Source organism: Sinohyriopsis cumingii, chromosome 10, assembly GCF_028554795.1.
Source record: "Sinohyriopsis cumingii isolate HCF-2022 chromosome 10, ASM2855479v2, whole genome shotgun sequence".
NCBI classification, from domain to species: domain Eukaryota; kingdom Metazoa; phylum Mollusca; class Bivalvia; order Unionida; family Unionidae; genus Sinohyriopsis; species Sinohyriopsis cumingii.
This window is the reverse complement of record NC_142970.1, coordinates 100,086,518-100,230,696: the sequence shown is the minus strand read 5'-3', so window position 1 is coordinate 100,230,696 and position 144,179 is coordinate 100,086,518. Positions and strand designations below refer to the sequence as shown.

Sequence of the window (144,179 nt, the reverse complement as noted above, 5' to 3'; positions counted from 1 at the left end):
ATTAAAACACACTAAATTTGTTTGATAATTTGACTGTTTTCAGGTGTTTGACGACCTTTTCTGCTGATTTTGTATGTTAATTTGACTGCTATTGGAGGTCTTAAAAGTTAACATCGTTTAGAAATGTTCCATATTTCAAGTTGTAAATTTCACAGTGATATTTTGTTTAAAATTAATAGTTACTCGCAATATGGTCTAGGGCTTTACGTTGCACACCAATACAATTCAATACATAGGTGTGTGTATATGATACTGATCAAAACTGGATGCATTTCTCAAATTATGGTTGTTAATATCTCCAGCATTAATTTAATAACTATAATAAATAAACATAAAATAAAATGACGGCCATATTTTTAAGATTTTCGTAAATATTTCACGTTTTTTCTTTCAAAAGTAGTATTACATTTAATTTCGTATCCTGCGTCTTTACGTTTCATGACTGTGAACATAATTCTTCCGGGTTTAAAGTCAGTTATGCGATTGGAAATATCACATTTAATACTTTAAGAGCATGGAAAATCAAAGTAAGATAATGAACCCCGTACATTTGTAATCAAAGAAAGGTGAGGAAAACTAAGTTTAACGTACACATTTTCTTTACCAAAATGAACAAAACGATTTGTGTAGAAATTATGTCAAAATTAAAAGATACAAATATCAAATATAGCGACTTAATTTTTTTCAAATTCACGCCACGCATTGATCTTCAATCTATGCAACCTATTTATGCAATGTGGTAATTGGCAAACGTAACTATGATGAATCAAAATGAACAAGAACGGTTTCGATATCTGAAAGGATTGGTGTTGTTCCCGGCTTAGATGTTAACAATATATATCCGGTAACCCCAGTCGGATGTAGGACTGAAAAGACTAAAATCGCATGAAAAAGGTGGAGAACGAAGTACATGCTAAAGTGTGATAGAGAAAGTAGAATCATATCAAAAACAGCATTATACCATTACGGAATTATTTATACATGCACATTTAAAGAAAGATGTATACCGAAGATCTGATTAAAATATTTTCCGAACGTTTCGGCCAATTACAATTTATGTCATTGAAGTAGTTGAAATGTGATGTGTTCACAAGGCCACGTGTTAGCGAAGTTTCATCTTAATGCAGTGGTGCCTACTGTAGTATTTTGTAATTTTTGTTTCGATGATTGCTGGTACATGTTCCTACTACTCGTGACCGACATGTGCTTGGTAAATTTATTTGTGGACCTGAGCTTGTTTATATTGGCCTTTTTATAAGATTGAAAGCAGTTTTAGGAAACCTGTTAAAAAATTTGCATCGGTGTCTTAAACAAACTTCACGTCAACTGAAATTAAGTGATATTTACTTGCCACAACAACAACATCAACAATACGACTACTACTGCTGCTACTACTACTACTACTACTAGAGAATATGTTTCACAATGTGAAAAAAAGGGTACGGTATGATATCGTGTATGAATTTATTCTGTATGTAAATTGTTTGTTGAATATTTAAAAAATAGCGTATCAGTGTATTTTTGAAAACGATACTGTGAGGGGCTAGAACACAAATCAGAAATAAATACTTATCGCCGATTACAGGTGGTAGATTTAGCAGAAAATAATAAATTCTGTTCGAGTAAGATACTTGAATCTGAAGTAATTAACCATGTTTAAACTGTACTGACGGTTGCAGTTTGTGATATCGGACGTGCTTTAACATCGGAGGTGAATGTTCTGGTTGTACACTGTTGGTGTCTTCATTTGAGGGTCCTGGTAATCGGTATAATGCACTCAGTAATTACTCGTGTATAAAAAACAAACACCTCATGCGAGCTCTGCGTGACAGCATTTAAAACGCTTTAATCTTTCGGCCTTAAACATAAACGATTCTGCTCTGGCACACATTGGCAGAAATCACTATAGTCTGTACCTACTTAGATAGCAATATTCCTCTTTAAAGAGGCCCTGAAACTGTACTGTACCCTCGTACCCTTTACTGGGCATTAACTTACAAAGAGAAGAACACGCATATATATATATATATATATATATATATATATATATATATATATATATATATATATATATATATATATATATATATATATATATGTGTGTGTGTGTGTGTGTGTGTGTGTGTGTGAGTGTGTGTTTGCGAGAGTGTGTGAGTACCCAAAAGAGGTTGTATAAATATAATAAATAGGGTCGTATTACGATCATCTCTCAAAAATATTACAAATTCCTTAAATTCGTTTGCAAATATGGTGGTGGTGGTGGGGTTTATACGATATTGTACAGATGCATTATTGAACATAGATACAAAGACACATATGCACAAAGGCATTGGTGGGCCGGACAATTTGTCATTCTTTGTTTATAAGCTTGATGGTAACAAGTAAACAAAGATACGTTCATCTCCATTATTGATGATGGTGATAATGAAGATGATTAACTTCTAATGAAACTTTCGCGTATGATTTATTGTCAAGGAAGCCTGACTGAGACAGGAAATGATCCCCGTACAGAGTACCTACCTGCTCTTTTTGTGATCAAAACGGTACTACATAACGCTTAAAACGGTACTACATAACACATAAAACGGTACAACATAACACTTAAAAGTTGCTGGGTAATGTTGTTGTTGTTGTTGTTGTAGGGTTTAACGCCATTTTTCAGCACACGATAGGCTATACATGGCGGCCAGTATTAATGGTGAAGGAAGAACCCAGAAAAAACCCGGAAAGAACTACCGACCCACGAGAAGCTACTGGCAAGCTTTCTCACATACCCACATTAGCCGAACCTGAGATTCGAACCCACGCAGACAGAGGTGAGATGGCAGTGATCCGTAACGGTGAGCGCTTTAGACCACTCGGCCACTCGGGGCCCCTGCTGGGTAACAGTACTTACGTAACCGCATTGAGGAATGAATTTAAAGGTTCAAAATATTATATATGTATGGAATTTTAACAAACGTTGAGGGCGTCATTCGTGATCAAGACGGACATACAAATAGGATAAATAGCTCAGTTTCAGGAGTGTTATCCGGGAGGGGTGCGAAGTGACTAGCTCTTGGAGGTGTCGCACATTTTTTAAAATTTGTTCACAACCTCCGATACTGTACCAAGATTAAATATTATCTTGAACGTATTTCAATGCACCGTTCGAAAAGCCCAAAAGTTAATTTTTTTTTCATTGCCCATTTAAACACCATAAATAGTATTCGATTGCTGGGGTCCATTACAATGTTTCATATATTTCACAATGGAAAGCATGTAAAAACCTGAAACATTATCAACTACAAAAATGTACCTTTTGCATTTCAGATATGTTGCTTTAGTGTTTCCATTTTAATCTAAATTCTCGTTTTCATCGTATATTGTATTTCATCTCTACATTTATTGTTATACATTTGTTTATCATGTACATCTGAGCTTTAGTCATTAATCGCCTATCACTTATTTTCTGATTAATATCAAGGAATTTAAGTGAGAATTTTGATCGTTTATTGTTCATTTATTTCTTCAGGTTTTAAAGTTAACTACATTATCATCATGTAGTATTTTATTAGCTCATTGTTTTTCACACATCTTTTTTAAAGGCATGCACTTTAATATAAGTGAATGTCTGTGAATGAACAAAATAGAAACGCTATAAAACAACGTGAACACCCTGCCAAAGCTAGTACACAACACTTTCGGACAAACCCTTAACATTGTTGACACTTCCATTAAAGTAAAAAAGGAGATGCCAATGTCTTGCCATATGAATAAAGAGAAAACAGTAATGAGTGCTTGACTCACTAACATAGTCAGTGGATGCGCACATGTTGTTCTGACTTGCAAAACATACAACAAAGTGAAATAGGTTTTCAGAATCAAAGGGAAAGACAGTGTTAGTTGAAAAGTAAAAGAAATGGCTGGAAATTGCAAAGGATGCATGCTTTTTCTTTATCCAAAATTCCTTGAGAGTCATTTGTTTGTCTGCTGAAAACATTGATATAGCCTAAGTACGCGGGAATATGCAAGCAAATAAATAAAAGGTTTTTAAAAATCAAATGGCTACAAGTATTACAGATTGTGTGCTCAAATCTTTTGGATATGTTTTATAGAATAAGTAAAAATAAATTTTTCATCTGTTTATGTATGAGTGTATGTGTATGTAGTCAAATTGTTACTCTTTAGTTATAGCTTTTGTTAACATATTGCATAATTTCATTTCAGTATAGTTTGTTATACAGGAATAACTATAGAATTAGTGCATTTGTATGGGAAAATTTGAATGATTGTTCCTGAGCTATACCGTGCAACATTAAGAATGCAGGATAGATATTTAAAAAAAAAAAACAATAAAGAAAACAACAACTATATTTCCTATATTAATGTAGTAATCTTTCTAGCATGTACTCATTTACTTTTCTATCTAAGAAGAAAATAATTGAATGTGTGCTATATTCAAAAGTAACTACAAAAGTGAAGTTAAACAAATACGTATTAACAGTTAACAGTATTCAAAGGCACATATCACATCCTAGCAACCATTGGTAGTGTATCATTTGCTCCGTCATTTACTTCCTAGAGACCGCTGGTAGCGTATCTTGTGCTCTGTCATTTACTGCCTAGCAACCGTTGGTAGTATATCATGTGCTCCGTTATTTGTTTAGAAATATAATTTTGTCCTACTTATAATTGAAATTTAGATTGATAATATGAATAAATATGTTTGTGAAATAATTTTTCCAGTTCATCTGGATTTGTGGATTTATTTTCTGTTGATCTGGTTAAAATTCTTATCAAGTTGTCATGGACTGTAGTAATTAGCTGGGTCAGTTCGGTTTGATGTACATGGGTCTGGAGGTATTAGCCTTAACGGTAGTCTGTGCAGGTGTTTCTCTTCTGTCATTGAGAGTTTGGAATCATATGGTGGAAAAAATATACAATTCTTTTAATTGTAATTTTTAAGAAGGTGCAGAATTAAATATTATTTGTATAGGAATATCAAATTCATTTCATTTTGGAGTGCGGTAGGTTCTCCTTTGGATTTGTGATTTATATTGTAATTAAAGTGTAATTTTCAGTACAGTTTTATACGGTTGATCAACATTTTGGAACCCATGTAATTCTGCTTTGCAGAAAGTACATTTTGAGACAATTCAACATTCAGAAATCTGAGTACATCAATTTTTGCGATTATTATTACCAGCTATATATACCGTAGATTTATGCCCTATCATATGTATAGTCTTTGCTGGAGAGACCCTAGTTACATGTCCAAATACAGTATTATAAATCCCGAAAATTTCTCAACAAAGCAAAACGCACAAATTGCAGAGCAGCTAGAAACCCAATTCACCAGCCCAAAATAAGACTTTTAGATCATTTTGGTTTATTGTCTATGGCACTCTTGCTTTTCTACCAAAACCTATCATTTTCATCTGCATGTTTTAGAATTTATTGAATGGACTTACTTGTAATAAGAGACATCTATGAAGCTACAGAGCCATCTATCAGGACAAGGCAGACATCGCTAGGATTAGAATTAACCATAGTTATATAACCCATTCCTAGAGTTAAAGGGCGAAGACCCACCAGGGTGCGATTCTTGCAATGAATTATTTTCCGTGACACACTTTATGATATATTAGTTCGATCAACTACCTGCACGCAATCGTTACTACAATGTTCAGAATCAGTAATGAGATTTTTGATACGGTTAATGTAGCTTGTATTTTAAATTAAGTGTAAGAAGATAACATTTATTATACAATATAGCGTGCGTGCAAGATATTTTCCTTTAGTATTTTAACCAATATGTATACTGTAAATCACCTTAAATTTTTTTCTTTCTCTAATTACCGTTTGTACACACAATTTACAATCCCCGTTAATTGATAACCTTCATGTATTATGCTTACCCTCTGACTTTTTTCTTGTTAACAAAACGATGGTTGATAATTAACCACTCTTCACATACATAATTTATCATATAACCATACAGTGCTGGTGCACCGTATAACTACAGTCAATCAATCAATCAATCAATAAATCTTAGATTACACTTGCATAGTTAACTTTCATTATTCGGATCTGTCGGGAAAGATGGAATTTCACGGTTTTTCTCTGACGGGTGACTTAGTATTTATAAATGTATCAGAGATCCGAAAAATCACATAGATATATTGAGACCCAGATTTTACCCGGACAACAGGACAAATGATGCAATATAAATCGTGTCTTCTGAAAATAGTTCCGGAGAAATGGTATCTATATTATCTATTATCGATGTTTTACCCCTAATGTACGATCGATCATTAACCCAATCTTTAATTTCTCCGTGAACATCAAGCCTAAACTATCAGACTTCAATGATCTTTTCATAAAGTTACTGTAGAAAGTGGCTTGTGTATAACAAAGTTTGCATGATCTTCACTTGTTGCCGCGATAACATTTACCTGGTTGCGATGTGAAGTACTTTTAGATTATTTGTACGTGTTCTTCACTATCTGAGTATGTGTGTATGGAATAGTTTCGGACTTTCTTCGGTCTTGAGTATGTCATTCTAATGTTTTTATTGCGAGCATGAGTAAACAGCAATTTGACAGGGGTTATTGTTCAAAGACGACATTACGTTCAGGTCATTTTGCTGTGCGACGGGGAATATTAAACGATTGAGAGATATTTAAATTCCAGAGTCATTTCAACCCCTTTACAAGGCGTTCAGGTCCTATATAATTCGGAAGTATGTCACCCGCCTGTGTATTATGCTTTTCCATGTAATAAAGATAGGTGGGAAATCTATTAAGTTTTATGTTAATATACTTGACAGTTGTATTTAAGTTACAACGATTTCACAAGTGTTTATACTACAGCATAGAGGAGGCAAGTGCCACGAATCTTTCGGTTGTTTTCATGCGAAAGCAAGCTCAACACATGATAGAGTTTATTACGAGCATTTGGTATATAAAAAGGTTTAATAAACAAAATTTTCATGGAAACTGAGTCGTGGTTTTGTTATTAATATGTACAAAAAGGAAAAACTGTTAAAGAACGGGCTTTTTTGAAAGGTTTTTTATTGACTGCTTTTAATCAATGTACCTGACGAAAACATATCGCAAACTTATGTCACAACTGAAACTATGTGTGCTGGATTATCTTTGTACCGATAGAATGAGCTTTTGCACACAATTTTTATTGATATTAAGGCTAGGCGGTATTAATATGGATCTATTTTTATAAATTGCAAAACATAGTAGGTAATGTGGTCAGACCAAATGGTAAAGTTTGAGATGCAGAACCTGTAGCCCGTGAACAGTATTGAAAGTGTCTTCGAATTTTCAGTGTCCACGCTGATCGATTTAATTTCACAAGATTTAAATGCTTTTAATCCATCGGCAATTGGTTGCTCTCTCTCAGTAATTCCATAAGCTAGCAATCAAATGTAATATCGTGCAATTGAAACACAAAACTATACCAGGTAATTAGAATGTCTGAATGAAACAAACTGCCAGCAACAGAGGTTGACTTCAGATTACACACCGAACGAGGTAAGCATACATATTGTATGAACACGGCATACATTTGGTTACTAGAGGTAAAGATATTAAACGCGATTAAGAGGAAGCAGACCACTTAAAAAATTATCTCATGAGAGGGTTTACAATATTGCTATTTTAAACGATACTACAATAAAAACATACAACACTTTAACAATATTTTTTGAGATTATAATCGGACCCAAAATAATTTAAATGCGGTTCCCTGGAATCGATCATGCATGTATACAGCATACACACACATGAAGATTTGTCTAGTACAATACACGCTTTTGAAAAGCGGGATCGATATATTACACACGCAACACTAGCGATGACATGTAAATATTTGTCTAAAAATGACGCAGTGTTGTTATAATTATACAAAATCAAGGATATTATTTATAACTATGGTTATGCATTGATGGTAAGAATTAAAACACTGTTATAGCTTTGAAAAAGTATCACATAAGGCGAATGCCAGAAGAGAAAATAATTTTACATCGTTAAGCCGATTTGCCTATGCACGAAGTTTCCATCTGCGTCGTCAAACAGAATAAAATAAATCTTACAAATATCGATAGATAGAATCCAATTCACCAAGTGGATTCAGCATTATAAAAAATACCATAGCATTTGAACATGGCGCATGCATGTCAAGTTCTGTGACATTCATGAAAATGTTGTACACTAAAACTCATAGTATGACGAACTCGGAGAGACCAGCCAATGTGTTCATTAGAAACCAAATTGCCTGTAATTTAGGAAGCAATTAAATGGTCTGCAAGAGCATTCAATTTCTAATCGTCATATCGCTAAATCGAAACATATGTTGTGTCAGAGTTCATTTGGAACGAATTCCAGTGTACTCAACGTGTTGACCAGGAATGGGTTACTAATCAAGAAATGTGCAACACTCCTACTGATCATTGACATCAACCCCAACCTCTAACTGGTTGACATGGATCGGACAACCCACTGGTTAAAAAAACACCCCAAAACATGGCAAATCTTTTTTTTTCATGTTGTGTTGAAACCAACTAATATTAAACTGAATTAAAAAAAATATATATTTTATGATAATAGTGGAATTATTAGCGTGTCTTGAGCCAACTCCGATATTTTCTCCATCAATAATTATATCTTTGACGGAACTTGGAAGTGTCCAGCAATTAATTAGGAGTGGAAGTTTTATATTATGATAAATGATAATAATTTTAGATCCCGGCTAGGAAAAGGTGTCATTTACTATTGCACGAAACGATGAAACTTTTAGTGTCGCTCTTAACAGCACCAATTGTTGCTTATCATTACAAAGCTAACTTTGTTAATTGGTTGGTAATTGTTAGTAAGCAGCTTAAATTTCTTAAATGAATAATAAGCTGGAAATATTTTCTTAATTCCAAGAATAATTCTCACTCTTGTATTTGGAAGCCCCAAAGACAGGAAAGTGTCATATCAATTCACTTATAGCAATAACAGGGAATCTTCTTCGTATTTTAGCAACACTGACAGGCTATTCTCTCTCTCTCTCTCTCTCTCTCTCGTCATGTTGAAATATTCGCAACGGTTTATTTTTGTTTTATCGTTGCAAATATATTAACTAATAACAAAGTCACTTGTTAATGATATTCCCTTTTTTTGGCCACGTTGAGACGGCGAGGACGTACTCGTTCTGCTACATTCACCGTTGGCACATCTCCTTCACAGTGAATATTCGATGAAGTCAGAAAACAAACCAGGGAAACTTCACACTCAACAGAACTGTGGTGAGGCAGGTTGCTCCCAGTGAGGTACATCGGTCGGTTGCCTTCACAATCGATATATCAGATTCAAGCAAGTAGGTCGCTCGTCCGGAGTGGTTTTGATTTAATCACACATCGCGGGTCTATTGTTGTGCAGTAAGCGTTAGACTTTTAAATATAAAAAGGTATTAATTCATGCCTGAAACGTCATATATCGTGCCAAACTGTTCGCAGAAGGGTGGGCATATCCTTTCTAACAACACAGAACGTTGGAATGCATAAACACCACAGTGCGTGGCGGAGCTGGATTTAAAAAGTGGACACCAACAAGCAAATTTAGCTAATTTGCAAGCAACATGTAGACTTATTTATTTATGCTTCAGTTATGTTTTGTATCGTGGTATTTGCATTCTAACGACGGCTATCATCATGAACATGAGGTGACCATACATGCTACTACTACTACTACTACTATTACTACTACTACAACTACTACTACTAATAATAATAATAAGAAGAAGAAGAAGTAGAAGAAGAACAGTAATAATAATTCTACTAAATTGTATTTGGTGTACCAGTTATAAATTTCGATATCATTATGATGGTGTGTGGTTTGGTAGAAACGGTACAAAACAACCCATGTCAGTACCTATACTTTAATCTGATTTCTGGTTTGAACCGTGCATGTATACATAAATCACGCTGCGGACTTGAAGATAAATCGACAATTATATTATGTACAACACTTTGCACACAAAGGAGCATTGAACTGCTATGATACATACTACACGATGCAAGAAATTTTATTTAATGATCTTAGTCTAGGAAACATAAAAACACTACATCTGAGCAATCTATTATTCTGTATATCAAATTAAATGCTTTCTACAAGAAGCAAACATTGGAACCACATGTCTGCCTCACAGGTTGTGATTAATTTAATTGCCTTTATTGGGTCTACCCACATACTACCTCACGTTTGATAGGTATGCATTAGAAACTTGTAAATGAAATAAAGAACTTAGGACACTACAAAGCGGTATCCCAATTTGATATTCCTCGATTTCATAACATCAAATGTCACAGAGTAACCCTAATTTTACTATATTTCATCTTTTTTCGCAAGTGATGTATTTTCATATGTATTGCATTTCTTTCCACGTCATTATAACTTAACCCCAATTTCCAGATGGATTTATCAGAAAACTTCTCATTTGTGTAGCCTCAGACGAAGTAAAATATACAGGCAATGCGCACAGCGCATGTGCGATGAGGTACGTGGATCTAATAAGATAATTAATTTAACAGTTAATTCCGACTCGAACGTAAGCGTATTTTGGTTTAAGAATCTAGGTTTAAAATTATGCAACAGAAAGAAGATGAAACGAACAAAATAAAGTAAAATTAAGAAACACTTTATTTTTCTACAATACAACGTGAAAGGTTATGACTCGCAGTGTTGTTGTGAACTAAATTCCAAATAATCATAAACGTACAATAACAAGTCCAAAATCATAATATTCCGAAAGTTTTCCAATAATCTTTTATTTCCCTCTGTAAGAAAATGATGTAATCCAGAATGTCTTTGAATGAGTTCATAATAATCCAAACTAGTGTGCTAAAATCTAACGGTCAAAGAGGAACTTTATTTCGAATAAATAATTTATAGCTGACAAACTGATATAAAACAAGGACTTATTTGCTTATCAAATCCACATTTATATACACTTCCACTTGGCCTACAAAATAACAGAATGTGAGATTTCCAACGGAAAAGCCAAATTGAACTGTAAGCAAGACGGACTGTGAAATCTCGCTACGTAAGCACGTTCTTTACAACTTACAATCATGAACAAAAATTAAGCATACAGCATAAATTAAATATACATAAAGGATTTCACGGCACTTTTACACATTATTATCCATATCATGTCTTAAAAGCTAAGTACCTTTCTAAAGCATACACAGAGGTCTCTGACCCGGGTTGGCCTGGGATGGTATCGATCCCTCGGCTATAAGATTGCAAATTCGACAATCTACCAACTGAGATACAGAGGCTCAAGATTGCTATTAGTGCAAACACAATGACATAACCTGGTACAAATGTTAGGGAGTTGTGCGTACGAAAGTACATATACATTAGATATTAATAAAAATGTTCATAGGTTTCGTTTCCCCAGACGTAACTAACCGAGGATGTATAGTTTCAGCATTGTCGATTTCAAAGTGCTGAGTTCTGCTCACACACTGAGGCGCGTTTAAAGCGATGATAGTGGGTGACCCATATTTTAGCGAGTTCTCTGGCCGTGGATATGAACTCGAATATAGAATTTATACTCCACATTTTCTCTGTAGCGTCCCAAAACAGACGAGCATTGTCAGGAAACTGTCCACTTTACGGAACCTTCAGCTCTTGTGGTATGTCGAAACGAAAACCTTGTTATTTCTTGCTATCCGTTCCATGTGATCAAATTATTATCCATATAATAGAGTGTTTCAGAATGTATTTAAAATTGTCTATAAAGACAGCAATGTCACATAACGCCATATTAGGGGACCCGAGTGGCCGAGTGGTCTAAAGCGCTCTCCGTTACGGATCACTGCCATCTCACTTCTGTCTGCATGGGTTCGAGTCTCGGATTCGGCTAATATGGGTATGTGAGAAAGCTTGCCAGTAGCTTCTCGTTGGTCGGTGGTTCTTTCCTGGGTTTTCCCGAGTTCTTCCTCCACCATTAATACTGCCCGCCATGTATAGCTTATCGTGTGCTGAAAAATGGCGTTAAACCCTACAACAACAAAAACGCCATGTTATCATATATACTATAGGTTATGTATTTACAGCTGAACAGATAAGTTGAATTCATTTATTTGTAGTACGCATTAAATGATGACAAATGCTCTCGTTCTTTATACTTCAGTGCGATTACACGTGTCGGAAATTGATTCATGTACGAAAGTAGTTAGTATAAAATAAATCCCGTGAAATAATTTAACGTATGACTAAGTAAGATTATTTACAATGATGAGTAATTTATATCGTTGTAATCGCACCTGTTTCGTATATTACATGGCTAAGGTACTTTTTGTTTGTTTTTACGGGGAGGTTTCGAAGTTTATGTGTTTGTGTAACTCGGATACCGCGGTCACTGGCAATGTTGATTCGAGGGGCGATACTAACTTAATCTGTTGCCAATGGTTCCGGATCCACGGGTCTGCATAATGAGATGTTTTTGAAAGATTATTCTGCCGGATAGATGTATCTTTTGCTCATCAACTGTGCTTTATATATTAAACAACCTCATTTTTGATGATGGTATTCACACACACACACACACACACACACACAGCACAAACAGACATACACCCACACGTATAATCAACTGAGTTCCACAGAGAAGTAATCACCACATTTCAGTACATTTCGATACAGGATAAAGGCTTGGCGGGCCGCATGGTTGAGACCCCTAATCTAGACTATATGCATTTGAAACACAATTATGATCCAGGAAAGAGCAATTACTTGAGATGGCAAAGGAGAAACTTATTTCATTCGAGTCCATCACTATTATTCTTGCGAACGTGGGAAAACAATAATAGGAAATTCAAGCCAAATATTCCTCACATTCTAAACGTATCTGACACATTTTTACTCGCATTCAAGATGCATTTTTATTGCCAGTACTTTTTGCAAATTGATTTACAAAAAACGTAAATTAAAATACACTATTTTCAAAACCTACTGAAGACATTTGTTGAGCATGTCAATCGAGTGTACTCGCTAACTCGAACAATTCTGATTCGATACGTTGAGTAGAAACACTGGGGTACCTTTGAGGAGCATAAACTTATGAGAAGATTGATCATAACCAACCATCCCCACCCCCAAGTCGCACCAACCAATGATCTATTTCTGAATAATAAAATCAATAGTAAATGTATGCGAAAATACACAAATCATCGCCACCAAATGCCAAATATCCCTGATAAATACATTATATGGCAAATCAAAGGTAATGTATAGAGTCGGCGCTTGATTCTACGACGTCCCCCAAGGCACACAACAAAATTCAGATACTTGGTGCTATCTGGGATAATTTACACGTGGTGGGTGCGATTTATTACGTACATCTGCCTATGTACTGATTTTATTGAACGAAATAGGTAGAAGATTTGATACAGGACCCGAAAGCATATTCATAGATCCCTAATAATTGTAGACACATTATATTATATATAATTTGAAACAATGCTAATATTATTATTATTATTATTATTATTATTATTGAAGTTGTTGTTATTGCTGGATTTGTTTTATATTTCTTGTCGTTGTCATCGCCAATGCGTATGTTGCTATAACTTGTCCTATTGGTGTTGTTGTCTTAGTAGGAACATTAGTAACAGAGCCTTAATAACAGCTTTTACTAAATCGAAATTTTCTCCGTTATCAGATTTGGAAGAATAAATGAAGTGTTCTTTGCATGTACAAATGGCTACATGATATGTTTAATATAACAGAATAGGTGACTAGAATACTAATTAAATACAATAGGAAAAATAAAACTATTGTTACGACACTTTGTTAGCTGTCCTGCAATCTAGTATCTAAAGCATTTAACTACGCCTGAATATGTTATGTGTGAATGCAGTTCATACAAGATTGAACCGTCCAGTACGTATTAAAATCTTTGTATTTGCTCCTTAATCCATATAAACTGTCCACCGAATTTAAATCTGCAGGTACCAGAACGCACGGTATTTGATACGTATCTACCCCAGAAGTTGAGATTCATTATTGCCTTTATTGTGTCTACTAATGGACTGCATCACCATTTGATCTGTATACAACATAAACATGTAACTGACCAAGGTTTATTTCTTACATTTTATTTGGGTTTCTTCCAGAATGCCATATAAATATTCGATAAGACTGAGATGCATTTTCGATTCTTATTTTGAAAATATAAAAGCTGATATTTATCACAGCTATTATGATTAAGATATGTGTGTGTGTGTGTGTGTGACTTTGATTTTTAAAAGCTTTAGCAATTGTCCAGTCACATCGCGACGATGTCTGCATCGTGACAGTTTACAGTGATGTCTAGCACTGAGGCATCATGAGGCAGTCACGTTAGCTACCTAGTCACATTATCCTGACATCAGGCCGACCAGTCCTAACCTCTTACTACTGAGCGCCAATCGAGGAAGCTGATAGTTCCATTTTTATAAGTGTTTGGTATGACTCGGCTGGGTTTCGAACCCGTGACCTGCTGCATCTGAGTGTGACGCTCTAATGACTTGGTCTACCTTAGCTGTCGATAGGATCTGAGTGAAATAAGTATATGTAATTCGACATTGATTATGAATGAGTTTTGTATCGGACGAGTCCATCTGTCTAAAATAATTAGAACAAAATGGATACTTATGTGAATTTTCCTGCAAAATGTGGATAATAATAATGCTATTTGGTTCTATCTCCTGCCGAGTCATACGAAAAACTTATTAAAATGGTACTAACAACTACCTCGCTTAGCGTTCAGCAATAAGAGGTTAGTGTTATGAATGGCCGGCCTGGTGTCAGGATAATGTGACTGGGTGGGACATCATGCTACATGTCTGCGGCATGATACCCCCAGTACTAGACATCACTATAAACTGCCACATTGCAGACATCGTAGCGACATGACTGAAAAATTGTTAAAGTTACGTTAAAATCAAAATTACCCACTCACGCTATTTGGTAACGCTGATTCCAAAATGTGCACCACTGAATTCGCATATGCAAATCAGCCTAACACACTGTCAATCATACAGCGAATACACTGGTGTTATGAAGTGCACTGGATGCAGTAAATGTTTGCGCGTGTCAGCGATTGATCAAACTACATGCGCAAAAACAAAAACCTGAAAACGAACATGTAACACTTTCATTAAGTCTGTCAAAATTAACAGCAAAACAGAGACAAGACAACCAACAGGGTGCTAATTACAAATGTTTCTAGTTGAAGCATTGTTTGACAATGTTGGATGTCATGCACACTTGTTTTAAATCCTGATCAGAATCTGGCATATCTTAAGTGGAGCTTGTACAAGAAACTTAAATGCTGATTCATTCTCAGTTTCTTTGATTTTATAAATGAATTTTGTAATGGGTGTTATGGGAGTTAAACACTCAACAAAAATGAATTTTATGCATTTATTAAGTAATTCACAATGCGATGGCAATCATGGGATTATATTCAGAATATAACTGGTTTCTTGTTTTGGTATATATAAGTCCGTAGTGCGTCTGCTAATACAGCAAGAATCCCAGTCCATACTTTCAGGCAATATCTAGTTACAATTGCATAAAGAATTAGTCATACTGTAATATATAAAAGGAATTATAGAAGCATCTAAGAACGATAAAAATATATTACTTACCTTGTTCAGTCGACATGTTATTAAATGGAGATTTCTCTTAAGCAAACCTCGGTCAAAAAGGCGGTCATACTCAATCAATAGTACTTCCTGAACTGAATCAGTCTCTTTATTGGCTGTTGCTTAACAATATAACTTATGTTATCTTGTTTAGCGTAATCTGTAAGACGAGTTTTGAGTATTCGTGAATATAACCCTTGCTATCAAACTGAAGACGTTCATAAACAAATCAGTTGGGACCGATAACTTCTGTTCATTAATATGACATTTCTTGATCACCGTTAAAAGTCTAATTACCTACATAAATTATCGTTCGAAAGCAAATAAGAACCCTGCTTTATTCAAATATTTGCTAAGTTTGATTTCGCTTCAGCAGCACTTCTATATCATATAATTAGCAAGAAGTGCATGTAATGGGAAAGTCATTTCTGCCCCACAGTTGTTATAAAATTAGTTTCGAACAAAAGAAAAACAAATTGTTAGATATCAATGCATTCAGCACAGATTTAGTATTTGTGTTTTTTATTTTATCTGTTGACTTGTGAAAACTAAGTTAGGTCCAGATTTTCAGCATATAAATGAATGCACATAGCTGTAATCCAAAATTAAAGAATTATACCAGGTAGAACATGCAATGAATTTTGATATCATGTAGTCTTATTATCACTCCGTCTACAATTCGCCTAAATCATCCATAGGTTAAAATGTAAGTGTAATGTCGATTATATCTGTAAATGACTTTGATAACTTGGCTTGGAGGAAAAATCGGAAGATTGTGGATTCCGAACAATCTCCACCTCTCGCTTATCGATGAATGTCCCGGTCTTGTGTTTAAGAAGTGTGTCCTTTACATAATCCGACGATACCTCTGTCAGGAATGGAGAGGACGAAAGGACAGGTATGTCAAAACGAGAACAGATCCACTCTGCGACAATTTGGATCTCCCACTCACTTGATGGAATGAGAATGATCCAACACTGTTTTTGGACGGTCGTGGTCATGGGTCGACGGCTTGAGAGCGGAGATTTGACTTAGAAACTTTGTTTCCTATTATCTTGATACGATGGTCTCTGAAAATGATTAGCAGATTGTCTTTATGCATAGGATTGGGATCGCAGCTGACTTTTGAGTTGAACAGATTGAGATCCACTATCTTCAATCCATTCAAAACATCACTGAGTGAGAGGCAATCGTAGATGATGCCTATAGTGATGACTGCTGCTTAGTGAGATGGAGGCGCAATTCTTGGAATGTCTGCCACTGTAGGTTCTCTCACTTCCCATTGAACAGCAGTGCGATGCAAAGAGGGTTTCACAGGGTAAGGGAGGGATGTATATAGTCGGCTTTGTCTGCAAGCCAGTAAATGCACAAGAGAAGTTAAGTCTAACAACGGACGACGTAGCCACTATATGGCGAATGGGCTTCTAAGTGGTGTGCAGAACGTCGTTTTTCAGCGTATATAAGCAAGCGAAGTCAGATTGACCGCAGCATAGTTCTTCTATGACGCCGGATGATCTGTTAAGAAGGCGTGGGAATAAGTCTTATACCAGCAAGTTTGCAAAGGACGCTGAAAGCTGACTACCTCTCCAAAACATAAAAGGGTTTGGAGCCACCGAGGTCACTGGTCTTGGTAGATATCATCTCGGCAACTTCCCTGAATTTTCCTAACTGCGAAGAAGAAGAATGGATGACCTCCCCTTTGTCAAAAATCAACTGAGGACTTGTCCTTGGTTTGTAGCTGTACAAGAGTGGGTGACAGAGATTTTCAGTTCGGTAAATTGTTTTGCCACGTCAAAATTATACACAGTCCGCTTTATGGTGGATCTGAGCAAGAACTAACTATCAACATATGTATCCCCCCATTCAGGTCGTCCTGATCGACAAAGATCGATATATTGTCTAGGAAACGTCCTAGAGTGTAGGCACTGAGTAAATGGCTAGCCGTATAATCATGATGTAGTCCTCGAATTGTTAAGGACACTATGTCGAAAACAAACCAAAAAATCACCAACCGGTACGGGTGTGTGTCGTACGGACGGCAGTATAGGAGGATGAACTGCAGGAGTAATGGTACGAACGGACCTGTCAATAAGATCCCTGGTAATGTTAATGTTCCATGGCTCAACTTGACAAGGCATAGAAAAATGTGTAACGGAAGCCATTCTGTCTTGGACTGACAGCCGACGGTATGTGACAAGACCTGGACGTCAGGCCGGTACGTTCGACAGCCGAGACGGCATCAAAGCTAATATGCGGGAAGATGGCACGGTTCAATGAAGCCATTTATAAATCATATGCGCCAGGGCTTAAACATGCACGAATAAATACCACACCTTGGTTGCAGAGAATGGGGTGGAAACTCCCCCAAAGTAACAAAATGGTTCAGATGTAACCGAGCTGGCCACAAATGTCAGAATTATCGGTCCTTTGATTTCGAATGTTCAAGACATAAGTACTCTCGATTCTAGGGGCCCCGAGTGGTCGAGTGGTCTAAAGCGCTCACCGTTCCGGATCACTGCCATCTCACCTCTGTCTGCGCCTGTTCGAGTCTCAGATTCAGCCAATCTGGGTATGTGAGAAAGCTTGCCAGTAGCTTCTCGTGGGTCGGTGGATCTTTCCGGGATTTTCCCAGGTTCTTCCTCCACCATTAATACTGACCGCTATGTATAGCCTATCGTGTGCTGAAAAAATGGCGTTAAACCCTACAACAAAAAAATCGCCATGTTATCATATATAATATAGGTTATGTATTTACAGCTGAACAGATAAGTTGAATTCATTTATTTGTAGCACGCATTAAATGATGACAAATGTTCTCGTTCTTTATACTTCAGTGCGATTACACGTGTCGGATATTGATTAATGTACGAAAGTAGTTAGTACAATATAAATACCGAGCAGTCGTTCTTGTGAAATAATTTAACGTATGACGAAGTAAGATTATTTGCAATGATGCGTAATTTATATCGTTGTAATAGCACGTAAACCTGTTTCGTATATTACACGGCTTAGGTACTTTTTGTTTGTTTTTACGGGGAGGTTTCGAAGTTTATGTGTTTGTGTAACTCGGATACCGAGGTCACAGGCAATGTTGATTCGAGGTGCGATGCTAACTTAATCTGTTGCCAATGGTTCCGGATTCACGGGTCTGCATAATGAGATGTTTTTGAAAGATTATTCTGCCGGATGGGAGGAGCGGACCACATGAGTTTGCCGTGAGCAGTGGAATTAGTTGTATCTTCTGCCCATCAACTGTGCTGTATATATTAAACAACCTCATTTTTGATGATGGTATTCGCACACACACACACACACACACACACACACACACACACACACAACACAAACAGACATACACCCACACGTATAATCAACTGAGTTCCACAGATAAGTAATTACCACATTTCAATACATTTCGATACAGGATACGGCTTGGCGGGCCGCATGGTTGAGACCCCTAATCTAGACTATAAGCACAAGAAACACAATTATAATCCAGGAAAGAGCAATTACTTGAGATGACAAAGACGAAACTTATTTTATTCGAGTCCATCACTATTATTCTTGCGAACGTGGGAAAACAATAATAGGAAATTCAAGCCAAATATTCCTCACATTCTAATCTTATCTGACACATTTTTACTTGCATCAAAGATGCATTTTTATTACCAGTACTTTTTGCAAGTTGACTTTCAAAAAACGTAAATTAAAATACACTATTTTCAAAACCTACTGAAGACATTTGCTGAGCATGTCAATCGAGTGTACTCGCTAACTCGAACAATTCTGATTCCATACGTTGAGTAGAAACACTGGGGTTCCTTTGAGGAGCATAAACTTATGAGAAGATTGATCATAACCAACCATCTTCACCCCCAAGTCGCACCAACCAATTATCTATTTCTGAATAATAAAATCAATAGTAAATGTATGCGAAAATACACAAATCATCGCCACCAAATGCCAAATATCCAGATAAATACATTATACGCCAAATCAAAGGTAAAATGTATAGAGTCGGCCCTTGATTCTACGACGTCACCCTAAGGTACACAACAAAATTCAGATACTTGGTGCTATCTGGGATAATTTACACGTGGTGGGTGCGATTTATTACGTACATCTGCCTATGTACTGATTTTATTGAACGAAATAGGTAGAAGATTTGATACAGGACCCGAAAGTATATTCGTAGATCCCTAATAATTGTAGACACATTCTATTATATATAATTTGAAATAATGCTATTATTATTATTATTATTATTATCATTATTATTATTGAAGTTGTTGTTGTTGCTGGATTTGTTTTATATTTCTTGTCGTTGTCATCGTCAATGCGTATGTTGCTATAACTTGTCCTATTGGTGTTGTTGTCTTAGTAGGAACATTAGTAACAGAGCCTTAATAACAGCTTTTACTAAATCGAAATTTTCTCCGTTATCAGATTTGGAAGAATAAATGAAGTGTTCTTTGCATGTACAAAATGGCTAAATGATATGTTTAATATAACAGAATAGGTGACTAGAATACTAGTTGAATACAATAGGAAAAATAAAACTATTGTTACGACACTTTGTTAGCTGTCCTGCAATCTAGTATCTAAAGCATTTAACTACGCCTGAATATGTTATGTGTGAATGCAGTTCATACAAGATTGAACCGTCCAGTACGTATTAAAATCTTTGTATTTGCTCCTTAATGCATATAACTGTCCACCGAATTTAAATCTACAGGTACCAGAACGCACGGTATTTGATACGTATCTACCCCAGAAGCTGAGATTCATTATTGCCTTTATTGTGTCTACTAATGGACTGCATCACCATTTGATCTGTATACAACATAAACATGTAACTGACCAAGGTTTATTTCTTACATTTTATTTGGGTTTCTTCCAGAATGCCATATAAATATTCGATAAGACTGAGATGCATTTTCGATTCTTATTTTGAAAATATAAAAAGCTGATATTTATCACAGCTATTATGATTAAGATTTATGTGTGTGTGTTTGTGTGTGTGTGACTTTGATTTTTAAAAGCTTTAGCAATTGTCCAGTCACATCGCTACGATGTCTGCATCGTGACAGTTTACAGTGATGTCTAGCACTGAGGCATCATGAGGCAGACACGTTAGTTACCTAGTCACATTATCCTGACACCAGGCCGACCAGTCTTAACCTCTTACTACTGAGCGCCAATCGAGGAAGCTGATAGTTCCATTTTTATAAGTGTTTGGTATGACTCGGCTGGGTTTCGAACCCGTGACCTGCTGCATCTGAGTGTGACGCTCTAATGACTTGGTCTACCTTAGCTGTCGATAGGATCTGAGTGAAATAAGTATACGTAATTCGACATTGATTATGAATGAGTTTTGTATCGGACGAGTCCATCTGTCTAAAATAATTAGAACAAAACGGATACTTATGTGAATTTTCCTGCAAAATGTGGATAATAATAATGCTATTTGGTTCAATCTCCTGCCGAGTCATACCAAAGACTTATTAAAATGGTACTAACAGCTACCTCGCTTAGCGTTCAGCAATAAGAGGTTAGTGTTATGAATGGCCGGCCTGGTGTCAGGATAATGTGACTGGGTGGGACATCATGCTACATGTCTGCGGCATGATACCCCAGTACTAGACATCACTATAAACTGCCACATTGCAGACATCGTAGCGACATGACTGAAAAATTGTTAAAGTTACGTTAAATTCAAAATCACTCACTCACGCTATTTGGTAATGCTGATTCCAAATTGTGCACCACTGAATTCGCATATGCAAATCAGCCTAACACACTGTCAGTCATACAGCGAATACAATGGTGTTATGAAGTGCACTGGATGCAGTAAATGTTTGCGCGTTTCAGCGATTGATCAAACTACATGCGCAAAAACAAAACCTGAAAACGAACATGTAACACTTTCACTAAGTCTGTCTAAATTAACAGCAAAACAGAGACAAGACAACCAACAGGGTGCTAATTACAAATGTTTCTAGTTGAAGCATTGTTTGACAATGTTGGATGTCATGCACAATTGTTTTAAATCCTGATCAGAATTTGGCATATCTTAAGTGGAGTTTGTACTACAAACTTAAATGCTGATTCATTCTCTTTTTCTCTGATTTTATAAATGAATTTTGTAATATGTGTTATGGGAGTTAAACACTCAACAAAAATGAATTTTATGCATTTATTAAGTAATTCACAATGCGGTGACAATCATGGGATTATATTCAGAATTTAACCTGTTTCTTGTTTTGGTATAGATAAGTCCGTAGTGCGTCTGCTAATATAACAAGAATCCCAGTCCATACTTTCAGGCAATATCTAGTTACAAGTGCATAAAGAATTAGTCATATTGTAATATATAAAAGCAAATTATAGAAGCATCTAAGAACGATAAAAATGTATTACTTAGCTTGTTCAGTCGACATCTTATTAAATGGAGATTTCTCTTAAGCAAACCTTGGTCAAAATGGCGGTTATGCGCAATCAATAGTACTTCCTGAACTGAATCAGTCTCTTCATTGGCTGTTGCTTAACAATATAACTTATGTTATCGTGTTTAGCGTAATCTGTAAGACGAGTTTTGAGTATTCGTGAATATAACCCTTGCTTTTAAACTGAAGAAGTTCATAAACAAATCAGTCGGGACCGATAACTTCTGTTCATTAATATGACATTTCTTGATCACCGTTAAAAGTCTAATTCCCCACAAATTATCGTTCGAAAGCAAATAAGAACCCTGCTTTATTCAAATGTTTGCTAAGTTTGATTTCGCTTCAGCAGCACTTGTATATCATATAATTAGCAAGAAGTGCATGTAATGGGAAAGTCATTTCTGCCCCACAGTTGTTATACAATTAGTTTCGAACAAAGGAAAAACAAATTGTTAGCTATCAATGCATTCAGCACAGATTTAGTATTTGTGTTTTTTATTTTATCTGTTGACTTGTGAAAACTAAGTTAGGTCCAGATTTTCAGCATATAAATGAATGCACATAGCTGTAATCCAAAATTAAAGGATTATAACAGGTAGAACATGCAATTTATTTTGATATCATGTAGTCTTATTATCACTCCGTCTACAATTCGCCTAAATCATCCATAGGTTAAAATGTAAGTGTAATGTCGATTATATCTGTAAATGACTTTGATAACTTGGCTTGGACGAAAAATCGGCAGATTGTGGATTCCAAACAATCTCCACCTCTCGCTTATCGATGAATGTCCCGGTCTTGTGTTACATAAGTGTGTCCTTTACATAATCCGATGGTACTTCTGTCAGGAATGGAGAGGACGAAAGGACAGGTATGTCAAAACGAGAACAGATCCACTCTGCGACAATTTGGATCGCCCACTCACTTGATGGAATGAGAATGATCCAACACTGTTTTTGGACGGTCGTGGTCATGGGTCGACGTCTTGAGAGCGGAGGCTTGACTTAGAAACTTTGTTTCCTATTATCTTGATACGATGGCCTCTGAAAATGATTAGCAGATTATCTTTATGCATAGGATTGGGATCGCAGCTGGCTTTTGAGTTGAACAGATTGAGATCCGCTATCTTCACTCCATTCAAAACGTCACTGACTGAGAGGCAATCGTAGATGATGCCTATAGTGATGACTGCTGCTTAGTGAGATGGAGGCGCAATTCTTGGAATGCCTGCCACTGTAGGTTCTCTCACTTCCCATTGAACAGCAGTGCGATGCAAAGAGGGTTTCACAATGTAAGGGAGGGATGTATATAGTCGGCTTTGTCTGCAAGCCAGTAAATGTACAAGAGATGTTAAGTCTAACAACGGACGACGTAGCCACTATATGGCGAATGGGCTTCTAAGTGGTGTGCAGAACGTCGTTTTTCAGCGTATATAAGCAAGCGAAGTCAGATTGACCGCAGCATAGTTCTTCTATGACGCCGGATGATCTGTTAAGAAGGCGTGGGAATAAGTCTTATACCAGCAAGTTTGCAAAGGACGCTGAAAGCTGACTACCTCTCCAAAACATAAAAGGGTTTGGAGCCACCGAGGTCACTGGTCTTGGTAGATATAATCTCGGCAACTTCCTTGAATTTTCCTAACTGTGAAGAAGAAGAATGGATGACCTCCCCATTGTCAAAAATCAACTGAGGACTTGTCCTTGGTTTGTAGCTGTACAAGAGTGGGTGACAGAGATTCTGAGTTCGGTAAATTGTTTTGCCACGTCAAAATTATACACAGTTCGCTTTATGATGGATGTGAGCAAGAACTATCAACATATGTATCTCGTCATTCAGTATGCAGGTCGTCCTGATCGACAAAGATCGATATCTTGTCTCGGTAACGTCCCAGAGTGTAGGCACTGAGTAAATGGCTAGCCGTATAATCATGATGTAGTCCTCGAATTGTTAAGGACACTATGTCGAAAACAAACCAAAAAATCACCAACCGGTACGGGTGTGTGTCGTACGGACGGCAGTATAGGAGGATGAACTGCAGGAGTAATGGTACGAACGGACCTGTCAATAAGATCCCTGGTAATGTTAATGTTCCATGGCTCAACTTGACAAGGCATAGGAAGATGTGTAACGGAAGCCATTCTGTCTTGGACTGACAGCCGACGGTATGTGACAAGACCCGGACGTCATGCCGGTACGTTCGACAGCCGAGACGGCATCAAAGCTAATATGCGACAAGATGGCACGGCTCAATGAAGCCATTTATAAATCACATGCGCCAGGGCTTAAACATGCAGGAATAAATACCACACCTTGGTTGCAGAGAATGGGGTGAAAACTCCCCCAAAGTAACAAAATGGTTCAAATGTAACCGAGCTGGCCACAAATATCAGAATTATTATCGGTCCCTTGATTTCGAATGTTCAAGACATAAGTACTCTCGATTCTAGGGGCCTCGAGTGGTCGAGTGGTCTAAAGCGCTCTCCGTTACGGATCACTGCCATCTCACCTCTGTCTGCGCCTGTTCGACTCTCAGATTCAGCCAATCTGGGTATGTGAGAAAGCTTGCCAGTCGCTTCTCGTGGGTCGGTGGATCTTTCCGGGATTTTCCCAGGTTCTTCCTCCACCATTAATACTGACCGCTATGTATAGCCTATCGTGTGCTGAAAAAATGGCGTTAAACCCTACAACAACAAAAACGCCATGTTATCATATATAATATAGGTTATGTATTTACAGCTGAACAGATAAGTTGAATTCATTTATTTGTAGCACGCATTAAATGATGACAAATGCTCTCGTTCTTTTTACTTCAGTGCGATTACACGTGTCGGATATTGATTCATGTACGAAAGTAGTTAGTATAATATAAATCCCGAACAGTCGTTCCTGTGAAATAATTTAACGTATGACGAAATAAGATTATTTGCAATGATGCGTAATTTATATCGTTGTAATCGGACGTAAACCTGTCTCGTATATTACACGGCTAAGGTACTTTTTGTTTGTTTGTTTGTCCGGGGAGGTTTCGAAGTTTATGTGTTTGTGTAACTCGGATACCGCGGTCACAGGCAATGTTGATTCGAGGTGCGATGCTAACTTAATCTGTTGTCAATGGTTCCGGATCCACGGGTCTGCATAATGAGATGTTTTTGAAAGATTATTCTGCCGGATGGGAAGAGCGGACCACATGAGTTTGCCGTGAGCAGTGGAATTAGTTGTATCTTCTGCCCATCAACTGTGCTTTATATATTAAACAACCTCATTTTTGATGATGGTATTCACACACAAACAAACAACACAACACAAACAGACAAACACCCACTCGTATCATCAATTGAGTTCCACAGAGAAGTAATTACCACATTTCAATACATTTCGATACAGGATACGGCTTGGCGGGCCGCATGGTTGAGACCCCTAATCTAGACTATGGGCGCAAGAAACACAATTATAATCCAGGAAAGAGCAATTACTTGAGATGGCAAAGACGAAACTTATTTTATTCGAGTCCATCACTATTATTCTTGCGAACGTGGGAAAACAATAATAGGAAATTCAAGCCAAATATTCCTCACATTCTAAACTTATCTGACACATTTTTACTCGCATTCAAGATGCATTTTTATTACCAGTATTTTTGCAAATTGATTTTCAAAAAACCTAAATTAAAATACACTATTTTCAAAACCTACTGAAGACATTTGTTGAGCATGTCAATCGAGTGTACTCGCTAACTCGAACAATTCTGATTCGATACTTGAGTAGAAACACTGGGGTTCCTTTGAGGAGCATAAACTTATGAGAAGATTGATCATAACCAACCATCCCCACCCCCAAGTCGCACCAACCAATTATCTATTTCTGAATAATAAAATCAATAGCAAATGTATGCGAAAAAAAACAAAAAACAAATCATCGCCACCAAATGCCAAATATCCCAGATAAATACATTATATGGCAAATCAAAGGTAATGTATAGAGTCGGCGCTTGATTCTACGACGTTCCCAAAGGCACACAACAAAATTCAGATACTTGGTGCTATCTGGGATAATTTACACGTGGTGGGTGCGATTTATTACGTACATATGCCTATTTACTGATTTTATAGAACTAAATAGATAGAAGATTTGATACAGGATTCGAAAGTATATTCATAGATCCCTAATAATTGTAGATACATTCTATTATATATAATTTGAAATAATGCTAATATTATTATTATTATTATTATTATTCAAGTTGTTGTTGTTGCTGGATTTGTTTTACATTTCTTGTCGTTGTCATCGCCAATGCGTATGTTGCTATAACTTGTCCTATTGGTGTTGTTGTCTTAGTAGGAACATTAGTAACAGAGCCTTAATAACAGCTTTTACTAAATCCAAATTTTCTCCGTTATCAGATTTGGAAGAATAAATGAAGTGTTCTTTGCATGTACAAATGGCTACATGATATGTTTAATATAACAGAATAGGTGACTAGAATACTAATTAAATACAATAGGAAAAATAAAACTATTGTTACGACACTTTGTTAGCTGTCCTGCAATTTAGTATCTAAAGCATTGATCTACGCCTGAATATGATATGTGTGAATGCAGTTCATACAAGATTGAACCGTCCAGTAGGTATTAAAATCTTTGTATTTGCTCCTTAATGCATATAAACTGTCCACCGAATTTAAGTCTACAGGCACGGTAGTTGATACGTATCCACCCCAGAAGTTGAGGTTCATTATTGCCTTTATTGTGTCAATCATGGACTACATCACATACAACATAAACATGTAACTGACCAAGGTTTATTTCTTACATTTTATTTGGGTTTCTTCCAGAATGCCATATAAATATTCGATAAGGCTGAGATGCATTTTGGATTCTTATTTTGAAAATATAAAAAGCTGATATTTATCACAGCTATTATGATTAAGTTTTATGTGTGTGTGTGTGTGTGTGTGTGTGTGTGTGTGTGACTTTGATTTTTGAAAGCTTTAGCAATTGTCCAGTCACATCGCTACGATGTCTGCATCGTGACAGTTTACAGTGATGTCTAGCACTGAGGCATCATGAGGCAGACACGTTAGTTACCTAGTCACATTATCCTGACACCAGGCCGACCAGTCCTAACCTCTTACTACTGAGCGCCAATCGAGGAAGCTGATAGTTCCATTTTTATAAGTGTTTGGTATGACTCGGCTGGGTTTCGAACCCGTGACCTGCTGCATCTGAGTGTGACGCTCTAATGACTTGGTCTACCTTAGCTGTCGATAGGATCTGAGTGAAATAAGTATACATAATTCGACATTGATTATGAATGAGTTTTGTATCGGACGAGTCCATCTGTCTAAAATAATTAGAACAAAACGGATACTTATGTGAATTTTCCTGCAAAATGTGGATAATAATAATGCTATTTGGTTCGATCTCCTGCCGAGTCATACCAAAGACTTATTAAAATGGTACTAACAGCTACCTCGCTTAGCGTTCAGCAATAAGAGGTTAGTGTTATGAATGGTCGGCCTGGTGTCAGGATAATGTGACTGGGTGGGACATCATGCTACATGTCTGCGGCATGATACCCCCAGTACTAGACATCACTATAAACTGCCACATTGCAGACATCGTAGCGACATGACTGAAAAATTGTTAAAGTTACGTTAAAATCAAAATCACTCACTCACGCTATTTGGTAATGCTGATTCCAAAATGTGCACCACTGAATTCGTATATGCAAATCAGCCTAACACACTGTCAATCATACAGCGAATACACTGGTGTTATGAAGTGCACTGGATCCAGTAAGTGTTTGCGAGTGTCAGCGATTAATCAAACTACATGCGCAAAAACAAAACCTGAAAACGAACATGTAACACTTTCATTAAGTCTGTCTAAATTAACAGCAAAACAGAGACAAGACAACCAACAGGGTGCTAATAACAAATGTTTCTAGTTGAAGCATTGTTTAACAATGTTGGATGTCATGCACAATTGTTTTAAATCCTGATCAGAATCTGGCATATCTTAAGTGGAGTTTGTACTACAAACTTAAATGCTGATTCATTCTCTTTTTCTCTGATTTGATAAATGAATTTTGTAATGGGTGTTATGGGAGTTAAACACTCAACAAAAATGAATTTTATGCATTTATTAAGTAATTCACAATGCGATGACAATCATGGGATTATATTCAGAATATAACTGGTTTCTTATTTTGGTATATATAAATGCGTAGTGCGTCTGCTAATATAACAAGAATCCCAGTCCGTACTTTCAGGCAATATCTAGTTACAATTGCATAAAGAATTAGTCATATTGTAATATATAAAAGCAAATTATAGAAGCATCTAAGAACGATAAAAAATATATTACTTACCTTGTTCAGTCGACATGTTATTAAATGAAGATTTCACTTAACCAAACCTCGGTCAAAAAGGCGGTCATACGCAATCAATAGTACTTCCTGAACTGAATCAGTCTCTTCATTGGCTGTTGCTTAACAATATAACTTATGTTATCGTGTTTAGCGTAATCTGTAACACGAGTTTTGAGTATTCGTGAATATAACCCTTTCTATTAAACAAAAGAAGTTCGTAAACAAATCAGTCGGGACCGATAACTTCTGTTCATTAATATGACATTTCTTGATCACCGTTGAAAGTCTAATTCCCCACATAAATTATCGTTCGAAAGCAAATAAGAACCCTGCTGTATTCAAATATTTGCTAAGTTTGATTTCGCTTCAGCAGCACGTCTATGTCATATAATTAGCAAGAAGTGTAAGTATTGGAAAAGTCCTTTCTGCCCCACAGTTGTTATAAAAAAATAGTTTCGAACAAAAGAGAAACAAATTGTTAGATTTCAATGCATTCAGTACAGATTTAGTATTTGTGTTTTTTATTTTATCTGTTGATTTGTGAAAACTAAGTTAGGTACAGATTTTCAGTATATAAATGAATGCACATAGCTGTAATCCAAAATTAAACGACAATACCAGGTAGAACATGCAATTTATTTTGATATCATGTAGTCTTATTCTCACTCCGTCTACAATTAGCGTAAATCATCCATAGGTTAAAATGTACTCGCCATGTAAGTGCAATGCCGAACATATCTGTAAATGACTTTGATAACCTGGTTTGGAGGAAAAATCGGCAGATTATGGATTCCGAACAATCTCCACCTCTCGCTTATCGATGAATGACCCGGTCTTGTTTTACAGAAGTGTGTCTTTTACGTAATCCGACGGTACTTCTGTCAGGAATGGAGAGGACGAAAGGAGAGGTATGTCAGAACGAGAACAGATCCACTCTGCGACAATGTGGATCGCCCACTCTCTTGATGGAATGAGACCGATCCAACACTGTTTTTTAAAAACAAACAAGGGTCAGGCGCCTCCAAGATAGTTGTCTTTGGACGGTCATGGTCATGGGTCTACGGCTTGAGAGCGGAGGCTTGAGTTAGACAAACTTTGTTTCCTATTATCTTGATACGACGGCCACCGAAAAATGATTAGCAGATTGTCTGTACACATATGATTGGGATCTCAGCGGGCTTTTGAGTTAAACAGACTGAGATCCGGTATCTTTACTCCAGTCAACGGGGGCCCCGTGTGGCCGAGTGGTCTAAAGCGCTCACCGTTACGGATCACTGCCATCTCACATCTGTCTGCATGAGTTCGAGTCTCAGCCTCGGCTAACTTTGGTACGTGAGAAAGCCTGCCAGTAGGTTCTCGTGGGTCGGTGGTTCTTCCCGGGGTTTTCCAGGGTTCTTCCTCCACCAATTATACTGGCCGCCATGTATAGCCTATCTTGTGATGAAAAATGGCGTTAAACCCTACAACAACTACTCCAGTCAAAATGTCACTTACTGAGTCAGTCGTAGATGATGCCTATAGTGATGACTGCTGCTCAGTGTGATGAAGGCGCAGATTTTGGAATGCCTGCCACTACAGGTTCTCTCACTTCCTATTGAACAGCAGTGCGATGCAAAGGGGGTTTCACAGGGTAAAGGAGGGATGTATATAGTCGGCTTTGTCCGCAAGCCAGTAAGGACACAATATATGCTAAGTCGAACAACGGAAGACGTAGCCACTATATTGCGAATGGGCTTCTAAGTGATGTGCAGAACGTCGTTTCTCAGCGTATATAAGCAAGCGAAGTCAGATTGACCGCAGCATATTTCTTTTATAACGCCGGAAGATCTGTTAACAAGGCGTGGGAATAAGTCTTATACCAGCAAGTTTGCAAAGGACGCTGAAAGCTGACTACCTCTCCAAAACATAAAAGGGTTTGGAGCCACGGAGGTCACTGGTCTTGGTAGATATATTCTCGGCAACTTCCTTGAATTTTCCTAACTGTGAAGAAGAAGAATGGATGACCTCCCCTTTGTCAAAAATCAACTGAGGACTTGTCCTTGGTTTGTAGCTGTACAAGAGTGGGTGACAGAGATTTTGAGTTCGGTAAATTGTTTTGCCACGTCAAAATTATACACAGTCCGCTTTATGGTTGATCTGAGCAAGAACTAGCTATCAACATATGTATCCCCTCATTCAGTGTGCAGGTCGTCCTGATCGCAAAGATCGATATCTTGACTCGGTAACATCCCAGAGTGTAGGCACTGAGTAAATGGCTAGCCGTATAATCATGATGTAGTCCTCGAATTGTTAAGGACACTATGTCGAAAACAAACAAAACAATAACCAGCCGGTACGGGTGTGTGTCGTACGGACGGCAGTATAGGAGGATGAACTGCAGGAGTAATGGTACGAACGGACCTGTCAATAAGATCCCTGGTAATGTTAATGTTCCATGGCTCAACTTGACAAGGCATAGGAAGATGTGTAACGGAAGCCATTCTGTCTTGGACTGACAGCCGACGGTATGTGACAAGACCTGGACGTCATGCCGGTACGTTCGACAGCCGAGACGGCATCAAAGCTAATATGCGGCAAGATGGCACGGCTCAAATGAAGCCATTTATAAATCATATGCGCCAGGGCTTAAACATGCAGGAATAAATACCACACCTTGGTTGCAGAGAATGGGGTGTAAACTCCCCCAAAGTAACAAAATGGTTCAAATGTAACCGAGCTGGCCACAAATATCAGAATTATCGGTCCTTTGATTTCGAATGTTCAAGACATAAGTACTCTCGGTTCTAAGGGCCGCGAGTGGTCGAGTGGTCTAAAGCGCTCTCCGTTCCGGATCACTGCCATCTCACCTCTGTCTGCGCTTGTTCGAGTCTCAGATTCAGCCAATCTGGGTATGTGAGAAAGCTTGCCAGTCGCTTCTCGTGGGTCGGTGGATCTTTCTGGGATTTTCCCAGGTTCTTCCTCCACCATTAATACTGACCGCTATGTATAGCCTATCGTGTGCTGAAAAAACCCACAACAACAACAACAACAACAGCAACAAGAATTCTCGGTTCTTGATTTCCATAAAATTGTCGACTATGCATCCCTTGACCACCTGGAGCCCATGCTGCACGTATTCAACCATGTATCTGTGAGACACGAGTCATGATATTTCTCGCTGGCTTGAAATCTTGCATTTTGTATACTTAGTCGTCATAGTTGATTCTGCTACGACAAAAGTAAGAAAGAAAATATAAAAGAAATGCATAGTTAACTGCGTTAATAACAATACAATGGATGATAAATATATAGACAGTGTTTGCGAACATGCACTAAAACACGTTCGAATTCAAAGTTGACGTGTAGCGAAATAAGGTCAGAGAACGCAAAGATGAAAATAAACGCACAATTATGCTCAAAGTTCAAAACGCAATGCATCCCACCTGTAGAATAATCCTTATAATACATACGCAAATGGCAAACGTCTCGATGGATGGAGTGAAAATGACACAAATATCCACTAGGCCTGGGAGGCGAAGTGAACGACGTCTATTAGTCTATGAGTAGTACAACTTATGTTCGTAACTTTAATGTGACCGAAGAACGCATTATACGAGAAACATACTTTTCTAAAAAAAAGTTACTTTCTGTCAGTTTGGAGATCGGTTTATGTCCACATTTATCAACATCATTTTTACGCGGTAAACAAAGTCAAACAAGCTAATGTTCCTTATTATGTGACGCAATTCCGACTATAAATGCATTGTGTCTATGTCTACTCTAGTCTTCTTTTCCAAAATTAAAGAGTGCAAATATCAGGTATCAAATATATTACACTAAAATAGTCATTTCAGTAATCATCCCTTCACGTGAATGTCCCAATAACTGGAATGTACAATTGACACAATTTACGTGTGAACATTGATGGTGTAACTATACCCGAGTCAAACTGTGTGATATCACACGGAATTTATGTTAAACAGTCTGTGTTGTAAAGTTATCGTGTCTTTATCAAATCATATATCTATTCGAATTTATATATTTTATAATTTATACAAATATATCTACTTTCAAATGGTAATGGTTAGATATCTGCTTCTGGAACTAATATTTACGCGCAAGAAAATGGTGTTTCGACTGTGTCAGGATGAACAAAATTATTTAATCTTTCTTTCTCTCCAAATTTTTTCTATGAAATAGAATTGTGGCAAACATAATTTATCAAACGAGTTGAATAATATCCAGATTTTGCGAGCCATATCTAGCAAAAGATGGAAATTATTAAATTTGTTTTGCAAATTCAGTATTAAATCATTACCCATTTTTTTGAGATCAGCTATTTATTATTTTGTTCATGCTGCTGCTGTTGTTTTTATCTTTCCTATCCTTTGTGTTCATTGCCATAATGACCAGCCACTTTCGCGATCCAATTAGTTGTATTAGTAATGTACATTTTATAACAGCTTTATCTAAATCCGAGATATATTCCTTATCAGATGTGTAGGAACAATCGTAAGACTTTTTAATGTGCAATTTGCTCCATGATACATTTGCATAGTGAACTCGTTTATTTAATATCATCTAAAGCGAAACACTTTCATGAGAGAGAGAGAGAGAGAGAGAGAGAGAGAGAGGTCTGTGGGTCTATCGACAAAAACAAATACTTTCAGATGGCTCCATCACTGGATATTGATTTTGTTCTAAAATCGTATCGGTTAATTCATGAGTTTATGTATTCATACTATTTTATATAAACGTGGCTTCTTTCAGCTCTCCACTTCCAGTACACGAGCATAAGGGATTCTATCTTGAGCATACAATAAGCAAAACAGATCTTAATAAATAATCATATTTTCACAACAGAATAAGTTCACATTATTGAACAGTATGCTACTATTTATAGCTATTTATACTATTTTTAAGTTTTAAAAATTCTTGACATAATTTATTTACTTTCTCTTCATTAAAACATCTATTGATAAAATGTCCAAAATAAAGTATGTGGTGGTATTACAACCAAAGACACAATGTCCAAAATGTCCAACATAAAGTATGTGGAGATGTTACAACCAAAGATAAAATGTCAAAAATAAAGTAAGTGAAGGCATTACAACCAAAGATAAACTGTCCAAAATAACGTATATGAATGTATTACAACCAAAGATAAAATGTCCAAAATAAAGTAGATAGATGTATTACAACCAAAGTCTTTTAGAGTCAGCTACATTGTATTTTAATGACTTGATTTTGAAGATTCGTTTGTTAAGTTTGAATACGGTTTTATATAAAAGGTTTCTTGTGGATATTAGAGTCATATACATTACTGGAAAGTAAACTACTGTCTGTACTCATTTAAAAGTCACGTCAAACTGCAAACAACAAAGATCTCGATCTGACGTAACACAATGCGCCTGTAGATCAGGTCTATGTTGTTTGTTATGCTGCTTATTCTTATCAAACTGCACAGACCGAGACATGCCGGTACATAACGCAAAGGCAGATTTCGGATTTTGCAGTTTGCAGTTGGACTCGTCTTGTGTGCGGGTACATACGCCATATTAAGTACTTTAAACAGATCTGAATGTACTAAATGAAGCAAAGGCGTGCAAATATTGACATCAAATCACATACCATAATTTTGTTTGCTAGTCTGTACGTTTTCCTCCAATCTACATGAATAGTTTTGAAATACAGTTGAGTAGAGTACGTTTGAAATGAATTTTATATCATAGCTGGATCCTCCATATGTATTAAAGACTTTGTATTTGCTTCACTAATGTATTTGAAACAGTCCGTTGACCTTAGAGATAATAGGTACTAAAAAGAATACACCGTTATATGTAAATATCACGCAATTACCGTACTAAAGTAGACCAGTTTGGAACCTCGTATCATTTTCAGTTACTTAATTCAAGATTCGGTTACAGATTTATATTTATACTTTGAAAAGATCAAATAAATCCATGCCATACCAAGCTTGATTTTAAACTTTACACTTACATTAATTAGAATAAAACTGCTATTATACCATCATAATCCAGAAACGTTTTATTTTCATCCTTATCCAGTAGACTAGTTCTTAATTGATCAGTTGTTTGGACGCAAATTGGCTATCAAGATACCTGATATATTTTCTTCCAGTATAACAGCTTTTCCGGGCATCTGAAACATTCATTACGAAAATTCCGCGTGTTCGTGCAACAGTGTGTTACTCATACGAGGGACGAGTGGGAGCAACAGCGTCCACGTTATCAATGTTTTATTCTTATTCTCAAAACAAATACTTAGAAATTAATCATTAATTAAAGTTGTGACTTTAGCGCCAACAATATTCCCTTTTGGCATAAAATTGCGAAAGTATTCATTTTCTTACACATTTAATTTATAAAAGGAATTGAACTGTAAATTGCATGTCATTCGTTTTTCAAAAATAGTTTTTACCTACTGCAAATGTCAGTACACAATGGGTACACAAAAGTTCGTCTTGGTAAAGCAACGAGGCAATTAAGACTAAGGTTTTGAATTCAGAAATTGTGTATGAGTTAATTATTTAAAAACGAACTTGTTTGTACCCGTTTATCTCTCGTACTTTCCTTTACAATGCACAGGTCTTTAGATGTTGACAGGTAGAAGGGAAATTGCTAAAAAAGAGGCTATTCGAAATGATCTTGTATTGACTAGTCTATTGTAACGTGCTTTGGCGACATCGTATCATAATTATGAACGAGTAAATCTTTACACACACACACACACACACACACACACACACACACGCACACGAATTGGACATTTCACTAAGATATGCATTCTAAAAGGTCCTGGATAGGAAAAGGAACAAGAACTATATACACAATACCTTTCGTTTCTGCAGTGTGTGTGTGTGTGTGTGTGTGTGTGTGTGTGAGAGAGAGAGAGAGAGAGATTGCTTAAATTACATTCTTATTCATGATACGGTTCTTCTTGACGTGTATTAAGATTATATATTTTTGTGGTAAAGGTAAACTACAGCATAAATACCGTCGCATTATATGGCGCATCCCCTATTGTAGGTCCCAATAAACCTGCTAAAAATAACAATAGTGTCTTTGATTTGTCATAGTTCGCTCTGATTAGTGAGAATCGGGTAGCTTTTCTTATTGTTACATTACTGTATTGAATTGCTTTAATACAAGGACAAACTGGTTGCCCCTACTGGCGATAGTACCCGACGTTTTGAAATGTAAATACAATAAGAGGAACACTGAAAGTGTAATTGCAACTTAAGTTCAACCCAGTTAACAATTACTATCTTGCAAATATGACAATAGCCAGTATGCTTTTCCAGTAAACTTCGTTGACTCGCAATAATAATAATAATAATAATAATATAATAACAATTTATATATATATATATATATATATATATATATATATATATATATATATATATATATATATATATATGCGGACAAATATGTTGGTAGATGGTCATTTGTTATTACAACTGTTAAACAACAATGAGGATCTGGGTATATGAACTACAGACAAAAGTCTTGGAGAAATGGATATGTACTGCATTTAAAAATCAGGAAGACACTGAATATCAATGTGAATTTTCTGACAAAGACTTAATGAAGTATATTTACAAATTGCAAGAGAATAATATGAACCTGCAACAAGCATTTAAATTTATCAGTGGCAAACAATCTTCACGTCACGTAATAATCTTTCCCTGCTTCCACAATTGTAATTTAATAGTAGTTAGAGACAATCGAATTTAAAAATGCCGTATTTTATTGTCATTTTATTTTGATAAATAGGATTGAAAAGTTGTTAACTCATCTTGGTCGCTTCACAGAACAGACAAAAAATTATCTGAAGATGACATTCATTTTACCAATGAAATTGAATTCGCCTATTAACGAGGTCACAATTACGTATATTAACATACATCAAACATTTCAAAGTAAAACAAAAGAAACATATATGTCCATAATTAAGTATGTTAATAATTAAGATGAGAGAGAGAGAGAGAGAGAGAGAGAGAGAGAGAGAGAGAGAGAGAGAGAATGTTACGGGTTACAGTCATTGTTGTCGATTTCGTTGATTTATTGGTTTAGTACGTCAATCATAATTGTAAGTACTTAAGACTGTAGGATTATTACAGATCGTATTTCAATACTTAGTTCGACGTCATCTTTCAGCAATAAGTATAGCATTCCATAAGGAATGTTTTGAAAGATAAACCAAAAGAGCTTGGATCTTTAGTTTTAAGTAAGGGGAATAGAAGAGGAAAAAATGTTCAACATCTTTTTATCATACGTTCTTGCACACATTGGAGAGTTAATTAGGTTCACTTTTTGTTTAGGTCAGATTTGAGTTTGTAAAATAGTATGGTGACGTTTGCCATTACGGTGATGACCCGCTAATTTGATGAGATAAATATTTTATGTTAAGTGGATTGAAGCAGTTAGGATATGGTCAGAAGAGAGCACCAAAGAACATTTACAACTTTTTAATAATTGAATATTGTTATAACATCGGAAATTTACACATTGGATTTATTATATTTATGAATACTTTGTACGTGCATTAATACCCCATTAAACATATTGTGTTGTTGAACATACAGCTTCGGTGGACTAGCGGTTAAGAGCGTCCGCCTAGGATGAGGGAGGACGCGGGTTAGAACCCCGGCCGAGTAATACCAAAGATGTATACAGATGGTACTAGCAGCTGCAGCGCTTTGCGCTCAACATTAAGAGGTTAATATCAGGACTGGTCGGCCTGAGTGGGACATGATGCTACATGTCTGCGGCACGATGCCCTAGTGCTAGACATCACTATAAATTGTCACACTACAACCATCGTAGCGATATGATTGAAATGTTTTTAAAAAAACTACGTTAAAATTCCAACACACACACACACACGCACACACGCACAAACATGTGTCCTTGAACACACACGCCAGTATTAATATATGGCTATTGTGACTATTCACAACACACAGGAACCTGCTATTAGTCCGGTAAGGTATACTGCGTTGTCGCTTTTGTTACGATTAAGGAGTACCTGCCACTTTATACAGCTCAATTATTTACTTCATTGATTATATACAGTTGTATGAAGCAAAGACCCTAAAGACCCTTCTCATGTTGGTACTGATCACCTGTATTTAAAATCGCATGGTATCCAATCTCAATATCTGTTGTAGACAGTTTGTAATATAATTGAATATTGAGGATTTGAGAAACCGTTAAAATGTTCATGATATGTAGAAGGGATTTTAGGATAATACTGTACAATTACGTTTCTTATTCTACCACGAAAGAGAAAATTTTCAATTGTAAATATAATTTATAAAATGACTTGAAATACGTTGCAAGTTAATAAAGTTGAAAAACAGAACGAAACATTTCGTAGGGTCATTTTCTGTAATTAAACGGTTAGACAAAAATTTGATTGTTTAGATATATTTCTTTCAGGTGATCTTTCGTTTGTAATATGCCATTCCCTTTGTATTGAAAACTAAAATTCAAACAGCATTTTCTTTTTTCATTCCATCATTTAACGTCCTATTCGCTTTCGTGCTGAAGCGCAGTCGCAATTTCTCCAACTTTAAAGAAACAACTATAGGCTAATTGATTTAAAACAATAGAAAAATGTTATATTTAAACAGCAATATCAGTTGAGTTGCATGTAACATAGAAGGCTGAATGCTCGGATTCAAAGACTTGTGCATTATAATCTGACAATATTAATGATCACAACGTTTCTTTTTATTGAATGAAGTTGGCATTGTTAACATCTTGATGTACGGAATCAAGAACGAAGTCAGGGAGGGCATGCATGCGATGTAATTAGTATATGTTATATATTTGTACACATGGGTTTAAATGCGTTTGCAATGCAAGTATAAATACCAGGTAGTGAGAATTTAAACATTGCAACCATTTCTTAACCCGGCTAACGATACGTGGCTTAAAAAAAAGCAATAGTCATTATGTTTGTAGAGTACACATTGCTTCTTAACAATAGTTGTCATACGTCACAGGTAAATAATTACTGTAAGAGTTACAGAACCAGTCCACTTGTGGTCGTGTATCCCAGACCTTATTTAAAAGAATGAAGATTGTTGCTTAGTTGAAGGGAGAAAAAAAAAACGAACAATTAACATCTTTTTCAGAAAAAGACCTGAGCATGGATATATTTTCATAATAGAAGGCTTGAAAACCATTTAAAAACTGTCTGTGTCAACCGTCTTCATTCAACACAAAGGCTATCACTTAATCCCAGTGTGTGTTTATATATCTCTGAGGTTAAATATAAGCTATGTCCCGTCAAAAGAGGTGGGAATAAAACAACATAAAAGAAACGCATTTTGCTCAACGGTGCATTTTTTCAAATAAGTTATTAAAATACGCTGTATAAGCAGGGGTGCAGGGGTTATCTCTTATTTCTTCCTTGTCAAATTTTAACATTACATACCTAAATTATGAGTTCTGTCAGAGTGCAATTTCAGAAAGTGCTTCCAAATGTAGACGTGATTTGCATGGAATAACCCCATTACAAAATGTATTACTTTTTTTCACATACTGAAAAAAAATTAAAAACACTCTCAGACTGAAACTAATGTGGAAATTAGTACTATGTTAGTATACTTAAACCCAAGCAAGCTTATGAATTAAACGAACTCGATATTTGATTTCAGGGGATACAAACAAAATACAAAACAATGAAGTAATCTAAGAAGAGTTAACGTATTGGACCATTAACGTAATCCATTAAACATTTTAAAAATAATTCACAATGCATTTAGAAGAACAGATACAAACGCAAATAATATTCCTTCGAATTCATCGGATAATACAAAGCATAAAGGAAAATCATCATTCAAATGGATACGAGTTTACATATATATATACTGGTTTCTTTCTATTTTTGATAGTGTTGTTTTCAGTACCGCAGAACATTACACACATCTATAAAGTATACATGTAAAATGAGAGAGAGAGAGAGAGAGAGAGATGGAGAGAGACTCTGGGATGAGGAATTGTATATAAGTGTAAGTTCAGTGTCTAAACGAGCTCGTAATTTATCATATACGAAGTTTTCTAGTAAAATACATTTATGTTGTTAATTTGTTTGTGCCTCACACATTGCCGTGTCTAACTCTGTAAGCATTTGAAAACGTTAGTCTTGATTGTGATAAAATGAGCATTCAAAAATGAAATGGAGGCCATTTTGAATGAGAAGTCAGCAAAATAAGGGTGATATGTGGACAATAGTCGTAATTTCAAGCGCTAGGTTAGTGTTCAACATACGTCGGAACACCTGAAGAATTATTCGGATTACTGTTCCGGTATAAGAGATGAGATGGTATGCACAGCACCATTATTACGGCAGTGTTTAATTTGGGTTGGCAAGTCAAGACCAAGGGATATTTTCCAGTTAAAATAATAACTTATCAACTCAATTTTGCATCATATATTTATGTCATGTGCGTAATGACACCAAGGTAACAGTACTCAAGAGTCAGTGTTTGCAGATATATTAATTCCTTCTAAATAATTTTTTTTTGTGTCCAATGACCGGAATGTACAACAATGCATGCAATATCTGCTGTGATGAGTGATAGTTTAAATTCAAAGAATAAAAAAGAGCAAAACATTTAAGCAAACAGCGGCAACATCTGATGTTCCTGTGTTGACATACATGGTTGACCAGATCAACGTGCTTAGGTCACGTTAACTTCCCTTTCATGTCTCCATATATCGTTTAACGCCTACTCAGTTTTCTAGTTGGCAAGCTTTTTGACCTTAATTTGAATTTCAGAAATTTATTTGCTTGTAAAGAAAATGGATTTTGAAATGATCCCAAATAAAAAAGCAAAAAGAGACATGTGCAAATTTTTCGGTTGAAATGAAACGACGAGTAGTAGCGAATTCGGAGAAGGTAATGACGTACGTTACAGTGGTGGAAGGACCAGTTTAATTACCCTGATACTGTTTGATGAGGATTCGTGGAAACCATGGAAAGCTCAGCAATACAAGTTTCCACTCCATGCACAAACAGCCAGAAAAAGGCTATGTATTCCTGCAACTTCCGTGCCTCAGTCAGTATAATTAGTACAGTAGGAGACATTATTAAGGGACAGAATCCTGCTCTGAGTTCTGACGTTGTCGATATGTTAATTTTCCTCGAGAAAAATATGAAAAGACTTATATAAGGTTTTATCAATAACATTAAAACAGATAATTCATGTGTATTGTAACTCTTAAAACAATGCCGCTGTGAAGTCTAAATTAACATACAGACTATAATTGTTTGATAATTTGCCTGTTTTCAGGTGTTTGACGACCATGTATGCTGATTTTTTATGTTAATTTGACTGCCATTTAGAAATATTCCATGTTTCAAGTAGTACATTTTATAGTGATATTTTATTTTTGTTTCATTAAGAGTTACTCGCAATACGGTCTTGGGTGTTACATCACACCCCTATAAAATTCAAAATATAGGATTGTGTATCTGCTAGTGATCCAAACTGGATGAATTTCTCAAATTATGGTTGTTAACATTTCCAAAGTTAATTTAGTCACTATAATGAATATACATAAAATAAAATGACGGTGATACTTTTAAGATCTTCGTAATTACAGAATGTTTTATCTATCAAAATCTATATATTCCATCTAGTTTCGCATCCTGCGTCTTTATGTATTCACGAATGCGAATATAATAATTCTTCCTGGATTAAAGTCAGTCATAAAATTAAAAATATCACATTGATTACTGTAGGGGAATGGAAAGTGATAGTACGATAATGGAACCCCTTATATTTGCATTTGCATGTAAATAAAGGAGTGGAAAACCGCGTTTAAAGTACAAATTTTCTTTACCAAAATGAACAATAGAATTTGTACAGATTATGCCAAAGTCAAAAGATACAAATATTAGTGGTAGCTGCTTCATATTTGGAATTCACGACACGCATTGATCTTCTTCAAAATATCCCAATCTATTTATGCAATGTGGTAATTCGCAAACGTAACTATGATCAATAAAATCGATAATCGTATTAACAGGAATGGTTTCTTTGTCTGAAAGGATTCGTTTTGTTCCCGGCTTACATGTCAACAACATATATCCAGTGACCCCAGTCGGATATAGAATTGAAAAGAGGAAAATCGCATGCAAATGGCAGAGAATCTATCACATGTTAAAGTGTACTAAGGAAAGTAGAATCATGCAAAAAATAACATTAGACCATTATTGAATTACTTGTATATGTACATTTAAAGAAGGTTGTGTACTGAAGAGATGATTACAATATTTTGGAAACGTTTCGGCCAGTTATAAGTCATTTGATTGAAGCAGTCGAAATATGATGTGCACATACGTCAATTCGGCAACGAATGCACATCTCAAAGCAATGGCAATTACTGTGTTTCCATCCTATGACTGGTGGTGCATGTTTCTACTGCTTGTGGCCGACATTTGCTTGGTAAATTTGTTTGTCGGACAAGTGCTTGTTTATAATGGCCTCCATAATGTTAAAAAGCAATTTTAAGAAATCTGTTAAAAATTTGCATCTGTGTCTTAAACAAAAACATCAGGTCAAATGAAATGAAGTTATATTTACTTGCACCAACAATACTACTACGACTACAGTTAGAGAATATGTTCACAATAGGAAACAAAGGGTTCGGTACGATATAGTGTATGAATTTATTTTGCAAGTAAATTGTTTGTTGAATATATTTTAAAACATAGTGTATCTGTGTATTCTTGAAAACGATACTCTGAGGGGCTAGAAAACAAATCGGGAACAAATTCTTACCGCGGATAATATGTGGTGGATTTAGCGTAATATGATAACTTTTCTTCGAGTAAGACAATTGATTCTGAAGTAATTACCCAGGTTTTAACCGTGTTGACGGCTGCATTTTGTGATATTTCCGTACCATTACATCGGAGGCGCATGTTCTGTTTGTCCACTGTTGGTTTTCCTTCGTTTGTGGGTCCTGGTAATCGGTATCATGCACTCAGTAATTACTCGTGTATAAATAACAATCAAACACCTCACGCGTTAATCTTTCGGTCTTAAACATCCATCATACTGCTGCTCTGGAACACATTGAGAAGCCCAGAAGAAACTGTACCCTCGTACCTTTTACTGCCCTGTTCATTCACTCGATGCAGCATTTGGGGTGTTACCTTACAAAGAGAAGAACACACACACACACACACACACACATATATATATATATATATATATATATATATATATATATATATATATATATATATATATATATATATATATATATATATGTGTGTGTGTGTGTGCGTGTGTCTGTCTGTCTGTCTGTCTGCGTGTGTTTTCGAGTGTGCGTGCCCAAAAGAGTTTTCATGAATATAATAAATAGGGACATATTACAATCATCTCTAAAAATATTACGAATTCCTTAAAGTCGTTTGCAAAAATGGGGGGAAGGGTTGCACATGATATTGTACAGTAGCATTATTTGACATAGGCGCATATGCTCACAGGCTTTAGTGGGCGGGACAATTTGTGATTCTTTGCTTAACTGTAATAAATGAAATATGATACGTTGATCTTCATTATTGATGATGATGATATGATGATAATGATGAACCTCCAATGATACTTTTGCTTATAATATATTGTCAACTAAGCCTGATTGAGACAGGAAAAGACCCCCGTACAGAGTGCCTACCTGCCCTTTTTTGATTGAAACCGTACTACTTAACACTTATAAATTGCCTGGGTAATAGTGCTTAGGCATCCGCGTTGAGGAATGAATTAAAAAGTTCAAATGATAATATATGTATGGAATGTTAACTACTGTTGAGGGTGTAATTCGTGAGCAACACTGACAAACAAGTATGTCAAAAAGCTCACTCTCAGGACTGTTATCCGGGAGGGGTGCGAAACGACTAGCTCTTGGAGGTGTCGCATATTTTTAAAAATTTGTTCGCAAGCTAAGATACTGTACCAAGATTAAAATATTATCTTAAACGAGCTTCAATGCACCGTTCGAAAAGCTTCGTTTCCAATTTAAGCACCATAAATATTATTCGATTAGCGTATGCATTTCCTTGTTAGTTTTAAGAAAGTCTACGCATTGTTACATATGTAATTGATTTAGGTATACTAGTGATACGTAATAGCTAAACAGCAATGCATTTTATAGCATCTGCTAGATTACAGGATAAGTGTACCGAGCGAGACAGATTCGTTTCTGGAGCATTGCTCCAAAATTGACTCACAAAAATACCTCTCAGACATCCGCAACTGGATGTGACCGTGTACAGACACACGTACTTGTAGGCAGGGAGCCCATATTTGACCGCGCTTCGACGATGCAAGAGGTCAGTGGTCAGTGGTGTAAATATGACACAGATCGCCACATCAAACTCTTGGAGATGAAACCTATCATCAAAAGCAGCAGAGGGGGCGAACAGACCACTTGTCTGAAACCTCATTTGCTTAAAGTATAAGCTTTTGCCGAAATAAAAAAAAATAAGGTCACTACAAACCTGACCGAGAGTTGTGTTTACATACCAAAGGTCCCGCCCCCTCTGCTGCTATCAATTTATCCAAAAGTTTTATCAAGTCCAATACGATATCTTATTCTAGGATCATGTAAATTTATTGTTATAAACCCGTGCTCGGTTGATTGTGCATGTGAAAAGAAATTTCTGAATTTAATTATATCCATGTCACCGCTACACCAAGTTTGATGAATATTTCGCAACGTATGCGTATCAACTCCATTAAACATAACTAAAATATTACAGTTATCTCTGATTACTTTTGGTATTTGTGTGTATCTCTGAGTAACATAAATCACATCAGTGTTTTTATGTCTGCCACGTGAAAAAATTCTGGCAGGGTTTGATTGTTTGTCCAGCATCACATCATCGTATCCAACTAAATTATTAATAAATCCGTCTAAAACATCAACGTTCGGCGCTTCATCGATATCGGTTATAAACTCTATAACATCATTATCTTCGTCCAGTAATCTTGCGTTTTCATTAAAATCTTTAAGTACATCATAATATCGTTGATCATCAACTGATGGTGCTACCAAAAATAACTTATCCCACTTTAACCATCTCATTATCAAATTAAGTAATAATTATTACCCGATCCAGATGGACCTATTATTATCATTCTGATCGAATTTGGCAACGCAGGATGGTGTTTAACTGGCTGTTGTTTTCGTGTCGCTGAGAAATTAATTATATCCATATATAAATAATATGAATCTATAGTGTTTACGTTGCAGAGTTAAAACTCCAACTAATGATCTATCTACAGTTACAACAAAAAATGCGAGAATAGCATATGGTGGAAGGTGTGCAGTATGTAACAGAAATATTTTCGTTTTTACCCAGAAAAGATTGTGGGGATATTGCTAAATTAATGTCAAATTTCCCAGGAATCCCATGGGCTAAATATCCTGGAGAAAAACATCTACCAGGATATAATTATTGTGGTCCTGGTACTCGACTTGATATCAGGCTTAACAATCAGGATCAACCAAAACCAGATGAGTATCCCATAAATGATATTGATAAAGCATGTCACGTTCATGATGTGGCTTATAAAAATAAAGATCTACAACATAGGCATATTGCAGATGTGAAGTTGATTCATTCGCTAGATTCCATAAAAAATAAAAATATCAGAGAATCATTAGCTAATTGGTTAGCAAAATCTGCAATGAAATTTAAACTCGTATTAGGGGCTGGTAATTATTTATAAATGGAATCAATTTATTAAAGTCCAAGGGGATATTGGAGGGGTAAAGCAGCAATTAGTAAACTCGCTGATGCAGCAGCGGTTAAACATTCTGCTGCTAAAGCGTGGTTATCCAAACAAGCAATATATCAAATTTACCTACCATCACCCAAACGAATTCAGTACGCGTATTTCGATGATAGTGTTCCTAATGAAGTTCATCAAGCAGATATTCTGTTTTTACCTTATGATACGATTAAAGTACGTAGACGTCAAATAACATATAAATACGCGTTAACTGTCATTGATGTTGCAAGTAGATATAAAGAGGCAGAACCATTATCAACGAAAACATCATCTGAAGTAGCCGATGCGTTTGAACGAATTTATTAACGAGGACCATTACGATGGCCACAACTATTACAGATTGATCCTGGCAAAGAATTTCTTGGTCCAGTATCATCGTTAATGAAGCAACATAATGTCAAAATCAGAGAAGGACACACTGCAATTCATCGTGATCAGGCAATTGTTGAACGATTTAATCGAACACTTGCTGAGCGGTTATTTAGATATCAATACGCGAAGGAATTTATTCACGATAAACGATCTCGCGAATGGGTTGCAAGATTACCAAGTGTGATAGCCGCGTTAAATAATGAGATTACTCGAACAACCAATATGAAACCTATTAACGCAATTACCCCAAAAAATATACCTGTACAACGACGTGATTTTTCAACACGGCCAGTATTAGGTAATGTGACCGTAAGATATTTATATGAACGAGGTGAACTTGAAGGTGGTAAAAAAAGAGCGACTGATCCTATTTGGAGTATTACGACACACAAGATATCTAGCGTAACAAGATCTACTGGTAGACCAGCAATCTACAGACTAGATTCAACTGCTCCTCAACGTGGATTTGTACGTGAACAACTACAAATAATTCCCGAGGACACTCAATTACCACCTCAATCACTTAACTAGCACCCCTACGTCGATTACACTCAAGACAGGTCAACATCGTGTTTTCATGTGTATGGCCAAGATGGTTATCTTTCCTATCTACGGTAAATTGTCTTGGATCATTTTTCAGATACCGCCATAACATTATACAATTACAACTCGCACAGTGATTATTCTGCTGCTGTTTCAGCGTATTAATAAATTCAACGTCAAGATCAAAGTGGCGTTTATTTTTTTTTATCACACTGTTTATAACCAGCTAATTTTGTTCTTATTATGTCACCGTCAACATCATCATCATTGATCACTGACTCGTCCAGGATAATCCTTCGTAGTTGAGATATTCTTCTAACTCTAGATACTGCGAGATAAACCAAATTTGACCACTCGATACGATCATCAACGATCCAAACAACTGTATCAGAGATAGTTAATCATTGAGATGAATGAATCGTCATCGCGTATCCTAGCGTCCACGGGGAATTATTTGTTTTTAGGGCATCTTCAACAACATTGACATCAACTGCGACAATATCATTCAACACTAAATTCTGTTTTTCGGTCTGTCCTGGTATATCAACGTCAATATTTTGTCGTCGTGTATCTGCTGGTCGATAACATAACGGAACTGGCAACGTTGGAAACTTTTCTCGTTGTAACTGAAACAATTCCCGTTGAAGTGTGTCTCTGACTATCTTTCTACTTGCAGCTATCAAATAGTTTGGTCTCCACGCGCGCAAAAAGTCGTTCATGGGTATTTCTGAAATCACCTCACGCATTACTTCACATTGAATTTTATTTGGTCGCAGTCTGATTAATTTTTAAACTCCCTTAATTCTGGATCAAGTGCTCTATGATCATCAGTCACTTCTTCGAAGTGGTCAACAAAATCTTTCAGCCAATCATGTGGAGATGGTCCAATAAAAGGTGGTGGTTGACCGTGATCGCCACACATTATAACAGCAGTATTTTTTGTTAATAGCCAATCAAGAAATGCTTTTAATGTTTCTAACGGTACTGTACATATTTCATCCCAAACGATAATCCTCGGAATATATTTTTCACCCATCCTCGAAGAAGTCCATGCATCACCCTTCCATCGGAAGAAGCTGTGATAGGTACACGACTGGACTCCTCGTTGTTTCATTTCTCGCGCGAGTCTATGTGTAGGAGTTTAAACAATCATATCTGAATTCTGAAATAGTTCGATCGCTCGAGTGGTTTTACCAGAACTTCCAGGTCCGTTCAGATAAACCGTTTTATTTCTGGTTATTGGATCGTACACCGATGGTGCAGAAGATAGCTTTAATGTTTGATATTTTTTACAATAAATATCTTTAATCGTAACATCAGCGGATTCGGATTAATCGAGTATGTTTTCTTGTTTTATTCTCCACGAACTCCACTGTGCACAAGTATCGATATGTAGTTGTTCTAACAATCCTGATTATGTTTTATTGATATAAAACGAGTCTGTGGCAACTCTGACAGCAAACTTGGAAACCTTATTTATCATTGATAATAGATTTATTGAAACATATGCGAGCATCGATGATCTTAAATGAGTATACTGAGGTGACTCACCGTCCATGTAGCTCACAATTGTACCTAGTTTAGTTCCATTTGACAAGAAAGCTATTTCTGGACTTATAAACGTGTTTTTGTTCGTTGTATCAGCGATTATAAAATCTAACTCAGCATCGTCCATGATCAATCTTGTGCAATGTCGTTTATGATCGTATGATCCTCCTTGAGTGAACTTGCCAATTATTTTTCTGCCAAGATCTTTCGTAATTTTATTCTCGTAATCTGTTTTATCCGGGTTTTCATCATCAGAATACTGTTTTTGTTGTGTTAACCAAACTTCGGTTTGTTTCCGATATGATATAATTGCTTCGCTGATCGTCAACGATATTAACATCGCACAATCATGCATATACCGTAACAGTACTATTGGTACCAACATTTTTTCTGAAAAATGTTTTCCAAACCAAACATGACAAATTGGATGAAGTCCCATAGCAAACTCGAATGACTCGATACGAGAGAATCCAGTCAGATCAAAATCTGGTAATGGTCCATTTATTGATACTCGTGTCATTTCTTGCGTCGGATGACCGAATCGCTCAAAGTTCGCAGAACAATCTCCGTACCTGAGAAACCTTCCGGGATAACACGCGACCATATCAACCGAAATAACATCTCTGTGATCGTATTTAGTATTCCATAATCCACCGTGTCCGTATTCGACACACCTGGATATTATGTCATTGAGAAAATCAAATCTGGTTGGTTTCCACGAATTTTTCTTTCTAGCCAAATGAGCCGCAACTGACGGAACAGTAAAACAGTTGCTCAATAGTTCGTCAGTATCATCAGTATATTGCAGTGCAAGATTTTTCATTTTTTCGTGAAGAAGATCTTTTCGATAAATAACGCCATTAGGTCGTACAAACTGATCAAATTTACTTTTTTCTTCCACGCAAGAACTCTGAAATAGCCATACTGACACAGGATCGTCTTTACTTATTTCTTTAATAAAATCAAACATATCTCCGCGGTAAATTTTAACAGTTCGCTTTCGTGGAAACACCGTTACTGCGCTGGTCCACGCGTGTGCGTTATGATCAATAATTTCGATCGAAGCACCTTTTGATTTATATTTTGATTCAAATAATATTTCTCCTGTTATCGTCGCTACGGTTATTGGGAACTTTAGCTTTTTCCCTAACTCAGCCACATCTTTGATTGACGCCCCGGTATCTTTAACCATTTCTCCCCACGTGTTTATTATTTTACGTCTTTTATCCGTTAAGCCGTTTCCACGAGTCGAAACTGTAAAATGTTCTATTACTCGTTCAGCCGCACAGTTTATTTTTGAAAATTTCATCGGCGCCAGTTTATCAACGTTGAGTTTTTCATTTATCACATAGATTCCATAAATAACTGCTGTTACAGGATACGCTCGCTCATAATATGGTTTATCAATGGCAGTCGATAGACCTGGTTTAGAATCTTTACTTAGTACGACAGTTTTTTCACCCTTGTGTACAGGATCATATTTGTCACGGATAATCCAATTACCTGTTTCTGTTAGCACGACAAATTTTATTTTGAAACGATATTTGCGATTATCAATGTAGTTAATGATAGTTGCTGCTCGTTCGTCATTCACCGTAGAGTCGATGACACTGTTACGTATAATCTTGAACGTTGACCATACATGAGATGCACCATCTGTGTGAAATTCTTTCTTGGCGCCGTGAATTTTATTAATCAAGCTTTTATTTTTTGGATCAACCAGATCTCGCATCGGCAGGTCGGGAGATATTCTGACGAGATTAAATTTATCTGCGCTCCAGGGCTTGATTCGGGACAATCTATCGAACTCGCTCATATTATATTTCAAACAAGTACTTAAATGAAAAATATTATATATATAATGTCTCAGTGCAAATGGTTGATGATCAGTTCATTGACTCGCTGTAATAAATCCTGTAAAAATGAATTCTGCGGACAACACTTGCACAGCGTTCACCGTGCCTGCGATGTGATGCTGGAGTGTGAGGAAAAACACAATTATGTACTCGTTGTGGTGGTAAGTGATACAGAGAACTTAAAAGATATTATGATAAAAAAAATAATGACAGTGACAGATCTATAAAATCCTTAGAGGACTATCTAAGTTTTCAGACAAATTATGATTTAAACAAATACTGTTATTATATAAATGGAGCAAAATATGAACGAGTTTGTGAAGCATCTATAAGAACGAAATATGAATCAAATCGTAATGGTGTAATCAGAAATTGCAGGTTGAAGAGACCAGTTGGTGTTATTAGTAACACTGGTTATCTCCAGTTTACTGCTGGGAATAAAAGATATTATTGTCATCGTTTCGTATTCGAATGTTTCTTTGGGGTGATTAAAGACGGTCTTGTGATCGATCATATTAACGAAATCAAACTTAATAATAATTTATCTAATCTTCAGGCTATCACACAAAGCGAGAACTCTGCACGGGGAGGGACAGGTAAATATGAAAAAACATTTGCTAAGAAAGCGATTAAATCTGTCAATGTAGAGACCGGCGACGAGATGATATTTCAGTCAATGAACGCGGCTGGAAAATATTTATATATTAGCTCACGTATGGTAAAATATGTTGCAGATAAGAGAACGAAATCATCATTTTCATACCGGTTTGGAAACTGGATTTCGTTCTCTTATATTCCATTGATGTTAGATACAAATAACTGCCGCAATTGTGTAAAAGTCAATGATGGAGATAAATCGTCAAATTACCTCGAATTATATTTATTAACTATTTATTCAATATTTGGGTCTATAGTATACGAGAAGACTACTTACCTGAAGAAGGGGGATAAGTCCGTTGAGCATACCCATGTAATTGAACTTCCCTTTGACCGTGTTTACGATCGTAAGCGGAAAATTGTTATACCCTCCAACTTTAAATGAAATGGACAGTACATCTGTTTCAAATTTGCGATGTACTCACGTATGTCAGTCAACCATTAATTTCAATGTACATGGGAGTTATTTTGATGTAAACCGCACTTATTTAATTTTGATCTGTCTGGAGCTGGCTAACGGGAAGAATATCAGTTATTTTCCGTTGTCTTACAGGAATAGTATCAATTATCTCCCTTATATCAGTGACTGTATTTTGCACAAACAATATATATTTTTTATTTTATTAAATTCGTTCAGTTTTCCTGGTTCGCTACGATGTTTACAGTGTGGCAGTTTGGTCGATTTATCGATGCTCGTGTTATAGTGATGTATGTCTTCTGCGATGATAACAAGTAGCCAGAACGTTTTTCCGGTACATATGTTATCCCGAAAAATAACTAACTTTCTAAATCTGACTTGTGCGATTTATCTGTGTGCAGAATTGAAAAATTACTTATAATGAGTTCATTTGTTTTATCGAATGATTTAATATTAAGTTTGTAGAGATATATACACAGTACTGATTTCTTTAGTGATGGTTAACTATATAATAACTTTTAAAGCGTATATAATCAGATTAGGAACTGTGGCGCAAATGGTAGCGCAGCTGACTCTCATTCTGGGGGTCTCCAGTTCGACTCTCGTAACGGACATACTGTCGACGGTACCTATGTTAGGGTTTTTCCTATATAAAAATGGGTGCGGCAGCAGCCCATGTACATCTCACACTACGAAACCGTAGTGTGAGTGCGTTTTAGCAACCCCGGGATTTTCTCCTGGGCGTGTATATGGCGCATAGACAATCTTCTGAATATTTCTATCATTTCGTTTCGTTTAGAAAAATTCTCCGGAGATAAGTCTATGACGCCCCCAAAATAAACAGTAGCGTGGATGTATAAGCTCTACGTCACATGGGTACCCACAAAAAAAAAACATTTAGAAAAAAATGTTTGTCTAAAAGAAACGATCATGGGATGCCGAAAAAGACCATAAGAAAGGTCTCAAACAAAGGATCCCATGGAGACACACAGGCCAGTGCAGGAACCCATGAATGATAACCGCTCATCATGCTACTGTTTATTTTTGTTAAAATTTATTTATTCTGAAGTATATATATTTTTTATTCTGAAACATTTTTTATTTATTCTGAATTTTTTTTTATTTGATCGATTTGAGTACCAACCACCCCATCAGAATTAACAAATTGATTGATTTACATGATTTGAGTACCAACCACCCCATCAGAATTAACAAACTGATTGATTTACATGATTTGAGTACCAACCAGAATTAACAAACTGATTGATTTATATGATTTTAAGTACCAACCACCCCATTAATTTCTGAATAAATAAAATATTTCTGAATAAAATATTTCAGATTGTAATAATTATTTAAGAATAAAATATTTCAGATTATAATAATTATTGCAATTTGCACAATTTTAAGTACCAACCACCCCAACAATCTGATTGATTTGCACAATTTTAAGTACCAACCACCCCATCAATTTCTGAATAAATAAAATATTTCAGATTATAATAATTATTTCAGAATAAAATATTTCAGATTATAATAATTATTGCAGCACTGATTGATTTATATGATTTTAAGTACCAACCACCCGAACAATCTGATTGATTTGCACAATTTTAAGTATCATTTACCCATCAATTTCAGAATAAATAAAATATTTCTGACTAAAATATTTAAGATTATAATAATTATTTCAGAATAAATAAAATTTTTCTGAAAAATCATTAAGATTTCACATACAGATTTATAATCAATTTCTCTCCCCGTAGGTCAATTAAGTGTCCAAGGTGGTCAGTTAGTTTAAAATTTATTCGTGTTAACATATTATTATGACACCGCAGATAAACAGGATTGGTTGGTACTTGCACGATCAAATCTCCAGGGGGTAATTGTGGTGTGAACGTGTATAAAATGTATTCTTGTTGAGCCTGAATTGATTTTCCAAGATCTATTTGATAGCTGCCATCGATCACATCACAAACGAGATTAACCGCGATTGTCAATGTTATATTAACGATTCCTGGTGAAACATGTCTGCCCCGCCGTATGGATCGTTATCATGTTTGAAAACAAGTGGAGGTGGGGGTATTTTTCTGCATGATTCGATGATTTTAGGAAAGTTTTCATTGATAAGATTGTTGAATGATTTTACTAGTTCGTCGCTATTACAAATGTTGGTAATTGTTGTTCAGATATTTTGTAATGATTGAGAAACAATTGTTTAAGGGTCATTGTTGTACGTAGTTCTATATCATTACGAGAGAGAATCATATTCCAAATGATAGTTTTATTGACGTATCTAAGATATGATATAACCTGATTTAGATGTTTTATCGTCTCAACGATTTGCTGTTTCACATCATCACTGTAGTATTCTGTGATGTCAGAAAAGAAATTTCGTAGTTTCTTCATTGATTGTCTAAATTCAGAATTAACAGGATCGAAATATGACTGAATAATCCTTCATCGATGATTGGATTCATTTTATCATCATAGGCACCCAAATGTCCTATTATTTCAGGAAGCTGTTCACCATCAGGAGCAGTAGTAATTAGGATAATTCCAGTCTGTCTCCAGGGGTATTTACCTCGATATTTTGGAGTTGTCATAAATTTCTTTTCATCTACTGTAAAATCATCCCGACGTGGTTCTGGTGGTCCATGATATTCTGGTGGGATTTCAGGCCAACCTAGTACTGATCTTACCGATGATTGATAAATATCAACGGCGTAATCAGGTGAATGTATTTCAATCGTTGCTGATAGCGTCGGCTCATGAACGTTAATTGATATTTTTGCTTCTTTTCCCGTTATAGATTTTATTCTGCGCGCAAATTCTTCATTGATCTCTTCAATCTCATAACTGCCAGTTGGTATTCCAACAACGACCCAGTCATGTGTTCCATCATCTTTATTTTTATTAGCAAATACAAGCGAATTATTTGCTGGTGTATCATTAAATAATTTCGATCTGATATTTGGCCAACTGTGATATACTCGTAATTGTGCTAGTGCAATTTCTTTTACTGGAATCGCAGTTGGAAAACTAACGTTAAATTCAGGATTGATCGAACTTACTGACATCATCGTGGTCTTGTGCGGAGTTGTGTTTGTCACGATCTGCTGGAGTAGCTCCAGTGATGTCATTATTTAATATATTTGTGCCTTTAATACCAGCACAGTTGTATATTTTAATCATTTCTGCAAACTCAAAATCAGATATAATTCCATCATCACGACCTGTTGATAACAACGAAGATAACTTCGAGTATGCTACTGTCGCCATGTGCAACTTTATCATGTAATCGGATAATTGTTTATTCGTGCAAGTATTTATCTTTTTTGCAATGATATTTAGCACACCTGCAATTGATGTTGTAGCTGAAATACAAATTGTTACGGCTACTGGTGCCATCATTGTTATTGTTGATAATAATACGCCGGTGGACACAACAGCAGCGGATACTGAATAAACGATTACGTCAACGATAACTAGTCGTCGTCGATATTTCTTTATTTTTACCGTATATTGTTCGACTCGATCTTTTAAGTTCATTTGCCATTCACGTGTTTGATTGTACCTGTACGATGCTGAGGTACTCATTATATTTTATACAGTAACCAATTGAGGTGTTTCAGCTACAAATTCTAGACACCACCAGACAGATGCTGCGGTTAATTTCTTATCAGCTGCTTCCAGAATAAATATTTCTTCGTTTCCGCTATTAAATATGATAGACACAACTCCAGAAAACTTGTCGGTGGAATGACGCCATGGGTACGTTGTAAAAATCTCGAATTTTGCGGCACTGAACACAGACAGCCTGTACACGCCAGTGACTGTTGCGGTATATTTGATAGTTTTATTTTGCTGTGACCATGTTGCGAGTCCAGATGACACCTTGCATACGATATTGGTATTATGCCCGGGAGTTATTCCTGCTGAAATTTTAATCAGACTAATTTTGTTAACGATATCAGGAATTCCACTTACGACATCTTCTAATTTTTTTTAGTTGCGTATAGGTTAGTTTTGATATCAGAAAGTTTTATGTCAACGGCGTGCCGAGTGCCGAAGAATTTATCGATGGCTTCATCTGTTTTTTGAAAATTTCTTCCAAATCTTCCACATCATACTCTGCCCGCAACGTTGATAATTTACCATCTACGGTGCTGTGCTCGGCCCGCAACGTGGATATTTTACCGTCAACGGTATTGTAGTTGACGTCGACGTATATTTTCGTCACGGCATCTTCGTCGGATGTTGGATCTCTTAAAACTACTATCTTGTTTCCGTTCATACTGAGTTCACCTGTCATTATGTCGCCGATGTTTCTTACACGATTAGCAACACTTTTTGCAATTTCATCTCTGATGGTTATAAGCGACATACTTGAATCCCTGATTCTACCGCCGTCAGTAAACACAGGAATGTTATCCGTTAACGCACCGAGTACTTGTCGAACTATATCATTCCATTTGATGTTGCTCGTTTTTAGTTTTCCGTATCGGTCCTGAAAAATAAAAACCTCATCTGGTCAACTCCAACCAGGTTCATAATATCAGCAATTTCATCTTTAGTCGCGAACTTCGATAAATCAATGTCGAATATTTTTTTTTCTTACTGGTAGAAGAAGATCTTCCGTAAATATCAACCATTATAATTTAAGATCTGTTCAAAACGAAGCGGTTACTTGTATAATCATGCGCGACTTTATGAGGTGCCGCGGAGGACTTTGATATAGCGTCGAGTACATTAATTACTTCACTGCCGCATATTGGCGGATCCGTCATTGTTTGTGTTGGTAGCGTTGAATACCAAACCGCTGCGTGAAGTGGCGCGACATACTTGATAAACTCACGAGGTGGAGCTAACCCGTACGAATCAAAATAAACGATTCCACGTGGACCAATTGCGTATGCGGTCCAATGAGTACCAGGTCCTGAATTATCATCGAGATTAATAATACCTGTTTCAGCGCTGTTTGGTTGGTCCGGCAATTGATCTCGCATAAAAACACCTCTGAAGTTTTTTATTTTTAGTTGTTTAACAGCATCAAGTAAATCAAAATTTGATGTTGGAATAATTAACGAAGTGATCCTGGAAGCCTCAGACCTTTTCCCCAACGAGATCCCGGCAATCTTAATCCTGTCCCTCTTTTTTTAATCCTCGCCCTGTTGCTTTCTTTACAGCCATTCCAACAGCGGTTCCAACAGCACCTAATGCGGCTGCTTTTGCTACGGCAGGTGCCGCTGCGGCAATTAATGCTTGAATAGCCGCGAGAAGTGGAAAAATACCACCTGTTTTAATTGAGTCTTTAACCGCACCCGCAGAGATATTAAGTTTGACGCCTGTCTTTGATTGTTTAGCGCTGTTGAAATGCTTAAATTGACGTTCTGATAATGATAATTTATTTTGACCGCCCGTGATCTGATCTAGCTTTAGTGATAATTTCATTCCGCAGTTTTTTGCTGAATTTGATTGAAGGTTTTTAATCTGACCAGGAGTCAGACTGACACTAACGTGATGATATGGCATTTTATGATAATACTCGTGTTTTTAAATAACGTGATTAAAGATTTTCCACTGGTGCATCAATAACCCTCATTCGTCCACTACCACCTTCAAGTAACATCGCTTTGTCACTGAGTATAACAGCGATTGCTCTGTAGGTGCCACGAATATGGGGTGGACCAGCTATATCAGGAGGAGGGTCAGTAAAACGAGCTCGAAAGTGTATATCAACAACAGATTGCTTGGATAAATCAAGATGCTCCAGCGAAAAGTAATAAATCGGATACAGATTTGTAAAATCTAACTGTGATATTTGCAGCCCAGTATCCACATTTTGATCACGTCCCATAAATGGCATCAAACGATGATATGCACGCGCTACGTGATTTTGACCAAAATTTAACAATATATCTTCAGCTGGTTCTTGATGTCCATTTATCCGCAAGGAAACTTCATCAACCCCAAGTTTGTCAAATATCATATGTGAACGTTCCTGACTATTCGTCCGATCATTATTTTGCAGCGCAATAAAAATATGTCGTGGCGCAGAAACACCTTTCTGTGATGCTATATCCCATGTAAATAAACCATTAACAGAACTTTGAGTAGCATCTGTGGTTACTGTTAACCATGATAGCAATGATATACCGCCTTGATCCGTAAAAGAGAGTAATTTTTGTTCTTCAGCAATAGATGGTATCATTACTGGCATCCACAATGAAAGCTTCATTATATTTACTTTACCAGCATCAGCAACACCAAGACCTCGCCAGACTGCATCATTATCATCGCCTTTTCTTGCGAGCACAACTGTGTGTTTAGCTCCAAAGATGACCTTTCTAACATTTCTGCAAAATCCAAAGATATGGGATAATGGAATCGCACATGAAAAATTTCTATTATTTCCTGACTACGCTGCTCGGCGTGCTGCAAATCCTAAGTTGCAAGTTACATTAACACTCTTTATAATATCAAAAGCAGCACCTGGTCTATCTGTATATTCAGGACCATCAGCAACTGGTTGTGGATCAGATGCAGTACCTCATGGTATTTGTACCTTAATATACTGAACATGAACAGCGTGATTGGTAATATCCTTGGCAAACATCATTGTTAGACCGGCTGATCTTGTGTAATCATCAGAATATATCGTTAGACCAATTATTGTTGTATCATTCTGAATTGATTCAATATTTTTTCCATCAATCATGTATGTGACGCTGCTAAACAGTGCCATAATCCCATTGTTGACAAAACCAACTCGCAAATTGGCATCATATGGCGTACTATCCGCCTTTACAAGTTCACCTTCTACTTCAAGAAACGCCTCAGCGGGCAAGAAATATCTACTTGTATCCTGAACCTGTAATTCGATTCTCCCCCGCTGATTTAGTTGTCTTGCGTCATAGGAATAAAACTGATAATCACGTACTGATTCATCTTTGAGGACCGGTGTATCCATGTCAAATGCTGGGTCGGACATACGCTTGAACATTTTATTATAATTATCAATTTTCCAAATGGTGATCTAAATTATCGTTGAAGACCACTTCCCGCCATTAAATTTGCAGTTATATTTCTTTCTGCTTCTTCAGATAATTCCGCTAGTTTTTGGTTTGCGGCTTGATTTATTATTTTACTGACATTTGCGGGCATAACTTCAGTGCTGGCCAGTTTCACCGGTTGCTGCTGTTTTCTTCGCACTAATCGAACTAGTCTGTCCTTGACAGTCGAAAACGCTTTACTGGCAAGATTACCAATAGCGCCAGGAATTTTATCACGAACAACTTCTATAGCCTTCATCCCTAATTGTTTTACAATTGGTATTGCTTTTGGAGCCATCCTTCTAAATAGACCCTGAACAACATCACCATGTCCATCTCCGTAAATTGTTTTGTAATTTGGCAGTCGTGAGTTTACTACCCTGACCATGATTGGTCCACGTTGAGCAGTGTGATATAATCATATTTACATACTGATTAATTAATTGCTTAGTCGCTGTGATAATCATCAGCAATTTCATCAATAAGAGAACAATAAATGCTGCGATCCATAATACCGCCTTGAAATAATCTTCGACAAATATCAGATATTTCATTAACAATTTCTGAAGAATTATTCCCAGCTCGTTTTCCTCCAGTCAGTATTTCTAGTCGTTCTACGTCAGAAAGAACATTGTTAGGACAGGTAATAAGACCACTCCCTTGAGTAACAAAAGGAAAACCGCTTCCAGTGGCACCTGATTCTTCTGGAGGTTTTGATAGTTGTCTCATTCTTTTTACATCTTGTTTAAATTTTACATACTCTGGATCATTAATATCAGCACTCGAATTTTTAGACGCAAAATATGCAGGAAGCCAACTTTTAGCAACCATTGATTCAACATATTCATTTTCATATATTTTTTCTGGATTTATAATGAAACGCAGCAATATTAACTAATTTATCTCGGTCAGTAAAAGTATAAAGAGCTTCATCGGTAAACATATCTACAGGTTGAATATTTTTTTTTGGTTTTTCTGTCTGTTGCAGAGGTTGAGGAATCTGATACGAAGGCTCTTGCTGGGGGGATTGCGGTGGGGAAGATTGTTGTTGTTCTGCTTGTTTCAGTGCCACTCTGTAAAGCCTTTGTACTTTGTCAAAAAGATCTATATATTCCAAATCATCATGTCTGACTTGCCTTTTGTTTTTATATATGCGATATATCAACTTAATAAGATTATCATTGCTTATTTTTTCATGACCGGGTTTTAAAATACTGGATTTATCAAACATACCAATTGCTATTTTTTCAGGTAAATCATCTTCTTCAGTATTTCTGATTTCTCTGATAAATTTTTCATTAAATTTTTCGATTATTTTAATGTTTTCTGTCATTGGTTTAGACGCAAGATCTTTTTTCACGTCGGCGATTTTAGTACGAACTTTACCAATACCTTCAAGTATTTCTTCATCATGAAGAGGGTGAGCTGCAGCTATTTGAGTTGGAAGATCTCGTAAAATCTTTTTTGTTTTCTTGGTTCTTTCTGCTATTTTTTTAGTCTGCGCAGCGGTTTGTTTTAATACTTGAAGAATACCCTTCTTCTTTTTCTTCTCCTCGTCCTCGTCATCCTCATCATCCTTAAAATCTCGCCATACAGCTTTTTTAGTAATTGTTGTAATGGGTTTAAATAACTGTTCTGTGCCTTCTGTAAATTCAACTTGGGCTTCTTGACGTTCTTGCAATTTTTGTCTAACAGAATCACGAACAGGAAGAAAATGTTTTGATTGATTTTAATCTCTCTCGAGCTAATCTAGCAGTGTGAGATTCCTTAGCTGGTGGCATTATTAATACGATAATTTTTTAATTGATAGCAGCAGAGGGGGCGGTGACCTCCGGTATGCAAACACAACTCTCGGTCAGGTTTGTAGTGACCTTATTTTTTTTTATTTCGGAAGAAGTTTATACTTTAAGCAAATTTGGTTTCAGACAAGTGGTCTGTTCGCCCCCTCTGCTGCTTCAAAGCCTTTCATTTTTGGAGCGACTGTCTTTAGTGCATGGTCGAGCTCCTCATGTGAGACATCTCAGAAGTAGTGATGTACATCCTCAAACACCTTGATACCACATCACGGCAAATCTATCTGCATTCTGAGCTCGGCATTTCTCCGTTGGTCCGCAAATCGCTACATCAACTTTCAAATCAGACATATTTCCAGGCAGATTCAATGTCTTGGCCAAGTTTCTGTAGAGATAGTGTCCGTGAAAGTACTTTTACGCTACATGAAGGAAACAAAAGCGAGACAAATCCTTCAATTGTCATAACTCTTATAAGGAATTTCTCTTGAAGATTTAGAAAACATTTCAAGAATTTACTCTGATGGCATAAACGATGACGAAACGGCGGCTGCAGACTTCGTTAGTTGAAATCACACTAAAACATTTCGCATGCATCGATAGTTTCAGCCGTAATCAGGACAATATAATTGACCGTAACTATATCAAAACGAAACATATTTAAACTATATCACCTTCTCTGATTCACTATTAGTACTTCAATTACCAGACAATAAGAAGTTGGAAAACCAATTACTGACATATATTATCATCAAACAAACCGAGCTGCGCACCTCTCACTGTATAGTAGCCTATAATGTTGGTTTCCCAGCCATGTTCGTATTAAAAGGGATGACAAAGCAGACCGCGCTGTTATAATAGCCTCACATCTGCAGCCATCTGATTTAAAATACTATATATTGATTTTGAACCTAGTATAACACAATCCTTATTAATAAGTGGAACGATGATGTCATTAACACGCTCTTTATGATCAAAGCTACATTAGGCGAACGAACTCCTCCTATAAAACCATCCGAAGGGACAGAGTCATTCGAAGAATTAGAACTAATCATATGTATTTAACCCACGCCTACATATTAAAGGGGGAAAACCAAAACGAGTGCTTTTTTGTCAACGAATCCTTTACCGTGGAACACCTTCTGATAGATCATTTCTATATCCAACCTGCATGCGATCGTTACTACAATGTTCAGCACATGAAATAACCTCTTGAAATGGTAAAATGGAAAATTATTTTGAATTGCTTGAAGGAAGTTAACAATTACTAAACAAATAGCTTGTGTGCCAGTCTATGTCCTTTGAGTAGTTTTAACCAACAGCTGTACTGATAATTACACTAATGTCTCTTATATAGTTACCCTCTATACACACCGTTTACATCTCTTGAACGGGAACCTTCTTATATTTTTACAATATCATAGTTGTGTTTCGTACATTGGTCCATTATTGGTGATAAATGGTTTTCATACATGGTTTTTAATATATAACCTTTTATTTGGCGCTATATACTACCACTACTACTACTACTAATAATAATAATAATAATGCATATTTGTAAAGCACATAATCATTATAAGCTTGAAGGCTTTATAGCATTAGACAACACGTAAAACATAAAAAACATATAATAATATGATTACAAAAAACAAATAACCAAGAAATTAGAAAAAAATGTGGTTTGGATTTTTATTTTAACGTAACTTTAAAAAAAATCCAGTCATATCGCTATTATGTCTGCAATGTGGCAGTTTATAGTGATGTCTAGCACTGGGGGTCATGCCGCAGACATGTAGCATGATGTCTCACACAGTCCCATTATCCTGACACCAAGCCGACCAGTCCTAACACTGACCTCTTAATGCTGAGCGCCAGGCGAGGCAGCTGTTAGTACCATTTGTGTAAGTCTTTGGCATGACTCGGCCGGGGATCTAACCCACGACCTCCCGGATCCGAAATTAGAAAACATAAAACATGCTGAAAATATTCAAGGTAGGAAACATTATTAGGTCTTTAAGTTTCTTCTTGCAGTCAGAATGAGCAAGTTTTAAGAGCACTCTTAAATGATATCACTGTGTGTTTGTGTCTGTGTTCCGTGGGCAATTCGTTCCACGTTGCTGGGCCCTGGTATGCCAAAGAACGTTGTCCATATATGACTTTGGTTTCATAGTGGGAATAATGAGTATACGATTGTCAGAAGATCGTAAGTATCTTGCTGGTGTGTACACATGTGTGAGGTCGGATAGGTATGTCTGACTGGAGTTCGTCAGTGAAACGTAGCACAGAGAACACATATAAGGTTCGATTTTGGATTGAATGGATAGCCAGTGTAGGGTACAGAGCAGGGTGGAGGTGTGCTCTGATCATGATACTCTTAGGATGATCCTAACAGCTGTGTGTTGAACATTTTGAAGTTTGTGGAGTAGATATTGATATTTTGATATAGCCTTACGGTGATGTTGCGACATACAATTCAGAATGAATCAGCCACCAAATTATATGATGACTTTTGAGATCATAGTTCCATGCATATAATGACTAAGCTGAATTTTTGCATCATGTGTTATCTGCTTTTGTCTCTAAGAATAGACGACGTTATTTTCCAATAATTTGAATTAGTCGATTCGCTTTATTATTAACATGTAATTGCATTGCCTATTGCAAATTCTCTACGCCGGCTATTATGATGGTCAGTCTTTCAAACGCTTTCGGAAACGAAGCTCTATAAGTTTATAAGAGCAAAGAATACAGCCATCCGTTTTTCAATCTTTAAATGTATTTGCACCTCTCTCTCTCTCAATATATGTGTGTGTGTGTGTGTGTGTGTTTGTGTATTAAATAGCGTAAATACTTCAGATTGTAAAATACCATTTCCTGTCGGATGAATCCGTCCACATGCTGCTTCAACCTTTTTTTTTTTTGTTTCTCATTATGTCCAATAAATATTTAACAGCCTTTGGTTGAAAGTCAACATCCCCATCAAGAGCCGCAAAAAGGTGCTTCCAATCCATTTTTTTTCAGGCCGCTATTACTTGACAACGTAGAATGGATATCCTCTATACGTTTTACTTTTGGGTTAACTTCCTTGACTTCGCCGAGAACTTTGTTTGCCAGAAAATAATACATGTACATAACCGTTATAATGAGTGCACACACAATTTAAAACCAATATATAATCGCACTTTTACACATAATATTTCTGAAACATTTGCCACCAATTGGTTTGCAAGGCAAACAGTAATCAACAGGGAACGTTTTAATTGAAAAATTTGTTCGAAATTTCAGTTCGGAGAGACTGACTATCCACATAATTGTAAATATTTTGCAAAACTTATATTATGATGTAAATATTTCCTTCTTTTGATTCTTTATCGTCTTATGTATATTCCACTATAATATATATATTGTACATGTATACAATTGCAAACACAAATTTCTTTTCACCATTAGTGTTATAATAGCTTGATGTATCCAATTAATTCTGTTCCGCAAATACTTTTGAATCTCGTACTGAGGAAAAATGTATTCATAGCCCTGATCGCACATGAGTATTCCGAATCTTGGTATTGATATAAATAAAACCTTCTGGGAAAGAAGTAGCGTACTCAGTTCTACTAGTCTGATTTTGCGACACGCTACACACACACACACACACACACACACACACACATCCCAACAGGACAAGAATACTGCGAATGGTTACTCTAGTCTATACCTGACTTCAGCGTTTCTTATGTCTAATGAGATTCTAAGAGTTTAAGAGTTAGGGTTAGTTAATTTCGAATACAATTATTAGTCTGGGGTATTTATTTTGTGAAGTTGCTATACAAGTTCTTAAACATACTTCTATCTTTTAATCGATATTGTTTGCTTGGTATTTTTGCATTATTTGCTCTCTGCTTTTGTCTTTAAGACTAGGCGACTATATTTGTCAAGAATTTGCATTAGTCGATGCGTTTGTTTATATCAGTTAAATTTTGTTGCAAATGCCAATTAATAATTTATGTCGGAGTCATCAAACAGGTCCAGTATCTTTGTGGATACCCAATCTTCCCTTCTGGAGGGGAACATAGAAACTGACCTTTAATCTTAAGCTACTGACTCTAAACAATATCTACTTCAGAGAAGCTGCCACCCTCAGGACGTAATAAAATATTTCCCTTACGAAATGCACGTTCAGAACAAACGGATATGATCTAATCCTGTCACGTTTGAAAGGAGACTCCGAAATTTCAAGGGACAGGTTAGATGGAGAGGATACAAAAGGAGCTACCGTGAGAAGGCTATTAACAAAATTAGACTCCTCGAGAAAGGAATCCTCCTGAAATATAAAATTATGAAAACCAACAAGCGTGTCTCCTTCGTGTTAAATCTTTACCCCCATTCCTGAAACCTACACTAGTTAATATGCAAACATTGGAACCATATTGAATCGTCCGAACATCTCAAGGGTACATTTGCAGAAGTTCCTACGGCTGCATCCTGTAGACCTAAAAATCACACAAAACATCTGGTATGTGCCAGGGTAACTTTCAACAAGACCACAGATTCATGCAGAATCCGTTGCAAAGACAAGAGTTGCCTAATTTGCAATCATATGTCCGGTGCCACATTTTTGAGAAATTTGACAACATTAGTTAACTACACGACCAAATAAAAGTTCAGATGTCGTGCCAATAATACAATATATCATCTGACATGCAAGATTCGTGCCATTCAATACATTGGGGTAACCACTAATTTCAGAAAATGAATGATAAACAGCAAAAGCCACATTTACTAGAAAATCCAAGGGAAGGTCGCCGGCCACTTCAGCTAAAACGGACGTTCAGTCGATACTAATGAGATGTTATCGATTGAGCCTACCCTAAGGTGCACAGCTATAGAAGGCACACACAAAAACGATACAGGATACTACAATTGAAAGCTTCTGGGGAATTAGGCATAAATGAAAAAATCTAACCTTCCGTTGCAGCATTGTCAAAATTACAGCCAGTTCGTTATGTGATAGACACAAGCACCCCTCATCTATATTTTCTGCACAAATCTGCATTGTTATATATGTTCATGTAAATTGGTCTTAATTATTCTAACATTCTAACATGTAGAAGTGCAGAATATTTCCAAGATTTTTTGTTAAGTGTTTGTTTTGAATATATTAGACGTTGTTTTATTATTGTTATCCCCTGATAAAGATTTTAACCCCTGATAAAAAGCTTGCTTAGCCCGAAATATTGGGAAACCTTTTAGAATTTGCACCGTGACCGTTGTCAATTTTATATATATATATATATATATATATATATATATATATATATATATATATATATATATATATATATATATATATATAATGTCAAATTGTGATCAGACCATGGCGTAATAATACACATATATAAGCATTTAAGCATTCTTGAAACTGTGTGCTGTTGATTCTAGGCCTATAGATCAATGATGAATCACTCATTAAGAATTAGTGACGTATAAAAATATCGATACTATGTATTAAGAGTCCCCGTTTACTGAATGAATTTTATATGTTGCATAATTTCATCGCAATCCAGTGGTTTTCAGCTTTCCGTTGCCCCGTACCCTCTCATGCATAAGGAACAAAATTCGCAGAAATCTGGAGTAAGGGAGAAAAAGAATTTGGGCTTGATGAAAACTTTGGAAGCGAACTTACGCCAGGTAAACTTCAAGAATATGGTTTGTTGTAATGATATGTGCACACTTTTCTTGGGATTTGTCTACAATGTTTATAAAATCAATGATACATAGTCGGAATAACATGTCGACAGTACACGGTAAATTTCTTTGTTGCAAGTCACACTTAGCGTAATGTATTTAATATTTTATTGCTGTTGTTTCTTAAACCTATTATAATGTTCTAATAAATGAGTATTATTAATTAAACATCAAAATGTAAAATGGCCGCATTTCTCTCTGTTTCTCGGGAGCATCGTAGCAAGATACGGGCGAAAATCAACGAAAAGACTAGAATTGATAGATTTCGCTTCTGTTATTTGACGATGCCTCTGTACCTGTGAATGATGGTAGAAGTTCAGTCAAACCAATAGAAGATGATAGCGAGCGAGCGAGCGAGAGAGAGAGAGAGAGAGAGAGAGAGAGAGAGAAACAATTTTATGGTCGGTAGTAATCTTAATTAGATCCAAAAACAGAACTTTGATCAACTGTTAATATATTAAACATTTCTAATTACTTAAAAAAGAAAACATTCAAATTATCAATCAATAAAGGTGATTGCGAATAGACACAAAAGGCACATAACTACATTTTGTAGCGGACACACTAGACAGAGACGTGATGAGTTTTTTCACTAGGTCAATACACAATTGTCTGTAGTCAATCTTAACTCCGTTCAAAGGACAAATATATGTATTTGTATGTGATATTAATAACCCTCGTTTCATATATATATATATATATATATATATATATATATATATATATATATATATATATATATATATATATATATATATATATATGATGTGGGGGTGATTGATAATTTCCATATCGTTTGTAATCCTGATCTCCTGTTGATAGGTGATTGGATTTACCTGTTTTTGCTATGAAGAACAGAGGAGTTAACTTATGAGAGTGTAAGCTTTACTATATTAACAATGTGTCAAATTTAAAGGTTTACAAGACTTTCAGTGCGAAATTGGAATCACAAAAGACATTTAAATATGTTATCTGATAAGTTAAATTGTAGTTTCGTGATTTCAGTCTGTTAAACGGGGGGAGTGAATATCCCTCCGTATTTGGTTTTCGTTATCTAGGGGTTGACCGCCCTCGATGTTATTGCCCGGTTCGAGTAATTATAAATATAAGTGGTGAAACTTATAGGTGGAATAGATAGAGATCTGAGCAGATATATAGAACAAACCAACACGAGCATGTAAACAAACATTTAATCAATTACATACAAACACTGTGAAAATTCATTACATCAGGAATGTACTCTACTTTTAGAAATTTAACTTTCACCGAAATGCAAAGAAAACGCAAATAGATTTAAATAAAATATCTGTTTATTGATAGATTTAGTTCATGATAGGATCGAGTGGACAATCGAAGTCAACGTCTTGTACGATTTCATAACCTGCTCGCCCTCAGTCTGTTTTGCTTCTTCTGTCGCTTTTGAGACCCTTGTATCTCAGGATGATACTTTCTAACATCCGTCTCAGGATATTCTCAGAATACGTCTTCAGAACTTAATACGTCGCAGGATTGCGTCACAGGATTATACGTCTCACTGCAATCTTCTCTATACTTCTCCGTATAGGACTCAGAATAACATCACATCATACGTCCCAGAATAATACGTCTCAGGATATATTTTCTCCCTTTGCTTTCAACGTTCCTCCCTCTAATCGGTAAATTAGTTCGTCGGTTCCTTTCGACAATCGTCCCGTTTTGGACAACAGTTCCTTTTTACGAGAATTTCTTGCAAATCCTCGGAGTCCTAGTTTTTCGGTCTCCTCTTATAGGAAAAGCTTAGACTGATTAAAATTCGATGCGGGCGATATTAAAACCTATGAAGTTTTGTGCTGGAACACGCCCTCTCATTTAACGTAACCAATCAGAATCAAATATCTCTGCCGCCTTTTTCCAGAGGCGCCAAAGTCAGGGTCAACTTGACCCTGGTAGTTTGAGTAACAGAGTTTCTGCGTTCTCTCAATTGTGACAACTTTACCATGAAAATGAAGTTTTCCTTGTCCTTAATAATCCGCCTGGCTGCTGCATAAACAAATGTTTAATTAGGAACAGAATTCTCCCTCTAAAGGACATTACCGTACACGGTAGCATGGCGATATGATACGCGCTTGTCTCCATAAATCTAATCAATGGTTCTCTGGTCTCCACTAATGCATTCTTGTTAGATCGACATAAAATTTGCCACTTCACACAGTCTGCCTGTAATATATCTGGTGAAACGTGAGGCCTTATCCTGTGACCTGCTCGAGATAGTGCCAAAGGATGATGCAACGGTGTCTGAAAGTGTATCTCCATTCTTCTAAGTGTCTGTATTCAGTGCTATAGGGCCAGGATGTTGTGCTTTATTTGATTGAATTTACATTTAAAAACTAGACGAGTGGTTTGAGGCTTTTGTGTAACTGGCAAAAATAAAATGTGCTGATGGTCTTTTTGTAGAGAAGATGGCGATGAGGAAGCACATACTTTTAACGTATTAGCAATATTAATGTTTCCCGTCTTCCAAGTGCACATGAATTTGCGTGTAACAAGGTCGAATGAAATGTGGATTTAAATCTAATAGGCTTGCTCTGTGGTCCTAACAAAAAGCATTAAATGATGGATCGAATTAGTATTTTGTCAGTATGCTGAGGAGCGTATTGTCATTGCTTTGAGACAAGATGATGGTTTATTTTTCTCAACATAGATCCCTTCAAAACTGAAGTTCGTAATATTCCCTGAGAAAGTCTAAGTCTCTGATCAACCATCTGCAGGAAAGATTTCCATACTGCTCTGTACACAGAAAGAAAGTGCGGACGCTACCTTGTGTATTCAGGAAATACCTGGATTTGTTCCCAATAATTGCTTGTCTCGACAAGTATTAAATCCAGATTGATTCGTTGTATCAAGTCTATTTATGAATGCTATTTAACCATATGTATATTTGATTTCGAGTAATATGCTGACTGACTATGTCTAATGAAAATGCTACAGGATGAGCAGTGCACTCCTAAACTGTGGAATTTCACTGTGTTGTTAATTTGAATGTTTAAACAGGTGCCTGATAATTTTCTGTCCTGAGATACACGCTGATGATCGTTTTAGAATGGATGTTAGCTATCATTACTCAGAACATTTCATCTTTTAAAAGAACTGGATATAAAGAAAGATTGGCGACCAAGGTCACTTAAGTGTTATTGGTCATTTTGTGTTCTCTACATGGATTTGGTGCATGGACCGTGATCACACTTCGGGACAGAAGTGATGATGACAGACCTCAGATGTGAACTGCCCTAATTGGCAGGGTGCTAGCAAGAGATAACATCGATATTGAAGCCTTGGGTGAAATTGGCTTCGAGGAGAGGCCGAACTTTGTGAAAGGGGCTCTGGCTACACCTTCGCTTGGTGCGGAAGAGGAATTGAGGAGCAACGTGAGGCTAGAGTAGGCTTTGCAGTGAAAACAGTATTTGTTAACAAACTAGTTGAAATTCCAAAGGGTGTGAATAACAGGCTTATGACTATGAAACCCCCACTGTCAAATATAAGTAAGCATGTCCCGATCGTCATTTCCTACGCTCTAACTATGGGCAATCCAGATGAAACAAAGTACAAAGTTTATGAAGTGGAGTACTCTATCATAACCTTTCTTATCATATCTGACATGCTCATCATCCTTGGTGAATCAATGCAACAGTCGGCTATGACAACATCTCCCGGGAAGGGGTTATAGGAAAGTATGGCGTCGGCCGCTGCAACAGCAATGGTCTTCTATTGCTTGAGATCTGCGCAGAGCGTGAACTGCTCATCACCAACACTTTATTCTGCCTTCCTACCCGCAACAGGACGACAAGGATGCATCTCCAATCTAAGCATTGGCATCTCATTGACTACGTGATAGGAATATGGACAGGCAGAATGTACAGGTGACCAAGTCCATGTGTGGTGCAGAATGTTGAACTGACCAGTGTCGTGTAGTCTCTAAGTAAACATCCAAATCCAACCTAAAAGATGCCCGCAAGGCAAGAAGATTCCAAAACGGCTGAACATCGCCAAGCTGAAGAACTAGTACTCCAAAACGACCTTTGTTGGCACTCAAGAAAACCAACTTCAATCCACCCCTCTGGACACCCAGAATGTGCAGGAAGCCTGGGCGACCCTTAGATAGCTGTTCTACAACACCGCCACATATATTATAGGGCCTTCCTCCAGAAAGCACAATGACTGGTTTGATGAGAATTGCGAAAACGTCAGGCAGCTGTTGGGTGTAAATCATCGCCTCCACAAAGCATACCTAAATGATTCCAAGTTTACTCCAAATATAATGCCTTCAGTAACAGAAACTCCGGCAGATGCAGGACTCCTGGCATAGTAACAAAGAAGTTTAATGATGCGCTGAATGAAATATATGGCCCATCATCACCAGGATCATCCCCTCTCCTCAGTGCGGATGGGAACACACTGATCAGAGACAAAGAGAAGATCCTTGAAAGGTGGTGTCACGGAATTGTATAAATACTTCTATTTATTAAATACATGTATTCGATGTTTCGTTTTTTGTGTACAACATTAGCCGAGGGTGATTTATGTATATTGTACAATATTTCGAAATAGTGAGTTCGGCTCATCCTATGCCGCATGTTCGAAGTGCTTTCAAGGTGAAAAACCGAATGCTTCCAGCGCACAGACAATGTATGACGACTTCGTCTGTGCATTAATGCCTCACCGTAAGATTAAATCTTCACATAACGGAACGTCTTGTCAGTGAGCAGTCTACTTTAAGGGCTTTCACATCTTCAGCTGTAAACGTATGTGAATTATTAATTTCTTGTGTATAAGTTATAACTATTGTACTACCACGTTTATTGTGTATGTTTGCTATGTAGTTTGGGTTTACGTAGTGTAATGCAAATATTATCTATTCTGGTTTGTGACTTAGCAAGGGATTTATATTGACAATTAAAGCTACATTTTTTTAGAAGCGTTTAGTACCGTAGGGTTCTTGTCGGGCACGGTAAGGTTTACTTCTGAACCTGTTTGTTGTTTTGTAATTATTGTGCCGATAATGTAATCTTTTTAACTTACCGTATCTAACGTCATTACGTTTTATCGTATATGCTCGTGTCATGAATATTATACAGTGTCAGAGTTGTTTACAGCTGACCCGAGTGACTCGAGTGATCACAGATTTATCGAACTAATCGGAGTCGACGTGGTACCAGCTGCAGAGCTAACCATATAGGTTGACCACAGCAGCTGTGAAGCTGAACTATAGCAGCCGTATTGCTGAATAAACAGTGTTGCTGGTCGAGTAGCAGGTGATCAGGCGTTACTAACCGAGATTGGTGGGCGCTGACTGCTTGATTGACCAACCTGGAATACTAACGGCTTGATTGGCCAGTGTGACTAGTAGCCAAGTGTGCTGGTGACGGAGTGTGTAACTCCATACATGTAATCTTTTAGCTGTAGGCTAATTTTGGGGGCTTGTAAAACCCAGTTTGTTTTTGGGACTGTAAAGATCATTTATGTATCTGTCCCTTTTGTTTACATAATTTCACTACTTGACTGAATACATTTTACTATATGTGTAAAATGTTACATTTACTTTACTATTTGAGTAAAACACATTGTTCTTTCGTTGTGAAATCACCGTGAATCATTTACCCCTTGTGTTTGTACTGCGTAAAGTCATTCATTTATATTTTTATTATTAAGTTTGTGCGTTTAATGTTAATTGATCCATTATTTGGATCATATACACGCACATATTAATCATAATTAATTGTTCATTCAAGTCGTTCGTAATTAGACATTGCATTTGTATCATCATCAAAAGTGTTCTGTTGTAAATCCGAAATCACACCCGGTTATATTGTTACTGGCGGGCTAAACACTTCAGCTGTAGTCTGAACCGCCCAAGATATATCAATGATGAAACCACTGATCGGCTGCCCCAAGTGCTAGTCAATGAATCACTGGATAACCCACTAACCATGTTAGAGACTAAGAAAGCGATACGTCTGCTCTCAAGTGGCAAGGCATCTGGCTCAGACTCAATCACAGCAGAGGTATACAAGGAAGACTGTGTAGTTCTGACTGAAAAGCTCCATCAGTTGTTTCATCTCACATGGCAAAAAGAGACGATCCCACATGAATTTGAGGCTGTTACTATTATACAAATGTAAGAGCTTAAAGGAAATCTTCAGAATTGTGACAATTACAGAGGTATCTCTTTGTTCTCCATCGCATGCAATATACTAGTCTGGATTACCCTCAACTGTCTTACATCACACCTTGACCATGGACTCCTACCATAAAGCCAGTGTGGATTCCAAAAGGAGTGTGGAAGCATCGACATAGAATTCGCTGCTAGGCAGATGCAAGCGAAAAGCCAAGAGCAGAATACTGACCTTTTCTCTACCTATGTCGACCGGGCCAAGGCCTTCGACACTGTTAGCATAAAGGGCCTGTGGAAGATCATGGCCACGTACAGATGCCTAAGGAAATGGATCACCATGGTGCAAATATTTCACGACGGTATGGTACCTAGAGTCCGGTCCAATGGTGAGACATCAGATCCCTTTCCTGTCTCAAACTGAGTGAAGCAGGGCTGTGTACTGTCGCCAGCACGTTTCAGTCTCACGTTCTCATCCATGCTCACTGACGCATTCAGAGATGGTGACGTGGGAATCAGCATCATATATCGAATTGATGGCAAACTGTTCAGCCTCATAGGTTTTAAGCCAAATCTAAGGTCACAACAGACACCATCAGAGACTTTCTATTTGATGTTGACTGTGCCCTCAATGCTGGCTCTGAGGCTGATATGCAAAGCAGGGTCGAAAACTTTTCTAATGTTTGCACAAAACTCGGCCTGAAGGACTGAAATAATGTATCAGCCAGCCACAGGGAAGCCGTATGCTGAGCCAAAAACACAGCGAACGGCTACAAACTGAGCGCAGTGAACAGGTTCATATATCTTGGCAGCACTCTGTCCCAGAATGTCGTAATAGATAACGAATGTAATGCCAGGATTGCAAAGGCTAGTGCTTCATTCGTCAGACTACACGCCAAGGTCTGGACCAGAAGAGTCATTAGTCTTCAGACAAGGTTGAAGATGTACAGAGCGATAATACTCCCTGTGCTATTATGTGCTTGCGAAACCTGGACAGTGTAACAGCTCCGTGCAAACAAGTTGAACCACTTGCACGCTACCTGCCTCAGAAGACTTATAAACATCAAGTGGCAAGACAGGGCCCTGGATACTGAGGTCCTTGCACAACCAAGCCTTGGCAGTATCTACAACATAACGATGCAATCACAGTTGCAATGGGCAGGCCGTGTAGCTCGCATGCCAGACCACCGGTTCCAAAACAAGTCTTTTATGGCGAGCTTGAACAAGGTAAACGTAACAAAGGAGGCCAGATAAAACGAAACACGGATACCCTGAAGACATCACTGAAGAACTTTGGCATTAGCTATGAAACGTGGGAGCAGACTGCCCGGGACGAGGTCTTGTGACGCTCTTCCATCACTAAAGATGCTTCACCTTGCGAGGCGAACAGGACAGCCATGGCCGAACAAAGGAGGCAGGACAGGAAATCCCGAGGCAGCAACTCCAAGATCAGCGTTGCTACCATCCCATGTCCACAATGCAACAGAACATTCAGGGCGCACATCGGCCTCATCGGCTACCTACGCACCTACAGACCATTTGTTCCTGATTAAACACTAGATGACTAATGTGGTCTTCATCGACTTGATGGACGAACTACACATACACATTGATTGGTGCGATAAGCTGTGTCCAACTGAGATGAGATGGAGAATCTGTGATCGTAGTGTATGAAAATTTATCTATTAAATATTTCTTATCTGATTCTGTGGTCATTGGCATTGCTTGGATGTCTGCATGCACAGTCAAGGCCTGATACTAATTGTTTGGAATCGGCAAAACAGAGAAGTTATTTATATTTCGTTCCCCCTTTTTATCAATAGTCCTATTAAAGATATGGGAGGAGATTTCGAACAATCACGACGAGGTCTTTGCGTGTTTACTGGGCTAATGTGTTATCATTGCTGCTTCTCCCATGACGGCCGGAAGTCAAACACACACACATATAAATACAAATATGTGTGTATGTGTGATTTAGACTTAGTTTTCACAATTTAAGTCATATCGCTACGATGTCTGCAGTCTAGCACTGGGACATCATGCTGCATACATGCATCAACATGTGCCACAAAGGCCCATTATCCTGATATCAGGCCGACCAGTCCTAATACTAGCCTCTTAATGCTGAGCGCGAAGCGTGGCAGCTGCAAGTACCATTTCTATAAGTCTTTGGTAAATCTCGGTCATGATTGTAACCCGCGACATCCCGCCTCTAAGGCGGACACTCTAACCACTTTTAGTCATATCGCTACGATGTCTGCAATGTGGCAGTGTATAGTGATGTCTTGCACTCGGGTATCATGCCATAGACGTATATCATCATGTCCCACCAGTCTCATTTATCCTGACACCAGCACGACCAGTCTTGCAATAACCTCCTAATTCTGAGCGCGATGCTTGTACCAATTTGAATTGTCTTTGGTATGACTCGATAACTGTAAGATTCACATATTACCTATAGAACTCAAATCAAGTTGGCATTTTCTTGCCTTAAGTTTAAGCTTGGAAGCTTGAAAACATTGGTTTGAAACCAAACTGATAGTTCGGAAATCAAAAGTGTTAACGGATCTTTAGCCGACCTGTAGGAACATGTGTTTCTCAAACATTACAGGACAAAATCATAGATATCTATCCTTAATGTGTATTATATTAGCATTTGTGTTCTCCTCTATATCCTAATCAATCTCTCTTCTGTCTGTCTGTCTGTCTCTCTGTCTGTCTCTGTCTGTCTCTCTGTCTCTGTCTCTCTGTCTCTCTCTGTCTCTGTCTCTCTCTCTCTCTCTCTCTCTCTCTCTCTCTCTCTCTCTCTATATATATATATATATATATATATATATATATATATATATATATATATATATATATATATATATATATATATATATATATATATATATTATGGTGTAACGTCTTTTATAATGTTTTGATTCACCAAATGTCAAATAGATTTATTTTAGATAAATATAATAAAAATGGTTCTTTTTCTGCAACAATTGATTATAACTTGCTGATGATGTTGAGTCATACGAAAACGTGTTAAATGTTTGGATAACAAAAATATTTGGCATGCTGTTTTATGGCGGGTTTAGTGGTCAGTGTAGTGTGGAGGTCAGTGAGGTAAAGTGCCTTGCCCAGAGATTCAACATGTTAAACGATATGGCTGATTCATTGGCAGATTCGAGATGCCACCCTTGTGATTCAAGGTTCAACCTGGATTTGTATAAGTTTGTTTGAACTGAGAAAATGTTTGGATAAAGCAGACCGATAATGTTTGCAATATTCAGACTGGACTATAAGGATCATGAAATATTCAAATCTAACATATTTTATTTGCACAAAGGCTACATAACCTATGCGACACTTTTTGAAACCTGAACACTGTTGGAGAATAACTACTTAAGCTGCAACTAAAGTGTCAATATTCATTTGCAACAGGTGAAGCATTTCAATAATTGGATGTTCTTCATACCCTTAGAAAAAATTTTAAGTCTAACAATTAACAATATATGCAAATTATTATTATTTTTAACAAGCATTCTGCAATTATTTGTATTTCTTGTATGCCCAACGAAGGAATTTAATCACAAATTAAAAGCTCTAAAATTAAATCTTTCAACGAAACATTATGTAGGATTTTTGACATGAATACTATTATCAAGACTTGTGTATTTGTCTTCTTATGTCCGTTAAAATATTTACATTTATAATATGACAAAGTCCATAATTCCCAATAGCAATATCAAGCCAACCTTTGGGGTGGGTTGTGGTTGGATATAAGGATATAACTGGGGTGAACTCTGCATGGCATGAGTCCGCACTTCAGTCACGTGTCATTGAGACCAATTCGCAAACAAATTGGATCGTAACTTTTTATTTATTTTCTTTTTGTACAAAAGCACTTTCCAATCATAGTCGCGGGAATATTGCAGTAATATTATCAGCAAGCTCTTAAACAACAAGTTATATAGACGGATAATGGACAAACGCATTATTTTACTCTTCTGCAGATTAATGTTCCATTACCAATTGAGTCCACATACACCTGTTCACACACGTCAGGACTGGTAGGATAACATAATTCTACCTTATCTCGAAAAAGTAACGGGATAATCAAGACAGATTTGTGCCTAACGTTCCCATTAATTGCTTTCTAACTTGGACGACTTCTAACGTCATTCGTAAATAATTATGTCTGCATTCTTTAAGAATGGAATTGGGGAAAATGACTATCAGTAGGCAGTGGTAATAGTGAATACGTTCTCAAGCCATAACTTTAAAAACAAAAGTTATTCGAACTTTAAATTTCACTTTACTGTTTCCCTGTGATGACAATGGTTCATTCGGACAGAAACGTAAGATTCGTCCAAATTATATTTCCTACAGATTCAAGGATTAATAAAACAAATTTTTCTAAAAGGTAAAGATGAGATTAGTACAATAAGCATATACTTTCAAAAAAGGTGTTTATAAACTGTTCAAATTGTAAGATATCGAAATTCTTCAGCAGCTGAATGTTTTACATATATCACGTTTATTCCAATTGTTTGATCAAACAATGGTCATCCCATCAAACAACATTGCTTGCAATACACATATCCGTGTTCTTATATATGTGCTGTTGTCTCTAAATACACGTCTATTAATGTACAGATTTAATCGTTTTTGGTTTTCTTACTTCTGTTATTTTGCAAGTGTGAGTCAGTTGTGAACCTTACGGCAAGAAATTGATCGGCATTCTCTTTTAATTTGAGATAACATTTCGTTGAATGTATGAAACCTTGTTTTAGACAATTGTGAAAACGCTGACATATCCTATTATTTGATACTTTTCGATTACCGGTTTAGCTTTGCATTATATTAATAACGATACTTTCCTTAAAATGTGATTGCCCTTTAGCAATGTCAGCGAATCATTTAGTCAATATACTAAGCCAAAGTTTATCTCGCAATTAAAAGTTAGGATGTATTTGATCAGGGCAAATTCAAACGTCACGGCAGAAGTTATTGATATCATAGGCCATCTTAGACTACATGAAGAAAACCAAGAAGAGTTAGTTGTACCTGAAACGAGAAGTCACTGAAAGTATTTAAAGATTATCTGAGACTATACAACAATCAGATTATTTAGCTGTGCACTGGGGAAGGAAGAAGAGCCTTCTAAAACATTATCACAAGCATAAAAGCAATATTCTGCATGAAACGATATTCTGCATGTCTGCATCGTGACATATTTTCAAAATTAGTATTCGGAGTTGTCCTATAATAACATAGTTCATACTTACATTAAAATTCCCTATTGTTACGTGTCTAGGCTCTTTCAAAACGTAACAGAAAAGAGTGAAGACAACAAGCTTAGTAAAATTTAGAAAATAATTTGTATATAGACTATGTAGACAAATTGTTGGTTCCTGTTTTCATGCCAGTCCTAGATAATATGATCAGCGTCTATATGTTTGTTCAGTCATAACCTGAACAGAATTCTTTATTTAAATTAACCATTGAAATTGAAAAGTGCTTGTTTACTTTTGGAGTGAAAAACACAACTTTGGGATTATTGAGGACCCATACATGTATGTTCTTGATTATATCATTTTGATACATCAGGACTATGGGTGCAACAGAACGTTCAAAATTATTGGAATTAACTCAAAACATTTTATTCCTGTGGACATGTGATGGAATATTAAATATTACTTGGGATTTAATTCTCAACTCTGTATGTGTCGTTTACAATTAAGCATTTTTGTTCTAGGAAAAGAAATTGGTTGTTGAATTTTACAAAACGTTTTTGTATCACACCCTTTTCTTACTTAGTTTAAGACCATATATTCGTAGCACAGGTCATTATTTTATCATTCGTTTGTGCTACAATATAACGTAGCACAAACGAAAACGTTTACATTTTTCTTTTCTCTCATTATTTTCTCAGTAATTTACAAAATTAAGGTGTTACCTAGGCATGTAGAAGACCCCATTTACTCGTGTTGTAAATTTCTCCAACTCACATAATCTGATCTTGACTGTTTAGACAGCTTCATAGAGGAAGGTCTCAGAACAGCTTCATTGTGAAATTCGTCTTAGTAACACAACGATGAATGCTATTTTTTATATTTCCCAAGAAATGTGACCGATATACACTAACTAGATCATCCTATTGACTTACAGCTCAGTTATTTTATCAATATCGGTTATCAAAGAGGCATGGTTCAATGACTGGGTCTTAATGTTAGGGCATTTTGTAAAGATTATACGTGTCTGCGGTTTACTAGAAGTGGTTCATTTGCTTGAGCTATAAGGCTTTCACGTGGGGGATGTCCTAAATGTTACAAGCCAGTCGTATTCCCTGATGGCAAATAGGGTCAAGCATCATTAAGTACAATTTTCTGGCTGAAACATAAACAACATAATAATAGTTCTCTATAGCTTAAGAACGACCGTTCAATCAGCACCCCAGGCAGTGTGCGTTACTACGTTCAGTGAATCAGGGGCTTTCAAGCATTTGGCTATAAATAGCTTCCTGCATGGAATGAAGTGAGGTGAGGTTTTCTGTCGAAGACAATAGCTAAATCTTTCCAAAGTTTTTGTTACATTACAAGTGGTCCATAAATCATTGACAATTTCCAAAAGAGATTTTAATGATGGTTCTAGCATCATTTCCGAAACTGGAAAATAATTGTTTTTCCAGTCCAGACGGATGTGTCAAGAGCCTTGTTCAAAAGTTCCAAAAGAGAAAATGGTTGACTATAACTTTCTGTATAATTTTCTCTTGAATCGTACGTTTATATGTTTAGGTCATAAATTAAGTAACAGAAAGATGCAAAAGAAGATTTGCAAAACGTAACAAATAATTTAATTGTCAAAGTTAGAAATGAAAATGTGAGAGGAACTTACAATATTAGAAAGAGTATCCAAAACCAAGATAACGTTTTATGAAGGTCCAAAACAATGAGAAGTTCCGTATAAATTTCAAAACCGGAAATGTACTGGTCCACCATGATTCAGTTGCCGCGATGACGTCGTCCAGAACTTCTTTACGTAATTACAATAGTTTCACAATACTATTATTTTCCAAATACTGAGCACTTTATATTTTCTCTAAACATTTCAAACATGTTTTTCCACTTGAATAATTTCTACGTACAACACAAAGCACATTTGCAAACTTACAACATTAAGGCAAAAAATGAGGATGACTCCAAAATCGGAATGAATCTGATTGCTCAGTTCTTTCCTTATATATACCTGTAATTGAGACTATATTTCATAATATACACCACGTGACGGATCGTACTACTCCATTTACCTCGAAATTGCCTATTCATGTAGCCTATCCCATCCAATGGGAAGTTACTGAACTATTCTAGAACCTTTCAAATAGAATCTACCAATGAAAACATAACTTAAAGACGTCATTAGGTCTTATTATTAAGATTATTAGTAGTAATTAAGCATACATTTTTAGATCCTATGAAATATTACCCTCTTAACAGACTCTGGTCATTTCGGCAAAATGTAACTAAATATGTTACGTAAAATTCACAGCCATGATTACAAATGACATATATTAGATACAATCACACAAGAGGAGTTACAAAAGATATAGATATACATAATAAGAAAGTTATATTTTTCTTACCCGTCAATTAATTGCTTTGCAATGTTAAAATGCCCAGCTTGGTAGGCGTAATATTAAAAGGTCCATAAATTAAACACCAATGTAGCACAGTGCAGAGGTCGAATTAAAACATTGGAAAGAAAAAGCAAAATTTAAAAAAAAAATTGTAGTGGGTATGACGTAACAAAATACGATACATTCAGAATTCAGTTTGGTATTTGTGTCGAATGAAAATAACGGATTGTAATCAACCGAGTTTTGAAGGAAAATAAACGATCATTTCATTACACAGTATCAGTTCTGTAGAACCTAATTTGGGATCAATCCCCAATTGATCGAAGTAGCAACAACGCAAATACCCTTAGTAGCGTGCCAAATTTGAATCAGATACTGCCACTCAAATTTCAGTTATAATACTTATACGTGACGGACTTCCGGGATAATTAAAGGGTTCATCATCATCATCATCATCATCATCACCATTATCATCATCATCATTGTTAAAACGTTTCTTGTTCTGCGTATCTTACAGTCTTTTTTTAAAATTCTCCTTTGAAATTAGAGAGAGTTTCACTGCCTTGTCAATTTTAACTCCCATAAATACTGCCCATACAACTATACCTTTAATCCAGCGCTCTTAGAGTCTGACACCATGTCCACATATCGCCACTTTATATCGTTAAGGAGGAATCATAATGCACATGTCAAGCGCTACAACCCCAAGCTAGACATTTTTTATCGTTCCAAATCTTTCTCAATACCTGATTTTAAATGGTAGTATATAACATTTGTGCGTGTGTTTCGCCTTACTTGAGTTAGCTTATCAATATTAATCTTTGATCTCTTTTTCATCTCAAAACGTCGGGACGAGACATAGATCAAATACCGTGGGTATTACAAAAGGTAACAATTTCGTGCTTGTAATTTTTATCTTACTTTGGCTATCAGATGCAATACAAACGTGTCTGGCTGTATTAAAATCGTGGAAAATAATTTTGAGAACTATTGATTAGTTCCGACAAATGTTTATATACTGTTAATAGATTGCGGATGTTCCTTTAATAACCCAATTCGGTAAATAGTCTTTAAAATATTGAGTGAAGTGTCGAACAAAAATGCACTGAAAAAATAAATAAAAAGATAAAAAAAGTATGGGACCTACAATCCACGCATAACATTGTTCCCCAAAGTTTGGAGAATATTGCATGTGACCCATTGGATAATATTCATTTCGAACACCTGACTGAACGTCTTTGCCCTCCCCCCTTTGATTTGACGATACCATACCCCCAATCTTGTGCAAAATACGCTCGTGAAAGATAAAGCCAGAACACTGATTGGTGAAGCAAGTTCTGGTCAAGGTCTGATGACGAGTTCAGAAGATAACTTGGAAATGTTGCTAAAATAGTTATGGACCCTAATCACAGAATATACAATTTTAAATCGGTAATAAAGAACTCACTTGAGTATTCACTGTTTTCTCTCGGTAATAAAGAGCTCACTTGAGTATTCACTGTTTTCTCTCGGTAATAAAGAACTCACTTGAGTATTCACTGTTTTCTCTCTATGTGCAACGGAGTACGGAGGAAATTCAGATGAGAAGTGATAACATATCACAACCTGTGAAAAAATGGATACCTTGGAAATTCATGGATACCTTGGAAATTCATTGGATACCTTGGAAATTCATGGATACCTTGGAAATTCTTGGAAATTCATGGATACCTTGGAAATTCATGCATACCTTGAAAATTCATGGATACCTTGGAAATTCATGGATACCTTGGAAACCTTGGAAATTCATGGATACCTTGGAAATTCATTAAGGAAAAAACAACAAATTCGTTACCTTTTGACACGACTCACAGTTCGTGAACAGCTTCTTGGAATCTTGTGTTGCATGCTAAAAATGACTTTCTTCATCAAAAATCTAAAAGCATTAAATCCTAAGTCATGAACATAGATGATAACCATCGACTAGGAATCCACTGGATAGCTGTCATCTTTCCCATCGATAACATATTTTAGGAGAAGAAATCCAAAAATGTGAAATTACAAGTCTCCATATTCTTTATGTGTGGACATTATTGTGTGGTAGTTTTCATGAAGACAGTCTTAGATTACACAAGAACATTTAGCTACATGTTTTGAGCGTGAGTACTCGAGAAACGATGATAAAAGAGACGGGGTTTGATGATTATTATGTCTATGTCTTTACCTTAACCCAGAAACAGTGGACATCGATGGTAAAACGGCAAGGTATTAGACCATTTTGATGTCAAGTGTTACCCTACTACTTTCTGAACCTTATAAATAATTTCGTGTTTAATGTTGAATGCTCTTATGTAAATGAAAAGTAAGGGACTTGACCTAGTACTTCCTTGTCATAGTTAATGTTTTAGGCAAAATGGCTTATTAAAAACAGTTTTAAGAAAACTTGTGTCAAGCTTTATTTATACTAATTTATTCTTACTCACACCCTTTGACCTTCTCTATAATTGTTTGTGAAAACCAAACATTCTGAGTGCAGTATCTGAGGGATATTTCCTTCCCGTCCGCTGACCGAACTTAAAAGTTTGCTGTGGATTAACAGTATGAGAATTCATACCCCTTCTTTTACATTGCAGTTTATATAGTATATATATATATATATAGGGCGTTCGATATCATTCAAATATTGTATTGGATATGGATCAAAAAGTATGGGTTTGATAGGATATCAAAACGAGTGTATTGTATAGTGTGCTCGTGCAATTTCTTCACCTTAATTCAGATCATACCCTTTGAATTGGAGAGGATGTGGGATTCTTAGAAACTGCACTGAGCGTTTTGAATAGCATATGTGTGGTATTGGACAGCAGTAGAAAATAAGGAGTTGGACAGTAAGAGTGTGCTGACTTGTAACAAAAAGATGCTGTTGGATTGTTCATGATAAGGAGTGTTGACTAGTACTTAAAAAGAGCCCTCTGGATAATGTTGTGTACGTTGGATTCAGTGTTTGGCTCAATCAAGTGTTTCCTATAAATATTGACCCTATACAATTTTCTCCATGTTGCATTCTAATTTATGACCCTGAAGTATCATCCCCATGATAATAATGTTATGATTCTACATATACTTTGACCCAATAATATCATCCCAATGTTTACACTACGAACAATTTTAGCGTAGGAATTTCCATGTAAACATACTGTGGCTATCCCACGTTAACCTATGGCGTAATATTAATTTTTGCATGACCGCAATTGGCTCGTATCAACATCAATCTGGTTATGATTTTTAAAACATAAGTGACTTTGAGCCTTTGCGTTTCTAATTTCGATTAAGCAGAGGGTTTAGGGATTTGGAGATTCCAAAGCGAATTTTATAGGTTATTGTATTGTAAGTAAAATGGCTTATTAGATCATTCTAGAAAGTTATTTTCCATTAGGTAATGGTTGTTTTTACACATTGCTAATGTGACCTGAGGTCAAGCAGAGAACTATCTTGCGACTGTGAGGATTTTGTCAGTCATGCTTTAACATTTAGCACTTGAAGTTGTATTATGTTGTGACCAGTTTGGGCTGAATGTTATCTTCTTCAAGTTATCGATTATTTACTCTGGAAATACAAAAGTGCTCTGATAAAATTCTTGGATAAAGACATTCATTAGAATATATACTAAATTCAAACCTGGAATAATATTTCTTTGATTCAACAAGAGACTGTTGACATATCCGTACTTCGCAGGTTATAATAGACATATCATTGCCTTCTCTTCCGGACTTGAACTGAATTTTATTCAGGATGTTTTACTACTAAGACTTGTCTTTAATGCTTGGATTTTTTTTGGGGATTTAATTTGCAAGATCGTAAGTTCGTTTTTCTTATTTTACACTTTGTATTCTAGGAAAACAATTTCATTGTTAAATTTTACAAAAGCTTGTTGTCTTCACTCTTTTTTGTTACTTATTTTAAGAGCTTTGGTCTGTAAATATATGTTTATTGGTATATACGTTTAAAATTGCGATATGTATCTAATTGTTGTGCATAACCTGGGAAACGTAAGATAGCAAAATGCATCTACGCGTTTTCGTCCTTTTTATACAAACATGTCGGTTCATTTATTAGAATGTATTAAAATTGGGAAAAAAATTCGAAAGCGCTACCACTTAATCATATGCTGCTTAAATTCTCTGACTTTGAATTCCTTCGTTTGTGACTTGTTTTTCCGTTGTATCAAAAATGACTTTCCATAAACTTGCAATAGTGATTGAAATATTGTTTCACTCGTCAGTGGGTATTCCAACAAAGAAGAAAAAAAACCCCAGCAACATTTTATCAGTATACCTTTATAGGATGTCTTAGGTTATGTTACATGTCTCTATATTTTCCATTAATATTGAATGCTTTATAGATGGCCCAGCGAGTAACAGGGAGAATGAGGTTTACTAGCACAGAAATTCACGAACAACACTTAACGATTTAAAGATTGTGCTGAGGCTATTTTGCATTCTGATTACATTGGAAGGAAGAAGAAGCTACTATCACTTTATTACAGAAGTTCCCAAACCACGGCCCGCGGGCAACTTGAGGCCCGCCAGCTCTCAGAAAGTGGCCCGCGAGGCCTCTATATTTACTATAATGTATTTTAATAATTTCAAACATTTATTGACGTTCAAACAAATAAATAATAAATAGACGAAAGTTGCAATAATGCGCGATCTACAATATTCTAGAGTCTAGAATGTTATTTCTAAGTCTAAGAAGTCTGTCATTTTGGTTGAGCACTCAGAGCACCGTCGGCGTTCGATAATTCGCTCTGCGCGTGGTTGTTGTGCTCTGATATAATTTTCGAATGCGCCCATTGAGTTAGCGAATGAAACGTTTGGAAATTCCCTTTTCCCAGCCTTCTCGACCAATCAGAGTGCGCAAGACGCCATGATGTCATCTGTTACAACTGTTTAGTAGTCTGCAGTTTGGTGTTGACATTAGAGTTTTCAAATAAAAATTTACCATTAAAGTCGATAAGCATGAACGTGGCTAACGTAGAATCAAACAATGCTAATAAGCGAAAATGTGAGGACGTTGCTTGTCGGGAAGTCAACGCGGATTGGACGGAGAAATTTATGTTTGTGCCTAGTCGTAGTGGTAAACCGGTTTGCTTAATCTGCGGATTTTGTTTTTCTGTTACGAAAAAATACAATCTGGAACGACACTACACGACCACACATTCAGACATAAATGCTCAATATCCAGTCGGTTCGGAGTTAAGAAAAGATTTCATAGCTAAGAAAGAAGGTTCTCTGACCAGTCAGCAGTCATTTTTCACCAAGACTAAAGAACAGAGCAAGAGTGCTGTTGTTGCGTCGTACGAAGTCGCTATTCTGTTGGATCGCAAAAAGAAGCCGTTTACCGATGCGGAAGAAATAACAAAGCCTTCGCTAAAAAATTGCTGCTAGAATGCTTGACGATAAAAATTGTGAGACAAAATTTAATCAGATTCCTTTGTCTAATAATACTATGGCTAGGCGAGTTGAAGAGCTGGCCAGCGATGCTCATCGTCAAGTAGCAACACATATCAAAAATTGTAAAATAAAATTCATTGGCAATGGACGAATCCACTGACATTTCTGACACAGCTCAGGTCGCAGTTTTTGTTCGAGCAATAAACGATAATTTTGAAGTCATTGAAGAACTTCCAGGACTTGAATCGATGTATGCGACTACCAAAGGAATTGATCTGTTTGAAACTCTGAAGTTGTGTGCAGAGAAAAACAACATAGAATGGACAAAATTGGATAGTGTATGCACCGACGGTGCTCCGGCTTTGACGGGTAAAAATCTGGATGTCTGACATTATTGGAGCAGTTTCTTGACCGCACTATATTAAAATATCATTGTATCATTCACCAGGAAGCAATGTGTGGAAAGACATTAAATCTGAAACATATCATGGATGTTGTTCTGAGATGTGTAAACAAAATTCGAAGCAAGGCGCTGAACAGGCGTGAGTTCAGACAGTTTCTATCAGACCTGAACGAGGAATGCGGTGAGATACTGATACACTGCGAAGTCAGATGGCTGTCTAAAGGGAAAGTACTGTCACGTTTCTGGTCACTGAAAAATAGTGTCTATCTGTTTTTATCTGAAATATATGAATTGCCTACAGAACGGGAATGTCTGCTGAATGATGACTGGCTTAATGACCTGTCATTTTTGGTGGACATCACGTCTCATTTAAACTCTTAAATGCGAGGTTTCAGGGAAAAGAGAAGCTGTTCACAAATTTGTGCGATGACATTTCTGCATTTAAAATGAAACTGCACCTGTTTATCAGACAGATGACAGACGGTACTTTAGAGGCGTTTCCAACTATGAAAACACTTGTGGTGGAAAAATTTGACCTGTTACAGTACAAGGATAAAGTGGAAAGTCTTCTGGATATCTTTCAGTCGAGATTTCAAGAGTTCACAACAGAGGAGGATAATGTTGCCCTCTTCATAAATCCGTTCGTATTTCCGGATGCCAAGATCTGCCAGTTACAGCGAAACCTTCAGCACGAAGTAACTGATTTGAAATGCAATTCTGCACTGAGATGCAAATTCCTGGAGCTGCCTGCTTCACCTTCAGCTGATCATATGATCTCATTCTGGCAACTATTGCCTATCGAACAATTTGAACACTTGCGTTCATTCGCACAGAGATATATTTTTCGTTTTGGTTTGACTTATAGATGCGAGCAGTCATTTGCTGCAATGACAATTATAAACAACAAGCAACGTTCCAGACTCACTGACAGTAACCTATCTACGCTTATGACTTTGGGCACGACATCTTTGTGCCCAGACATTGATAAACTGGCATCTGAACTACAGTAACTGGTTGTGAAGAACAGTTACAATTGTAAATTAATTATATTAATATCGGTTTTCGAAAATGATTTAAAATTGTTAAATGAACATTTGATTTAAAACCGAAAATGACTGTAGTGTAGGACTGACACTGTTTTTAAAATATTAGAATCTGGTTGCTGAAAGTTAAGAAATTTAAGAATGATATTACACGATTTTTATAATTTTATAAACATTGATAAACATTTATAATTTTATAACGTTGTGGTCCGCTTAACTACCGAAAATAGTAGATATGGCCCTCTACTTGAAAAGCTTAGGAACCACTGCTTTATTAGATACTCACAAACAATACATTAACTGCCTACACGATGAAATAGTCTAACAATATGTGTTCAGAGTAGATACACATTTACTTAGCAATCCAGTGTATGTAATTAATTTATTAATTTAAGCAATTCACATATCAATGTTTAAGGTTTTCTGCATTATTTTACTACATTTCAATTGCATACTTTTCTAAGGAACAATACAGTAAAATAAACCGAACATAAATGTTGAACATTTGAAGCTGACCGGTTCCACTTCCCCTGAAATATTACAAATGTACTGCAAATATGATTCTATTTCATAACTGATGAAACGAAACAGGTCACATTATACGTGTTGGTGTTGTTTGTTTTAACATTCAACTCATAAACTTATAAACATTTCTGGATATATGATAACAATAAGAACACTCGGACTAAGAGGCGCGTTTCCTCAAACAAATACAACGTCTTTGTCTTTGATTTAAACTTTTAGGTCTTTTGCGGAATGTTTTCAATCTGTGCTAATATTGGCTTGCAAATATTACAGAGGAATCGCGCATAAAGGAAAACAATCAAAAAGTGAAATAAATAACATAAATACAATCAAGTCAGTCATCTGTGGATAAACATTTTAATGAAATAAAACCACTCTGTACAGCAAAGTGTCATTCAGTCTCTGCCAAAACTATCGTCGATATATATTACATTTTCTTTTTTTATATTTATTATTCGGCAGATGGACATATATATATATATATATATATATATATATATATATATATATATATATATATATATTCTTGCAACACACGGATCTTACAAAAGAGACACAAATGTGCTGAATATGGCAACTATATGTTTCCAGGTCTGTAAGATTAATAATCTTCTCACTCTGGTACAAAAGAAGGAACACAGTTCTTGTGGAATGCTAAGTTAGTCGTAGTGATGATCATTCGATTTAATATCAAATAAATATTGATTTGTAAGTATCTGGAATTTGTAACATGGTAATATTTTTTTAATCAAAATGGCCTAACCGTATTGAACTTATATATCTCCATCATATAAACCTGCAAATGGATAGGCCATGAAAGGTTTTGAAATATATTACTTCTGACCAAAGTGATCTCTTAATTTTGAGATCTCCGAAAAATCAATAGTTCCGTAATGTACTAAGTTTGCTACAATGCTTGTGGTCTTGAACGAAATATATATTTAGCATCGTTAGCATGGAACTAAGCACGCAGGACATGTATGAATGGAAGGCAATCTTACTCTCATGCTTGTAATGAGTTGGTTACAGATATAAGTTGTTTATAGTTGCTTTACATAAAACAATATTAAGCATTTTGTTCAAATCATAGCTGAATTATACACTTACTTTTTTGAAAAAACTTTTGTTCCATTAATCAAAGTTCGTAATTGTCATATTCCTATATAAAAAAGATACTTAATGTGTTTTAAAACGCCGATATTGCATGTTTGAAATGTTTAACTAACAGTTTTGATAAAAGTAGGTAATCTCGTTAATACTGTCAGCTGATATAGCAAGATTAGGTTTGGGTAACATGTTTATTCAGATAGAAACGTGCATTGACCGAGTTAAATATTGGCTGGACCCATTCATGCTAAAGTTATAACCATAACACAATTAAAATTTTCCACGGAGCACAGTTTGTAAAACCCATAATGACACTATCAAACTATGCAACAAATAGACATGCATTTGAAACTGCTAAACTCTACTTTTTACATAAAAAAATGAGGTTAAAGGTTAACAATGGAACTGCAAAGTCTACATATAATGTGCAGAGAAATAACCTCAGTTAAAATTATTTTCAACAGCAATTCATAACTTTCATAGCAAGTGTATTGAGAAAAGGAAGAAGAATAAAAAGAAAGACACAATAAAGATAATATAAGTGAACAACAACATTACATATGTCTTTGTGTGTCGGCTATAAGTTGAGTGTGAATGACTTCAATCTATGTGCTAGACGTAGAGGTGAATAACATTGTTATCAACGTGGCTTATATATTTCCAGCAAATATATTTACACCTATTTAATTTGCATAATATGATTTTTATGTTATCAATGGGGCTTATTTATTTCCAGCAAATTAATTTACAACTTTTAATTTGCACAATATGTTTTGATAGGAAATGAAGTAAGTTTGATTACAATTAGTATGCTATCTTACCTCCATTACGTTTAAAACCTAGATCAATACGTAAAAGTGTATTTTCTCTCTTTTCATGCCAATAATTGTCCATTCATTCAGAAAATACTCTTCAAAGTTCGATTCACTCGAACATCCCATGTTACAGTTTAATGTTGAAAACCGAACACTTTATAACTTCATTGTCATCTGCATCTATTTCAACATAAAAACAGTATATCTCAATCATGTGCTTGTATAATTGTAAAATTTGAAGCTAAGCCCTCTTAACATTATAAGAACCTCTTGGATATTGAATGCATTAACGTGAAAACCCCTCTTTATGCGGACAAATATAGAAATGGCGGTTTATTATAAACTATCGGTGGTACTTAATATAATATACTTGATGACCAACATCTTCTTTATATATATATATATATATATATATATATATATATATATATATATATATATATATATATATATATATATATATATATATATATGTGTGTGTGTGTGTGTGTGTGTGTGTGTGTGTGTATTAAACAGTGTCATTCACCACAAAGTTAATGTGAAGTATTCAAACGCACTATCCTGGCAAGAACTGCATAAGTCTCATTTGGCATGCACAAAATCTTGGTTCCTGAATCATATTTTCATAGTTACGATAATTTTTGCTGGTACCGTAAATGGTAGTGATGCATAACAGTATATCGCTAAAGAGATGTGTGTAAATATATAAGACTAAGGATATATTCTTGATTGTCACACAGCAAGCGCAGGCCTAAACCTGTCGTTTTATTCAATGAGAATATAACGTTAATAAGAACATCGTACTTTACTCAGTGGGATCATTTAATACTAGTAACATGACTTTAACTCTTTGCCAATAACATATAAAATATGGAACAACATAGCAGTTGATCCATGGCCCCTGCAACTCTGTGTTAAGGTGAAATGCTATTAATTTTGTTTTGGTGGGGGAGTGGGCGGGTGATTCAGGGAGTTCTGATATTTTTACAGGGGTTCCTACCATTTCTATCCATACTTGCCCTTATCCCCGTGGAATAATTTCTATATTGACTCATTCTTTGTGAAACCGCTGGTAAAGTATTAGTTTATCAATTTCTAAGACAAAATAACACGTGTTAAAACAAACTAAATACAAGACAAGAACCTGTAACCAACTCTGAAACACATTTCCTTCTTACGAAAATAGAAAGTGATAGGTCGTTCTCCATTTAAAGCAAAACACAACCAATTGGAAAAGAGAAGTGTTGTTTAAATGAGACCTATGATTACTGCAATTAACAGTTATTCAGCTTTTGTAATGTACACTATATATATATAATGTGTGTGTGTGTGTGTGTGTGTGTGTGTGTGTCCAATTAATGTAGGTTAAACGATATGCAACATAAAAACATTACTTTCCAACTAAAATAGTCTTTTCTTTTTCCTTGCATCCACGGTTTTAATGTATCCAACCATGCGACAACTGGCATCATTTCCTAGTGAGACTGCTCCTGACATTAAAAATGAAGAAATATACGGAACATTATTTCATTATACAAACTTATATCACAGTGCATATTTTGTCGTTACCTATTTCATACTTTTTTCACCTTTTAATTACTTAAAATATTTTATACATATTTTGTTTCAAGAAAGATTATCTTTGAACATCTCGATTCTTATAATTATATAAATTGAATGCAGATATTGCTAATTTAACAGCGTGTATGTATGCTTCCTGATAAACGAACAATGATTTCTCTTTCATTCTTCCTATGTACTAAATAAAGCCGTGGTATGGAATATAAATAAATACATTTAGCAGCGTCTCCACTATAAAGGAGGTTCATCTGTTCAAAGTGGAATAGAGTGTAATGTCAACGTAAAAACCAAAATATCTTTTCTGCACACAATACACATTATTTGTATGCGTTATTTCCGAAATCTTGGTACTTTTGTTTTGCCCAGAATAGTAATGAAAAAATTTACTATATATGTTTCACTTGTTTGACTATTTAAACATTCATTCATTGTCCAACAACGGTACTGCAGCCATTATCAGGTCGTTTGAAAAATACAGAAGTTGTTCTAACATCAAAAGACGCTAGCAGTATGTGGGGGCACCCTAGGGACAATAGGACTTTAATGTTAAAAACGGGGGATTGTCCTTGGGGTACAATGGGAATTTAGCATTGTGGGCCACTCTAGGGACAAGTGGAATTGAACATGTTGGGTTTGTCGAGGGACAATTTGAATTCAACATGGTGGGCCTGTCTAGGGACAAGGGAAATCGAACAGGGTGGGCTTGTATAGGAAAAAGGTTTTATAGAGTCAACATATACAAACAGACACTTATTCAACAGAAAGACAACAAAAAAATCTTTCGCAAAGGAGCAAATATTTTCGTGGCAATGGAGTGACCCTAAAAAGGGCCGATGGGTTTTTGTTAATATCATTTGTTAACATATGAAGCATCGCACGGGTCTTTTCTTCCTCGAGCTTCGTCTGACAGCGTGTCCGCACATCAAGACTCTCTTCAGATAGCCTTGTCTTTCCACATAAAGTTTTCATTTCCATATAGCCGTATCTGTGATCTTCGTGATAGCAAATGATGATTTCATATACATGGGTCAGTTTGGGTTGAACAGCATTACCGATATGAGGGTAGACGACTTTATGTCAGTCCACATCTTGTCATGAGAACAGGTGAATTGAGTGAGGAGAGCTGCGGGTATTTATAGCCTAAGAGCGGATCGAAACTGATTGACCTCTTTCACCAATCCTAACTCGCGTTACAAAATTCATGCAGAGCGCGAAGTCTGTCTTCCAATCAGAAGATAGCTACGTGTGACGTCACATACCCTCATTAAGTGCGCTAGCGTCTATGCGCAGTGAATCTATGCGACATAGTTGAAGCATGACGGAAGCTAAGAAGACGATTGTATTGGGATGAGCCTGCAGTGGAGACGAGGAATGATGGCAAGGCGGCTACCAAATAGATGTAGTCGATTTTCTCTCCTCTTCGCATGAATTCGTACCGGTACCAGTATCACCACAGCCTTGTCCTTCCTTACCTCGAGTCGAGGATTTTAGACAGGCAGAAATAAGAAATTGTAGAATCTTTACAACGGCAGAAAGAAGCAAAACAATCATTTGCCATTCAAAAGCAGCAGCGAGAAGAAGAGGAAAGAAGATAACGAGAGGAAGAAGAAGAGAAAAGAAAGTGCCAAGAAGAGAAAGAAAAGGACAGTGAATGTCAATCGGTCCCTGTGCTATTAGACATTTTGGCAAAGATAAACTATCTGAGACAAATGTATCAGACTTCTTTAACTCGACCCAAGAGAAAAAGACCTTCCCGAGCCAAACATTCCAATCCAGTTAGCACTCCTTCTATGCTGACTATCCCTCCGATACCAGCAGCAGCAGTGACCACTAACAAATCATTCACAGTAGTCAGTGAAGAAGTAGGACTTGACCGTGGCAAAGGTATAAGGCAGTTAAAGCTCATTGCCTCCAGTTCCTGCGTTTCTTTTATTACAACCACCCAACGGTCCTTTTCAAGGCCACTCACCTCTGTAGGAAAGAGTGACTTCTCAAAACTTGGCAGATCAAGGTAAAACTTAAATCCTTTATTCCCCATGATGTTTGAATGATGATGGACGTGTGTGAGTGTATGTCCTTATTATAAAAAGTCAAAACCAACAGACAATTAGGTTTTCTTTATGGTATATTCTCTTGTAGAAGTTACAATGAAATTTCACAACACGTCACCAAAAGTTCATTTGCTTCTTCTTTTTTAACTCTCTTTCTGCATTTGAATTTCTTCACAGCCAGGTTTTAACTCTTCTTCACTTTCTCCTTCTCGTCTTCTTTTTGTCTCTTTCTGGACTGTTATGGGTTCCTCTTTTTCTCAGTGTTCTTCTTCATTTGTTGGAAGCCTTCTCCTCCTCATGTTGTTTCCATGATCAGTTCTCTTTTTTCTTAGGGTAGTCTGAAGAACAATGTCCTTTCTCCTGACCATGATCACTGGTATCTTGATCCATGTCCCTCTCAACGCATGTCTTCTGACAGATATATCAAGTATCTTGATTTTAATTTCCAACAGAGGGGGAGTAGTCAGTCGCCTTCTCTGAAGTAAACCTTCGCATGACATGTAGCAAAGCTTTGATCAGAAGCTCCATCTGCGTTTATCCTTCTATCATCTTGACTGCTTGACAGTTAAATGAATACTCTGAAGGAAGACGCTCACTTACTCTCTCTCTCTCCCTCCCTCCCTCTCTCTCTCTCTCTCTCTCTCTTTATATATATATATATATATATATATATATATATATATATATATATATATATATATATATATATATATATATATATATATATATATATATATATATATATATATATATATAGTCCGTGGCGTGTAAAATCTAGTCAATGGCCATTTTGAAGTCTAGATGAAACGATAGAAAGATTTCCATGAGAAAGGAAAAGAAAGATACCACAAGAGTGAGCCTGAATCCACATCTTCTACGTCAGCACCCAGACTCAGAGAGTCTACTCAAAGCCAAAGTCCACCAGTTGCACCCAAAATATATTACCACATTCGAGAGACGGATAACCGCTCCTCCAGAAAATTTAGAGCTATGGCCTACACTTACACAGTGAAGTTTAGATATTTCAAGTCAGACGTACCGTTGGAGAAAGAAATGGCTTCATTACCGATTTGTCGGATTCCTTGTTAACCATAGTGAAAAGACAAAGTCAAGGCAAAGAAGACGATCACTTGAGAATCTCCATTTATCACGTCACCTATTTGGATCGTTTTTAGCAGCGCAGCAGAATTGACACCTTCCAAAGTCATCGATAAAATTAAACACGTGCAGCAGTCCAACGGCCAGTTTCACATCACCGATGGAAAAGCTACAATGTGAATAGACTACGTTTCTCCCCCGAAATGGGACGAACCTCAAAAGGTGTTATTGGCGGAAGACCTTCGCAGCACCAAACAAAGCATCGTTCAGATTAACAACACTCAAGAGAAGACGTGTTTAACGCGTGCCATCGTCGTGGGACGAACATATGCCGACAAGAACGATAAGGCAGAATGGAATAAAGCCAAGGAGAGCATTCGAAAATTGAACCGAGTCAAACAACAAAGAGAAGCAGAACTCCTGTTACAGCCATCTGGCCTATCCAAATACACGCCCTGTGGCATTCCTGAAATGAAATATTTTAAGACGTTTTTGCTCAACGCTTCACGTTGAAAGTGCACATTCAAGAAGTTTTTGGAGATCTGTTGATTCAAGGCGACACTTTCAAAGACGGAAACTACATTCACATATATCATCACGATGAATATTTCGATGTCATTACCAGTATCACCGCATTCATCGGATATAGTTATTATTGTCAGAAATGTAACTATGGTTATAACAATCGAGAGCCACACAAGCATAGCGGATCAAAATGTCAAGGATATTTAGCCCTAAACCCTGTCTTGACGAAGGAAAAGAACAAGTGCATTGCCCTCTTTGTCAGCTTACATTTGTCAGCCCAACTTGTTACCAACAACATCTCATGACGCAAGGTTCACAGCGGAAAAGTGCTTACCAACTGTTGGGACTTTGCTCTACTTGTGAACACGTCATACATACCAATAGTGCCAAGGCGCACGTTTGTCGAGGAAATAAACTATGTCACATTTGTCGCCAAATGGTGGACTTGGAACATGAATGCTACATTAAAATTTACCATTATAAACAGGCGGAGGAGGAGGACACAAATAAAGGAAATTTCATCCTTCTCAATTTCGAATGCATGCAAGAGACCAGCATTCACATTCCTAATATTTCCGTATCCCATCGAGCGTGCGAGAAGCGCATCCAAAAACCTATCGTTTTTCCTTGCCCGCATCGTAACAAGATTCCTGAATGAAGAGAAAAAGTCTTTCGCAGACCTAACACGCTTGCCGATTTCGCCCAATGGATCTTAGACCCTATCGACCAGATTTGGAATCAAGAGAACATCGAACGTTTCATAGGATAAGATGGACAGTTCTTCTAAAATGCTATACGGAACAAGGTCCTAAAGTTACTTTGAACGGAGCCAAAATCATTTCCCATACAGTTTAAGGATTCGATGAGTTACTTGGCCATGCCATTGAATCGAATACCTAAAACTCCAGGAATGACCAAAATGGTTCAAGGATATTTTCCACACTTTTTTAATACCGAAGCCAATCATCATGTTGTTCTGCCACATTTGCCTGATTTTTATTAATCCGACCCCGCCAACTTGCTCACCGAACAAAAAGAAGCGTTGTACGTTTGGTACCACTCTCAAGCCTTGGACTCTTTGACTTTCAGGAAGAAATGTTAAAGTATTGTCTATCCGACGTGGACATTTTACGGCCCTTCTGTGGAAAATTTCGAGAATTGCTAAAACAACACGGAGGGATCGACCACTTGAATGAAGCCTGTACCATCGCCAAAGCGTGTTACTTAGTGTACCGCAAACGACTCATGTCTGAGAGCACCCTGGCTGTCATACGCCCCCAAACTACCAAATTTGTCAAACGTCTATACTCGGACAAGGCTCTACGCTGGCTGCATTACTTGCAAAAATGAAGATAAATGAATCCAACATGCCCGAAAAGGAGGAGGCGAAAAGACCATTGGAACGTATTCGGTGGATAATTGGGAAATAGAAAATTCTATCAACGCGAACGAGTTTAACAGATGTTAATTTCACGGATGTCCGAACTACTACCCTGAACGTAACAATAAAATTCAGTTTTTACAACGTACTATGGAAGACTTGTACTAGGACACTTGTCAGCTACTCTTGAAGTTAGAACATCAAGGATACCAAGTCGTTGAAATGTGGGAATTCGAGTACGATCACTGTTTGAAAACCAATCCTGAATTTAAACGGATCGTTTTAAGTTACAAGCTGTTGGACCCTCTTGACCAACGGGATAGTGTGTATGGAGGACGAAAGAATGCCACATGTTTGCTGTACCACGCGGATGAGAAGAAAGGTGAAGAAATCAAATACCTGGACGTGTTTGCTGTATTCTTACGGGTGCAAATATCTTCAATTTCCAGCACTTCGCCCACAATTGCTGACGGAACACATCGACGTGGAAAATATTCGACAATACAAAGGATTGACCAAGTGCAAAGTCTTGCTTATCACCGATTTGCACCATCCCATTTTACCTTACCATTGCCAAGGAAAATGATGTTTCATTTGTGTCGCACTTGTGCCGAAATGTGTAACCAGGACCAAACTTGTCATCACACTCACAAAGAACGTGCATAGGCAGGAACATGGATCAGCGTGAAATTTGTTCGTGCTCTTGAAGTGAGGTACCATTTGGTAGAAGTGCAAGAAATTTACCTTTTTCCCAAGACAGAACAATACCAAAAGACAACAACAGTCAGAAAGGGATTTTCGCGGACTGTGTTAATGCTTTTTAAAACTGAAACAAAACGTCAGCCGCTCTCCTTCCTGGTGGGTGCCAGATTCCAGAAGACCAAAAGAAATTTTAAGAGTAATGCTTTGACTAGGAATGCCTCACTTTAAACCCCTTGGAGAAAATCGAAGGACGACGATCGTTTACCAAATTGATGTTGAATTGTTTTGGGGGCAAAATGGCACAACGACCTTCTTTACCCAAGGCGGAATATGTGGCAGAACCTTCGCGTTACTTCCAGACAAGATTCTAAGCTTTTTAAAAATTACGGCTAAGAATACCTGGAGAAAAGTGCACACTGAGTGTAGTCAAAGGAGTGACTCTTAATCATCGCACGAGTCAAGTAGTAACTTTAGCGTGTTGAAGGAAGCTTTGCAGTCTGTAGAGAATTGAAAGTTTAGAATGACCAGCTACGAACCTCACAAAATTGTCCGTTTACGCACTCATCAAATCGTCAGTCGACCCTTAGTAAAACTGAACCAAATCGTCTAACAGAAACGAGTCCAACTTCCCAATCACGTCACTTTACCATATGGACACCCTGATATTGGAACCCTTTGGCACAGACACAAGTCAAGTTCAATGATGATCAAGTCGAGTGCGATGCTGTGCCTTGCGATTGCAGCAATGCAGTACGATGAGACATCAGCGATTCAGCACTACATGGGTACTTCGCTATGACTACTGCATATGCCATAGAAAGTAATTCTGTGCGTGTAAAACCCTACGGATGCGAAATAGTTGCCACTACATCTCGTGGTCTCTTTACTGGTTTACATCCTCAACATAATACCTTACAGCTAACACCCTACGTATATAATCTATATCTGAGCAAACTACGTCGGGTTCCACCATCGCTTCATCAAAATGACCCTGTGAAAAAAGAATATTCTTTCCCTGTGCGATTGTCTGTATACTGCGACTATGAAAGTCGATTTCAAGCGTTCAAAGGAAAGTAGCCAAACTATCTGGTAGGACCTAACCTCGAAGAATTAGCCGGAGCTTGATTTATCTACTTGGAAGAAGGTGATAAAGTCAAGTGCTTCAGTTGTGGTGTGTCACTACACGAGTGGGAGGAGAGAGACTTGGCTTACCTGGAACATGCTCGATGGACTCCGCACTGTCACTACCTTCCTTTAGTGGGACCCCAGTTATATCTGCATGGATACTTTGCAAGAGAACATTTGTGGTTTGCCTCTGGAGTTGAGAGAACGCATTTACAAAGAGTTAATCAAAATACAAATAGAACGCAAAGAACAATTCCATCCTTTACGTCACTGATGTTTGAACCCTTCGTAACTGAATGCTTTAAGAGGAGTGATTCTTATGAAAGTGTTCAAATGGTCAGACATTGATGACCTACCCGATATTCAGAAGGCTTTGGATGCTACTCATTCTACCTACAAGGTGTCAATACTACACAGAATTGCATCGGAAGCGTTGGACGATTACAACAAACCTTTACAAGAATTAGTATTGCCTCAGAGGAAACTTTTCATGTGCGACATGTGGTGTGTGAGATAGTGATTCAAAAGTTTCGATTTGGCACTGAAGTACAAGCGTTTCTGTGCAAAAAGTACATCTATTACTTACAAAAGAAACATTGTTATGAATGCTTTGTTGAGAAGAGCACATTCAGAATCTACCTCTGGAGCTGACAGAACGCATTTTCAAAGAGTTTGACAAAATACAATTGAAACGCAAACTCAAAATCATTTTTCCATTTTTAACTACGATCTTTACCCAAGAAAAGGAAGACTGATTATGGGTGGACACCACTTCAGTCACACATATAAACGAGGATATTAGTCACGACCTTGTGATTACTGATTTTTGTATGACACTATTTATATTACCTTTAACAAAAGAGGAAATAATGGCTTGCTACCATGCCACGACCTTTATCAATAGTGATACAACATATTCCGTGTAAGGAAATCAATGACACTATTCAGACTTTGGATGATTACGAAATCCTTTCGCTAGAACTGTTTCGTCTGAATTTTGGACGGCTTGTGGTATGTGTATTAGTTACTTCCTTTCTGGGATTTCGTTTACCAGCAGATTCCTTGTGGACCATTTACGAACAGTACCTACAACAAAAACCTTATGGTGGCTCCATTAACTGTGCACGAAAGACTCTGTTAAAAGCGTTGCGTTTTCATTTCGATACTTTACCTCTACGAGAAGGAAAGATTTGTAAACTTTTAACCACTCGGGATACTTAAGAAGATGTATGTGTAGAGACTCCAAGAACATTACCTTCTTCAAAAATGGTTTACAGTGATTTGTTTGCATTGAATTTTGATCGTTGTGCTTGTCATGTAAGACATGTATGTAACCATTTGACTCTTATGTGAAGATGATATGACGTACCTAAAATCATTTGAGATGTATTTCAGTATAAACCGGGCTGTGCCGGACCTTGGATTGTGGTGTACCCAAAGAAGTGCACACTACGATAGGCGTTCTCGTGCCAAAACAGGAGAAAGAAAAGGACTGTCTCGTGGTTTAGACAAACATCAGAAAAGATGCTTAACCAAGCATCGAAACGTTCGTCGTTCACCAACGAAAATGCCCTTATGACAAAAGAAGAAAAGGCTGGTGAAAAAGGGATGGTTTATTCATTCCTCTATGTTCACGGGACCCCTACTAAAAGATTCTGGTCTACTAAGAGGATAAAAGGACGTGTGTCGTGCAACTGACTTGAGTGTGTATTTGCTCCTGAACAAAAAAGATGATATCCCCCCCAAGAAGCCATCACTCTTCACCCAAAAAATGAAAATGAAAGGACTGCCTCCTTGTGTACACAAACATTGGGATGTGTTGGCGGTCTTGTTCAAATACACTTCACCCATGCGAAAACAACTCATTCAAACAGTCTCGAAAGACATCATTGATACAGTGTAAATTTTGTTTGAATGTCATAAAAGGAAATATACCTTTGTCCAAGCATCAGAGAGAACACTTAGCCAAGCGTGGACTCGTTCTTCGCCAAACGGTCAAAAAGAAAATACCCATTGGTCGGAAGAAAAAGACGATGGTGGGACATGGTGGATTTTCGCCCATATTAATCAAAGGACTGACTGGTGCAATGGTGGGAGAACTTGTGTGAGTGTTTCAGAGGGGTAGATAAGAAGATAAAATGACCTCTTTTGTGGAATGATCTCATACGTGTACGTTGGAATCTCATGAAAGGACGGATCTGACTTTAATGTCCTACAAACGATGTATGTAATTCTATCATTGGCAAGAGCATTTACCACCCAATCCTGATCTGACCTACATGTCCCATTTAGAACACGGATTGCAATCGTTGATGGATCGTACCGATCCTACCGATCGTCAGAAAGGGAAAAATATCAACGGTACGGCAAAGCTTTGCAACGTCTTTATGTGTTTCACCAGAAAGCTAACACGAAACAGCTAGGCCGACTCTGAAAGATTTCAAGACCCCGATGGAAAGCCAATCGTCACGGCCACCACCACCCCACCCTCTAGTGATCAAGACAGACGCAGCCGCGTGGATGTCATAGGAAGAAGGTGCATAAGTCTTTTGAACACCGTTAGATTTACTCATCATCAGACACCCGCACTCTCTTTTGAAACTCCTTTGAACGCGAGTGACTCCTCAGAAAGCATAACTCTCGAATCATGAATAACCAATTTTATTTGACTTTACCCAGTAGTAGTTCCATGGATGTGTTTTCCTACAATAACTTGTGCTGTTTCACGGCCAAATTACCTCAGACCATCGAATTGGACGAAGAAGGGCATTGGGGAGTGGATTTGGTAAACAACCCTGAGCAAAACTAATAACAAAAGTTTCACGATCGAGTGCCACACAATTGCTTGTATCCTGCTGATGGAATTTATGGATGCCCAAACGTTGTCCATCACTTTCCATCCCAGTTTGTTTGACATGTTGTGTTCAGAGAAGATTAAATTATCTAATGGTAAGATTTCTCCTGACATTAGTATCTTCAGCAACAAGTGATTTTTAAGATACTTGTCATCTTGTAGGATTGAATGTAGGATTGAATTTCATCTTTGTGCATTCCACTGTGTATGAGTACAACGTGGTGGGGAACACATCTGCGGCGTTACTGCGAGTCATTCCTTTCAAAGTGGATTGTGCAGTGACTAATGACTAGGAAGGTGGAAACACCTATCGCGCTTACGGCAAATTAGTATATCCTTCCTATTTACCCATCATCAAGTCGTATTTCGACAGTGTCAAAATTGGTATAACAGGAGACCTGGGGCAAAATACTCCATTGTCAAAAGGGAAAGTCAAGGTGAAACTCAATTTTCGAAAATGATTCAATAGCGACTTGCAAGTCATGCATCCTGTGTACCAAGCAATTGCTTGATAACGAGGACATGGTTTAGGAGATATGCTAAAATCTGTGTTTTGTTCGGTGCTCTGGTCTTGAAACCGATGGTAACGCAAGGATTGCATGCATCTAAAGATGCCACTTTGACTCAAGGAACATAATTTCCCCGACATGCCATTATCTACAAACAAACCCCAAAAGAAGCCTTCTTGAGAGCATGCAAAATTATGTTGCTTCAAACTGCAAAAGACATTTTGGCTCGCCAATAAACTCCTATAAATGCGCTGCACGTTGTTGTGCAAGGCATTCTTTCATTTTTCACGCCAGAGCAAGGACAATGTAGAAAGACACGGCGAAGACACTCATGGAGAGTTCACAAACACGTTGCGAGAAAGACTAAGAATCAGAGAATTACACGTCTTTGAGTATTGAAAGGAGAGAAAAATAAGGTACTGAGAGTCTTGCGAATGTTTTATTTCCTCTTTAACGACCTCAGTCCCATTGAATTTGATATCAAAGAACATACCGAAGATTACATCGATCTGAATAGCAGTTACTTGTGCTTTAGAGTAAATGTTCTCCAAACGGACGTCTCCGCTCCAGGATTTGTATTTGAATAACAAACTGGTTATCAGTAGCATGGATACTTACACTTACCGAACGTACCTCGAAAAACTCTTGACGTATGAAGACGACAAAGAACACTCATCTGGATGCCTCTGCAGTATGGAAACCTGATACGGCAGACAAGGACAAGTTCAACAACACAGCCGCGACAGAAGCTGACGAACCTTCCAAAGTGGGCTTTAACGACCGCCGAAAGAAAATCCTACAAGGTCTTCGTTTAAAACTGATGGATCGTTTGCATTTCGGACATGTAGTTGCAAGACAAGTATTTACTGAATAGAGTGGATATCCGCCTGAGATTGAATCGAAGCAGTACCATTTTCCATTCGAAGATCAACTTTCCCTGTTTTGCTAAGCAGCTGTCTGAAAAAATACAGAGTTGCCCCAGAAACATTGCAATCGGTGTCACAATGATCATCCCAGTGAAAATCATCACGATAAATGCATGATGATGAGACAAGAAGAAAAAATGGAAGAATATCTTTATGACATTTGAGGTCTCATCTCGGAAAAAGCAGTGGTGCATCAGTGGTATAATGACTTGCGTGTCTATTCATCCCCTACATGGACTCCTCTGGAGATCCGTCGCATCGAAGCTGTCTTTCCACTGACGAAGCAAACAGTTTTTACTTGACAGAGATTTTCAATCTAAAGGTCAGTATTGAATTGGTTACTCATTATTACCTGCGGAAACAAAATGGATGCCTGTGAACGTTATTATCTTTGAAAAAACAGTTCGTACACCTCCTGGAATCCTCTCGTGCGCGCTAAAGATGAACTTCCTTATCGCAAACCTAAAGACATTCAAGCTTATGTAATCAACACCGATGATAATCATGTCCCAGGAACCCATTGGGTGGCCGTCTACTTTCCCAAAAATCAATAATGTGAAATTACAAGGCACAGATTCTTTGGTGTGTGGACAATATTGTGTGTATTTTCTTTATTTTAGTAGTCTAAATATCCCTTAGAACATTTAGTGACTTATTTTGATCGTGACTCTTCGAAAAATGATGAAATAGTAGAAAGATGGTTTTACGAACATTAAGTTTATCTCTTGTCTTAAGCTAGGAAACGTAGTGTGCATCAATGGCGAAATTATACCTAAATCAAGCTTGACTTCACAACGTTTTCAACCTTTCAAATAAGTTCCTGTTTGAAACAAAATGTTGACCTGTTGATTTTGAATTTGTATTGTTTGGTTGGTTGTTGTGATAAAAAAATGTATTATTTGAAAATGTTGTTTTTCAATAAAAAGGACAATGTATGAATATGTACTGTTTTACCTCTCTCTATTTCTCTGGGCTATGTTAGCTCTAGCGTTACTACAAAAATCAACGGGATGTTTTCGCGTCCACGCTTGAGGCGTATAAAGCGGAATGGTTGACGTTTGACCATCCATTGTTGACTCGACAGTGTACATGACTTCCTATGGTGCCCGCACATACTAATGACGCTGAAGAAAGCATGAACGATTCCTAACACGTAATTCGGCTATAGCCCACTACTATGTAAAGTGATCGTTTTGTGCGATCGTCAAGAACCTTGGATAAATTAACGGTCCAGTTCAATAACAAAACATTAAAGGAGACTAAGCAACGTCAACTATAGTCACACAGAGGAAAACTAAAGCCTTATTTATATATTAGTGATACAATGTATTTGCAAGAATGCCATATAACTTATACAAATAATGTCTGCGGATCTTAAGATTAACATATCCGACATCATTTCTCGTGGAACAATTTCGTCAGTTTATACCTGTCCCTGCCGCCAGTCATTGAAAATATGCTTACAATAATGTACAAAATGTAAGTATGAGATATATATAGCTTGTGGAACCTACCTCTGGTTCCTTCGATGTTTTATTTGCCATTCGTACTTGTCTTGATGAATCATTCAAAAGTCTGTAGATGGCTCTGTGTGACGTTGCAGAAAACGTTGGAAACTGTTTCTGTATGGCCTTTATGTATTCACTTTTATTTATAGTTTTCATTTTGAGGTTCGTAAAGTTGACCAACGCCTGCATCCTTTGTGCAAATGTCTGTTTCATAATAACTTCTTTTGCTGCACCACGGAATCTATCTGTGTAATAATAATAATTATAATGCTGTTATATATATATATATATATATATATATATATATATATATATATATATATATATATATATATATATATATAGTCATGTATATTTGATTTAATTATATCTGATTTAATTGTTTGCAAGTTTCAAAATCTTTTTATTTTTTTAAATTTCATTATATGTCAAAAATAATGTGGTTCTGTTTTCGGAACTCATACTTTTTCAGAAAATAGTTTGACCTTGACTTTTTGTTTTAGTAAACATCTGGTATTGACCTGGATCCTGACCTTGATTCAAAGTTAGTAGCAGTCACGTAAATAAGTTCTATTGTTATTTTAAAATGATTATTTGTTGTCGAGGTCATCATAGGACTACGTGGTTTAAGATATAAACATTTTGTTCATTTTATTTCTTAGAGTGAAATGATTGGTTTTCGTTCTGGTCACGTTAGGCGTACGTGATATAAACATGAGCACGTGACCCCCATTTCGATTTCGCAACTTCGGGATTTTCGAAACTGCGTTTTAAAATGCGATATAACCTTTGTTTTGGATAAATATTCTCAGTTGGGCTCTTACACTGGAAAGTGACTGTTGTTTCGTTTGGAGATTTTTCAAATTGTTTGGATTGAAAAGGATTAATTCTCTTTTTCCTGGAAATATAGTGTGCTCATACGAAATTCTTAAAACAAGACGTATCTTATAAAAATAAATTTCGGATCTCCGAAACCGGAGTGATATTTCTTGTTTCTACAAGGAACTGTAGACTTCAACACACTACAGGTTACAGCATACGTCATCGTCTTTCAGCTTGGATTCTTCGTCGGGACTTGATCTTGAAATCATTACAACATTTTAGAATTAGGACTTCTAAAATTGTATTCGATGATTATTCTTGGATTTGAGTCTTAAAACCGTAAGATCATATTCTTTCATTTCTACAGAATTTTTCCTGGGAAATAAATTATTATATTTTTCAAAGCTTGTTGCTTCCACTCTTTCTTGTGTTACTGTTTATTCGAGCCTAAACATGTAACATAATAAGATATATATATATATATATATATATATATATATATATATATATATATATATATATATATATATATATATATATATATAAAATCATACAGGTTAGATAATTTTTAATTCGTGCTCTACGGAAATTCGAACCAAGATCCGCGGGTATACGGAACCCATCGCCTTGTCTGCACACACCACCGCATATTCTATCACGACTATGCACGCATCACCAAAAATTGATTCAACTCAATCGTTGTGATATGCACTCTAACCTGTATGATCGTATTATTTGTATTAAATATTCATTGCGCCTACTATTATTAAGTATTCTTCTATAGAATCCAGGGATAGCACTTTCCGTACTGTCTAGTGTATATTTATAATTATATGTAACTAATTCTATACAAATTGATTTATTTCATTGAAATCCAGAATGACTGTGCAGATAGATGAGAATTAATTACTAGGTCGTCATGCGAGTGTGTCTGCTACGCACGAGTGCATATAACACATATTCAGTTGCATCATTTTTTGGTGATGCGTACTTAGCTTGTGTGTGCAAACAAGGCGATAACCGCTGACTTGGTTCGAATCTCCGTAGAGTACGAATTAAAAATTATCTAACCTCTATGATAGCATTATTTGCATTAAATATTAATTATGCCTACTATTATCAAGCATTCTTTTATATAATCCAGGGATAGCACTTTCCGATTTGTCTGGTGTATATTTATAATTCTCTCTCTCTGTGTCTGCATATATATATATATATATATATATATATATATATATATATATATATATATATATATATATATATATATATAAATATATATAAATTAGTCCTTAATAAAATATCTATTATTACGAATTGGTGCTTTTGTCATGGTGGAAGTATCTATGTTGATTCAAATATAACGTTTGATAAAATATTAACACAAGAAGTAGTGCTATTTAATCAAGGCTTATCTGCCTGTTTCAGTTGGAATACAATATTTTATTTTAATTACTACTTTACTAGGACCAAACTGGAAACTCTTACAAGATCACCAAAGATCTGTGTTGGTACTCTAATGTCGCTATTTAAAAGTAAAATATTCAAGTCAAATTAATGTTAGAATATTTGGTTATGAGTGTTGGTGGGAGTAAGGTATAAACATATATTCAATTCATGTAAATGTTTTCTTTAGAATTAATTATGATAGCATGATTACTGATATACACTTCTTCTCGCTGTCGTACCTATGGGTGTCACTTGATTTAATGAACTCTTTGGATTCTCGGGACTCTCCTTGCAGAAGTCCTGGTACAAAATCTTAATCTCTTCTTTGGGATCGTCTGAACCAAATAAAGTTGTTCGTGCGCAGATGTGGATAAGAGTTCCAAAGCGATGAAGGAGCATGCAGACGAACTGCAAGAAAAGCACGATACCAAACACCACCATGAAGGCGAAAGATATAGGTCCTACGTACTCCACATATCCGCTCCCTGTAATGCACGGAAGTGGGATAGAAAGCCTCTTCGTTTGAGACGCAACTTGCTGGAGTGTAAATACCACGCAGATAAACATTGCATTAATCAGGAAGAAGAACAGACACCATTTGTTTCTCAGTGTTGTGAGATCTCTGTGTATTGTCTCCTTTTGCTTCTCTGTGAGATTCAGTGGGTAGAGATATGTTCTGATCATTCGCTTCCAGAACTTTCGCTCGTGTTCATGTAACTTTGTCTTCTTTGCTGGATGCAACATTTTGTCTTTTAGCCATTTCTCTTTTCCAGATTTTCTACACCCTAAAGGAAAATAGCAGCATTGAGTGCCTAAATAATCAGGAAATACTTTTCTTAATGACGATATGAGAATGCTTCTCTGGTATATTATTTCCACCAGCTGTCCGCTTTGCCGATAGCACGTAAACAGAAACAGCTATGGTTTGACTAGGTAAATTTGCTTCGTTTCGCACACAAGTATTGAAATTTATCTAGTTTTGGAGAGATCTCTTGCATGCATTGTCATTATAACATTTATTGATTAAATGGCAAATTTCACTTAGTTTTACGATTATTAGGCACCACCATTCTTATAAAAATGCCAATGTCACTGATTTTATATAGCTAAATCTTTCAATTTGTGTAATTAGTGATAAGTCACAGCTATATAATGTGATACTGTCGATTGCAAGGTAAAGGAATACACAGGTACAAATAGAGACAAAATCGTTTGAACTGTGCCAATTATCAAGGTAAGCATTGAACGAATATTCAACACAGACACAAGTTACAATCAAAATGGTGTAATTATTATTACTAAAACTAAATTTCATGTGCATGATTATGACAATTTTTGCTCTAACTTCCACATCATGGTGTCCTGCGAAATAAGATATATATTTGGTTTCACTTAGACTAAAATGTAAAACATAAGATACTGACTGCAATGGAATATCTTTTGATTTTGCAACATGTATCTAAAAATCAAGCTTCATGTGATATACATAAGACAAAATATATATTCATTAAAATAATTTGTTCGATAACACTGAGTAAAAGGAGTATTATGGACATAACGGGACACACAGGAGCTTTATTTTCTTACTTCACGCCCTATGCTGCTGAGGTGAATTATAATGCCATAATTATTATCTTCTAACATGGTCATAATTGATAAACATATTATAGTCGATGTATGCGAATCGTGTAGTATATTGTTTCTTCTTTCAGTGCCTAGTAAATTGTCATGCCCTGGTTAGGTCTTAGTGGGCATTAAATAATACTAGTCCACCAAGAGATAAAAAGTTCTTCGAAGGGACGGACGCTCTACTAGCCGAAAAGAACTTGTAGAAATACATGATAATTGTTTTTTTCTTCACTGCAGTCTTTTAAAATGCTGCAGTTTGAAGACCTTTGATAGTTTTGTGAAACTCTAATGTAACAAATATGTTAGAACAAATATGTATATTGTGTCAGAGTTTGTGTGTTCACTACATAAATGCCGTATAAAACTATAATCATACAATTTGATGCTGGACCCATTCTAGTGAATAAATTGAAATCGTTAGAAATACTAACTAAATATATCTGTTTCAAGTCAATTATTATAACTTTTTACAATAGGTTTATCAATCATTGTAGTCAAAATACGAACCTTGCAATCGTTCTTATTCGAGGTATTCTTTCCCTATATGTAGAATTTGTCTTTGGATTCAGGTATAGATCTGGTTACCATACGAAGAATTCGAAATGGTATTTCGAAATTTAGATCATCCGCATATACTTTACTTGTAAAACTGGTATATGGAAATGACTGCATCTTGACCTTCTTGAACACACATTGTGTCCCATGTACTCAAATATCAAAATCACCTTGTCCTCGACTGTAATCTTTACTCTCTACTTCAAATTAAATACATATATTGTTCGTCTACGGGTAGGCCTAGTATGTGAAATTCTTTGAATGGTTACAATGTCATAAAGCTATCATATAAGATATCTCGATTATTTTGTATATAAATCATTTATATGGGTCTGATTTAACAAACGCTAGAAAATATAATCATTAATATGTTGTATATTATACGATGCTAGTTAGGATTACTATATTATAAGTAATACAGGCACCACACTAAATTAGGACCGATCTGCAACATTTCCCAAATGTAATAAACATGTTCACGATTTCGCAATTACCCAAAGTATGTCGATCTAAACGATTTGTCCGCAAGCATTGCAGGACAGCTGGCAAGTGTTATTATGTGCACTGCGTACCTCGCCCAGCTTACGAGTGTCTCATCGGCTGCTTATTGTTTGACTCATATTACGACATGGTTTATTACGATATCTTTTTGCTAAATATGTTTGACAATGACACTACAATATCCATAGGATCGAAACAATATTGTTTCCTATGGCTATATACACGCTTTACGAAAAGAGTCGACAGTGCAACAAGAAGAACTGCCTGTACTCACGGATGAGATAGTCTTTCGAGACTATAACGACTACGACACTATCTAGTAGTTCACAGACTTGAAACAGTGTTTGGCTTGTAAACAGGAATGCTATTAATCAAAGGTTCAGTTAATAAACGTGTTTTGCAAATGTAAATATTGTAGCTTGAAGGAAGTTTTGTATTTGCATTATCACTAAATCAGCCGGTATATAATGTTGAGAGATGTGTCCTACGAAAAAACCTCAGCGAAGTCTACTTTTCATACGGATACCTGATTCATATAGATATTAAGAATACAATCAACATAAAACAATCTTATTGCTGTTAGTTCCCACGTTCGCAAATTAGATAAAAATGTACAGACAATAAACTAAATTACGCTGTTTGCACTTGTAAAATGTTGCAGCCGTTTTTGGGTCCAACAACAGATATTGCAAAACGTGTCTAGTAAAAGCTTGACAATTGTTTACACTCTTCTGGTTTTGACCCAAAGAGGAAACATTTCAAAATTGTCATAGTCTATCTAATTATATATCATCATGGTTTATATGACACTTCATATTGGTATGCTGACTTTTGCCCAGCTTTTCAATCTGCGTATATAAAATGGAATATTGGTCAATGAGCGGGAGTGTGTGTGGGTGTTTGTGCAATAAGCATGTATCATAAGTGAAATGAAATACAGCGTTATACTGCTACCTTAATACCCAAATTGTACAAAGTAAAGAAAGTTAATAACTGAACATAATCTGTTTTGCATTTGAGAGATTCATGAACATCTCTGTTCAAATGCAATGCATATATCGCCCTACTTTAAGAGCGGTTCCAGTTTGAACATATAGTTATGTTGAATGACACTGTGCATAATACCTTGACGTTCTTGTGGAATTTCGTCAGACAGACTGTCTTTTTGTGGCATCATTTCTGTCACCGCCGTTGTGTCCTTATTCCCTGGTTCAATATTTTGATCTGCATTACTATTTTGGTTACGTTTCTTACGGTGGTGTACGTATGATTCTAATTGTTCCAGTCTTCTTGATGTTTCTTCCGATTGTGACGTGCAGCCCGAATATCTACGAAATAACATAAAACGCCTTACAAGAAATTATCAAAAGAGGATTTTAAATTAAGCGTATATTTCGTTTTGTGTAAGATGAAGTTAGACCAGCGATGCTCAGTTCCCCATTGTATATGTCATGCAAAATCAGGCTGGTATTTCAATCTGTACATTAACTTCCTGCATCGTCCTAATGCTTTGAGTATAACCTTTTTACCCAGAATGATTAGAACTACTATCATCAGTAAATTATGCTTCCATCATTTAACGGGATTAGGTAGAGTACCTTTATCAGGATTAGGTAGAGTCACTAACTAAACCACAGATGTGCAACTTCCTTCCGCTTACGAGCCTGATAAACGATTTGAATGGCCACACCCTACGATGCAAATAAGAGAAAACCACGTGGATTAGACGTAAGGTGCCTGAACTAGACAGTTGAAAATATTTGGCAGCAGTTTGTGTATGTTATATGTAAAAATGATTCTTGCATATATATATATATATATATATATATATATATATATATATATATATATATATATATATATATATATGCGTTTGCCTTGTTGTCATATACAGCCAATTACTTTAGGACCTTAGGAATCAGCCCAAGTGTGATGAAATGTATAATGCCGGGTTTACTTTTAATATTATTTGAAGAATTGCTCCCATTGCACTAATGTGAAGATGAAATACTGTGAGCATTTCAGCTGTAGCTATAGCTCCCACCTTACTTTTCTCCTTTTCGTACGTCGTCCGAGAACTTGGAACCAAATTTATTGTGTCGCTCACTCCGCACGTGTACACTGGGATGTTGATGTTGAGATGTCACAGGGTCTTTCTTATATCTAGAACCTACGCAGGATATAGGGTTTTGAAAACTAAAAGCGCAGTGTTTGTCTGGTCATTCATTTTGGCAGACATTAACATAATGTTATTGGGAATGAAATTAGTTGCCCTTGCCCTGCTGTAACAATTATAGCTCTAGAACAGGTATCCGGATAGCATAAGCCCAACCGCTTCTTCAATCGCAGGCTTGGTCTGATTGAGGGCTATCTTTACCAATAAGTTGTCTGTTACTGTAGCATGAACCACTTTTACTTAGAGCATCATTTTGTATTCACCCTGGATCTTTACAGTAGTTATCGTAGGTGACCTTAGTGAGTCACAGTGTTGTTGTTGTTGTTGTTATTGTTGTTGTTGTAGGGTTTAACGCCATTTTCAACACAAGATATGCTATACATGGCGGCCAGTATATCTGATGGAGGAAGAAACTTGGGAAACCCCACCAAGAACCACCGACCCACGAGAAACTACTGGCAAGCATTCTCGCGTACCCACGTTAGCCGAGCCTGCGATTCGAACACACGCAGAGGTGAGATGGCAGCGATCAGGAACGTTGAGCGCTTTAGACCACTCGGCCACTCGGGGCTCCGAGCCACAGTGAAATGCATTTTCTTGGCAGTGCAAAAAATAACCCCTGTTTCCATAGGAATTTTAAAAGAATACATTTAAGAATGACTGAAAAGAAGGAGAAACCGTAAATTGATGGGACTAAAGTCTGTCAAAAATATAATATTGTTGATATCGGGACAAGAAACCGGAAAAAGAGACCTGCCCACTGAAAGAGGTTAGATGATGACTGTGTGATAAGTTTCGTATTCTCCGTCTTTATATTAGGAATTACCTTATAATAACTTTTTCAGTTGCTCACAAACCTTCATTCGATTTTTTTTTCTCAATTATTTATGTTATACAGATGGAGTTCCCTCCAGGGAGTTTCAAGATGTGCCCGTCCTTCTACGTTAGTCATTGTATATAATTAATTGTCATATACGCATTTGCCACAGAGTTAGAAAGTCACATGCTTAGGATTTTTAAAAAAGCATAGTTAACATACAGAGCAACTTCTTCCATAATACCAAACATTAATTTATTTTATTTATATCACGAGACTCTCTAATATAAATATTTCATACAATTATTTTTCAGCGTGTAACGTAATGCGTATAATCTAGGATAAACGATACACGTCAACATTGGAAGCAACATAGTATTTGTGTGTATCAAGCATTTAAAGATGATCACTAAATTCTCTTGTGACAATTTTGTATAAATTTATCAGACTTTCAAAGCAAAATATATGCATAAGAAAATCTCTACACAAATGTGTTCTTACAGGAGGTTTTGATGTGAAACGCTTTCTTCTTTCCGCAATTATAATTAAAGTAAATTCTTAATGTAGGCCTTATGTTACAAGATCCAAAGCCAGTCTGTGTTTGGAAGATACAAGAAAGAACGTCGTTAACTGACTGAAAGTAATTAATCATTGTCAAGCCTAATTAATTAGTAATAAGCCTTTGTGTAGATAAATGGTAGAATTTAACCTAAAACCTACTTTACAATGTTATTGCTGTCCCGGTAGAGCACTCCCGCTTGTAAATCAATATATCTGGGATGGCATTTGCAAATGTGCATCTACACAGGTCTTTATTCTAACAACAAGTTTTGCAGCATATCCTTTAAACATTGGCAACTGGTTGTCGATACCATTATGAGTCACTCACCTCAAGCCTAACCAATTTGAGACCAATCCTGTCATACTCTTGTCCTTTGCCATGGAAGAGTTTTCGCTTGACTCACGTGTACCCCAAGAAGTTACATTCAAGTTGCACAAAGCATAGATAAACATTAGCAACGACGCTGTAGGAATTGCAACGAAGAACAGGAGTCCGTGAATGATGCAAGAAATTTCCTGCAACGAAATAAGTTTTCCTTTATATATTTACGTATCCTTTGTGGTAATCAGTCTCTTTATATATCTGCACTAATGTAGTCAAACATTATGTTTACCAACTGTACTAAACTACTTCAAGGGACTATTTCAAACAGGGACATCGCTATACCATAGTGTACTTGTTTTATATTGGCAGTGACATTTTCATTGTTTCAGCTACGTTGGTGTATCTCGATTTGAGTAAACAAGTCATTATAAAATGAAGCAAATTGCTGACAAATCAAAGCATCGTAATCTAACTATGGTTAAGCGGTCCAAATATATAATGTGAAATTATTCTTACCTGCGGATGCAACACAGCAGATATGATAAACACTCCAGCAACGAATATGAGATACACTGTTGTGATAGAGCAAATGCCTTTTTCGCCAATATGTACAGCCAATCCGACGATGGTGATCATCATTACAAGAGAGTAGCATATCCCCAGGAATGAACCAATCTTGACCTTTTGTAAAACAAAATGCAAATAGCTTCATTTCTGTGATATATTACGACGACTTCCAAAAACATTTTTTGGGGGAAATGCAAACAAATGTGGAGAATATGTTTCCATATTTTATAGCTTTCGATACGAGGCCTTATTGCTGAATACGCCGGCAAGGATTTTTATAATTTATAGTGTATTTGTATGATGATTTTAACATTGAGGCATATACATCACATTACATTGCAATTTTACCATTTCGAAATTCTTGTTTTTCGCAACAATCAGTGAACAAGAATAAAACCATTGAGATAACAAGTAAACCATTTGATTGCATTAGCATGTACACTTTATTATACGTTTTCATATTTTATTCTATTTCATCCCTGATATATAGCACACCTTTTGTAACTTGTTTTTGCAGCGTTTGAACAAAAGCAGAACAAAAGAAATGTTCAAGAGAAACAGTTATAGATCCTTTAAAAATACATTTGCTAAAAACTAATATACATAAGTGCCTCATATTCGTAGAGTAAAAACAAATGGAAATATATATTATCTTCTCTTATTATTTATATTTACCGACGAAACATCGAAACCACCGACATCATCATAAATCATGGTTTTGATTTTATGCTAACCATGATAATATCTTCCATTTGTTTTCATTGTTTCTGTTTCTTTTTACCTTTAGTTCAAGTTTGTGCTCTCTATTCTAGATTGCAACGATTAAGCAATCTGCCAGTGGAAAATATGTGTAATCCATTTTACTTTCTCTCTCATTCTCTCTCTCTATCAATCTATCGATCTGTATGTGTATGTGTGAGTGTGTGAAAGTCTCTTATCAATCTTTTTCATTATCAATACCAATTTATTTAATCACACAGCCGATATAAAATGTTACCTGCGTTTCACAGCTCAAATTGAGGGCAATAACAATGAAGATCACAATGGGAATGAGGGTGAGCAGGAGGGCGGCCCAGTAAGGAAAACCAGGAAACGCCACGTTAAGTGCATCAACCAGCAGAAGAAGTATTGTCCCTGGTGTCAAGATAGATGTTATCATTTGAAAAGCCTGGTAGAACATGTATCCGTTGGAAATATTTGGGTTTGTTTTCACCACATGGCTCCAGTTCAACAGCAGATCCAGCATATTTGCCACGGTCGAAGGAGACCATCTGCGCCTTTGGTTGAAAAACTCGGAAAATTTGCCAGGTGCCTCTGTAAATGCGTCTGATGCAGCGACATACTCAATCATGTAACCTTGTTGAAGAAGTAGGGTGCACAGCCATCTATCCTCGCCTGTAGTTGGTTGCAGATTAACATTAAATCAAATCTAATCCTTGTTTCGTGCACTTATATAATGCAGATATTTTGTTATGACAAGTTCTTCTGTAAGTTAAACAATGTCACTAAATGTGACTAATTAGTGGTAAACAATGGATAACAACTCAAGGTAAAATGCAGTCCACATGCAATCTGGATGGTTAGTGGGACCATATTATTCGCCACCTCCCCCACGCAGCTCCCCCTTGCGATTGTAAGAGAAAATAACATTACAGATATAAAATAAGCGCAAATTTTACAAGCTTAGCCATTATATTAATTAAGTTATAATTTTTAACCTTGCTGCCGCTCCGAGGGTTGGGATGCTTTTATACTTTCATCCTGTTCACGTTTCGAACCAGTGAAGAGTTTTCAGTATAATCAAGGGTCTTATCATTGTCGGTTTTCCTTTCTTGGGGACGTCTTTTTTCATTGAAGGGTGATGGTCTTGGGACCACACATGAATAGAGGTTCATTTATTTTCATGTAGTGTTTGCAATGTCTAGTTTTAATATTTCAATAAATCAATTGAACCAATGGAAAAACGGCTAGCCGTTGAAATCTTATGAAAATTTGTTCAAGTGGATGCAACTTCCAAAGATACATAACTTATTGAAGACGATGGATTGCATCACTACTATTGTCTGAAAGAAATAAAGGCAGCCACGCAAAAAATGGATGCCGTTTTTAAAAAAGCAAATCCAGTTTGATTAGAAACGCGAACAAGACATTGTTATTGACTTCCTGGAGATTAATGCTTAGAAATTATCATTTCAATTATAGTACGAATTTATTATATTTGATCATTTTTATATTATTGGCGCTTTTTGTTTTAAAAGTCATTAGAATGCACACATTGCCGGGGGAGCAATCTAGTAAAATAATAGCAAATCATAAAAACTAAGCATATTCACCAAGTTCATTTTGGGTATGAAATCCATTTAATTAATCTCTTCAAAAACTAATATATGAGTGCCGATATCTATGTCAGGTGAATGTATTCCTTAGTAAGCTGTATAACTTATATAATAGGAATTGCTTATTTCGTTTGTTTTGTCAAAGATGATGTCAGTGAATAACGCACGTTTTGGCGGGATCTAACTTGTTTTTGCACGTATTGCGTGACACTTCTTTTTGACATGAACGTTTTTGCAATTGTTACATTCAGATTTTTTTACTATGTCAAGGATAGTTTTCAAAGATTTAGATTCTTGCTGCCCTATGTTGTATACTTGCTTAAAAACGTTGTTCTTTAATAGAGCGAACAAATGTCATCATTTCTGTATTTACTGGAATCGTTTCTTAGCATGACATTCAGACCTATATTATTTTCTAAAATCGTTAAGAAAACAGTGGAATGTATTTCAGTCTGTTGCAATTAACACGATATTTAAATTGAATTTTTGCAGTTTAAATGTTTGCTGTATATGAACTAGTACCCCAGAGGCAATTAATGCGATTAATTAATGAATCTGATTAATTAGGTAAACCTTGGTCACATTTAACATGTTCCATTGCTGCAGCTGCAGGTATTGTATAGACCTTCATAACGTTATCATCCATTAAAGCCGATCCCCTGAACAAACTAAAACATCCGGGACTACATAAGACACCGCCCAGTCTGTCTTCTGCTGCTTTTTGTAGCCAATGGCACATAGCATACTCAAATTTCTGATACCATACCATCGGGCCTGGAAATACATGATCAAAGAAAAGTGTCTATGACTTACCATCCACGCTTTAGCTGCATGTAAGTCATCAAAAGTATCCTGAATGAATCTAACAATGCCAAAACCATTACGATGAATGAAAACTACATTTGGACTCTTTCGGATCAGAACTTGTATGGTTACAGTAAAACTGAATATTCAATAGCACTAATGTACTGCTAAAAATAAAACATGTAAAGAGATATTAGATACGTGCAATATATGAGATAATAGTATAACGCACTCGGTAATAATTTGCATAGTGAGATGAGAAATAGTGCACACAACAAAACGTACACAGGAGATCAATTGCATCTTTGCTTCCAGAACACTGTCCCCGCCTTTGAACAATTTCTAAACGCAAATGATACTTCCTGCGAGTTGCATTTCACTTGCGAGTCTACGTAACACAAGTAGTGACATCCTATGCGATACCAGTTCTTGAATCATTACAGACGGTTAAATAACTGCATATAGCACGAGGATGACACCAGGAAACTTTGTATTTCGCCTTGCTAATAATTATATTAAAATCCACCATGCCTTGACAAAATTCAGTCCCGTGTTGGACATATGTTCTTTAAATACTGAATTATCAGATTAATTCTACAATGCCTAATACAAAATATGTACTGTCTCCTTGACATACCGTGTTCTGTTCATAGTGTCATGACATGCCGGAATTACGACACAAGCAAAATGGTAATTATGTTTTCAAATTCGTCTTTGAAGTTACACGTTATGAAATGCACCTCATTTGTTGATCGGGCTTCATACAAGTTAGTAAGCATTTGCTCTGTGAGACTGTTGGCTCATTAATAGTTTTGGAACACTAGACATGTGATGATGATATACAGAATCATTCAGCCAAGTACGTACTCGCTAATATATTTGGGCCAGTACAAACATGATACATCTTTTAGTGCCATAATAAAATAATAGATACGTTCTCTCGTGTCACATATAACAACTGCATCTAAAAGGTTTTAAAAAAGTCAATCTGACCAATGTCTCCTGTGAATTTAGTTGCGAAAACTCTCTCTCTCTCTCTCTCTCTCTCTCTCTCTCTCTCTCTCTCTATATATATATATATATATATATATGTGTGTGTGTGTGTATATTACCATTTCCCGTTGGATGGATTCTGCCGCACGCAGCTCCAACGTTTGTATTTCTTTTCATTCTGTCCATTAAATATTCAACTGCCTTCGGTGTAAAGTCCACATCCCCATCCAAAGCTAGAATATAAGTATTCTCAGACTTTTTTTTGTATTGATCGGTTTCTACTTTTTGTTTGAAGACATCAAAATCCCCAGCTTTCGTGAATTCACTAATGTTCAGCTTATACCCTAGGATATAATACATGTACATAACCTAAAAATAAAAATAAAATTTGAATGAGAACAAATATTATAGGAATATGTGAGGGTGAATTTTATATCTTGCTCTCCATTCGTTCAATCAAGTGATATTGTAAAATGTATAAATTATGTTTTTATTTAATATCCGTTTTAATTACTATTAATATCAGCATACTTTTGGGGGTACAAAGTGCTGCAAAGATTACTTTGGATTAAAGCTGTGTCTAATGGTCGAGGTCATAACCTATCGTACATTACAATACTCTATTTATATACCTAACTTTTATTACTCTACGTTTACAGTTCATAATTGACAGAATATTTACTATAAAACATACTACTACTGTAATATGGGCCCCGGGTGGCCGAGTGGTCTAATTTCTGACCTTATTTGCGTTGGTTCGAGTCTCTGATTCTGCCAACTTGGATATGTAAGAAAGCTTGCCAGTAGCTTCCAGTAATTCGGTAGTTTTTTCTGGTGGTTCTACGATTTTTCGCATACTAAATACACTGGCCGCCATATATAGCCTATTATACATCGAAGAATGGTGTTATTCGTGGTATGGATACATATAACGCTTCAATCCTATATAGATCAATTACGAGCAAATTATACTGAATACGTCAGTTATTATAAATGGGACATAAAGACACGATGTATTTAGAACTACAACATATCTAAAACAATTTGAGTATGACTGCTTTACCTTGGATATATACTCAGCACATGTCTTTATTAGACAAAAGATTTTATTCGTATGAAAATTCCTCCAAAATAACGAAAACAGTACCTGACTCCATCGTTTTCTAACGCGTATCTTAGATTTGTCCTTTAGGTGTGCAACCATTTTACTTCCAAATGGCAAAGTCCATGTCAACTTTCCGCCGTAGACTGTTTTTATTTTGTGCTTCAAACATGTTTCATCTCTGCAAAACATCACTAGTATGAGGCAAGTCAAAATTATATTTATTAAATACTATATTTACATTTATCAAATTCGTATCATGCGACTCTTTCACGCCGTCATGACACCTTTACATGCGTTTCTGCTAGAGACATGATTGACATTTAAAAACAAATCAAACTACAAAATAATATGTGCATTAATGTGGATGGAAAGGTAACATATATATCCACCTTTTTGCAAAATTTGCAGACAATTATCCAAGCAATTACACCATATACATTTCGTCAATACGGCTTGCATTTGTTTGAAGTATTGTCATAAAAAATTACAAGTTTAATGTATAATTATTGAACATTTCTAAGTAAACCATTTATCAGGAGAAGCAATCGAATTAATTACAGCTGAAATGTTCACAAAAGACAGAAAAGCGTGCTAGTTTATTTTGTAATTGCAAGTTGCTTAAACCTGTGTATCATTTGATTTTGTGCTACAATGTTTTAGTAATATAATTCTGAAATACTGTTATAGTTTGGATTAACACAGTCGTACTTTTTGTCGTTTCCTTCACAACTTCGATTAGGTTTCTCACATATTGATTTAATTCTAATACTTCGCCTCGTTTAGGATCCTCCCCTATGATGAATGCATCGTCAAACATTATATGCACTGTAAATATAAGTACATCATTCGTAATAGGCATATCTGTATACGTTTTCATCGACATCATTATGAAAAAGGTCCATTAAGACATTAGAATTGTATTAGTCACATTGATATGTTTTATGATCTTATTGATATATTTTCGTGATCTTATCTCAAAATATTCCGCCCAGAGCTATAAATGTATGCTTAAAAAGGTAGGTAAATATTTTTTAATATCACAAGTCCTGTTTGAGGGTATTAACTTTTATATTCGTCGTAATGGGTCTGATTACCGTTTCTATGATTTTTCATCTGATACAGTGGAAATTAACTGTTACAGGTTATATATATTTACCATTTATTGATACAAGTAATTGGGTTTATTTCCCGAAGTTCAGCATAACGGAATACACAACACTTACCTCGAAAAGTAAAGAAGTCGTCATAGTCGTCAACAACCTCTTTAAATGTTTGCCTCCTCTTGTGATCAGCGTCCAGACTGAAATTTTCCAAATCATGTCAAAGTTAAACGTTTCAAAATCCCCCTTGTGGAGACATTTACATCAATTGCGTAGATAATACTATGAGACGCCCTCTCCATCATTTAATGTAGATGTCCAGACTTTTTCAACTTTGCTAAGAAAGAATCAAATGTGAATGAAATTATCCACTCAGTAGATTTGCTGTTTATTGTTATATTCTGAAATATGCAAAAATATAAAAAGACGTGCTTGATGAATATTCGCTTTTGTCAAACATTCAGATGAAAACTCTCATGTATGTTAAATAAATAATAAAATATCATCAAGGTCATGTAATTATGAACATGAAGGATAGTGTATTAGATTCAACCAAGTAGAAACCTAAAATGTCTACCTTAAAATCGATTTGATCAACTTTTCCATCTCTTCCTTTGTCTCATGCCACATTGTAGCACAAATGTATAGACGAGGATGTTCTATCAGTGAGTCCTCACAACTCATGTCTGTGGTATTCTAAATGTAAAGAGCAATATTATCGTCATTTTGGATTCAAAACTGAACTATACAAATATAGACTACCAAATAATAAGATAAATCTTGAAATGCAAAAATTGGCATACTAAGATTTGCAATATTTGAAATATCATGTACTCGAAGTCCATGCTAGAATATAATACATAATACCGCAGAAAACATAAAAAACTCGTACCTTTTAAGAAATACAGAAATCGTAATAAAACCGGCTTTACTTTATATTTACACGTGTCGTTTTCGGCGTCAAATAATTCTTAAAGTTTTTTTCAGCTTTCACGAGCGTTTTCTAATATAATGGGGTATTGCCTGTCACCCTCCTTATTTAGCGAAATTAACCCAAGACTGAGCTAATGGAGAAAGATAAATTGCTTACCTGATCTTTGCTTTCTGTTATCTCTACACGTCTGATGTTGAGCTGCATAGACTGGACAAGAAATATTCCACTGTAGAGAGGCTTTGTGAACAACCTAAATATATGAGCTAAGTCACATGCATTATATATATATATATATATATAATGTGATCATGTTTGTTTCTATGTTCATAGAGACTCGATTAGTATAACATTTTCATTATGGTGCAATCAATGTACGCTATGAGATCGTAAACACAAGTGGTCACATGCTCTCACTATATTTAAACATCTCCTTACTTAAATGAAATTAATTTAATCTAGCTGGAATGAAGAAGTCGTGTTACTAAAGTGTTTTTATTTGTGGGTGGATGTTTCTTGTAATATCTTCTTTAAATTATTTCTAAAGCATGTAATATGAATAATCATTTTAAATTCGTACTTATACCACAATACTATAAACTAGTGTATTTTCTTTAACGGTTCTGATACGATAATGGATTTCCAAGAGAAAAACATGTTACAGAAATAAAAGAATAATAGGGACAGCAGCATAACGTTGTATGTTATAAAATATTATTTATAACTTATTTTAGAGAAGAAAGCTAAATTATTCAAATGAATATTTTCGCAAAAAGAATGACATTAATTTTCAACCTGTGATGTGCAACAGGGTTATTCAAAACAATTAATTCATTTGAAGTATATGAAACAAGGGTTTTACAAATAAAATATTTCTGTCTTCAAATAAGCATGGTACGTTACTAAGGCTACATGTTAATGCAACGACTCATGAAACAATACTTTTGCTTTTATTATCAGCTATGAATTTAAAAATTCTCAGAAAAATCCTTACAATTCAATAAATATGTGGTCACACAGAACATGCAAAATGTTATTTTTGTAATGAAATAACTCGCAATATATACGTAACAAACTATAGGAATATCGGAGAATATTTAAATAGCAGACACTCACTATATATATATATATATATATATATATATATATATATATATATATATATATATATATATATATCATACTGATACAAGCTAATAAACATATATGGTATGAAAGAACGTATGACAGTCATAACGAGAGCAATATTATGTTTCCATATAAAATCTCCAAATTGAAACAAATAGACACTACACTTAGTGTTGTCTTCCTGGAATAATTTGTAATACTAATGGAGTTTGTGTCATTTTGTGCATTTTATATCTGTAACAAAGATCTAGTTAGAAATATACATAATCAACAGCTTTAGGCTAGCTATCAATAACATTATGCATATTTGGAGACCATTTGCTATCATAATCGCTGGTAAAGCAAACGTTTATTCCGCTGAGATCGGGTAAAGCATGCTAAATTTACTATACATATTATCTAGACTGATGCACTTCCAACTGTTGGTATAAAAATGAGATTTTATGTCAAAGAAAAGGGGATTTCCTTCCTGAAATCTCATCCGATGTTATTTGATTTGTCAGAAAAAGCAATAGGTAAGTAGATTACATGAAATAAAAGCTATGCTCAAATAATGGACATTTTCAGACCAATAAGTATACACTTACAGTACCATTAATGTCATAATACCAACTGACTTTGTATTTCAATTTTAAGCTGTATACCTATAATTCAGTTTTAAAGCAAGATCACACAAACAAGATCGTAAAAACTTAATATTTTTAAAACAAAAGAAATTATCAAAGTACCTTGATAGTAAACCAATCGTTGGAAATGAAAAGAAATGAAAAGAACGGAAAAGTACTAGCCCAAATAGCAGTAAACAGCAATTTAAACATAATGCATATATACGCGCGCGTGCGTGTCCATTTCCTTTGTTGGGAACAAGAACGTTTAATAATAATATCATAACCGGTACATTCGGGTTCAAGTAAATTTATGAGCCATATATGGAGACACATGATTGTGAGCATCATTGCATATACGTGCAATCATTTCTCTATTCATGTACGGTGTTCTCGTCTTTGAGCCTGTATGTTCTTACTCTAATGACGTCTGAAGTCGCACATTTCTAGGTTTCCAAATGTAGAGAGTGATGAGCACAAACGAAGCGTACCCGCAAATCCCTGTAAATATAATCGCAAAATTTAATGCAAACAGAGTGAGTAGATTAATATGTAGAATTGCTTATTTAATTACATTATCACAAAATATGCTCGTACAATTAAGAAGAATGGGAGTTGTTTTCTTTTTAAATAACAGAAGATTTGTATGTAATTGGTATTTTCATATTGGCATACAATGTTATCTTAAATGTAGCTTGCCCCACTTAAGTGTTTATTACTCGAAATGGGTATTTTAATCATTACTAGTACACATCGGGGGTGTTCAATTTTTAGAGCTAAAACAGATGTTTAAGTTGGGAAAAGTGTTGTTTACAATAAATATTTATATTGCAAATTTTGTATGAAGTATTCAGTTCAAAATACATACCGGATACAATTACCATCCAATAGAAGGAAGTCATCAAATATTTGGATGCAAAAGGGACATCATTGCTCCATTGAGGATAAGGTAAATCGCAGACCGAGCAGGTGTCTCTGCTTTGGATCCATACAAGTGCTGCAACAGCAACGAATGGGGAGAGCGCTAGAGGAACTGAAACGCATGGAACTTGGGCAACAATGTTGAAGCCTATCTTGACAGCTCTGTAACAGAGACCGCTACAAACAATGCCCACCGCAGCAGTAATCATTGGCAAATTGTAATGACATGAACCAAACATACTATTAGACGTAAGCAACGTGTGTCCTAATATCGAATTCGCTGAAGCATTTGTGTTTAGTCCGAACAATGTCTGAACGCACTTTTCTCCTTCCACGCACGATGCCCCAAAAAGAGTCAATGGGAAACAAAAGGTGATAAATATTTTCCAGCAGCTCATAATAACTCTGTACTTTGACAACAGATTGCCGGTTTCCCCAACGAGGTAGCATATCTTACCTCGAATGTGTCGTATGGTTGCCTTTACGCGTGAGGTTTCTTTCTCAACTATTCCGCGTTGATCTTTTGTTAGATTTGACCCAATGTTTGGCGAATTTTGATACCAGTTGCATGAGACAAGAATAGTAATTACCAAAAACAACAGTGGATGTAGAACGTTCGCTTTGGATCTATTCTCCAGCGCATAATAACTAGAGGCAAACCCTGAAAAGAATGTTTTACAAAATTAATAGGTTTTGAGTTCCTCTTATTTTTTAAGCGCTGAAGAAAACAACTTGTGCGACAGAAATCATTATATTTATGTGTATGTAAACGAAAAAACAGGACAAAATTGGACAGCATAAATAGTATCCATAATTTTGAAACGAAATGGTAGTTTTACACATTAATATCTTCGCTATCTTGATGTAAATAAAGCTTCAAGCAGATCTTCCCACAAATTATTTAGTGTTTGGCACAAATTATAATACAGGTTTGAAATGAGATAAAATCGTAATGATACCATCATATGTGTGTAAGGTTTACAGGAAGCAGGCTTAATCATGAACAGTTTCACTTTTCTCCAAAATATGAACTTATTAACCAAGTCCATCAAGCTTTCTTCATCTATACGCCACTTGTTGTAATCTTCATTGATGAATGCTTGTCTATATTTTTTAAATGTTTTGAGCATTTGAAATGGACGGAGAACAGTTTGCGGGTAGTGTCCTTAACTTTTTTTTCCCACAACCATTTTGAAAAGAACTTTATTTAAATTCAAAGCACATGTTAATTGCTGTCACGAGCCAATGACGTTGTGATATTTATTTCTGGAATCTGGCGTAATTTAGGTGTGTTTAAGAAGTTTATCTAATCCTTGAAGTTTTCAAAAGCAAACTCACCAATACGTGTATGGACAAATTGTGAGGTTCTATAATCAGCTTCTGCACACCAGCAAGCTTTACATAGCTGACTTAACATTGGAATGGATAATTTAAATATGTCATACTCACCAATACTTGCCAACTGCAATATAAAACCGATAACGTTGACAACCGTGATCCTAGAAGTGCTATAGGTACAACAAATGCCAATAGCTCCAGGAGTAAAGGCAATGTTAAAACTGAAAAGGATCACTGCGATGGGATCAATGTTCGGAAGCAGGACAAAGGCCATAAAGCAGAGTCCTATGGAGTCTAAGGTCTCAAAAAGCATGACCTAGAATTGACAAGTATAAACATTATCATGGGATAATGATGCAAAAACACATATTACTGTGGCAGTGATTATCTGAAAAGAAATACACAAGGAAACTACCATATTATATTTCTTTACCTGATACCTCTATTCACATTCTACATTTTAAGATAATATAAAAAGTAAATAATGTAAACTGTTTCAAAGCATAATGATAAGTGCATAAAGTTGGAAACGTTAACTTTGAAAGATAGCTTAAATCCTTGGTGATGTTGAAACAGAGAATGGATTCTGATAACAAATAACACCCATCTTACTAAAAAATACTAGATCTCTATTGGTCACATGTTCTGAAATCGTAGACTAACATATTATATATAGCCTAAACCGTTTCGGTAATGTATTTTGATTCACATAAAAAATGTAACCATATTTATCATAACCCATGAACTCTATATTCTGTATCAAACGTTGGTGCAATACTCAAGAGGGTTAAGCGCAAAATATATGAATGAAGTCATGTAAATTAAATCATGTGTAAAGCATGACGTCATTTCCAATGACATCAAGCTAAAGACAATTTAACTATTTGTGTTAACAATTACAGCACATTTAAAAATCGCATTTCATCGTAAATTAACAACTGTCATACACATGGGATCACTCTTATCACTGCGTTTAATGGGGACGAAGGGCCTGTGCCAATGTAGGCTAAGGTATATGTGATGGGAGTATTTCCTAAGACAGCAAGATTCATTGTACTTTCCAATTCATTTTCATTACAGGCCCACGATTTCATATTAATATAGTTTTGTAATACATATTTTAATGTCAGAACCGATATGTTGTCAAATATATTTATCACAACCGAGTTTAAGTAAAACTATGCAATTAAAACATACTAAATATAGATACGTATAACTGCGCTTGATTTGGATTGATCATGAAAATATATAGTACGTTCATGATATTATTGCAGAGCAAACGCATTGCCTTTAAATTAAAATATTAATCATGAAGTTTCAATTTTGTCAGTATGACCTAATGATATATCCAATAATTGCAGTAAACGTTATACTCTTAATGCAATGCTGAATTCTAACAGGAAACAATCATTGTTATTGCTAAATAAACTCATCCTTTTCTCAAATACAGTAATATCATATCATGTATGCGCTGTTTTCGTCCCAGTTCTTACCCAGATAACTCCTTTCCATCCTGGTTCTCGACATTGTTTACCAGTTGCCCATCGCCATGTTCTGCTTATTATAGTGAAAATGTATGGAGCGATGATGATCAAGAACATAGCCCATATCCATTGGACGTCCATCTCGTTACTTTTGTATCTAACATAAGATAATATTCTGTGGTAAAATACTTTAAATAAACATAGTTAATTTAAAGTGCTAAGACACTCAGACCAGTCAAAAGTATTACCTACATGCATAATAGTTCATTGCACCACATGCGGTGGACGTAACGTGATTGATATCGTTTCACAAATTTGTACATAAAAGCGACATGAATCTGCCGAAAACGTTGCAACAATGTGACAGTGTGAATGTATCTGTGCTGTAGCAGCAGAGCAAATAACATGTTTGTTTAGCTTGATAATTTGAGTTTTAAAATGATATCGAATATTAACAGAAGTCTCGTCTTTTAGCATAAGCAAACTTTAATGTCGTTGGAAAGATAAACCCCATTAATCTTCTAAAAATCTCCAATATAAAACATTTATCTCTGGTATATAATATTAGTGAAAAGTCTTTTCTATTCTGATTTCGATAAAACGTTTCTCCATCTTTGTCTCTAAACAAGACCAGGGTAAGTTTTCAACATATTTCGCCCCTTTCGGAGATCGTCCATATGTTGCTCGTTATGTTCCTTATTTATTCCACATATTTTGGTCATTATAATAGTTCATCCCTTTCGTACGAATATAATTATCAAACTTTGATGATTTCATTTTTGTTCCTTGGAAAATACAATTTAGAATTGAGTTGTACCTTAATGAAAATCCAGCAGTCTTTCGCCACCAGTTTTCTTGGGTAGAGTCGGAGACCGAGCTCTGAGTTAAATTAGAGCTTCCTGACATGGTGGTTGTCATACGTGATTTGCACATAGGTGGCACCGATGTGATATTCGTCCTTGCGATACCCATAGGTGGAAAAATGTTTGACACTACGAGAACAAACGAAAGCTGTGAGATGACAGCCGTTCCAAGTGCGACTAAGAAGACAAAGATGCGTACGATAACTGTGACAACTTTATAAAGACGTTTCCACTTTTCTTCACTCGGTTCCTCATGGTGATCCTCTTCCCGTGTGTCCTGTGCAATGTTCCAGAAGTATTGGCTGCCAGAAAAAAAGAAAAACGCCATATTTCCTAATTGTAGCAATATATCTCACAATGAAACTAAACTCATAAAATATTACTGTATTTCATAATGGGAACGTTCATGAAATTCAGACTGTCGTTTGCTCTTCAAAAAGTTTAGTTCCAATCAGAATGAAGTATTCATGGTTGTTCATATGTAGAACACCTTCATAAGAGTAGTTTACATGTTGAAAAGTTGAAAATCCAACCTATTTTTTAAGATATAGCATTGTGTTTGTACCTGTTCAACTGTACATTGAAAGCATATCTATCTATCTATCTATCTATCTATCTATCTATCTATATATATATATATATATATATATATATATATATATATAACACATGTACGTATATCATGTACTCTGTATCAATGACAGAACACGCGATGCATACATTTTTCATCGAAAGGAAAAGAGGCTTGCCGAGTTTCCTTTTAATGAAAAAGTTATACAACGTGTGGTGGTATATCAATGATACAGCGTACACACTCTACGCACATTTTATTTATATCACATACAAATTCTTACATTTGGCCTTTGAACAGAGTTTAAGACTGACTAAAGGCAAACTAAGTATTGACTGAGTGAATGAACTCCTCACATCCCAAGTGTGTCCGCCACAAAATGTAGTTCTATGCCGTTTGTTGCTATTTATGATCACCATTGCATATTGATTAGTTGATAGTTTTCTTTTTTGAGTTTCTATTTTTATTCATTTTGATTAAACTAATATAAAACACACTTATGATTTAAACATAAAAGATGTTCTAATCGAAGAATGTAAAGTACTACAAACACATGATTAGCTACGTCATTCACATGAACGCGCAGGCATACATGTACTGGCTTATGGAAATTAGTGTGGAATAGAAACTAAGGAAAATTACGAACCAACGAAAGATAATAACATTTTAATATATTTACAGTTGATCTAAGTTATTATTCTGCTTTAATTAACATTACTACTGACCATAAAATGCCCCCTCTCTCTCCTTTGGAAGGTTTGATTTAACTTTACCATCATTCATAGGTCCCCTGACATCGTCGTATGACACAAACAAAAACCTCTAACGTTCGTCTTTTCATGGATTTTCGCCGGTATCTTGCTACGATGGTCCTGGGAGAGAGAGAGAGAGAGAGAGAGAGAGAGAGAGAGAGAGAGAGAGAGAGACGGACGGACGTACGGGCAGCCGCCGTTTGGACATTTTCTTATTTGATTAACAATAATCGAATTTTCGAACATTCTAATAGGTTTTAAAAAACAGAAACAACAACAATAAAACATTAAATACATTACAATAAGCGTGCCTAGTAACCGACAGATTTTACTTAGAGTGTCGACAGGCTATCTTGCAACTATGTATCATTGATTTTATGAACACTGTAGATAGATCCCACGGAAAGTGTAAACATAACGTTACGACGAAATATATTCCTGTAGGTTATTTGGTGTAAGTTCAGTTTTTTTTTCTTTCTCTCTCACTCCATAGTTCTGCATATGTTGCCTCTTTTGCATGATGGGGAGAGGAGAACGGAAAAAAGAAAGGATTACGATGAAATTGTGTATCATGTTAAATTCATTTAGAAAACGGGGACTATTAAGAGTTTTTAATCGTTATTTTCATACGTTATTATTGATTAACGAGTATAAATTTATCCTTGATGTATAGGCCTACAGTTGAAATAATGTTTATATATTCGTATTATTGCGCCATGAGCGGATCACAATTTGGTATACCAATACTATTGGTATATTAATTTGTTTTATACCAACACTTTAAATGCCATGTTGATTTGTGATATATATATATATATATATATATATATATATATATATATATATATATATATATATATATATATATATATATATATATATATATATATATATATATATATTGAAACGGTCATTGTGAAAACTTTATTTGTTAAAGAAATATACGATTCTTCCTTCAAAGCATAATGAAAATATTCGGCTTCTGTTAAGTCTCTGGTTATTTGTGATTCATTTCCAGTTTTTGGAAGATTTCTGCATATAGTTTACACTATAAGTTACAGAGATGTTTATAGAAGGACAATATACAATGAAATATATCTCTGATGTACTGACAATTTAATGCATTGGATCCATCTTTATAAAACGGGTACTAATTGCCGTTACACCTTAAAACGTTTGTGTGTGTGAATACAACTGAAAAGCTCAATTTATTACCTGGATCTTACATGGTAATGCATCATATCAACGTCCAGTTATTCTCTTCGAAACGTGATCCATATCCTTATTGTTGATTCATTTACTTTTGTATTTTATTTTCTATTTTCGACAAGTTTGTCAAAAAAAATGTCTTACTGTTGTTTTCAGTAGATGTGTATATGTAAATTTTATCTGACCGCCTTCAGTTTTCTCCAAAACTGCGTTTCGATTTTTCTTCATAGCTCTGTATGTTTATGTGTATGTTACTTCAAAGCTGAGACTTAAATGGCTCATCATGTTATCCAAAAGAGCGAGAAACAAAACACGACTACGACAACTCATACAGGAGCTGAGTCCTTTCATCCACAACATTGTTACAAGTCTACCGAGAACGATATGTGCCAAGGGTGCGGGGGGGGGGGGGGGGGGAGGACGATGAGCTCAATGGTTCAAGTGTTAGCAGGGTTGGATCTTGTTTACTGACTACGTGTTAAATGATTCTAAGATTTTTATCGAAGCCTGCAAGGAGTCTGTAGCTACCGAATCTAAACAAAGCTATCATGTTGTAAAGGATTCTAATAAAGAGTACATAAGTCTGTAGCTATCATGTTGTAATAAAGATAATGCAATGCAATGCAGTGGTAGTGCTGATGTATCCCCTTTGTATAATGCAACCACAAAACCAGTCTACCACCAGTGATTGGAGTTTCCAGCTGAGTGGATATATATATATATATATATATATATATATATATATATATATATATATATATATATATATATATATATATATATATATGAGAACACTTTTTGAGTAAAAGTAATAAGATTGAAATTTTCTCTAAATAGTATTAAAAGTAAGTTTTCATTAAGTTATGTTGTAAGCAATTTTTTACTATTATTGTATTGAGATTAATTTTATATATTTGTGTAATACAACTGTATTCTATTTTATAAAGATCGCGCCTTACGAGTAGGTACAGAAATCCATAAAATACATTTCGCTTGTATCTAAAGGTCAGCAATTTAGATTTGGTGGGAAGCTGCTGAACAGGTAAATTATTAAATCAATAAGTGATGAGTTACGTAGATGATTCACACGATTTCCCTCGGACAGGTCGAGAGCCTTGTTCTGACTGGACTGAGCGAAAGCAAAAACTATAAATAGAGAAGCAGACTTACGAAGAATTAGTTCATTCCTCGAGTCAGAACAGCTATGTCTTTTCCTTACAGGTAAGAATCGTCTGTATTCGCAAACTTCTTTAAAGAATGGGCACTTTTTAAAATTTGAGATTTTAAAGGTAAAGTTCATATTTTTCAAACATTTTTGTGAGTTCTTTCTATTTTATATTATAATATAGCCGAATGTTTGATTGCATTTGTGGTATGTATTATTGCAAAAGATGAATTCGCTAGCAACTTCATGTTTAGATTTAATTTGGAAATAAAAGATTCTTTAAGTAATAATGAGTAATGTTTAGTAACCGATTCCAAATTAGTATTCTATTATAAATTTAGTAAAATACATTTCTTCAAAATGATTGTTGCCTTATTCGCAAGTATTCAATTTTATCCTCATTAGCTATCATGAAGTTAATCGAGATTTAACTATCTGATTTAGATTCTAAAAGGCAGAAATTATACATATGTATGAAATTGGTAAGCTCAAAGGAAAAGTGTAATCTTATACGTATTTCGTATAATTTAAATATAATGGCTTTATAGATGTATGTCTAGAATTTATATATATATATATATATATATATATATATATATATATATATATATATATATATATATATATATATATATATATATATATATATTATTTAAATAAAAGTTTCGTTCCTCGAGTCAAAACAGCTCAGTCTATTCCTTACAGCGATTCCGTACTTCATTCCCCCAAGATATAGCCGTATATATATAAATTTGTTTGTTCCTCGAGTCAAAACAGCTGTCTTTTCCTTACAGCGATTCCGTACCTCATTCCCTCCAGATGTAGACTATCTACACCGTTATGGGTCACACCCTTGTTAGAGAGCCTGAACTCCTTCTCTCTCTCTCTCTCTCTCTCTCTCTCTCTCTCTCTCTCTCTAACCATGGACAAAGTCATTTATTAACTTCTCATAGCAAAAGATGAGAAGAAGGTTATGATACAAACCCTATCATAACAGTTGGGGGAGAATAAACAATTAGGGGAAAATATCATGAGTAAGGGTGTCACTCTGCATAATTATGCTCTACCGAAAAGACTCGCACCAGAACTCCTGCGAAAATCAGACTTCACGCCGCCCTATCAACTCCAGAAGTGACAACGCCACCACATTCACAAGATATATTATCTTATTAGCAATTTTGATTTGGTGGGGAGCTGCTGAACAGGCAACTTATTAAATCAACCACGAATACTTAAATAAAGACCAAAGATAAAAATATAACTTCTTTGTCCATACCTTTTTTTTCTATGACTTTTGTGTCTCTGAGTTTCGTCGACCATTCCAACTTCACTGGCACTCGCAGCTTCATTTGACCTAGATATCTGGAATATGATTAAGCTATTGAATTTTTTATTATTAAATATTTCAAAACATTCCTTCCTGCGTAAAAGTATCTGATACAAATGCATCTTGAGAAAGAAAAAGATTGACATACGATTCGGAAAGAACAGGCTGGTACAGAAATTAAGAACAAAAAGAAAGAAAAAAAAAACACGAAAGGAAAAAGAAGACAAAATTGATAGATAATAGGATATCGAAAAGAGGAAGAAAGAATTACGGTAGAAGAATGAAGATAAACGTGGAGTGAAATAATGAAACAAAGACAATACTAAGGAGGATATATGAATGATCTATTTAAGCGTGTCTCTTGCTGGATGTCAAGGAATATTTATCAATTGATTGTCAAAAGGTAGTGAACAGTCTCTCTATATATTCCTAATCACGACTCAATCCGTACCCGATCCCTTCCAGCATTCTCATTTTCCACTTCCATTCTTGGGTGTCTTTGGATTTCCATTCCTGTGCCAACAGATTACTGAAAAGAATGAAAACGTTTTTAAGAAATGGTAATGCTGCGTACATTATGCATGCTGTAGGTAATATAGCTCTCTCTTTCTCTCTTTCTCACTCTTGTGAATATTCATATAAATAAGAACGAAAATTAAGAGAGTAATGAACAACGTGACAAAATATTGAGATGTATATATCATAATACCAGCATTCTCAAGCATGCATTTTTGTGCAAGCAGGCTTAATGCCTACAACATTATTTTGGTTAGTTAAGAAAGTTATCATAAAACTAAACCTAATAGCATCCGCTATTATATGTAAGAAAGTATAGCACGTGACCACTCTTTGTCTGTTATCAAAACTACTTATCAAAGACTTTCACTGTTATATATTGGACAGGTCAAGGTCTGAAGTACAAAAAGAACTCTACCAAATTGCTTTGGTAGAATAGACTGAGGTACTAATATGATTAGGATTGAAACAAAACATGTTAAAACACAACTTTATAATTTTTAATTATGTTCTATCTGATATCACGTCCGTATATCACGAGTGTATTTCTTAGCCTAAGAACTAAACATATTTTCAAAATGCATACTTCACTTATCACTTATCATTAAGGACCAAAAGCATTTGAACCTATAGGATTTCATTTTAAACAATAAATGAATTGTAACGATAAACAATCTTTCGATTCACGTACACAGATTATATGTACTCTGCATGTTTGTATGAACCTTGATTTTTCCTAGTCATTACCGTGATTAATGAAAGTTCGTGAAACACTATCATCAACGGCATGTATGATTACCACAATTACTACATTACACTACTGATTTTTGTTCTTCAGCAATTACGATTTTCAAATAGGAAGATAATTAGTTACAGTTAAGAATAATAATGGTCTCTGGAACTATCAGCTGATTGCGGTATATACAATGTGTCCGGAGATGATATTTAATAGATATCGATGAAGCTTATAGAAAATACTGGGCTTCTGTTCAACCATCACATGTAGTTTTCGTAGGTCTAATGTCATGACTATTAATAGCACACTGATCTTGAGCAATATAGGTCCAGCATAGCACAATCGTACGGAGTGCGATATGAGTTACCGAACTGCGGTTCAGCAATATATATTGGATACAATTTCAATAAGGTATTTTCTCCCTGATGATAAGATATTTTTTTAGTTGGAAATGATAATTATGTTTGCATAGATTATAGTCTCAAGACGAAGTAGGACTTTCAAACAATTGTCCAACTTCTCCTACAACAAAAACTTTTCCATCAACCTTCCAACTTTCAAAGGTTTTCCAGCAAAATTCCAGCTAAACGGTATTTAAGGCTTGGTAAAGTTCAAATCGGTTCCAGAAGCCAGTACACAGCAAGGAGGCAACAAAGCATGTGAAGCCCAAACTCGTTGTGTATGTACAGCAGCACGTTACTGCCAGGTTGAAGAGTCAATATAGCAAGACATAGGTGTGTGTACTTTACTTTTAGCTTTAGTTATTTCTATAATTTACTTAGTATTTATTTTGCAATTATTTTTTTATCGCATTAACAGTTCGCTAGTTAAATAATTTTAAGATGCATATTGGTTATGCTGTAATTTCAGTATTTAAAGTAGAACTTCACTTTCTCGTATTATTATGACATAACAATTTCTTCCCTTCTAATATCTCATCTAAGATCCATTTTGATGAGTTTGATATATTTATATATGTGATATTTAGTTCCTGTTCTTTGAGAAGCTTTGTTTGCAAGTCCCAGTTGCATAAATGTAAAAGAGTTCGCCTTGACGTCTGGATACATTGTAGTTAGAAAACTTCGTTGTGGTGATCATTGGTGATGTTTTCACATTACATATCGCCCCTTATTAATCGTGTGTGGTCATTTAATGAGTCCAATTTCTCTTCACATACCACACTTTTACTAATATTAATTGAGCGAGGTCATTGAATGAGCCCATTTTCTCTTCACATTCTACGGTTTTAATAGTATATGATTGTGGGATCATTGGATGAAAATAATTATCTCCTCATATCGCACCTATTAAGTTATATAAATGTATGTGTCATCATTGAATGCATATATTTATCTTCAAATATCACACTTATTTTTCGACTGAAACTCTCGCTCTGATGAACTTCTTCGGGCGAACATAATTTTCCACCCTATACTACATCCAACTTAAAGTAAACGTAGGTTAGGACGCCATCCAAGGGAAACAACTCTTCTATGTTGGAAACAGTCACATGACAAGTTGTCTCCCCTCATATATTGTAGTCCTAGTAACTTCAGTCAACATTACTACTAGAATTCCAAGTGATAAAGTCGTTTTCTGCCCAAGATTGTATATTATATCTATAAACAGAATCTTCTCAGTAGTAATCCCCTCACAGTCAGTAAGCAATAACAAACTAAGCAAAAGTCACGACACACAGATACGGAGAATTGGCGATATTTTCCCCGCATATCGGTGACTGCAGGCAAGGATAAAAATCAACCGTACAAGGAAAATACCCAAAGTTAGACCTGATGTCAATGTTCGCATCTCCACCACCATGAAGTGAATCTATGTGATTGCTAATTATTAATTTATTGCTGTATAATATATTTGAATCTTGCATCTTGAATAAATATGTGTAGTATGAAAACAAAGATCTGACTGTCATGTTTTTAATCTTTATCAAATAAAATGCCATTAGTGTCTGGGTTTGTATCAAAAGGTGAAAGAGAAATAAAAACTGTTACAAATCTATAACACAGTGGTTTGTAATTGATATAGTCTGTTGGATAGTTTCATACAGCAGTGGTGACTGACTTTAATCAAGGACACTTGTGCTAAAAAAGAGTTAAATACTGTTATTGAACTTTCATCTTGTTGAACTTATTTTATCCGAATTTCGTTCGACTGTATAACGTTTTAGTCTCTGTTAATTATTGTAAATGGATATAATTTGTGCCTTATGAAGTAAAGTAGGTCACAAACCGTACCTAATTGTTTATATCTTATACTTTATCATCAGAACAACCCATTGCACCAGTTCACATATTTCAAGTCCATGAATATAACTGTTAGATTGAAATAACACTCAACTGTAATTGTCCTTCATTTGTCACAAATGTACCTTGACCTAAGTTTCTCAGCACTATAATCATACTGCTGATATTAAGATAAGCAAATACAAGATTGGCGTTGTACTATTGAACAAGGCGAAGAGGAAATATATCGCTATCATTCATATGTTGTCGCGACTTTAAATTCTAGTTCAACAAACTTGTTTAAGTACATTGGTACCCTGGAAATATATGGAATAAACTACTATTCCTTACCGCAATTGGAGTTAGATTGTCATTGTGAAAATACTAGGTTATGTCCCTTGAACTACTGAGTATTAATATTTTATTGATAAAAACGAATTTTAATTCCACCATATCAAAAAAGTACTTGCAGCTACATGTTCCAACGGAGAATTCATAAACTGCATAATAGATGTCCTGATGATTGGACGTTATCGTCATCATCGAGGTGGATTAAATATAAACATTCATATTCAGAACTGTCTGCAGATTGTGTGGGTTAGATGAGAAGTTTCCTAAAGTTGCGTCATCTGCAAAGTCGTATCCGAAATACCAGTCAATCTTCTATATCTTGCTGAAGCTTATGAAACACTTGCTAATCCAACGCATCTGGATCAGACAGCGTGACGATAAACGATGTACGGACCATGGTCTGATGGAGATAAATTGTCATCATTTATAATACTTTCTCATTAATGCGGTACTTTCATATCTATACAGACACAATTAATGGCCTTACTCACATTACAAAAGAACGTTATGGAGATTTTGGTACGAGCAAAGGTACAAATAGATTTTATGACATAACTTAATTCTTTCATGTGTGGATGAGAGTTTTTAAATGTATAAACATGACTAGCTCATTTAATTTGTTTTATCACAACGGTAAAGAATGGTTGATAGGCTGTAACTAGGAACGTAACAGCTCTCTCGTATGAACAAGTTTTCATTGTTCAGGAAAAGTGTTGGACCGAAGGGAAGTAGTACCAAGTTTACATATTGAAATACATATTTTATTAGATAAATGTTTTTAAAGTCAATGAATCATCTTATATTTACGTTAAGATTATTTTGTATGAGTGTCAATGAAATCACCTTCATATATATATTAACTGTAATAAGGTAAGTATTTATAATTCGTATGTGTTTGGATCTGCAGTAAGAGTTTAGGAATGTTAACCGATGAAGTAAAATATAATAAATATGAAGGTGTTGCCTACATCAACGATAAAAACGGAGTTGTGTGAACAATTTAATTGGAGTAATGATCATTCGAAGCGTTTTAGTATTTTAATAATACTTGACGAAACGGAAGATAACGGTTCAGCTATTTAGATGAAAAGTTGTTTGTTGTAAAGATTTCGCTCTAAGAAAAGTACTTTCATTCATCTGGCATAATCTGCTGAGTGGTAGTAATAGCTAATAGCTACAAATCCTACGCATAGACACTTAATGACGATTGTATGTGTATACGGCCAAAGTGTACTCAATCAAACAACAAGAAATTCGTAGTTATACAAGTCATAAATATATTTATGTCTTTGGACATTATGGCTTTGCAAAATATGACACCCTCACAAAATTTGTGACGGGCTTATGTGCTGTGAACGTGTCTATTATTCCTAGAACTGATATGCGGTAATCACCGTAACAACAAAATGGGCTTTGAAAAAGGAATATACTGGTGAACCTTGCGTGCGCAACAAATAAATGTAGCGGATCGTTTTTCCCTCATTTTAACTGCTATACAAGAAGTCAAAAATACTCTCTGATGCCTCTGTGTATTCCAGCTTTCGACAACATTCTTATAGGTTATGATTATTATGTTCTCTAAACAACTGTAGACGTCAGTCGTGTCGTTAATAGATTTAAATTGATAAAACTGTTGTCCTCCTTAAATGGATGGTGATCATTAATTGCTAAATTATTGACAACCAAAGTCTTCTAATGTAGCAACATTTATTATTTTGCAGAAAAACCAAACGGCATGGTCCCCATTGAGGCTGTAGAAATGCTAACCACGTATCCACAACCGTTACCATAACCTTTATGTTGGAAAAGAATAATTTTTTTTATTTGCCAATGCCTATAGACAGATCGGACGTTTAATGTCACTGCAGTCAGGGCGTGGGATACAAACAGTATATATATATATATATATATATATATATATATATATATATATATATATATATATATATATCGAGAGAAAGAGAGAGAGAGAGAGAGAGATGCGCGCGTGTGTGTGTGTGTCCATTTGTTTACTTTAGGTGTATATACTCATGTACAGGCGCATGTAAATGAAATTAATTTTCAAACATACTTGAAAGACATTGATTTTCGCACACCAAGTAATCACTGCCAGTAATTATGTTACAGTCTTTGAGCTTAATACGATTTCGGTGCAAGGGGTGCGTTTTGGGTTCCATGATTATACACATAATCAATACATTTGGTATTTCCGTGAACAATACTTCCAAACATTATACACCGATTATCGTGGAATATTGCACAGGTCATTTTCACCGAGCTATACATACTACCACGTATTTGTGCAAATGAAAGACGGGGAAGTTCTAAAGGCATTGTGGCACTTCAAATGGCTGCCCACAAAACGTTATCGTATACGACCTAATAACGAGTCCTTGCATTCGGCCTTACTTCATCCGATGTCCTGAATGAGCGCACAGTAGTGTTGGTCGTGCACGCAGTTACTTGAGGGATGGGTTCCATTTCTGTTTGGAATAAATTTAAATCAAACCATTTATATATAGTGTCGTTATTCTATCCGACAATTCTTTCACGTGTTCATCCATACAATCATATGTAGCGCAATACAGGTATAAGCTCTTTCATCTCTGTTGGTATATGAGTTGCATATATATTTGAGTTCCAAACGTGGTTTAGTAATTGCTGCAAACAAATGCATATGAAATACTATTTAAATATTTTTTATTATCAATTATGTCACTATTATTATTAGTATTGCTTATCGTTTTTTTCTCTTCTTATGGCTAGTAATTCTCTACTGGTGAAATGGGGTTATTTGCTACATTTTCGTGTAAGATTTCATTTTACTTCGAAGTCAACGCCTCACTAATTATATCATAAAAAATACTATGGTGCGAAATATCAGAAAAATGTTGGGCGCTGAATTCAAATCCGTACAAATTGCAAATTATCGTGCAGAAATGCCTTCATTTGAATATTTTCCAAATAATTTTCACGAAAGCTCTTTTATTTTCCTTTAATTTAAAACGATTATGTCAGATCAAAAACATTATTCGTTATAAATGCTTCTCATTGCTTGCATCCTGTAATATTCTGCATATTAAAGGAACAAACTATGTTTGAAGAGGGCACTTGATTCCTACAAAAAGCAATATGAGATTTAAAACGACTGGAAACACATTTGAGAGAGATATGCCACGGCTATGAATTTGGACTGCTTGTGATAAACATAAAAGGATGACTTCAGTTTGTTATGGGAAAATAAGTGCATTAAAACTTACATAAATGTCATACAAATTATTTTGTAATATAATAGTAGTGAAGTGGGGCACCCTACGGACAATGGAAATTCCACTCAAAACACCCCTGGGTCACTCTACGGACAATGGAAATTTAACATGGCGAAAAATCGTGGGTCAATCTACGGACAAGGGGAATTTAACATGGGAATAAATCGTGGGTCACTCTACGGACAAAGGGAATTTAACATGGGATTTTTTTTCTTTAAATTTTAAAAAAAAAAATTTTTAAAAAAGGGGTAGGCAATGGAAAGGCTATCTCTTTTCGAGAAATATGGCTGGCCCTGAAAAGGGCCTTTGGGTTTTATGTTAATGTATTCATTAACATAAATGGCACCGCATTGGTCTTCTTCTTGTCCTTAGGCTGCGTCTTACTGTTGGTCCGTACATCAGCACTCTTTTCAGGCATCCTTGTCTTTCGACGTAGATCCTACGTATCCACAGGCTGGTGTTTGTCCTGTGGACAACGGTCCACTTCGATCGGACATACATGAGCAAGTCTGTCCGAAACATCATGGAAGACACAAGGGTGGATGACTCAACTGTAGTCCACATCTTGAAGCGACGAGAACAGGTGAATCAATGCATTGAACGGCGCTTATTTATAGGCGGAGGAAGGATTGAAACGGATTGAGTTCATTTACCAATCCGAACACGCGTTACAGAATTCAGTCAGCTCGCATCCAATCCGAAGAGAGCAGTCTGTGACGTCACGTAGTCAATATAGATTCGCTAGCGCTTGTGTGCAGTCAATCTATGCGACAGTGATTCAACATGACGGAAACTCAGAAAACGATCCAGTGGGGTGCACCAGCAGGGGAGACTGCCCAAGGGAACCCGGACTTACTTTCAGAAGAGGTGAATTGGGATTTTGTGGATTTTCTCTCCTCGCAAGAATTTGTTCCGGAACCTTCGTTACTTTCTTCATTACCGCAAGTGGAGAATTTTAGACAGAGACAGAAAGAAGAATTGGAGAAATTTATACAACGACAAAAGGAAGCGGAACAGACTTTTCTCCTACAGCAACAGCAACAAGAAGAAGAGGTAAGAAAAAAACAACAGCAACAACAGCAAGAAGAAGTAGCAGCAAAGAAACAAGAGGGTGAAAATCAAACGGTCACGATACTGTTAGACATTTTAGCGGAGTTAAGAAGTCTGAAACAAATGTATCAGACTTCTTTATCACGACCGAAGAGAATACGACCTTCCCGAGCCAAACATGTCAACCCTGTGACTAAGCCTACGTACCACCCTTAGTGATTTCAACCCAATCATCATCATCAACATTACGCAGTCCAGAAGTAGGCCTTGGCCGTGGCAAAGGCTTAAGGCAGTTAAAATTGATTGCTTAAACTCACCCCTACACCATGAAGAAAAAAGGCCCTTTTCAGGGCCACTCAAATTTCTCGAAAAGAAATACAATTTCAATTTGCCAATAACTCAAAAAAAAAAAACTCACCCATGTTACCCTTTTAATACGTGTCTGTGTATGAGTGCGTGAGTGTAGCTTCTTATTTTAAAATCACAACTCAAAGACACTTACCTTATATCATTCATTTATTCTTTTCTCCATTTTTTACAATCCAATTCACAATTTATAACACAACACTTTAATGAAAAGTTCATTAATTTCTTCTTTTCTCCTTGTTTAGTCTCTCTGTTTTTTGAATTTCTTCACCTTCACACTCTTTTCCTCTTCTTCCTCCTCGCTTTCTTCCCTTCTTCTTTTTTTCTCCTGTTTCTTTTTCTTCACCTGTCTTCTTTCTTCCTCAGAAGAATCCCTCTCTTCCTCAGAAGAATCCCTCTCTTCCTCTGAAGAATCCCTCTCTTCTTCTGAAGAATTCCTCTTTTCTTCTGACTCCTCTTGTTTCTTTTTTGGGCAATCTGGAGACCAATGTCCTTTTTCTTGACAATGATAACAGGTATCTTGACTTTTGTCTCTTCTAACCCCTTTTTTTCTTTTTTGACGGTCTGGACACTCTGAAGACCAATGCCCTTTCTTCTGACAGATATAGCAAGTATCTTGACTTTTATCTCTAAAGGAAGGAGAGTAGTCCGTAGGCTGGTCTGAAGAGAATTTTCTAATGACCCTTCGCAAAGCTCTGACGAAACGTTCCATCTGGTCAGTCTCTTCCATCGTTGTGCTCGGCTCGAGAGTGAAATGAATAGTGAAAGGACAAGACACACACCCTTTTATATACGCTGGTCTGCTATGACTATAAAGTAGTTTATGGTGTTTGAACTTGAGTCATTTGACTTTTTGCTTTCAAGATGAAACGATCCCATTCATTCGAGAAGAAAGAAGAAAGTAAGAGGCAGAAACGTGATCTATCGCCTCGTACCAGGGCTGAGATCTTGGCACAAATTCATGCCAGTGATTTTGAAGAGGACATGAGTGAACCAGAATTTGAAACCTCTAAACCAAGTTCACCACCCTTAGTCAACCCTGAAAAATACTATTCCATTCGAGAGACGGAAAAGCGCTCCTCTAGAAAATTTAGAACCACGGCTTACAAATACACGGTGAAGTTTAAAGATTTCAAGTCCGAAGTACCGTTAGAGAAAGCAGAAGGGTTCATCACCGGAGTGTGGGATTCTCTGCTCACTGCACTCAAGCGACAATGTCAACCCAAAGAAGACGACCGCTTGAGACTTTCCATACAACACGACGGTTTGAAATCCCCTGTTTGGATCGAGTTTAGCACCCCTGCAGAATTGACCGCTTCCAAAGTCATGGACAAGATTCAACACGTACAACAATCTAATGATCAGTTTGACATCACCGATGGTAAAGCCACACTGGACATGACCCACGTCTCTCCTCCTCAAGGGACTGGACGCAAAAAGATGTTATTGGTGGACGACCTTCGCAACACCAAAACAAGTCTCGTCCGAATTAAGAACCCTCATGACCAGATGTGTTTAGCCCGTGCCATCGTGGTGGGACGAACCTATGCCAACAAGAACGACACGGTAGAATGGAAAAGAACCTGGGACACTATTCAACGTTCCGACCGAGCCAAACAACGAAATGAAGCAGAACTCCTGTTACAACAAGTCGGACTGTCCAAAGACACACCCTGTGGCATTCCTGAGATGCAAAAATTGCAAGATGCCCTAGCTCCACGATACACCTTGAAAGTGCACCCTCAAGAAGTGCGCGGGCCTCTATTGTTTCGAGGCCAAGACTTTAAGGACGGAAAATACATTCACCTTTATCATCACGATGAACATTTCGATACCATTACCAGTATCACTGGATTCCTGGGATATGTTTATTATTGTGAGAAATGTGACTATGGTTATAATAATCGAGAGCAACACAAACATTGTGGATGGAAATGCTCAGGATGTTTGGCCTCTCCACCCTGTCTGAGCGAAGAACCAGTGCCTTGTTCCACTTGTCTGCGCACGTTTGTCAGCCCTACCTGTTACCAACAACATCTGAAGACGCAAGGTTCACAGAAGAAATGCGCTTGTCAACTGCTGAGATTGTGCCCTACGTGTGGACAAGGCATACTTACCAATAATGCCAAGGCACACGTATGTCGAGGAAAGAAAAAATGTCACATTTGTCACCACATCGTGGACTTGGAACACCAATGCTACGTGCAAAAATACCAACCCTCACCAGAGAAAGAGGACGGTCACAAGAAGAAAGGCAATTTCATCTTTTTCGATTTCGAATGCATGCAAGAGACCGGCATTCACATTCCTAATTTTTGCGTGGCTCATCGAGCGTGCGAGAAGTGCATTCAAGAACCTATCTTCAGTCATTGCCCTCACTGCAGCAAGACTCCTGGAGGACGTGAAAAAATCTTTCGGGGACCGAACACGTTAGCCGATTTTGCACAATGGGTCTTAGACCCCATCGACAAGACGTGGAGCCAAGAGGACATCGAACGTTACGGAGATTGTCATCGTCATGCCACGGTGATGGCTCACAATTTCTCCGGATACGATGGACAGTTTCTTTTGAGGTACTATACGGAACAAGGCACCGAGCGTCCTAAAGTCACTTTGAACGGAGCCAAAATCATTTTCATGCAAGTGGGACAAGTACAGTTTAAAGATTCGATGAGCTATTTGGCCATGCCTTTGAGTCGAATGCCTAAAACGTTTGGAATGACAGAAATGGCTAAAGGGTACTTTCCACACTTTTTCAATACGGAAGCCAATCAACACGCCGTTCTACCCCATTTGCCTGAGGCTCACTATTACGACCCCGACAACATGCGTACCGAACAACGAGAAGCTTTCTACGCTTGGTACCAGGCTCACGCTTCGGACCCTTTCGACTTTCAGGAAGAAATGCTAAAGTATTGTCGTTCCGACGTGGACATTTTACGGCGTTGCTGTGGAAAATTTCGAGAACTGTTCATGGAACACGGAGGGGTCGATCCTTTGAAAGAAGCTTGCACCATTGCCAAAGCGTGTTCCTTAGTGTATCGACAACGATTCATGCCTGAAAACACCGTGGCTGTCATCAGTCCTCAAACGACCCACTTTGTCAAACGTCAATACTCGGTCAAAGCCCTACGTTGGTTACATTACTTGTGCGACAAGGAAGACAAGTGGATTCAGCATGCCCGCAACGGAGGGGGTGAAAAGACCATCGGAACATATTCGGTCGATGGCTGGGACTTAGAAAACCCCAAGATCGTGTACGAGTTTAACGGTTGCTTATTTCACGGATGTCCCGTCTGTTACCCTGACCGTGGTACTAAAAATCAGTTTTTGCAACGAACCATGGAAGACTTGTACCAGGACACTTGTCAGCGACGCCTAAAGTTAGAACAGGAAGGATACCAAGTGGTGGAAATGTGGGAACACGAGTACGATCACCGTATGAAAACCGATCCCGAGTTTAAACGTCTCGTGGAAAGTTACCAGTTCATGGACCCGCTGAACCCGAGGGATAGTTTGTACGGAGGAAGGACCAATGCCACCTGTTTGCTGTACCAAGTCGACGAAGAGAAAGGAGAAGAAATCAAATACTTGGACGTGTGTTCGCTGTATCCCTACGTGTGCAAATATTGTCGCTTTCCTGTAGGGCACCCGCAATTGCTGACGGAACACATCGACCTGAAAAACATTCGACAATACGAAGGCTTGATCAAGTGCAAAGTTTTGCCTCCCACGAACCTCTACCATCCCGTCTTACCTCACCATTGTCAAGGCAAACTGATGTTTCCCTTGTGCCGTACTTGTGCCGAAACGTGCAACCAAGATCAACCTTGCCATCACAGCCAGGAAGAACGGACCTTGACGGGAACCTGGGTCAGCGTGGAATTGTTCAAAGCTCTGGATATGGGATACCAACTGTTAGAAGTGTACGAAATTTGCCACTTTCCCAAGACACAACAGTACCGCAAGGGTGACCCCACGCAGAAAGGCATTTTCGCAGACTACGTGGATGCCTTTTTGAAACTGAAGCAAGAAGCCAGCGGCTATCCTTCCTGGTGTCACACTCCCGAAGACCAAATACAATTCAAAGAGAAATACTACGAACAAGAAGGCATCACTTTAGACCACATCGAGAAAAACGAAGGCAGGCGATCGTTTGCCAAAGTGATGTTAAATTGCTTGTGGGGTAAAATGGCACAACGACCGTGTTTACCCAAGACGGAATATTTGACAGAACCTTCCCGCTACTTCCAGATGATTCACGACAAAACCAAATACATGAAACACGTGGACGTCGTTCGAGAGAATTTGATCTTGGTCAATTACGAAGAAGATCTGGACTTTGTACAAGACGACCCTTTTGGAAATGTCATCATTGCGGCTTACGTGACAGCCCATGCTCGCTTAAAATTGTACGAAGCTTTAGAACTGTTAGAAGAACGCGTCCTGTACTTTGACACGGACAGTTGCATTTACATCCATCACCCGATTCAACATCACCCTAACATCGAAGGAGACCGTTTAGGAGCCTGGACAGACGAGCATCCCGACGACAAGATTCTAAGTTTCGTCAGTGGCGGTCCCAAAAATTACGGCTACGAATACCGGGACAAACAAGGAGAAGTGCACACGACGTGCAAAGTGAAAGGACTGACTCTGAATTATCGTACCAGTCGAGTGGTCAACTTTGGGGTATTGAAAGAAGCCTTGCAATCGGGAGAGGATGGAAACTTTAAAGTGACCACCTTTCAACCGAACAAGATTGTACGTTTACCCACTCACCACATCGTCAGTCGGCCCTTGGAAAAAGTCTATCAAATCGTGTACCAGAAGCGAGTTCGACTTCCCAATCATTTCACCTTACCGTATGGACACGTTGGTATAAAACATTGGTTGTAAGAGGATAGTTACCCCACCAGAAAGATGACTTCGCCACAGCAAGAATCGAGTGAGA

General features: G+C 36.4%; 1 protein-coding gene across 2 annotated transcripts; it reads right to left on the bottom strand.

Annotated features, from left to right (window-relative positions):
* Positions 1–86,870: 86,870 nt before the first annotated feature.
* Positions 86,871–131,223, bottom strand: LOC149790721 (chitin synthase chs-2-like). Of its 2 annotated transcripts, XM_089972770.1 has the most exons (21): positions 131,149–131,223; positions 130,647–130,732; positions 125,628–125,975; positions 124,820–124,967; positions 123,438–123,642; positions 121,936–122,649; positions 121,487–121,568; positions 119,494–119,587; positions 118,981–119,099; positions 118,527–118,603; positions 118,012–118,128; positions 117,346–117,479; positions 116,318–116,567; positions 114,975–115,175; positions 113,063–113,460; positions 112,015–112,179; positions 111,502–111,689; positions 108,745–108,947; positions 105,174–105,719; positions 102,670–102,908; positions 86,871–89,893 (listed from the first exon to the last, which is right to left on the bottom strand). In XM_089972770.1, exons 1-21 carry the CDS (start codon positions 131,206–131,208, stop codon positions 89,879–89,881), a joined length of 4,389 nt encoding a protein of 1,462 aa, XP_089828896.1. In that variant the 5' UTR covers positions 131,209–131,223; the 3' UTR covers positions 86,871–89,878. The 2 variants fall into 2 exon arrangements, with proteins under 2 accessions (XP_089828896.1, XP_089828897.1); XM_089972771.1 differs by lacking the exon at positions 105,174–105,719.
* Between the last annotated feature and the right edge of the window lie 12,956 nt (positions 131,224–144,179).

Coding starts and splice junctions, on each gene's coding strand:
- LOC149790721 (XM_089972770.1), bottom strand. CDS start 131,208: ATGGAAATCCAAAGACACCCAAGAATGGAAGTGGAAAATGAGAATGCT. Junction 112,180..113,062: donor ATTTGAGCTGTGAAACGCAG/GTAACATTTTAT, acceptor GTTTTACAAAAG/GTCAAGATTGGTTCATTCCT. Junction 102,909..105,173: donor AAATCAAGTGACACCCATAG/GTACGACAGCGA, acceptor ATTATTACACAG/ATAGATTCCGTGGTGCAGCA.